This window comes from Musa acuminata, chromosome BXJ1-6 (assembly GCF_036884655.1).
Source record: "Musa acuminata AAA Group cultivar baxijiao chromosome BXJ1-6, Cavendish_Baxijiao_AAA, whole genome shotgun sequence".
Lineage (NCBI taxonomy): Eukaryota > Viridiplantae > Streptophyta > Magnoliopsida > Zingiberales > Musaceae > Musa > Musa acuminata.
This window is the reverse complement of record NC_088332.1, coordinates 8,473,694-8,589,237: the sequence shown is the minus strand read 5'-3', so window position 1 is coordinate 8,589,237 and position 115,544 is coordinate 8,473,694. Positions and strand designations below refer to the sequence as shown.

The window sequence follows — 115,544 nt, the reverse complement described above, 5'->3', positions numbered from 1 at the left end:
GGTCATCGCAACGAGCAAAAGCCCAAACGTAGAAGCCTTCTCACGTCGACTCCAGACCTGACTTCCCACTGTTCCCGGTCACCGCATGCAGGAGACACTCCGCCCCTTTCCTTTCAGTGGTCGGTCAAAGTCGTTTTTATTTCTTTCTCTTTTTTAACTTTTTAAGGAGTGGTCACAGGCATCTCAAACGTACCTCCCGGTGACTTCACTCACGGGAAGACGCCTCGTACAATTTATTTGCTCGACCCCTCCTGTCAATCTTCGACCCTCTTCTTGTTCTTCCATTCTTCCTCTCCGGCCGACGCCTTCGGTTCTCCATCCCCCATCCCCCCCTTCATTTTGGACCCCTCCCCCTCGCCTCTATTTGGGAACCCTAACCCTAACACTGACCTTAAATCTAAGGGTTGGATCCGATCGCTTGTTCTTTGATCGATGGGAGAGGGCGACGCGCTGGAGAGGTTGGGGCCAGAGGCGATGGATACCTCGTGCGTGAAGGGAGATCTCGGGATGGAGATCGACGCGCAGCCGTGTCGGGAGGGCGCCGCGACGGCGGAGGACTGGCGGCGGGCCCTCGCCAAGGTGGTGCCCGCGGTGGTGGTGCTGCGGACCACTGCCGCGCGCGGCTTCGACACGGAGACCGCCGGGGCCAGCTATGCCACCGGGTTCGTCGTCGACAAGGGCCGGGGCATCATCTTGACCAACCGCCATGTGGTCAAGCCGGGTACCTTTTCGATCTTGACCTTCGCCATTACGATCAAGATTGATGCTCGCTTCTTATCCATGCGATTGTTTTGTGCTGGTGCAGGCCCCGTCGTTGCGGAGGCGATGTTTGTCAACCGAGAGGAGATTCCGGTCTATCCGATATACAGGGATCCTGTAAGTTCTTGGCTGCAGTTTCATCAACTTCTTGATCGGTAACTGTTTCGAGAGATGAATTTTCTTAGTGGTGTTTGGCATCAGTTACCTTTCCGGCATTGCGATTGTTCTTTCGATGTCATTTTTCTCGGGTCATTTCTCTTGAATTCTAATATCCTGTGAGTTTTCTTGGATATTCTGTACCCCGTACGTTTTCAGTTTTGCAGTAACTTCTTGATCGTTAACTATTCGACCGATGAATTTTCTTGGAGGTCTTCGACATTGGTTACCTTTTCACCATTGAGATAGTTCTTTCAATATCATTTTTCTCGGATCACTTTTTTGAATTCAAGCTCACGATTCCGGTCTATCAAGTAGAGATAAGGATCCTGTAAGTTTTCAGTTTTTTGATTCTTGGCTGCAGTTTCAGTAACTTCGTGATTAGCAACTATTCGAGCGATGAATTTTCTTGGAGGTCTTTGACATCGGTTACGTTTTCTTGTCATTGTTCTTTGGATATAATTTTTTTTGGGGTTATTTTTCTTGAAATCTAATATTAAGGATCCTGTGGAAATATTTCAAAACACTAATTTGGTCTATAACTAATGAGGTCTATGCACTTGTTGATGCCACAGATTGTTATCTCAATAAACTGAGCCTCTCAGTGGATAGCTTCGTGTCTTCGTCTTATTTTCTTGGGAGGGCCTTGTTAATAATGCAAATACGTACTATTCAGGCATATGTTTGTATTGCTAGGCATGAAAGCTTATAATTAACCAGGTTCTGATAGAATTTTTGCCAGTGATCAACAAGCAATGACACTCAGTGTTATGATGGAGAGATCTATTCTCTTTCCTACCCCACTTACCATTTATCTTATGACATCTGTTAAGTTGAATGGATTCGGATTGAGAATTTGGACGCTTGAAGAATGGGAATATGAAGCAAGAAATCCATCTCCTTGATCTTTTCTTGAATTTTAGAACACAAGCATATCTATGACGTTTAACATAGATGTTTAGTACATCGGATAATTTATGTCAAGCAAGCATTTGATATTTTATGTCTTCCACCATAACTTAGTAGTGGGTTCTACAGATTCTCAATTTGGTGAAAATCTGAATGCTGTTCATGTTGCTTTAGGAAAATTGGTTGCTGTCTTACACATTTCCTGTCTTTTTATGATTAGATACATGATTTTGGCTTCTTCTGCTATGACCCTGAAGCAATCAAGTTTTTGATCTACGAGGAGATTCCCCTTACACCTGAAGCTGCTTGTGTTGGTTTGGAGATACGAGTTGTAGGAAACGATAGTGGTGAAAAGGTACGTATCATAGTTATGATTGTTTAATGGACCTTGTTAATTTTTCATTCATAGTAAGTCAAAGAATTGTTATTGCATGTGGTTTAGAATTGTGTGGTTAATACCTGGCAGGAAACAGAGTGAGGTTCTTAAAATGTCTTTAATTAAGGACTTGCTGTGAATCTTTTTCTATATGTACTATTCTGGTGGAGGAGGGATTATGTTTATATGTGTGACTAGTGCAAAAGATTATAATGACAATAAGTATTACATATACATACATGTCGCTTTTGAGAATTCACATAATTTTATATGTCAAATAACTGAATAGCTTAGAAATAAAGATTTGTCAATGCGAAGCTTGGTTCTTGGCAAGGATCGAAATATTGTATCGTACCGGAGTTTCGACATTCACTCGGTACGGTACGATACTATATACCGAGCGATATACCGTTCGGTATAGGTATATATAATAATAATAATAATAATAAATAAATAAAATAAAATAAAATAAAATAAAAATTTGGCGATGTCGTCGAAGCAACGTCGCCTATATAAGTATATATATAAGTAAAAAATGTTATAAAATATTTATATATAAATATAAATATATTTATATATAAAAATATTTTTTATATATAAATATTTTTATAAAAGGCGACGTCGCCTTCTATTATATATATATATATATATATATATATATACAAACCACTTGGTAACGGGCGGTCCGCTGTGCCAACACCTTGTTGATGTGGCATGGTTCTATGGTGTGCCAATTAATGCCCCCTTGATGGTTGGCACAAGCAAAATATTGGCTGCTATTTGTCGGCACCGCTGGCATGGATCTACATGCTTAACGCTAATACATTTTTGGCATGGTATGTTTCAATTCGTGCCAACATATGTCAGTCAAAACGGTAATCTTCGATCATATTGATAATGCTATTGTTACCCATTTAAATTTATGAATGCGATATTCACCATCTCGTTTACCAACATTTATCTTTTCAGATAATCCATCTTCTGGTAATGCTCATGTATATGTGATTTTACTCTTACAAGTATGAATTTACACTTGCATGCAACTAGAACAAAGAATGCTTATATACTTCACATGCTCGCTAGACATGAATAAATGATAACCTGCAGCACACAAGTACCAGTAGATATCCACACAACCACACATACATGTGCCATACAAGCACCTAACCCACAACACGCTTACATATTAATGCATGCACCATATGCGCATAAGAGCCTTTCAATTTATGCATGGAAGTCCATACCTTCATTTATATGTGCAGTAAATTTTTTTGACTCCAGGATGCACCATAAACTGATGAACAAGTGTAGTTCAAGAGTTTCCTTATTCTGTGGTTCTATAAACTTGCAGGTCTCCATTTTAGCAGGAACTGTAGCGCGTCTTGATAGAGATGCTCCTCACTATAAAAAGTATGTGCTGTCATCTTTATCTGTCTCATAATATATGCATCATTTGTATGTCTTGCTATAATGTATGATAGTAAACGCCATTGAGAACTTTTCTGTACTTATAACTTATAAGAATTAAGAAGAGTTAACGTACTAATTCCTTACAATTTAACTACATTCGTATATCAGATTTTGTCATGAAACACCAACCATCACCCCCTCTTCCCTCATTTTTAATCTTTGCCTCCACCTTTTTCCATTTATCTTGTCTTTTGCTGCCCCAGTCTTGAGGGTGCGCTGCCTCCCCTCATTCCTCTTCCCATTGCTTATAAGTTCAGAGTATCTTCTTTTCACATCAGTAACGAGCGACTGTTCAACATCATCCATGGCTTCGTACTCGTCTTTCTCAGATTGATTGATTGTTTTTGTTTCATTGATGTTTATTTTTCCTTCTCTCTTTTGGTTGGTAATTTTGTTTCACAAAATCAGTTATCAATTAATTAGTGTTTGTTGGGTATTAGCTAAGAAAATGAGGCTTCAGTTATCTTTTGCATTCTGGTCTATGGCTCTGAATTTGTTACTTCATTCTCTGGCTGTGTCCGTTGGCTGAATTGCAATCCTTGTTTACTTGACTATCCTTTATTGGAGTTCCAGGTTGTTCCCCTTGATTGGATAAGGACTAAGTTTGTGATTCGGGTAATCCAAATCCTGACTGACCTGATGATCTGGTCTGTAGCCAAACCGGAGGTGGATCCCATCTGATCTGCTTGTAGTTCTAATTGTAACAATTATTTTCTTCAGCATTCTACACTTGTCTGACACTTGTTCAATTCAACGAAGTGGAAAAACATCTCAAACTCATCTTCTATTTCATTAAACTGCCATTTTAGATACTTATGTTGATCTTCAAGTTTGGCTCAGATGTACAGTAGTTTGCGTTTGTAATGAATTGATGTGTTATATTTACATAATTAGTACTCCAGTGATGTTTACCATGATCTTCTGTATCTAGCACATGAACTGTGAAAGGAAGCATTCATGTTAATCCAGTGATGTATACCATGATTGACACTGTTTTTGGATCATGTATGTCACACTAATGTTTTGTTGCTGCATTATCATTATGTCGGTTACATCATGGTTTCTGAGTCTCTCATCAGTGTCCACTATTTCCTAGTTAAGTGATGTTATTTTTGCATTCTCAATACAGGGATGGATACAATGACTTCAATACATTCTACATGCAGGTATGTATGATTGATAGATGTTCACAGAAGCTGCACATTTAAAACTGAATTCTAGTTTTCCATTTATTTCAGTCAGTTTTAACCATTTGCTGCTAGTTAATCACTTACATATTTCGTTGTAACATGAATACCTGTTTATTGTGACTTTTTATAGCGAATTAACCTCTGTCAAAGGCTGTAAGAGAATTTCATGGGAATAATCTCATATAGTGGTGTGAGTTTTGTCAGTTGTTTTTAATCGTCAGTATGTTAATCTCAAATTAGATATGTTATAGGAAATGGAAATCCAAAGAAAAACAAATGTCATCACACTGAACCATTTACAACGGCGCCTAGTTATCCACTCCAAAATAGTTTCTCCATAAATTGTTCTTTGTTGTATATATAAGATATTAAAGCTTACCTGCTATATGTTCAATGGTGTTAAGTTTAGTAAATTTCTGCTTCGACTTTTGATAGTGGTTGAATCTGCCCATGATTGCTTGGTGAAAAGTCAAAATGAAAGTTAAAGGTTTTTAAAGTTAACTTGATATCTCATTCAATGTCAATAGCAAAAGTGCAAGAAAGAAAGGATCTGGTGATTGACTCTCATGAATGCTGCCAAACACCACTGAATTCTAACTAGCATTGAATGCAAGAGATGACCCTCTTTGAGATGGTTTTTTTCCCATCATTTGGGTCTTAAATAAGTGATTCCATGTCATACCTTAAGAATGGTGATTTAGAATAATGACCATACTTCAGGTTTTCGAGAGTTCTTTCCTCTTTTTGCTTTCAATTGGTAGGAGTTGTTTAAGCCTATAGGTATGCCGTATGCCATGCATGAACCTTGGATGTGGCAAATATTTTTATCTCCATGACAATTGTTATGACTAGGAGTCTAGGACCACCTATTTGTTAATGCATCCTTTAGAACATATTTGGATGAATGTTCTATTGATTGTTTCAATGTGATTATACACTATTTGAGGTTAAATGACTTTATGCGGTTAGATGCTTTGCATGCTATACTTATCTATAAAGATTCTCGGTTGAAATGCATGCTAGCACTCCGACAAATTCTTGGTTGGGATGATTTGCTAGTTACTTGTGTTTGGTTATCCTTGTTTTGAATAGCGCATGTTTTTATGAATTCAAAATGGTTGAAATATTAAACATCTTTTCCCTTGTCCGTCTTTACCCTACTCCTATTTGGTTTTTTCCTCTTTTCCTTCTTTGCGCTGCCAACAGATCTCTCTGATCCATAGTGCTTTACGTGTGTTATTTTGTGTTCACCTCTTGCTCATAATATCACCTGATGTCTTTTATATCTAGATGTGAATAAGTTGTCTTGTTAATTTGCCTTCCTATATAGATTCTATTTTTCAGATTGGAATTCTAGTTTGTAGAAGCTTAAATGAGTATACTTGATGGCCTCTGGATGCCAGATTTCCCAGAAGCAAGGCCTAAAATTCATTGGCACGTGGGGTTTCAGCTGGCTGTCAAAATGATTGTGCCGTGCTAGTGGTATGCTGCTAGAACAAAAAAAAAGGAAAAATATTAATACTAAATATTACAATATATTGCTCAAATTGGTGTTGAGTTGTTGTAAACCTACAGAGATAAAAAAAATTGATCATGTTGCTTAAATTAACCCCAAATTCTCACCCATAAAAAGGGAAAAAAGACATGAGGATAGGTGTCATATATCGTGCTAATTCAATTCTTTATCACTTTATCATTGAAGAGCTGTGCCTTGTTGCTGGGCATTATGGAAATAAATTGTGTTGAAGAATGTGAGGAGCATCCTTGGAAGATAGGGTTTTGAGACTTGAGATTGATTGAAAAGGTGGTTCTAAGATTGTTTTTTAGTTTAGGCTTATCCCTCTGAAGATATCAGTTTGGAGCCCAACTTGGAGATGGTTGGAATGAAGTGGTTGTTAACCCCCTAGGCGCTTTATTTTAGTTGTTAAAGATTTACCTTTTTTTTTTTTTTGTGATTAGGTTACTTCAACTACTACTAAGCAAGGTAGGCAATACCGAATGATACCGCCCGTACCAGTTCGACAGCATACGGGTACACGGACCGTCCGCTACCGGGCGGAACGAAAAATAATAATAAAATAAAATTATATATATATATATATATAAATATATATATGTATATATATATGTATATATAAACTTGGCGACGTCGCCCCGCTTGGTGAAGGAAAAGGCGACGTCGCATCGTCGACGTCGTCTTATATATATATATATATATATATATATATATATATATATATATACACGTATATACACATATATATACATAAAACAAGGTATGCAATACCGTACCGTACCGGTGTTTCGAGGTTGGCTCGGTATGGTATGGTACCGGTGTACCGAGCGGTATACCAGGGCATACCGAACGGTACACCAGGGTTTATCGAGCGATTTCCTCCTACTGTAGCATTGTAGCACTGCTACAACGTATCACTGTAGCATTGTAGCTCTGTAGCATGGTCCGTCCAGTAGTGGGCGGTTTGCGTACCGGTATGCCTTCGGATCGGTACATGCCGCCCGTACCGGGCGGTACCATTCGAAATTGCATACCATGATATATAATATATATATATACTGAGTGGTATACCGAACGGTATACCGCTCGGTATACAGTTTCGTACCGTACCGAGCGAAAGTCGAAACTCCGATACGGTACGAAATTACAGACCTTGCTACTAAGATACCTTAAGTACACCATCCTGACTAGAATAGCCCTAAAGATTCTCTGAGAAATGCAAGTCACAAAAGTGCTATTCTAAATTAACCTAATCAACATGTTGGCTTTATATGGTGTACTTATGACATTCAGTTTATTAGAAATTTCAAATCAATTACTCAGTAAAAAATCATGGTAGCATCATGATATTGCCTTGTGAGTAAGAATTTCAAATTAATTTCTTAGAAGTTTCTAGTGAGAGTATATTCAGAATACAGTCAGCATTGTCATGTTTTTTCTTTCTTATTTAGCATCTCTGTGAAATTTAAACTTGTTATTATGAGTATTTGCACCTTTTTTTGTTCTTTTTGTTCATAACATTTCACTCATGTTTTACTTTCTTGTGCAGGCTGCATCTGGAACAAAAGGTGGCTCAAGTGGCTCTCCAGTCATAGATTGCCAAGGAAGAGCTGTTGCCTTAAATGCTGGGAGCAAATCGTCTAGTGCTTCTGCATTTTTTCTTCCACTAGAGCGAGTTGGTTTTTTTGGCTATATTATCATATCAAATGTTTTAAATTATGTCGGATTTCTTAGTCTTAAGACTCTTAACATAATGCTCCTATAAATTTTCTGAGTGTTAAATAAAAGCACTAATCTGCTACTTTGAATTTCTTGTTAAAAGATATGGAAGTCCAATTATGCACTGCTCAAGGTTCAGGATCTCGGTAGTCAAGAAGGCTTCTATTATTAACATAGCATCAGCCAGTTGAAGTTAGTGAAAGTTACTAACCAAAGCAATTTTTGGCATAGAAGAATTTACATGAACAAAAATGATGAGTGGCTAGTAAAAAGATATTGCTTTAGCATCTTAAGCTCTTGAACTTGAGCAGCCTATAAATTTCCCTTGGAAATTTAATGAATGAAGTGGAAAAGCTAAACAGTTGCTCCAGAAGGATATAAGTTAAGCCAAAAGGCTGATGGAGCACAAGCCACAATGCTAGCATAAGACAAGTAATTTCATGCACATAATGCTGTCAAGCTTGGCATCTTTTGATTATATGGATATTAGGTTTGTTGAAAGATAATTTGAATGATCAGATCAATTGGCATCCTTAGAATGCTACCTTTTGTTGTAGGTTATTGTAATGCACTTTCAGCACCATTACATGTTGATGTGTGACCATTGGTTTGATTTCATGACTTGATGTACTTGTTTTGTATTTTAGCACCATAAATTGTGAATAAGTGCTTGCTTTCTTTTAAGATTTGTGCTTCTGGCTCATTAAGTGTTTTGTAACTTTTTTATCTTGTAATTTCTTACAGGTTGTAAGAGCATTAACATTAATTCAAAAGAGTTGGAGTACGTTTGGAAGCAAGCCTGATGCTGTTACAATTCCTCGTGGAACACTTCAGGTTTGTTTTTTGGGTAAACATATCTGCTACTCTTGTTCTGTGCATTTTATGAGGTTGCTGGGCTTTTTAGTTTGAGATCAATGTATTGTTGCTGTTGTTGCCTTGTACATATTCTTTGTTGATCTTTCTTAATTCTATTGCCTTGTCCACGGCCTTCTTGTTTCCCAACCAAATATTGTAATGATGTCTCTAGACTCTCTCTAGTCCTCTTAGAAATTGCTGACCAGCTAACACCTAGTTATTTGCTTCCCATATATTTGGTGTCTGCTATAAGGACTTTTGTTTGTTTAGTTTTGAGCTTTATCGAGGAATCATTACCCTTGACAGTCACCATCATTTTAATTCGACATCTGGACTTCTGTATGAGCATTAAATTTATTGTCAGATCTTGACTTGAGACATTATTTTTATCTAGGATTTTAGTGTAATAGATGTTAAGATCTTATGGGCTTGTTTGCCGTTGTTGTTGTTCCTTGTGGTTCAGATAAAATATCATTATATGTTTGGTAGAAGTGCATTCATCACTGACATGTTTTAAGTCAACCAAGTTGATCAAATCATTGTGTGAATAATCTGTTCCCCAGCCTTTTATGATACAAAACTTTTGAAAGGTAAAATGTTTGTATGAGAGCTATTTGCACAATACTTACTACTGATGTTAAGAACTTTCACAATTTATTTATTTTGTTCAAGTTTCATGCATATGGTCTGTCAGTGGTTTGGGTGGATTGACCTTCTACAAATGTACCCGACCTGATTTTGATGTAGTAGTAAAATCAATGATGAGACAGAAAAATTGTAATTACATTTACACCTGAGACCACTCCTGTCTTGCTTTAAAAATTTGTCAGAATATAACCTGATGCGAACCATTATTTTGTTGAGAAAAAGACCCATTTTTTTGCTGTGGTAAAATCGGTTAGGCTTGCTGTAGTATGGAATACTGATATTTTGCTTATTTGAAAATGAGGGGTCAGAAAATGGTCTATCACAAAAGTAAGACGAAAGGAACTAGTTAGGGTGATCTTTTCTAATTTTCTTTTGTGTGCTCTGATATTTGTTTTTAAGAAGGGCAGAGTATGCAACTGCATCGGCCAAGGTATTGCTATGTTTCTGCAGAGTTGAAGATTTCAGATGATGTTCCAGACTATAGGCCACTATTATAGATATGTGATTAATTGCAAAATTATATTACCATGACATTAGTCCATGTTATGCCTGAGGTTTAATGTACTTGCCTCAGTCTTCTTCTTGGTCAATCTGATTGATAAGCTGCTAAGTATAACATGAAAACAGAAATGATTTTGTTTGTTTAGATTGTCTTTTCTTAAAGTTCTTATGATTTACGTTTGATTTTTTAGGTAACATTTGTTCATAAGGGATTTGATGAAACTCGGAGACTTGGCCTTCAAAACGAAACAGAGAAGGTATGTTGCTATTCATTAGATGTTTAGTGCATTCGGAAATTAATTTACTTATCTCTTTGCTGATATATATGTATATATACACTTGCATTCAAAGTTTCCTTAATATTTGACTTTCGGTTTCCTATTATGCATCCAACTCTTTTTACACTGTTGATTAATACTTGATATGCTTACCATAACTTTCTCTCTTTTTTCGGCTAACAATCAGATGGTGAGGCTCGTTTGTCATACCGGAGAGACAGGGATGTTAGTTGTAGACTCTGTGGTGAGTTTCTGTTAATTCTACCAAGAACTTCTATAGCTTTCATGTAATCATGTGATGGTGTTCTATGTTCCGATTGATTAATTGTTACAGGTGCCTGGTGGTCCTGCTCATAAATATCTGGAACCTGGTGATGTGCTTGTTCGTGTCAATGGAGATGTAAGTAGGAGCATCTTTCTCTTAATTATTCTATCAACTAATTTTTGTTGTCATTTAACCATTTCATCTTTTTTGTTGCTTTCTGACTTCTCAACTCATTGTTTTCTGAAGTAAAGCTTATCTATGACCATCATATGCATAACTATGAACTCTTGTCATAGTCAAGTTGACGCATGTATTATTGTCTGCCATCAAAGAATTTGTTTCTGTTCTCAACTCTTTTGTGTTAATGCTATTTGATATTAGATTTGTTATGTTATGCAACTTAGCATATGATAAAATATCTCAACTCTTTGTCGCGCTGAGGAGACGCGACGTTGCCTTATATATATATATATATATATATATCTTTCTCTGGGCGACGTCGCCGAGGTGATGTGACGTTGCCTATATATATATATATATATATATACCGTCCGATAATGGGTGGTCCATGTATCGGTCAGCTGACGGACCGGTAAGTACCGCCCATACCGGGCGATATTATTCAAAACTGCATACCTTGGTTATTACTTTTACTAAATCATAGTAACTCTGGGTCCTGTGATATGTATAAGTATCGATCTTATATCATGATGTAGCATAAAGCTTGGATGGGGATATGAAATGTGCCTTCATGATAAATAGCCATTGCAGTTACAGCTCTTAAAATAAGATAGACACCTGCACATTCAGCACATAAAGGTGATGTAGATAATCTATTTGAGAAGCATGATTACATTACTAAGTGTGATAGTAGTATTGTTATAATGTTCTTTACTCTCAGTCAAGGTCCCACCACTACTAGTAATTTCATGTTTCTCTCAGTCCCAAACTGGACTTGTTGGTTGATTGGTTTGAAATCCAAATCAGTTGGCCTTAAACCATGTGGCCTAAGATGCTTAAGCATACATTAGTAATAGTAAGCCTAGATAGCCTTACCATCATGCCCATTTTTTACTCTTTGATGTGATACTAACTGGGATGTTACAATCTCTCCTGCTTAAAGGCTTGGTAGCCCTGAATAATTTATTAGTAGGTGACTTGTCAGGCTCATGTCATAGTGATGGCTCTGTAATCTACAGGGAGTCCTTACCTTATTAGTGCACATCCCTTGTGCTAGTTCCACTGGCACAAAACTTGGATATAATGAACATTTTTCCACATGACTCAAAATGCTTAAACCCATGCCCATCTAGCTTTATATACGCTATCTTCTCACTTCCTATGTGGGACTGGTATGGGGTCACACTAGCTAACATACAATAACTATTAGTGAAGAATGCACAACTGTTTCTGTTTATATTTCTGAGTAGTGAACTTAGTATCTAATGTGAAACATCCATTATGATCCTCAAGAGTGTTAGTCCAATGTGGTGTACCAGAATTTGTTTAGGTGCCTAGACATTATCCTGACCATAAAACATTCACAGCAAGCCTCCTCCACTAGCCAATCCTATCTTAAGGAAGACTGTTGAATCAGTTAGTGGCTCATTCCCAGGCCTTACATGAACAAGGTTCTTATTAGGGTTTCCTAATTAGTGGGAGAAGATACATATACCGGTCGCAGAATATCTTCTAGCCTTGTTGGAAAATATATAGATTTGACTGCACATTCTGAAGGAGACTCCCATTTGTTTATATTCAGTTTTACTATGTTCGCTGCAACCATTTGGTCTGCAATGATGGAAAAGAGCAAATAAAGGGCAACCAGAGCTCTGTTGTTACTGGAAATCCCCAGGAGCATAGTCACTATCTGTAGTTATCATAGAGGATGCTCTTACCTATTTGAGTCTGTTATATTGTTTCAGGATACGAAGATCACTTTATTTTAAAGTAGTCAATGGAAACATATCTTCCCATTTGTCATATCCTTTTCGTTTTAGTTACATAAATCTGCTAACTGTTTTTTATTTGTGATTTAATGGATGATATTTAACTTCAGGTTGTTACTCAATTTCTTAAAATGGAGACCTTACTTGATGACAGTGTAAACAAAGATATAGATTTGCTTATTGAAAGAGGTGGAACTTCTTTGACCGTTAAGTTGAATGTAAGTTTCCTATGTGGCAAATTCTCTTTTTCACCATTTGAAATATGTGGTATTCATATAGTAAAATGCTTTCTTGATGATCCTATGAACCGCATTTGATACATGTGGTGTTTATATATTCCTCAGTTTGCTTTGACAAGTTCACATTTATTTGTTAATGCTTCATGTTCAGGATTTGCATTTGCACTGCTGATTTTTAATTCTTCAGGTTCAGGATTTGCATTCCATAACGCCAAATTATTTTCTTGAAGTGAGTGGTGCAGTGATCCATCCTCTTTCATATCAGCAGGTAAGGAATTACTTCAATGGAACTCGAGTAACTACTCCATGCTATTTTCAATCTACATTCAACCAGGTGGCACTTATAATCTCAATGAGCAATCAGTTCAATGTCAATGAGCAGTCATTTGACTGTTTGGAAGCAATCCTAGATTCGACAGATAATTCTAGCTGATTTAGGCTTATTCCTATGATCCTTGAGAATCTAAAAATCCAAGTCAACTTGTTGGTTCTAGTTTGGTCTGGAATGAAACCCCTCAGCCAATTCCCTTATCAATCCTAATTTTTCAAACCTTATTAAATAGGTTGTTGAATCCATCTAACATGCTCTACAATTGATACTTATCGTGTACGTTAGTCAAGAAGAATATTGCCAGAAGTAGTATCCATCCAATAGATGAGATCAGAGATGCTAATGTATATGTGAACAAGATTTCAAATACCATTCAGACTGGTACGTATAGACCGATATTTACCAGACCAACTAAGGACTAGTATCGGATCATTTGGTCCAATTTTAGATGGTATTCATATTTTATTATATTTTTATTGATACTGGTCTGTACGAGTCCGTATTCCATTTGGCATATTGATATATTAGTTCGATGAGCTGTTAAAACTGGTATAGGACCGAAAGTCAAAACCATTTTTAGGACATGAGACTAACATAATGTTGGCATTTGAAGAAGGATTGTTGACCCACCAAAAATAGAGAGACATAGATGGATACCACTTTGGTAAATGTTGTCCAGTTATAGGGTTAAGATGGGGTACAAGAAAAAATAGTTGACATTCTTTTGCCTTTGTCCTAAAAGTTTGTCGGGTTTGTTTGAATTCTCTTGCTTTCATACATGTCCCTGCTTATCTCTCTGTTAACTTATTTTGTGAATCCTAAATTCATGACCTAGTTGCACTTAAAGGGTCTTAATCAGTGGATCGTAAATTAGTGACCTAGCAGCACTTAGATTGTGAATGTTAAGTTTGTTGAGCCCATATAAATCGAACTGTTAACACAGATTTTAAATTGATTGATTTTGTTTGACAGCAACTGTATACATGAGCATGTTGATGCTGTAGTGGTACCAAGTGGCTTGCTGTATACTGATTTCTTTAATGACTTGCTTGCTTGAACTGCCCAAGTTTCCAGGGGCATATATTAAAACGGAAACTACCTTGGATAATTTTTTTTAATGTTTTTAACATCAGAAATCTATCTTTAGTTCACTTATTAGTTTGGATATATAATTATCTTTTTTTTACTTTTAATTGTTCGAAACCACAATCCTTAGCAACCTATGTTTTATCATGAGGCTTTTTTAGGCTTTGGTTATGACCATAAGTTTGTTATGTATTCCAAGTATGCTTATCCATTTCTTTAACAGGCTCGAAATTTTCGCTTCAAATGTGGCCTTGTATATGTTGCAGATACAGGGTAAGCTTTTGTTTTGAGAAACAAGCTCAATCTTTGTACTAAGTTCTATTGCTTTATTGTAATTTATCCATTATACATGTAACTTGTGTCAATTTATCTTAATATGATCCTATTTTGATTGCATAGTCTCTTAATGTGGCATGTAGCTTGATTAGTGTCCTTGGAAATTAAGGCTTGTTGTTTGTGGTGGTAGTGGTAAAAGAAAGATTGGCAAGACCATGATCGAAATAAAGGCTTGCTGTTTGTGGTGATAGTGGTAAAAGAAAGATTGGCAAAACCACCATCTAGTTTTGCTGAATTATCTGAATTTGGTTGTAAAATCATATGTTTTTTGAACAAGAATGGTTGGACTGGTGGGCTTAGTTGAATCCAGATGTAAATCAGTAGGATCAGCGTGATTGATCTAATCTGGTCTATTGGTTAGGAACTAGGTGGTCTGCTGTCATACATTTGTAATAAGTAGTGCTATACATTTATTGGTTATAATTAGTAGGATGCTCTTGGTGGATTGGTTGTGATATATATTGTTCTTGTTATTTTCATTTTGTATTACCAAACTTCTGGTTAATTACTCACATGTTGGTGGCTATATGGTCAAGTACACCTTCCTAGGAGGCTAGGACACTATCTAATTAATTATGCTTTGTTTACTTTCTCTCACAAGTGAAATTTTCTTAACATGTCTTTTCTCTGATGATACATGATATCTATCCTATTAGTTGTGTGTGCCAAACAGTGTCTGCTTATAAGATTGGCTACTTAAGCTGTTGTCAAATACTCTTTTCCGTAATGCAAAGTCTGGTTGGACTACATTTTGCAGGTATATGCTATCTCGTGCAGGTGTTCCACGCCATGCCATCATCAAGAAGCTTGCTGGAGAAGAGACATCTCAAATAGGTGACTTTATATCAGTTCTGTCCAAACTATCTAGAGGTGCCCGTGTGCCTTTAGAATATGTGAGCTATGTGGATCGCCATCGGAACAAGGTTCTGCTCATTCTTTTGTGTTGTTATTTAGCAAGTGGAATCCTTGAGATTTCCATGTGTACTATATCTCATTAGTCATTAACCCTTTTAATTGCAACTTCCTAATGACTATCAAGGTCTTCATTCATTAGTAACGTGCAGCCTTTTCAGGCTTTTACGACTGAAAGCCTTTAAAGCCAATATTTATGTCATGAAATGATGCTCACAAACTCTACTCTTTTATAATGGATTTATTAATTTGGCCTGCAGTCAGTTCTTGTCACAATTGATCGTCATGAATGGTATGCTCCTCCTCAAATATATGAACGCAATGATAGCACAGGCTTATGGATGGCTAGGCCAGCAGCACCAGTTGGTTCTCTTTTATTATCTTCAGCTGTTAATTGTGGTAAAATAAGCACAACCTCCACTATGGTAGCACCAATGGTTGGGTCAGAACAATTGGAAGATAATCATCATGACAGCAATGAAAACCGAGCTGATGGATGTAACAGAATGCAGACTGACGATGAGAACATTGTTGATGATTCGATCTCTGGTGAAGGTTTGATAATTGAGAAGAAACGGCGACGAGTGGAGGAAGAGTCAATAGCGGAAGGGAGAGTATTCTCTAATGGAGCTTTGAATGAACTTAAAGATCAGGCTTTTGAGCATCAACACAACTTGGGAAATACTGAGGTTTTACATGATCAGGAAGCAGTCAGGATCAATGCATCACTTGCAGAACAGGTTATCGAGCCCACTCTTGTAATGTTTGAGGTAGGCAAACAAGTGATTTATTTTTCGATATTGTTATATCAATGGGAAAATCTAAATGTTTCTCGATGCAACTTTTCTGTTTTCGATGATTGATCGACCTCTCTTATGTATCTATTAATTCAGTGCTTTTTTGAATGTTTGATTTAAAATTTGGAGGCTTAGGCTACAAATTCTTATATGGATTTCTATTTGTTAATACCAGATTGGCTTTTGTTTGTTTATTTTCATCTTTTGTTTACTTTCTGTGGTATGCTTGCTTCAAATTACTGGCTTCTTACTGAATGCAGCATATTATGCTTGTTTATGTTAAGTTGGAGCACTTTAATCAGCAGCCATTAGCTTTTTATTTTAAAATTTCTTAAGGCCAGGGTTTTCGATGTCGTCTGGTACAGTTCTGCACAAGTGGCATTTGCTGCTTCGATAGGTCACCTGCTCGGTATTTATGCTGGAGTTTATCGGTACACAGACTGGGTCAACTGGGTGGTACACCCGGTATCCCATTTATACGGGACAATACAGGGTCTGTATCGCATGGAATGCTTGGTACAAAGTTGGTATCACCCAGTACAAGGCTGGTGCTCTCTGGTACATTGCAGTGCAGGCTTTGTACCGGACAAATTTTTTTTTTTAAGATTTTTTTCAAACTTGGTATGTGTTGACCTACGCACACTGACACACCCTCTAGTATGGACCTGTCGGACTGGTACATACCGGTCACTACCATAGTGCTATGTGTTGGTACATCGGTATGTATCGGTGTTTCATAGAGGAAGAAAAAGAGGGAGAAGAGGAATGGGTAGCGGAGAAATAGAGGAAGGAGAGAGAAGAAGGAAGAAGGGAGGCAATGGAGGAGGAGGAAGATGGAAGAAAGGGAAGCAACGGAGGAAGAAGAGGAAGAAGATGACAGAGCGATGGAGGATGAGGAAGAAGATAGAGTGGAGGCGGAGAAGAAAGAAGGGGAAGCAGTGGAAGAGGAGGAAGGAAGAAAACAGAGCTATGGAGGAAGAAGGAAGAAGATGGAGCGGTCTAGGAAAAGGAAGAAGAGGAGAGGAAGAGGGAAGAGGACGAAGCTGTGGAGGAGAAGGTAGAGGACGAGAAGAGTGTGTACTAAAGAGATAAATGTTAGTGAATGTGCGGGCGACATCCTGTGGTGACAGCGTACGAGTGCTAACATCTTGCGGCGCCAATGAATGAGCGGGTGACGTCCCACGACGGCAGCGAACAGGTGGGTGACGTTCCCCGGTGGCAGCAAACTAGTGGGCGATGTCCTGCAACGACAGCACATGGGCGGGCCACGTCCTGTGATGGCAATGATGACATCGGCAACAGCAGCGTCGGGTAGCAAGCCCTAATTGGGTGACCTCACATTTATTTTAGGGTTTGTATGTTTTTATAAAACATTTGGATCGAACCGCCCAAAATGGGAATGGTTTGTGTACCTGTCCATGCCTAGACTGGTGAGTGCCTCCTGTTTTGTACCATTTCAGGTGGTACGATAATTCTTGGCTAAGATAGAAACTTATAATGGATTTCTCTAATTGCTGGTCTAAGATATGGATTCCTCACATTGTGTTGCTTTGACCCATAGGTCATGAATAATTTTGGTGCTTCTATGGTTTTTGTACATCCATATGGGTTGACTAATAATTAGTGCACATTTCAAGTCTAATAATTATTTAACCAAATTTTTGTTAAAAACTGGTGATACATTGGCAAATAATGAAGTACCATTAATATGGGGTAGAAGATAGGGAAAAAAAACTAAGTTGAAGTCTCCTTGGAAGATCATAAACTTATGGGAGATAGAACTTGGAAGTTTGCTTGGTAGGTAGAAAGTATTGGTTGCAACTTGAGCTAATAAAACAGAGTTGTTATCTTGTTGGTTTGTTATATTTGGTTAGGTTGCAAATGACTAAGTTTCCTTTTCACTGCAAAATGTGACTGTTTAATGTTTTGCATTGTGTTAGGCAAGTTATTTGTTGGCATTTTAAATTTGTTTATATCATTTCAGAAATATTGATGCGGTGCAATCATAGTGCAAGGTAGGAAGAAATATGTGGTAGGGACTCGGGAAGATGGAATTTTAACAGTTGGTGAAATTTAATAATTTCGGGAAGAGGATTGCCATGGTCATCCATCCGTAGAGAATTTCGAATTAACAATTTTTTTTAACATAATACATCATAAAAGATGCCTATATATTCTCGCAAACGAAATTCACTAGAAGAGACTGATTTTTTTCGCTTTCGGAGCATAATCTTCAATGTTCTATCATGGCTGATTTGATTTTCTGTTGTCGTATCCATCCTATTTAAAATCATGTTCTTAAGGGATAATGTTGAATCATTTTGTACCATAGTTTGCATCCCTGACATCTTACCTTAAATTAAAATTTAATTAGAAATCCTTGACTGACCAAAACAAATCCGTTGATTATTCTAATTATTCTTACGAAATACTAAGAAAGTTGAGGACAAACCTTTTGAAAAATATAAAAAAAGATTCATGAGTTAGGTATCTGTGATTGTGACCATGCTATACTGTTATGATGCAATATAGAAAAGAATAGGCAAGGTAAAGTTAGGGAAGAATATAGGAGGTAGAAGGCCATAGTAGGGATAGAAGTTTGATGGGTTTTATGAGCAAAGATGGTATGCATGCCTTCAAGTTTTATAAGGAACTCAATAGTTTCATATAAGTTTAATAACTCACTGCTTCATAGAAGCCTCCTATGTATACTGGTAAAAGAAATTCTTCAGGAGAACTGAGAAAAAGATGCAATCAAGCTATAAAGAAACTGGAAGTTTCATATAAATTTAATAACCTGATACTTCATTAAGTCTCATAGTTATACCATGAGATATCCATTTCAACGAGGTTCTCTTCTTACGTAGTCTGGAGTCTGTACTGTTAGACACTTACAGAATCAACTGAAACTGGATTAGTTATGTGTGATCTACAATGACCTATCATGATTAGTAAACTGCTTTTACATAAAGCATGCTTAATCCTCTGACATTCTGTATGTTGTCCACACTGCAGGTTCATGTACCACCATCATGCATGATTGATGGTGTGCACTCTCAACATTTTTTTGGGACAGGAGTTATTGTACATCATTCAGATACCTTGGGTTTAGCTGCTGTTGATAAGAATACTGTTGCTGTATCTGTGTCTGATGTAATGCTGTCATTTGCTGCATATCCTATGGAAATTCCTGGAGAGGTAAGGCTCATTAATTTTTAAACTATGATCAGTGTAATGCTGTTGTACTTATGCAACCATCCTCAGGTTGTTTTCTTGCACCCTGTTCACAATTATGCTCTTGTTGCTTATAATCCTTCTGCTCTGGGGATGGGTGCTTCCTGTGTTCGTGCCGCTGAACTTCTTCCTGGTTAGTTTACTTATCTAGACACAGACTTCTCTGCTGGCTGATCATTCTGCAATTGTTCTTGTCACAATTATTCTTGTCATTATTTCTGTTGCCTCTTCAGACTTTCATTTCTTGTGAGAATTATTACACTGTTACATTTTGCATGTGACTCTGTTGAAGTCATAACATTATGCTTGAGTTGATGAAATATTTTACTCAATCATGATCCTAGCTTTCCTCTGTTATGTCATCTTGCTTTTGTAAGGAAATAATTGGTCTTTTACTTTAAAAGTGAATCGCAGTATGGAATGATAATTATTTTGTTATAGTTTCATCATCGATACTCTCAATGAACTTGTGCTTTAGGCTGCTCTATGCTTTTAATCAACTTTGGCAAGAAAAGAGTGCAACTTCAGCTGCAATAGATGGGTTATGAGAATTTTCTTTCGCTTCTAGATAGACACGGAAGAGCAATGTTTGTAGTTCTTCCTATTTCTGTGCTTGCACGGTGGCCATGCTGGTGGAACAGCTAGGCATGGTTGGGCATTCTTGGCTAGGACTGAACACTCTTAACTAATGACAATTTGATGTTCATAGCATTTAACTCCGATTTGCTTAATGATTGATTTTACAGAATTCATACAGAGGACACCTGTGAAAATATGTTATGACTTGTAGGGTAGTGATGCAAATACTTTTGACGCATGCATATGCGAATAAGTTTATGATCTGTATATTAAAAGTGGATCATTAAGGAACCTATATTTTAGATCATTTTAATCTGATGACTACCTGCTTTGAATATAGCATTATGTTAAGTAGCAGAAGAAAACATTGTTTTTACCTAGTGGCAAAGTCTTCAAGTACTATATCTTCTTTCAAACATGAATTTGGAATGTTGTAAAGAGGAGGAAATGTTTGTTGCAACACCCAAGATATACTGACTGCAAGCAGCAAGATGTGAACTGGTTGTTTTAAAGGTTTGTGCATACCCAAAGAATAAACTATTAGCTAGGCCATCTGTATTATCTTCCAAATTGAATACCATAATTTAACCTAGATAAGTTATATTTGTCCATACTGTTTTTTATTTTATTGATCTTAGTTGTATTAGATGATCAGCTCATATATTTTTATGTTGATTAACTTGGTCAAAATCACTATATTTTTTATCTACAAGTTAACTCATGGTTTATGCTTTCTGATCCCCTATCCAGAGCCTGCATTACGCCGAGGAGATTCGGTATATCTTGTGGGATTAAGTAGGAGTTTACAAGCAACATCAAGGAAATCTATTGTTACCAATCCTTGTGCTGCTCTGAATATTGGATCAGCTGACTGCCCACGATATCGAGCAACTAATATGGAAGTCATTGAGCTTGATACTGGTATGGTTTCTATTGCATACCAGTTTTTTCAGATGTGTGGACCTTTGTTTTAAAGAAATACATTATTTTCCTTGTGTACTAAGTTTTTGTTAACTTTAGATTTTGGTAGTACTTTTTCTGGTGTGCTTACCGATGAACATGGAAGGGTTCAAGCACTTTGGGCAAGCTTTTCTACTCAGGTAACCACAATTTTTTGCACTACTATAAATTATCTATCATAAAACATGTTTATAAACAAGAATTTCCATGATTCCATGGTGCAGCTGAAGTATGGTTGTAGCTCTTTGGAAGATCATCAATTTGTTAGGGGCATACCGATCTATGCAATTAGTCAAGTTCTGGAGAAAATTATCTGCGGGTCACCAGGACCACTTCTTCTCATCAATGGCATAAAGAGACCAATGCCACGTGTTAGAATATTGGAAGTTGAGCTTTATCCAACCTTGCTTTCTAAGGCCAGAAATTTTGGACTGAGTGACCGTTGGGTACAGGTAACTAATATGTTCATTCTTAATTCTCATTGATTGTCTTTCTTCATTTAGAAGTTAGAATTTAAGTTCCACTGAAGCCAGTGGCTTATTTTTCTATTATGAAAGAAATTTTTAATCCTGTTGATCAATTTTTTATGAGTGATAATTGGAGGAACATTAAAGGATAGTCACAAGGTGCAGCCATCTTTAAGAGGACATCTTTAACCTCCATAGCAAGAACCAAAGAGAACTTTTTGACCAAAAAACAGAATTAATGCCTCAAAAATCTTGCATCACTTGTGAGGATAGACCCAAGTGATCCTGATGATAATGCCATGGACATAAGGGGTGTTAACGAACTTCTCTAGCTGTGGCCGAGGTGTCAGCACGGCTCGGTCCAATCATCGGTGTTCAGGATCGTCCCTGTAATGAGGCCTTCGTCGGGTCGAGTTGAGTTCAAGGTTGGCTCCGCATGCGATCCTTCTGTTGACACACGGTCCACTTCGTCGTCACTAGGCTCCTGCACACAGGCCTACGTCGGGAGGGGAGGGGTTTCCCGACTTGGCCCCTTCGAAGGTTAAGTCAGCACTGTGTAGTTAGAGGAGTTGAGCTTTTTGGAAAAATCCACCCCTTACCGATCAGGGAGGGTTGGCTTTTATACCTGCGAGGATGAGTTGGTCGTATGCGGTCAATTAACTACGGTCGACTCCTCGGGCGGTCGGCTTAAGCTTCTGTGTGAGCGCCGACCAACTTGCACGGATCGGCGCCGCCCCGAGCTTTTCGGAGCGGCTGTACTGCGTGATGTTGTTTCGTGCGGAAGGGGTGGCTGCTCGCCTGAGTCTGAGGCATACTCGTGTGTTGCACGCCACATTAGACTTAAGGTTCCATGTCCGTGCCATCGTGTCTGCTTTACTGTGTCCACGTGGACGATACCGAAATGTGCCCTATCAAGGGGGATTATGGCACTCACATTCAATCTCACTTATTGTAGGCTATTGTTTTTGTATGATAAAAGTCATTACAAATTACCAAAGTTGTGTGGTTCTTGACTTCGACTCTGATAAAACAAAGCATTGTGTAGATCAGCATTTTAATATCGGGTGGACTGGTACACACCAGTCAGTACTTACTGGACAACCTTGAAACAAGTACAAAGACCATCCCCTACTGCCTGGTTACTGGATCCGAAGAGAGACGTTGCAACACTTGTTGGACCTTTTTATCCTCCTTTTCCCCTCTCTTCTCTTTCATTCCTCTTTCACTCCCTCTCTCAATCCCGCTTGAAGTTTGCCCAAAATCTCTTACAAACTCACTTGAATCCTCTCCCAAATTTAATTAAGATTAATCAAAGGTAAGGTTAATTTCTACAAATTCAAGCCTCAATCCATGATCCGAATTGGGTTTTGTCCAAAATAGGCAAATCCAATAATTTTTTATTTGATTATCTGATTCGAGTTTTCACTTCTCATTTTGTTGCAACAATTTTAGGAATGGATTTCATGAACATAGGATAGATTTTAGGTGTTATCCTTGATGTATTTAAGTTAGATCCATGAGGATGAAACCTTGATCCTTTTGGGTCTAGCTAACATTGTGGATCTCTACACCTGCGTGGATCCAGGTTTGACCTCGTGGATGTAGTCTATATCTTCTTGGATGTGGCTTTGATTTTCATGGATTTAGGTCAGATCCATGCAAATCTAGCTTGTATCTTTAAATACAGTTTGTAATCCTTGTTAAAAACATGTTTCAGTTCATTATTTGTTGTTTTATAATTAAAAGTCACCTATATTTAATGATTTTTTTGGCTCTAATCAGGTAGAATTCATTGAAAAAGACTCTTATGTATTGGACCAAACTAGTCCAAACAGGGACCAGTATTGGTCTGCTATTGGTATTTGATACCTTGTTGTAGATCATTAAGACTTGTGCATCTTTGTGAATTTCTGGAACAACTAAGAGATGAAACATTGTTGGTGGTAGCAGTAGTGCAGTGAGCATAATGATATTTATAATCTCAAATCCACCCAAATGGTAACCTCTGGCCATTCCTTTCTGGGCATTGGAGTTACACAGTTTTAGGCTGGATTGGATGATTATAAAGTTTAAGAATTTCTCTACACCTAGTTTTAGTAAGATACCAATTTGAGCCACGAGATCCCTTTTGTTTGTCTTATTGATTAAAGCATGTTCAACTAGTTTCTGTTGAAGTGATCCATGGGTTGAAGGTCTCAGACAGAATTGTAGTTAGCTGTTGTGAAATATATTTGTCAGTTATCAGACCACCTTATGATCTTCTATATGGATTGATTGATATCAATATACTTGTCATATTGATGATCTAGATCTAAGTTTGTCACTTGTTAGTTTTGTACCAAAAGGCATCTTCTTTGTATGATTATTGATTTTATAACTGTTGAGCATGCTTTTTTTGCTGTTGGAACTCAGCTTGAGTTTCTGAAACTGGCCCTGTTCTTTAGTTTGGTAGCAACAACGAATCAAATTTCAGTTGTGCCAGTTGGTACTAAGCTCGGTGTTTACCGGGACAACTGAAGACTAGTATTGGATCGTATAGGTTAGTACTGCTTGGTATGTATTTTTTATTATTTTTCTGTTGATACCAGGTAGTATGGGTTATCATCCACTCTTAGAACTGTACTGGTTACAAAAACTGGTATTGGATTGGGATTTAATAAGTATAAATCATATTGTTCTATATGTCCCTCTCTACTGATCAAGAGGTTTATTTGCAGGCTCTTGCCAAAAAGGATCCAATTAGAAGACAAGTCTTGCGTGTTAAGGGTTGTTTAGCTGGATCAAAAGCCGAGGGTCTATTAGAACAAGGGGACATGGTTCTGGCAATCGATAGAGAACCAATCACATGCTTTCTTGACATAGAGAATGCTTGCAGGGAACTAGACAAATGTGAAGCCAATGATGGAGAATTAAAAATGACTATTTTACGCCAGGTAAACTGAATAATGTGCTTTGGAAGAAAATATTAAGATTGCTTTAGACTTAGCTTCTTGTCAATACAGGGTCAAGAAAGAGAGATTGTTGTTGGAACTGATATAAGGGATGGTAATGGGACAACTCGCATGGTGAACTGGTGTGGATGCATAATTCAGGATCCGCATTCAGCAGTTCGCGCACTTGGGTTTCTTCCTGAAGAAGGACATGGGGTTTATGTGGCAAGGTGAGAAACCAGTCCCTTTCTTAAATCACTTGCTCCTTGTTTCCAGTTTTCTATTTGTTACACAGAGTACAGTCAATAACATGTCTGATAGTATGCTTAATAGGATGGTATTAGGTCATACGTACTTAAATTTACATCTCATCGTTCAAGATATGCTGCTTACAATGGAGAAATGAATTTTATAATTGTGCTTTTCTTGTGCTTTAGGATGCATGTTTAACATTGGTTCAATTCCATGCCTCTTATTGACCTTCTATGATCATCCGGTTTGTAACGCTTTTGAAATTTTCAAGTTTTTATAAACCGTTGATGAAAGATAAGATGGTAAGGGTATATTTGTCTACATGAAGCATTAATTAACTAAATATTTATATTCTACGTGGGAAATGTTCTCATAGAAGGTTCTTTGTGACATTCTATGATATTTATATTCTATTTATGATATGATGGTTGCTCTTTTGCAATCTGGGAGATCCGGGTTCGAGTCACGGAAATAATTTTTTTAAAATATTTAAATATAAGATTATGTACATTGACTCTCCCTAAACCTGCATTGGTGGGAGTCTCGTGCATTAGGTATACCCTTTTATGTGGGAAATGTTTTGGATCTCACGAGAGATGGATTACACATACCTCATTACACTGGAGCCATCTAAGTTGATGGACTCCCTCCCTCAGCAGGATTACATTGTTGGTAGAGTTATTGGGGGTACTGAAGCAGCAGAAATTCTATATGAATCTTTGTTTCTGGACAAACATTCATATTCTTGTTATTTGGAGGTTATCAGCTCTCATATCTGTCATAAGCATTACATTACCATTTGTGAATGCAGATGGTGCCATGGCAGTCCAGTACATAGATATGGTCTTTATGCTCTGCAATGGATAGTAGAAGTAAATGGGAAACTTACACCAGATCTTGGAACTTTTCTGGAGGTTGTAAAGGTATGTCTTATGTTGTGCACACACGGTAGTGTTATTAAATTCAAGATCTTATAAGATTCTTCTCTCTTAAAATTATAGGGACTGGAGCATGGAGAGTTCGTGAGAGTGAAAACCGTTCACTTGAATGGAAAGCCGCACGTGCTGACGCTGAAGCAGGACCTTCACTACTGGCCTACTTGGGAACTTAAATTTGATCCAGAGACTGCCACGTGGCGTCGGAGAGTGATCAAGGCCTTGAGTTGCAGCATAGCATCAGGAAACAACACATCATGTAAGTTGTGAGACGGTTCACGCCAGAGCCACTAGGAAGTCTTATCCTTCGATCACCGAGGGATGAGGTTGGTGATTATGCAACTACAATAGGTTATTAATTAAGATGGTCCAGTGAGCTAAAAATTTGTTGTAAATCACCTCATTATTCTAAATTTGAGTATATGTTCCATAATTTTCAATTGAATAAGAGGCTCACATCTTATTGATGAGTTAAGCGAGTGTAATATTTATGCCAGCCATCAGGTTCAAATTCCCTGGTTGACGTTTAAAATTTCTTGTCAGGCCTCAAATTGATCGTTTAGATACTGGGTTTTTGACTTGTTTGATGCGTTGTGTTGATAATGCAATGATCAACCCACCGAGGAGAGAAGTGATTGCGGGAATTGGTACGTGTACCTGCAGTGTTCCTTTTTTCCTTCTTTGTGCATGCCAAGCTTATTGCCAGGATCTGACGTTTTGGGAATATCGATTTGGAGTGACGAAGGGCATTAAAGTAATTGTCTTTTCTTTCTTCTCTACGATGATCGGATTGTACACTGAATCCTCTACTGGACGTGCATCATTGGTACATGCGAGTCATAATAATTATTTATGCTTGGGATGGCTGCACATCCCCCTTGAAGTCAACTATGATACCGTGTTGGATGTGAGCTTAATTACAATGTCTTCAGCCTTGTACCTTGACCTTGGTGATTCCATCAGTGAGTTGACCTTATACCCCAGGCATATTTTAGAGAGAGCAATGGCCAATTGAGGAGATCAACTGACCCTTCAACTGTCCACCTCAGTCATAATTCCACTGTCACCTGACTCATGGACCAAGTCTTGCTTGCTTCAGAAGGGGGCACTGACCTTTGAGCATGGCCAACCATTGTTTGGCTTCTCTCATTCACTGATGAAATGGTTGCGGAAGTGACATAAATGAAAGCTATATAAACTTTTTTCCTTCAATTCGTCTTCTTCTTTTTGTCATCATTCACTATTTGTTCCTGACTTTGTTCACATACAATATAAGAGAACTCCTCTCCAAAAGCAACTTCTTCGATTGGAGGAAGGAAAACCCGCATGTATATGCTAATTAATTGATTTCAATCGAAAATAATAGTTAGATGAGTTTATTGTCATTATTTTGAATTTAAGTATCTTGGACTATTATTCTATTATGACGTTGCAAGTTAATGGGCTTACGTTCACTTTCCATGTTAAGATAATCTTGATAAGAAAAGTCTTACATTTAAAATTTAAGTTTAGATAAAGATAAGAGTTGTAGAGGATTGTAACTCTTTAAGATTTAACCTGAATTTATAACTAAACTAGCCAAACAATTCAGTTTTTATCCATATAAGTATGTTTTTTGCTGGACTTCATGCTTGCATCTGCATCTCTCTTTTCTTTCCTTATACTGACAATACTCTGTCCCTTCCGATGTCTATAAATAAATGCATTTGGAGCGTAGACCTCGAAAGGGAAGTGATCCGAACAGTGATGGGGAGTAACTCCGGAGGCCCGGCCATGACGATCCGGCTGCTCCACGTTGTCACCGCCCTCGTCTCAACCTGCTCCAAGCGCATGTCGCGCGCGGCCAGGAAGCTCTCGCGGCGCCGGTCTAGCATCATCCATAAGAAGAAGGTCACTCAGTTGAGGGTGGACGGCTTCGGCGACGCGGACTCGGATGGAGAGCGCGAGGAGTACACGAGGGGCGACGTCGGCGTGTGGCGCCGGACGATACTGATGGGGGAGAAGTGCCAGCCGCTGAATTTCTCCGGCGTCATATACTACGATGCCGACGGGCGGCGGCTTTCGGAGGTGCCCACCCCGCGCTCGCCGCTGCGGAGCCCGTTGCTTTCCTTCGCTCAGAAGAGCCCGTCGACTGCCGATTGAGTCACTTAGCGCGGTGAACACGATTCCTATATGAACGTCGTCAGAATATCCTACGTCCTCTTTCTCTGTCTTTTGGTGTGTTTACTTCTGTCCTATGTTAGAGAGATTTAGAGAAAGGATAATTTTTATTTGTGTGTTCTTTGAATTGTTCGAGTCTCCTCTTTAGCTGGTAGATGAGCCGAGCCTGAACAAGTTTTCGGCTGTAACGAAGTTGACGAAAGCTTTGATTCTGATGCAAATAGGGACGTGTTTCATGGTGGCATTACATAACTAGTTCGATCAGGCGAAGTCAGCTCTCATGTATTGGTTGGAATAGCGGCGATTGGATTGCTAATGTTCCTAATAGTCAACCCGCAACCCGAATCTTTTTATTGACTTTTAGAGATTGCACGAGGAGGAACAGTTGACGAGTTCAGAGCTTGTTTGTTTGTTTCCAAACGCATGCGAGCGTCCGTTTCAATGTTCACGGCAGCTTAATCCAGCTTGTTTAGCTGTTTGACTTAGATTGGAGCAGATCGATCGATTTCTTCAGCATGTCTGACCTCTGCGAATTTATTGGTAGTATGAGTACTATTTTATTTTATTATTATTTTTTTTTTTGCAAGATAGCAAGAACAGTATTAATATAATCTATATTAATCTACTTATTTTAATCTACTTTGCTAATTTTGATCCATTCGACAGTATAAAATATTATTAGCTCGATTGGGAATGTGACGGCAACAGCACGTGTCATCCCTACCCTTCATCCCTCCCATGGGAGACCCACGCCAGGAATGCCGCCATGCCCTACCGGACAGAAATCCGGAGATTTGGGCTGCTTGCAAGTTCATTGGATCGTTTCGATCCCTCGATAATCCATGGCTCTGTTGGTTCCTCCACCCTTCTCCTCCACCCTGACCATTTCCCCACAAAACCCTAACGCTGAACCCCTCCGGATACGCAGAGGAGCCCGTCCTCGCAGGAGAAGTGGAGCCCCGGTCGTGGCGGATTCGCGCAATCCTCCCCAGAAGCCCACGAGATTGGTCACATTTTTGGGCAAAGGCGGTTCAGGAAAGACCACCGCCGCGGTGCTTGCCGCCCAGGTTCATTCCTTCTCTGCCCTCGTCTCGCTCCCACCTTCTGAGGTCATTGACCTATATCCGCTTTTCCGTTGATTTGGTAGTAAAATGAATACATTGGCTCAGTACACTATAAGCAGTCTGGTTATCTCTTATCTTTAGTCTGAATGGGACTCGAGATCTAATCCTTTCCGTCCTACTCCTCGCTATCTTATTTCTAGAGAAAATTTGGAATTAAGATAGTTTACTTCTTGAACAGAGTACGCCCACTTTTCAATTATGATGACAACGGATGGGACACTGATATTTAAGTGAAATGTGAAATTGAAATGTGGTGTTCTTGTGTGCTATACATACGGTGATGCTAAGGTGCTTATTTTCTTGATATTATCTAGGAGACAACTAGACAACGAAAGGTTAAGTATTTACTAGGATTATTATAATAGCTTGTTATGTGGATATTTGATTACCTGGTTCTAAGTTCCTAGAGAAACTTGCAATCATTTCACGGGCTCGGAAAATTTGGGACCGAAACCACTGCTGCTAGCTGTTTAGTAGAATGCCATGTCCCTAGAGTGCAGTGATATTGAAAGGAAATGATTGGAAAATTTTCTCGGTACTTTTTTGTGTTACTCAAAACTGTGCATATGTATTATTATCCATTTCTTTATCATTCTGGAATCTCTAGTATTATGCAATGGAAGGGTTGAAGACATGCTTACTAGTACATTCTCAAGACCCGACTGTTGAGAAGCTGATGGGTTGCAGGATTGGAAGTTCTCCACGGGTGTGTGATAATAATGTTTCTGTTGTTAGGTTGGAAACAAGCAAGGTAAGTGTTATGATCATATTTTGTTTATTCAACCACTATGTTTTGTTGCTTGATTATGGAAATGACAAGTCTTGCTTCATCCAATCTTCTTAAAAAGTGTAGATGCTTCTGGATCCTCTTGATCGAATGAAGAAAGTAGATGCCCGTCTGAATTTGACTCAAGGAGTCCTTGAAGGGGTGGGAATGCCACTCTTGTAATCCGTACAATCTGTATTTTTTTACACTATTTCTACCTCTGAGAAGAATTACTTGATATTATTCTTTGTAAGGATAGGTTGTGGGTGAAGAACTCGGGGTTCTTCCTGGGATGGACTCTATTTTCTCTGCCTTGACGCTTCAGAAGATGGTGAATTTTGTTCCTGGCGAGAGAAATCTCTCACAAAGAGAGTTTGATGTGATCGTGTATGATGGCATGAGCACCGAGGAGACATTAAGGTTGATTGGTACCACAGATAGAGCAAGGTAAGTGTTGCCTCTATGATTCAAACGTATTTCTGTCTGTGAATGTAAGTGACTTTTTCCTTGAAAGGAAGATGGTATTTGAAGTATATGAGAAACATGGCTGAGAAGACAGACATCGGAAGATTGACAGCACCTTCTTTATTGAAACTAGCATATGAATCTATAAGGTTATATGGTGGATCCATTGAAGACAAAACAAGTGCAGAAATTTGGGATGACATTGAACGGGTTCTAGAGGTTTTATCCTAATTCAACTTGATATCTATTTTATCGTTTATGATGATATTCATTCTCTTGTTATTGTCAGGAAGTTACTCATCACCGTTTGCTTCTGTCTTTGCAGAAATCCTCAGTTTCATTCACTGATTCATCAAAGTTTGGTTGTTACCTTGTTATGGATACAAGCAGATCAACATCTGTTGATGCTGCATTGCGTTATTGGGGTTGTGCAATTCAAGCTGGAACACACATATGTGGAGTATTAGGGTTTGATCCAACATCTTCAGTTGTGACAGAATCGATAATCCAAAAGTTCTTGCCTTTACCCTTTGGGTGTCTGCCGTATATCTCCTCAGAGGAATGTGTAGATCTGAAAGCCATGATAGAATCTTTAAACAAAGACACCAAAGATCTGTTTCGGACTTCGAGCCGCTGTTCTGAATCATCTGTTATTTTTGACCCCAGCCAGAAGTCGGTGACCCTCTTCATGCCAGGTTTTGATAAGACTGAGATAAAATTATACCAAGTATGTTGCACCTGGTTTGTGGTATACTTTTGTGTTATTTAATATAGCATCTTGACTAGCTGTTTGTAACCCATGTTGTCATACATAAACAGTAAATTTTTGTTTAGTTGCACTTATTACTTTAACTGCATGCTGCCCAGAGATATGTGACTGTTTCCATATAAAACTTGATTTTGGTCCTTGAGAATCTTTTTCTGGATATAAAACATTCTAGGTACTAATTGGTGTTTTTTTTTTTTTTTGCTTTCTTTCTAGTTAACTTTTTCTGCATGAATCCTCCATGCCGTGAATTTCATTGCCACTGCTGCGACATTGCACATAGTAAACTTTTGCATAATAGTACTTGATGGAACCTTGACCAATACATGATTATCATTTCTTTTGTTGATTACCATCGGAGATTGTTGCAACAGTTTGGGTCATGGAAACAACTTTTATGTTGTTCCTCCCTATATTCTGCATTGGTGAGGACCTTATGCGCTTGGGTGATCCTTTCTTTTTTCTTCCGGTGTTAATTGATACGACACTTGTTTGCTCTACAATATATGCATGGGTTATATGAACTTCTATCTTTCCCACTGTACTCACCTCATCCGTTCTGTCTCTCTTCACCTCTCTTAACTAACAATCAGCAAAGAGACTTTCTTCTTCATCACGAACTATGGTGACCTCCTTGGGTTGACCTTTTAGTCTTCATTCTGTTACTATTTGACTGTTGATGAGAGTCATGAAATGCATATCATTAATGAACTATTTCCATTTTTTATCTCACTTGTGTTTTATACGGATGAACCTGTTGTTTTGGTAGATTAATATGATTCTGGATTTGTTAATAGGTCTTTCTATATAAGAACTTGTGGCCCATGCATGTTTATTCATGCAAAACTGTAACTTCCCTATTCTATATTTTGTGCTAGTGTTTACATATTTGTTTGCAATAACAAAACTTTGTTACTGTATTTTCTTTTCAAGAAAATAACAGAACTTTGTTATTTCATGGATTATGTATGATGGGCATTCTTGATTAACATATCCATCAGATCCTTTTTGAGGAAGCTCAAGTTTGTTAAGCAGACTGATTTGCCAATCTAAAGATGGTTGTTTTTTCTTTATTATCCTCTCATGGAACTGGACTCCATTAGTTCTACCATGTATCTAAGGATATTAGTTGTCACATGTCACGAGCATTTTGGCTCCTAGGATATTAGGAATGATCTGATTGATGAATAGGCCATGCACAATAGCAGGATCTTGCAAGAATTCCAGTAAAAAGGAGTTCATCTCACTTCTTTCCTCTCCGAATATTGTGATGTGGAATATGGAACTATATGGTTGTATTATCTAGTACACTTGTCATATTTTGCTGCTAAGTTATGAATAGAAGTATATTTCTCTTTTCTTGTTGAGACTTGACAAGGTTTATAAGGCCACAAGCCAACAATTCATCATTACCTGGATTTGCTAATTCAGCAACCTTGCACAGGCAAAGGGTTCATGCCATTTTCTTTTATTTCTTTTTTCTGCGTTTGTGCATATTATCGATGTAATGGCCAACATTTGGAATGCTGATTTGCTGTTATCTGATACATGCAGTATCGGGGAGGGTCAGAGCTATTGGTGGAAGCTGGGGACCAGAGACGCGTAATCAAATTGCCTTCTTCCATGCAGGGAAAGGTAGGAGGTGCCAAATTCATCGACAGGAACCTTGTGGTTACACTCAAATAAATCTTGAGCAGGTATTATGCCCGAGATTGTTGCAGTTTTGATTCTCTTCAAGAACAAACCAGGGTGTTTTTGTTATATCCAGGAATTTTATTTGAAGAAGTGTCCTGCATATTTTTATTCTTTTTTATTATGGTTTCTGTCACATATTTAAACCTAATTATTGTCAGATTTGGAATCATGGACTGTTAAAATCCATGAGAGGTGACTTCCAATATAGTGGCTAGCAAAATTTAGTATTGTGAAAAATGCAGGGGCCAGGCTACTTACATCTGCAGGCGACCTTAAATCCATAAAGTTTCTGAAAACACTCCCCTTGGAAAAATCTGATATACTACCCACCCTTGTAGTTAATCATGCATTGTAGCTTCACCGCCTAAAGAATGCAACTTTAGCGTAATGGAAAAGTGAGCAGACTATATATACTTGCTTCATGCTAGACATGTTAATGATAATTTCAAACTAGATTTGAATTCTATCTTTTGTCAAGTTAGATTTTGGTTGTCACATGTGGTTGGGTTTCAAGCTAATTGAGGTCCACTTTGAATCTGTCTCAAAGTCGAGGTATTGGGTAGCTTGGGAATTCAAATTGAGATCGTGCAAAAAAATACGTAGGAGTCGTGCGCTTGACAAGGCCTTTTGATACTTAAGTTAGGAAAGACACACAGAGCATTTGGTCAAGTGTTGAAATTAAAAGCGATAATGTCACGAACAATTGAAGCCTTTCTAGTGTGATGGGCATTGGGTTGAAGCTACGATAAATGTCACGAACAATTACAACTATTAAAGGGTGGCAGAATCATGCGTTGAACCGTTCGGGCCGTAGTTATATGGTAACGGCCCTATCAAGTCAACTTTCGTTAGGGTTGCATAGTTGACCTCGTGTGGTTGGGTCAACATTCTCGTTGATGCTACATTGTTACCTTGTGGGGTTAGGTCCCATCTGACATGTCGATCAAATGGGTGTGACATGCCAATAATGTGTCATATGCTCTCATCGTGTTTTGACATGTGAAAAGGGTCGGGACACGATGTGCTTAGTGGGTTGTTGGGTGATATTCCAAGACTAAGTTGGGTGATGTTCTATCTGACATGGGGTTAGGTCCCATCTAACATGTCGATCACATCAATTGCTTATCGGGTGATATTCTAATACTTAAGTTATCTGTATCGTTGAAGGTCCTTGTTGGATTTGTGTTTGTCGTCATTGGGTGTCGCTTGTCCTCATCATATGATGCTTTGTGGTTGATTCTGTCATGTCATAAGATGCTTTGTGTCTAATTCGATCGTATCATTGTATGACCTTTGTGATTGATTTGATTATTTTATTATCGTAGAACACTTTATGACCAATTTGGTCAAGTCGTAGTAGAACATTTTGTGGCTGATTCGATTGTGTCGTTGTTGTAGAAGAATTTATGGTTGATTCAATCGCATCGTCATCGTAAGATGCTTTGTGGTTGATTTGATTGTATTATCATTGTAGGATGTGTGGTCGATTTGATGCGTTGTCATCATAGAATGTTTTGTGATCGATTCGACCACGTTGTCGAAGGAAATGGTGGCCGACTCGATGGTGTTATCGTTATAACGTCCTACTCCTAGTTCTACCAACACCCTACATACATGACTAAAGTCAGATGTCACATTTTAATTTTCATTACTACCATCGATAGGAGTGCAGTGAAAAGTAGGCAATCTTAAAATTAAAATATGTTAACTTACTAATAGGGTTTTCCCTATACATAGTATTTTTGATTACAACATTTGATCAAAGGAAAACATAAACATAACATGTCCAAAATTTATACACACAAAATTCTCATAGATCAATCATCCATATCTATGCTGGCATGGGCTTGCACGTACTCACTTTCCTATCCAATCACTTGGATAGGGTATTAGTATCCTAACATACAAAGTATGATCTATAATAAGTGATCGCTCAGTGAGTATAAGCCTTTATAGCTTTATTCGGGTGAGCATACATTATGTCATGTATACATTTCAAAATCATTGCCATAAGATATTCAATGATAAACCCCTCATCCTATGACTTTTTTAATAAGCATAACCCTACAACATAGCATATGCAAAATAAAGAGATAAAATTTTATATCGAAATAATTCAAAATACTTATATGCATATTTAGAAAGCATAGCAAATTTATGAATTTCTATGCCCCATATCATAATATATAAATGCACCCTTACACCCCATGTCATCATAATATATACATGCACTCTCAGACCGTACATTATTATATATGTGAGTATATGTATTATAACGTGAGGTATAATAAAAAAGGAATTCATACTCTGGATGCGATGTATTTTGCTTCTGTTTAGATAGAACACTGAGAAACCTAAAGTATTTTATTTAAATCGTGATTATGTTTGGATTGATGTTCTGAAAAGCAGTTGCAATATGTGGATGGTCAAGGTATTGCATAACGCATATGTCGGAGGTAGCTGTTTAAGTTAGATGCCATAAGAAAGGTAGAAGTTCTCAGTCATATCAACATGAATCATGTATTTAATACCAAATAATAACGATAATAGATTAAACAACACTAAAGAGGACGAATTTAAATTATATATACAACTGCATTTTCATGCTTATGCAGATCATGAGATTTCATATATCCAATGAACTATGGTGCGCCCTACTAGCCCATGCCGGTGTACCAATCGGCTGTTGGTATAGTATGTACCAAACCATTCTGATGCACCGACACATGGTATGGTAGGGCATATCAGTCCCCTATTAAACTGGTGTGTACCACTTATATTGAGCGATATGTCATGGTACGATGAACCTTGCAATGAATCATGTACGGAGACCACAACCTTATATAACCTATCAAAGGACTGCATATACATATAATGTCACAAATGCAGCTACATAGATGTCATTTTGGCACGGTGGTTTAGATTTTGTTTTCTATTTTTCTGAACTTTGTAAGTTAATGCAGCTAATTTGCATGTTTAGCTCAATCAAACTTTGCTTCACTCGTTATATCTGGCTGAATTTGTTTGGGGCACTAGATTTATTGAAACCAGAGAAAGTGAGTGGTCGCAGAATACCCTGGTTTGGTCAATAAAATTACATGTGCATATGTTGTCAATACAAATGCATGCGGATATGTGGGAGTTTTTGTTAGGACTCTAGCTTGGAGAGTCCTAACTGAGAGGGACATTCATGTAAAACTATTAGGACTCTAGCTAGGAGAGTCCTAATTGAGAGGGACATTCTGTTAGGACTATAGCTAAGAGAGTCCTAATTGAGAGGGGCATTCATGTAGGAGGTTTTTTCTTAGAGAAGAATTAGGAGTTGTAAGGGAATAAGAGTCTTGAGTAGGAGTCCTATTAGGAGTTGGTTAGAAGTAAGAGTCTTAAGTATGAGTCCTATTAGGAGTTAGGGTTTAGAAGCCCTATAAATAGCCATGTATTCCTTCTCTTTTCATAAGCAATAGATGAATCTTTTCTGCAGCCTTTGAGCAGCAACTTGGAGGGAGGAACCCCTATAGAGTTCCAAGGAGGCCGATCCCCTAAAGAGATCAACCCCAAGTTTAGAATCTGCAAGGGTTCTAACACCTGGTATCAGAGCAGCGTTCTTGGCGTCTCGCTACCCTTCCACAGCCATCCATCAACCCTCCACAACCATCCAAAGCAATTCCCACAATTGCTTAAAAGATCATCACCGAATTCCGCCATCATCTTCACCACCACGGATCATCCTTTGATCTCCCCGTGAATTGCAACAGGTTCTGGTTTCCTACCTTACTGCTGCTGCAATTTAGTTATCCTTATTCGAAAATCCAAAAAAAAAAAAAAAATCGTTCCTATATTGCTGCATAAACTTTTCATCTCTACGACGAAAGATACATTGCAGAATTCCAACCGCATAGCACCATCTGTTTGATCTTGCTACTGTGCTTTTTCTATCCAAATTTCTACGAAATTTTTATGACATCTTTGACACTTCTTAACAGTGGATTTCCCTTTGGTTTCATCAAAAAATTCTCAATATAAACTACTGATCTTTTATGTCCAATCTGCTGCACTTGAATTGCAGAATTCAAGCTGCATAGCACCATCTGTTTGATCTTGCTACTGTGCTTTTTCTATCCAAATTTGTACGAAATTTTTATGACATCTTTGAAACTTCCTAACAGTAGATTTTCCTTTGGTTTCATCGAAAAATTCTCAATATAAACTACTGATCTTTTATGTCCAATCTGCTGCACTTGAAAATCTATGCTACAGAAAATTTCAGCTGCATATCGTTGCCTTAACCCATCTATTTGCAATCTTTTTTGAATGAAATTTCTTATACACTTCATAGATCATCTTGGCTTCCATCTAAGATTGATCTATTAAGAAATTCATCTCTAAAAACGATTTTATGTTGCTGCAAATTTTCATCGTAGCCCGCTGAAATTTTTCGACGATAATTCTGCAATTGCAACTTGCACCAATTTCCTTGCTGTTATACTGCCGAAATTTTCTTGATTAAATTAGATATCCTTGCTGTCATATAAACTGTGATTTTGCTATCAATTCCCTCCTCAATTCTCTCAAGTTTTTGGTGAAAATTACGTCGAGAAACCGTTGTTTCTTCGACGACAATTCTACTCTTACAAGACAGCACATACTTGCTGCAACTTCCACGGATTTCTGTCACACCTTTGCTACCATCTACCATAGATCCAAAACTTTCATCCACAGCCCTAAAACTCTACCAAACCACACCCTCAAACTGCACCCAAAACAGCCACAAAATAAGCCTAAACCGCAGCCTACATCCACCAATCCACCAACACTTTCGACCATCACTTCTCTCAACCTATACATGCCTTTAACCCAACAGCAAAAGAGAGATCTTAACATCATTGATTTGGGGCCATATACTATGGCATCTAAGGAGGCAATCAATGCTAAATTCGAAGCCTTGGAGGCGCGAATGGAGGATAAGATTCGGACACTCTTTGCCGAACTCAGATTGGGCCGACCACTAAGCCCGAAGAAATCATATCAAGGAGAGAGCTTTGCCCAATCACACCAAGCCCGAAGAGATGACTTCCAAGGGAGGGTAGGCTCTATGACCAACCCCAACTATCCATGCATGAGAGTGGAGTTCCCTAGATGGGAAGAAGGAGACCCGATTGGTTGGATCTCGCGCGCGGAGCGATATTTTCGGTACCACAAAACCGCGGATGTATCTATGGTGAAAATTGCAGCTATACATCTTGAAGGGGATGCTATACAGTGGTTTGACTGGTTTGAACATACTTATGGAGTCCTTTCATGGCGACAATTCAAAGAAGGACTACTGATTCGCTTCAGACCAACCGATTACGAGAATATTGACGAACAACTAGCAAAGATCCAACAAACCTCCACCATTCAGGAGTACCAAACCAAGTTTGAAAGGTTATCTAATCAAACTTATGATTGGTCTCAAAAACAGCTATTGAGGACCTTCATTGAGGGCTTGAAGCCGGAGATCCGAGGAGAAGTTAAAGCGCGACAACCATATACTCTTATAGCAGCCATCTCTTTCGCACGACATCAAGAGGAGCAATTGAACCATGAAGCTCGGAGGACTAGGGTCGCTTCTCAACCAGTAATATTAAAGCCCTCAGCCCCCCCTACTATCGACCAAGTCCCTACACCAAAGAGGTTAACAAGAGAAGAGCTTCGGGAGCGATATGCGAAGAGGTTATATTGGCATTGTGACGAGCCGTGGAGCCGTGAGCATTGCTGTAGTAAAGGGAGACTTCTTATGATTGAACCAATAGAAGAAGAGGTCATTAAACATCCAGAAGAGAGCTTTGAACATGAAGAAAAAGATGCAGAAGAAGAGCCACAACCGACTGAAGTTACGGTACATGCACTAGCCGGCTACTCAAACCCGCAAACGATGAAAGTTGGAGGCCTTCTCAAACAACAACCTATCACTGTTCTCATCGACACGGGCAGTTCTAATAACTTTCTAAATAGTAAGGTTACTATCCAGATGGCCTTACCTATTGAGAATTGCAGCAGGTTTGACGTTAAGGTCGTCGACGGACGGATTTTGAATTGTGATCGTAGGCGCCCGCAGGAGAAACTATTGCTGCAGGACCAAGAGATAATTGCAGATTTCTTCTTTCTCCCTCTTAACAATCATGAGGCCATGCTCAGAATTAAATGGTTGACGACATTAGGTGATATTTCTTGGAATTTTATGAAACTAATTATGAAATTTTACAGTAAGGAGAAACAGGTGACATTGCACGGGAAACGTGGGGGCGACATAACAACGATTTGCACACAACAAATGGAGAATGTTTTGCATAAAGCATGCAGCGGCTTTTTGGTACAACTTGAGCAACAAACTAAGGGAGAGCCAACAGAATTTGAAGATCCAAATATACTTCCTTTGCTTGCTGAATTTTCAAATATATTTGACGAACCGCGCAACCTGCCTCTTACCCGTCGGCATGATCATTGTATAATGATTCTTCCAGGCAAATCTTCAGCAAATGCTCAGCCATATCAGTATCCACATCTCCAGAAGGATGAAATAGAAAGGATTATAAAAGAGATGCTCGAAACAGGAGTTATTCGGCCAAGTTGCAACCTCTACTCTTCGTCGGTGCTACTTGTACGCAAGAAGGACGGAACAAGGCGAATATGTGTTGATTACCGAGCTCTCAATGGCATAATCATCAAGGACAAATACTTTATTCCAATAGTAGATGAATTGCTAGATGAAAGGGAGCATAAATCTTTACAAAGCTGGACCTTTGATCCGGGTATCATCAAATACGAGCATGCGAAGAAGACATACGGAAAACCACCTTTTGAACACACAACAACCACGAATTTTTGCTTTCTTCAACAAAAGGTGGAATATCTTGGGCATATCATATCAGAGGAATGTGTGGCAGTGGACCCCTTCAAAATTGGTGCAATGCAAAACTGGCCGACCTCGAGAAACATAAAATTGCTACATGGCTTTCTGGGTTTAACAGGCTACTACCGCAAGTTCGTGAAAAACTATGGAAAGATCAGTGCACCACTTACTTCCTTACTAGAAAAAGATGTCTTCCAATGGTTGGACAGAGCCTCCGCTGCCTTCGACAAACTTAAGGCAGCCATGACAACGACGCCGGTGCTAACACTACCAGATTTCAACCGACCCTTCATTATTGAGGCCGACACATCTGGAGTCAGAATTGGAGCCATTCTCATGCAAGATGGTCGACCACTCGCATACACTAGCAAGGCATTATCTCCCTCCCATCAAAATAAGTCAACATATGATAAGGAGATGCTCGCCATTGTGCGCGCAGCAACGAGGTGGAGACCCTACTTAATTGGTCGACGATTTCAAAATAAAACCGACCATAAATGCCTCAAGTACTTTTTGGAGCGAAAGATACCATCCCCTGAGTAGCAAAAATGGGTAACAAAACTTCTTGGATTTAATTTTGAAATAACTTACAAAAAGGGGAAAGAGAATGTTCTTGCAGATGCGCTTTCGCAGCTACCCGAGCAAGTTGAAGTTTCGACCGTTTCACTTCCGACCAGCGACTTCCTTGAGGATATTAAGATGGAATGGCAGGAAGATTCAGATACTAGTAAGATTATAAAAAAAAATGGGAGGAAGCACCAAGCCCCATGGCTCATTACAATTGGGACTCAAAAGAATTACACTATAAGGGACGCATTGTGCTTGTGACAAATTCTACTTGCATCTTCAAAAGCAGATTTTGGACAAAGTTATTCCATATGCTGGGTACTAAATTGAAAAGGAGTATGACATATCACCCATAAACCAACAGCCAGCCGAAAGTTTTAAATAGGTGCTTGGAGACAGCCCAAAGCCACCCACCAAATATGACTACCCAAAGAGAACTCCAGACCCAGCCAAGTGCCATTATTGATCGACGGATCGTGACTCGACGACGACGACCCACTAATGAAGTGCTTATACAGTGGGCGAACCTACTAATAGAAGATGCCACTTGGGAGAACTATGACGACTTGATGATCAAATTCCCAGAATTCACGAATCATCAGCCTCGAGGACAAGGCTGATTTGAAGAGGGCGGGTCTGTTAGGACTCTAGCTTGGAGAGTCCTAACTGAGAGGGACATTTATGTAAAACTATTAGGACTCTAGCTAGGAGAGTCCTAATTGAGAGGGACATTCTGTTAGGACTATAGCTAGGAGAGTCCTAATTGAGAGGGGCATTTATGTAGGAGGTTTTTTCTTAGAGAAGAATTAGGAGTTGTAAGGGAATAAGAGTCTTGAGTAGGAGTCCTATTAGGAGTTGGTTAGAAGTAAGAGTCTTAAGTAGGAGTCCTATTAAGAGTTAGGGTTTAGAAGCTCTATAAATAGCCATGTATTCCTTTTCTTTTCATAAGAATAGATGAATCTTTTCTGCAGCCTTTGAGCAGCAACTTGGAGGGAGGAACCCCTATAGAGTTCCAAGGAGGCCGATCCCCTAAAGAGATCAACCCTAAGTTTAGAATCTGCAAGGGTTCTAACAGTTTTTTCATATATTTTACATATGTTTAGTATAAGCTTATATTTGTTTTCTGATGAAAGATACATTGTAATATATCAATGCATGATTGGAGAAAAAGAGCACACACTTTATTAAGGTGGAGTTCGAGTTGTTGAGCAAAATGCCTATACACAATTGGACACATTTTATCCAAATAGTGATTTATTGATTGACTACAATTGACATGCTTTGCTTAAAACAGGTGTCTGTAATCATGCCTTCCATTTCCATTGTATCAGTCGCTGGCTCAAGACTCATCAAGTTTGTCCTTTGAGCATCCATTGTTTTGATATGCCCCCTCAAATTTAACCACTGCAATTGTACATCATGTGGCTGACAAAAACTTTGTACATCTGCAGATAACAGTGAGTGGGAGTTTCAGAAGTATGGTCAGTAGAACAGATGGTTCCTCCATCAAGCTTGGATCCTGCTTTAGTAACCATCTTGATGGAAATCTCTATGTGCTTTGTTGCATTTATGTGGATTATTTTTCTATGTTTGTTACTGTGGTCAAGTTTGCACTTCGGATTAACTCGCCCCCATTGAAAAATTTCTATATCAGCTGAACTCATTGCTCATTGATATGGTGAGCGCTGCTGTTGCAGTAAAAACAAACAGAGGCTAGCTATACATGCTGGCAAATAGATTGCCGGGACTGGTGGTCAGTCAGATGTGATTGCTTTACATAGTATCGAGAATTGATTTGACACAACAGTTGCTGAACAGAGGTGTCAATTGGGCAGGTGAACTACAAAATGAAAGTGGTTTTGGCAAGGTAGCTTTGATTTCAGTTGGATAACAACGACTGGGGGCCATGATTTTGGTTTAAGCAACAAGCATGGTGCTCGAGACAACCGCAGGATAGTATAGGAAGTATAATGACACTCATCTTACCATTTATACCGCAGAGCTGCGGTTCTCAAGTATGGTCTTCCCTGCTGCTACCGCTGTAGCGGGTGTAAATAATGAGCTTTAACGATGCCTATGGTGGAGAGGCCAAACGATGGAAATGTGGTGTCGTCAACTTCTTGTGCTGTCTGGTGGGGTTTTACTTTGAGGTGGCGCTTCGGATGTCGAGATGAAAAAAGGTTTTAAGCTTTGGAACGAAAGCTAATAAATAAATCTATGTGATATGGAGGATTTTCCTAAATCCATTCTTATCTTAAATAAATCTACGAATTGATGTACTTGTGTTTTTGGAGACTTAAGGGGTGATTTATTTATGACTTGGCAATTGCAAGAAAGAGTATTACTGCACTGGATATTGGGGAAAAAAGGCAAATCAACTGGTGGCTAGGAGAGGTGGACGTGAATCACATCTGGCACATTAGGTGTTTTAACCAGACTTGAGTATGTATATACATATTGTATGTTTAAGAGGGGTTGGCAACGCACTAACAGGTTGATGTCTCTCATTTCGGCGCTTGCACAACTGACTTCGGATGAGACCCCAAACCTAGTGGTGGTCACTAACTGATTACTACCTAGCATGGTTGACGGATGTGGCGCCACCGCCCTTGGGTCTCATCCTCCCAGCAGCGACAGTTGATGCATTATGATTCGCTACGCGTCAGATGACCTATCACATCTACAAGATTCTAGTGACCGGAAGTGAGAATAAGACACGACTATTGAAATATGGTGTTGTCAACTTCATGTGCTGTCCGGTGGGGTTTTACTTTGAGGTGGCGCTCTGGATGTCGAGATGAAAAAAGGGTTAAGCTTTGGAACGAAAGCTAATTAATAAATTCATGTGATATGGAGGATTTTTCTAATTCTAATCTTAACTTGTAACCAGGTCTGCGGTTGCAACATTTACCTTTTCGGATCGTAAATCCATTCACGGCACTAGGGGTTTGTATCTAAATCCGATCTAAGTAACCTAATGGCCAACAAACCAAACGCCCTTTTGTTAATAGCAAGGGGTATTGCTGCACTGGATATTGGGGAAAAAAGGCAAATCAACTGGTGGCTAGGAGAGGTGGACGTGAATCACATCTGGCACATTAGGTGTTTTAACCAGACTTGAGTATGTATATACATATTGTATGTTTAAGAGGGGTTGGCAACGCACTAACAGGTTGATGTCTCTCATTTCGGCGCTTGCACAACTGACTTCGGATGAGACCCCAAACCTAGTGGTGGTCACTAACTGATTACTACCTAGCATGGTTGACGGATGTGGCGCCACCGCCCTTGGGTCTCATCCTCCAAGCACGACGCCGCCGTCGGGAGGGGGAGAGGAGGGGGAGAATCGTGCTCGTTGGTCCAATGTAGCGACGGGCCGCGGCGCTCTGGGTGACGACAGAGACCGACATCAGAGGTACGAAGAGGACGGCGGGACTAACTCTAGCATCGAGGGCATGGGCGGTGGCGACAAAGACACGGAGCAAGTGATGCTTTACAAGTCGCAGATAGACACGTGTCATTTTCAGAAGCCCTCTAAAAATCATATGCATATTTTGATGTGGATTCCCATCACCACCGGTCAGACGAAGAAGAGAAAACTTGATGGTTTTTGAGGCCCAAAATTAATTTTTGGGGCTTTATATCATCGTATTGATAGGCGGTAAGTCTAACTGACGGTACTCGTACTTAACATTTGTTGCACCCGGTCACGTCGTGATTATTAGCCTGGAGGCCATTGGGCCACGGCACCGATAGCACTCCCATCTTCCGAGCTTGGTGCCATCACCGGCAGGATGACGGTCGTGGTCGACAAACGAACATAGTGGCATGCAGCGGATGACATAGGCGGTGAAGGGTGACAGAAAAGGTGAAGGTCAAGGCCCCCCTTACGATGAGTGATGTCGACATGCGCATTGTATTCGGGTATTGAGAGATTAAAGGGACTCGGGAGAGGTCGCACGGGAGCAGCTGGTAATAGGCGTAGAGAGCCGGTGCGGCACAGAGAGGACGGTGGCAACGAAGAGGCGAATGACACGATGCTTTAGGAGTGGCGTAAGCAACCGACCCTCCGAAGAAAGTAAGATTCTGGTCACTTCCGATGAGAATAAGAATTACCACCTTGAAGGATTTGACGCTAAAATAATTGTTTTTGGGCCGGGAGGTGTCGATTCTTAATGGTTATGTGTAAGGCCGGGCCCGGTGGAACGTTTTGAAATGATAGGCCCATATAAATATGTCCGTAGAGTCTGGTCACCACCGTGAGAATAAGGAACTGAAAATTGAAGAGTTTTAGACCGAATTTTTTTTTTGGCCCACTTTATCATCAGACTGGTGGGCGGTAAACTCACACGAAGGTACTCCTACCCACTCTATGTATATCGGGCCGGCTCAATCATGATTATTGGGTAATCGCATATTGAGCCATCTAGGCTTAAATCGCATATTGGGTACCGTCGTGCGACGACGGCAGTAGAGATGCATTATGATTCACAACACGTCAGATGGTCCATCACATCTACAAGATTCCAGTGACCGGAGGTGAGAATAAGACGTGGCTATTGAAGGCTCTGAGCCCGAAAAAAAAAAAATCGGCCCTATTTTGTCATCCGACTGGTTGACGGTACGCTCACCCATCGGTGATCGTACCCGATCTTTTATGGGTCAGGCGGAGGCAAGCGTTTCTGCCCGTCGGGTGGGCCTCATTCGATGGAACTGGGCCTACACAAGCTCTATGGCCCAAGATATTTTGGGCCAAGACAGACGGTAATCTCAGTCTAATCTCCTGCGCGCCCACCATTTGCGAAATGGGAACTTGGCCCGAACGCGGAAAACCGCGCCCGCCCGCACAAGGACGTAAGCATCTGAAACGGACGGCGATCCAGAATCCGCATAGAAATCCCACGTGGATGGCCCCACCAAAGGGCACTGCGTTGACGATCTAGAAGCTTTGCACGTGGGCGAGAGCTCGCGACCAATTGAAACGCTTACTACTGCCTGTACGAGCAAGGAGACGACGGACGCTATGGTCAACATATGCCGGTCGCCCTCAATTCAAACGCCTTCGCGCGTTTCTTTTATCGTCGGCGCTCATGTCAGATTCGCTCCATTCCACACATACACCCATCGGTCTTTATAAACGCCGACCTTCCCATCGAAACCCCATCGACGAAGCTAACAACACAGCGAAAGAAGAGAGATGACGACTCAACGCCCGGACCCTCGCGGCCTGCCTCAGATTCGGTGGCAGCGCCGCCTCCGCCGACGAGGACGTCCTGGCGGTCGATGACTGTAGCTTCATCATCCACCATGATCCTCCGCGTCACATCGAGTTCCTAGAGGCGGCGGATGAGGACGACGCCGACGACGACTCCGGCGAGGACTTCGAGTTCGCATGCGTGGTGAGGGACCGGACGCCTCCCACTCGGTCACCGCCGACGAGATATTTTCTGGCGGCCGGATCGTCCCCGCTTACCCCGTCATCAACCGCGACCTCCTCCAGCGCGGAGGAGACAGAAGCGGCAGCGGAAGCCAACGATATAGCCGACCAAATTACGCTTCCGATGGCTCCTGACCGAGGAGAGGGAAGCACGGTCGGCTTCGACGTCGGAGGAGCCGAAGGCTGTCGGAGAGTACTGCGTGTGGGCGCCGGACCGGTGCAAGAAGAGCGCCTCCACCGGGTCGTCGTTGCGGTAGCGTCTCCGGGACCTGATGATCGGCCGGAGCCAGAGCGACGGCAAGGAGAAGTTCGTGTTCCTCAGGGCGGCGCCACCATAGCCCCAGCCTGCAAAGGGGAATATCGCAATCTCCACTACTATGGCGGCGGCGGCAACGGCGAAGAAACCGTTGTTATTACGCGATGGCATCATCGTCATTTACACTCTATAGAGTTAAAAAAATGAGAGAAATTTGCAAACTGTTAGCTCCAACAAAATTAGTACAAAATTAGAGCATGCTTGATGATTTAAGGTACAGGATACCCCCTGATTAGTGGGGTTAATCAACATAATAAATCAAATGTAAAGGCCCCTGCGCTTTTGCAGCCATTGAAGCATGACCAAATGAAAGAACATGGTATCCAAGTAATTGCATATGTGAGACTCTTAACGATGGCTCATAACTCTTGGATGCAACGCTGACGGCGCATAGTCTAACAAAATTGCTCGCAGCAGAACCCACCACTTTGGAATCAACCGTATGTCTCTGAAGTTATGGTATATTCCCCCGGAAGTCAACAGCTATCCATCTAGACTTACAGCTGGTAACTAGATGAAGATATCACAACTCCGCATGGACCACATTTTCTTGATCAGCTGTTGTGCTGGATGAATCTTGCGTGGCGTGCCCTGTCTCAGATGTTTGCTCACCAGAAGTGGAGTTGGAGGTGCTTGTGCTGTTATCATGGTTGGCTGGTTCTTTCTTTGGAGGCTTCTCAGGTTTTGGTTTTGGCTTCGGAATCCTATTGACGCTTGCTACCTAGAAGCACAAAGGATCTTTCATATGTCAAAGTAGAAAAAAAAAAGAAAAAAGAAAAGAAAAGAGAGTAATCTAATGTTAGTTATGCGCACAGGTCAGAGACCGCTCTTACCTTATCCTGAAGCTTGGACACTTTCTGGTAGACTTCATCTGACGTGAAGATTGGTGTGCTGAGGAGGGATGCCCTGGAGCCAGAAAAAAATTAAAAAAAGACTTTAAGTGAGCACAAACATCTAATTGTTTCTGAAATATCTTCTTGTGCCTTAATCTCTTCTAGCGCCACAAATCTAAAGTACAAGTTTGTAATTCGTTGACCAATAATATAGAATATGATTCAGTCAATAGTAGAAATAAGGTAACATATTTTAGAAGAAAAAGATAAGGCTCATCCATTTATTAGAGTTCAAAAAATTACTTCTTTTGTAGTTCCTCCACCTCTACTAACCAATTTTTAAGTTTTTCCGCTTCGCTCAGTACCTGACAGTGAATTTCAGTGCAGTTATGGTTACAACTTATTAAGCATGATAATAGCTTACCAGAAAAACACACAACAGGATCAATCGGAGTCATATGATTAATAGCATACCTCCTCGATTCTAGTTTTGGGAAGCCATGGTTTATTTGTTTCCCAATTATTTACGATCTGTAAACATCCAGAGAACAAAATTAATTAAAGTGTATACAGTAATCAGTTACCTACACAATGTTGACAAGACTATATATCAATAAATGACTGTTAAAACCTCTCTACCAAAACCGATACACAAAATTAAACCATAGTTTCTTTATATAAGCATATATCAATTTCCCATATCATCAAAAAAGGGGAATGAAAAACTGAAAACCCATGATTTAAAAGCTTGCCCATGAATATGCTTTGTGAAAGTCTAGATAAATTTCTGAAAGTAAGCATGATTGTTGCATGAAATCAATTCAAAAACTAAAGCAAATATCCTCACAGAAAACCTATATGCAGACATAACAACTTAATAATAGATGATAACATCTCCCAAGGGGAAAAAAAAATTGCATGGGAGAAAAAGCAAACTTAAGGCCTCATATACCATTTAAACAAGTTCTAAACCACAATGAGTAGTTGTCTAAACTAAGAACTTACATACTTTAGCATAAACAAGGATATTTAGCAGAGACAAGGGCATCAAGCATGAACCAGCACACAAATCTAACTTCATACTTTGCACTTCTAGATGTTTCACAGTTAAATCAAAATCTCCTCATTTACCATTTTAAAAATGATATTGATGTCTATGTAACCAATATACCATTTAAACAAGTTCTAAACCATAATGAGTAGTTGTCTAAACTGAGAACTTACATACTTTAGCATAAACAAGGATATTTAGCAGAGACAAGGGTATCAAGCATGAACCAGCACACAAATCTAACTTCATATTTTGCACTTCTAGATGTTTCACAGTTAAATCAAAATCTCCTCATTTACCATTTTAAAAATGATATTGATGTCTATGTAACCAATATACCATTTAAACAAGTTCTAAACCATAATGAGTAGTTGTCTAAACTGAGAACTTACATACTTTAGCATAAACAAGGATATTTAGCAGAGACAAGGGCATCAAGCATGAACCAGCACACAAATCTAACTTCATATTTTGCACTTCTAGATGTTTCACAGTTAAATCAAAATCTCCTCATTTACCATTTTAAAAATGATATTGATGTCTATGTAACCAAATCAGTCGTGGAAATTCACAGGGACCTGTTCTGAATATCAAACTAGGGCAGTCTTTGTAGTCATACAGGACAACTAAAGCCTTGCACCACAACAGTTTTTCTCCATGGTAGCCTGGGTGTCCAAGAATAGAAGTGATAAGATCACCACTTTTCATGTATAGGCAGGCTTGGTAGATCTGAGCAAGTGAAATCATATGGTAAATTACCTTTTGCAGCTCACCAAGGTACAACTGAGCATGTTCACAAGCAAGTGGTCGTGCAGTCAACTCGTTTAATCTAGATAAATATATCAAATATTAGTTACTTCATATTTGCATAAATCATTACCACCATATTATTTATTACTTGAAAGTTAAACTGGGATCTACCTGAAAAATATTGGGTCACCAATGGCTTTAAGTAACTCTAGTCGTTCTTTGAATTCACCTGCTGAAGCATCCTCACCATCAGTATACAACCACTCTTGCACCTTCAGAACAGAAAAGGATGATTAAAACCCAATGCAGAATACCATGTGAGTGAGCCTATCAAACAGGTGACCAAACTCACCTCAGTAAGTTTCTCTACAAAAGAGTGGCGCTCTTCTTCAGATGATATTTTCTCGACTTCATTATTATCTTCTATCTGCAATAAGAAGAAAGAGATATCTAGTTAAAACAAGAGAATTCAGTTTTCAAAATTAAGTTCAGCATATAATAGTCAAGTTGTTTTACCAGCTGAATTATCTGAAAAATTAAATCAGTTAAATGAGATGGTCATATTCTTGTCGGAGAGAACTGATTTTTGCATTGCATGAAAGATCTCTTTTTCAAAGGCCACAAAGCACATGTCAACGTAAGAATCCAATTTCTTAGTCAAAAGAATTTGCAGTCTGCTGTTGTAATCTACTGATGAACTAACAGGCATTTTCCAAAATTTCAGGAAATATGATGCTTGAATTTGTTGTTGAACTTTGTTATCTTGGAGAATTATTGAGATCCGAGCAACTGATAAGAAAATTTATTTCAACATAAAACAAAATCCTGTCATCACCACATATAAGTTGTCGTATTTCAACCAGGATAAATTGTTTCAGAGTTGTTTATCAAGCTTAAAGGCAAGCTACTATGAATTTATGATGAGTCATTGCTGACATTTTGAAATAATTACTCCCAAATTCTCCTCTAATCTAGTTTTATAGACGATAAGGCAGTTTATGCTCTCCTCAGAACATGTTTTGACAAAATCTGTTTGATTTGCTTTATTAGATATCTTTTCCTTACAAGACTGTCGTTAAAGATGTTCTCTGACCTTCAAAACAGTTTCCAGAACAAGGCTTTCTAATTGTTTTTCTATACAACACAACACTAGATATAAGATTATGTAGCCTCTTGGCAATTTGTGACTACTACATAATGACCAAAATGTGCAGTCATTATTTTCTTATATAAACCCATGTTACTATCGTATACAGCCAACCACCATGAGCAAAAGCAAAATTGCACCAACCCCGCACAACCACCACACCCCCCTCCCCTCCCCCTCCCCCCCCCCCCCAACTCTTATTTTCCTTTTTCTTTGTAAAATCAGGGGTGAAAGGCAAATGACCCAAACCTACAGAACCTGAGACACAATTCTAGGTTAACTGGGAATTTATTGATGGGCTGATTTGATCTTTATAAAGGTAGAGACATCTCTTCACAGACAATATATAAGTTCTATCACAAATGATCATACCTTAAATTTATAACACAATCATTACTATTATATAGGAAAAACTACATGGCAAACCTTTTCTCTTGTAGAATATATATATTCTTCGAGGCTATTTTTGAGCTCTGCAGTTATCCTCCTTTCAGCATCCTTTTTGTCAAGTGCCTCTAATTTGATTTTAGCTTCAGAAATTGATTCTTCTGAAAGAACAGATCCAGGGCCTGTAGTTTTTTCCAGTACCTACAGCATATGGATTTACTCTAGTTTCAGTTAATCTCCCCTTGACACTTCAAACATAACAGAAGCGAACAAAAAGCCAGCAGTATAATCATTCAGTTTTTACCTTCAATGGTACCCTAAAGGTTTTCTTCTTTAATACTTTTTCTGTAATGATATCTGAAGCTTGCTCGCCTTTTGTAGAGTTGGATGAGCCATTAGTACTATCAGCAGAATTCAGGTTTTCTGCATTATCTTGCGAACTGTTTCCTGGACTTGTTTCAGTAGATACGTTAAAGCTATTAGTGGCATTATTCTCCAATGTTGTGTTTTTCTTAGGAACTTCTACCCACTCAGATATCTCAATAACCGCCTCAGCTCGATCCAGAGATAAAACTCCACTTCTGCTCAAAGAAAAATGCAGATTTGCTTTGATGGGAGCTGAGAGATTGCGAGCCACATACCTAGAGAAGAAATACACTGAGTTAGCAAAGTAACTAGAACAACACGTAATAAAGCAAATTAGTAATGCAACAATCTAATCAACATAAAATGCATGACTGGCAGTCCACAAAAGCAACTGATAAAATACAAAAGAAGTTGCCTATAGCTAGTTGGGTCCATAGGTAGTTGTCTTACTTTTCACTGGCTTCAGTCAGACCCAATACTGAATATTGTGCAAATATATAAGTAGAAACTCCTGGGGGCAGTTCATTCACTTTGTCATAGCTAAGAGAAGCTTCAAAGTCCTTGTTATGTTTGATAGACCTGAATAACTGTTCAACAAAAGGTCATGACGATAGCCAAGAAGCTCAAGTCCAAATAGGTGTTACCACATCAGAGAATAATGTGCACTGTTAAAACTTAAAAGTAGGTACGAAGTTTCTACCTTGATGGGCATTTTTTTCATCCGTGGTATAAGCAACATATTAGTATTCTCATCTTTTAAAAGATCAGGGCCATCTAATTCAAGCAACAAGCCATAAGAAGATCCATCAATCATTCCTAGCTTACGGTTCAGCTTGATGCCATCACTCAAATTTGCAGCATGCAACGATGAGCCAAGAACTATTGCTTCATCAGCATCAAGGTGCTTGTCCAGATAATTCCTTCCAAGAAATTCCTGAAGCTTCGCCTGCATGATGCATTGTAGACAGGCAGTTACATCACTACACTTCTGTAGCTGATGAACAAGAATCTTCAACATGGCATTCATAAATAATTACAATAATAATAACATCAAAGCCGTAAGTCCCAATTGTTTGAGATCGACTATATAGATCTTTTACCGCCATGAAGATCTGTAAGAAATCATATATTTGATTAGGTTCAAAGTACTTAGATCTTTATTTATAATTTCTATTAAGATCTTTTTAGGTCTTCCTCCACCTCTCCTCATACTGTAAATATTAATTAATAACAAAAATTTAAATCTCAGTCTTGTATAGTACCAGCATACTAGTGGTACCTGGGGCTATAGCACCTAGTATCACCAGAAAAAGAAAAAAAATTGTATAGCAATCATACCGACCCATATGGTTTGGTGCGACCGGTATTGGAAACCTTGATTAAGGGCCATACTTTAGAAAGTGATAGGTATAGCACGTAAATTATTCATCAAGATGCGTATAGGATTCAGCCACATGCAAATGTGTTTCAATTATGCGTCAATTATTTTACATGGTATCAACTTGCGCAAGCATATTGCATAGACTTCTGAAGTTTGTGCATATGGAACTGCATGCAACTTGTTTTGACATCAAAACTATATGACTTGATCTTATTGACAACATATTGTAAATTTTCTGAAAATATCAACCGATTAGAACAAATACAAAACAATGAGAAATTTCTACCTAAACGATCATTCGGACTTCATAGCAAGTACATTTAAATATAAGCATCTGTAAAAGAAGAAATCTAGATGGCACAAATAATAGCGAAAACATACTTTGTACTACATTTGTCATGGTTTTATATCCAATGCCAGTTATACTTAAGGGTGACTAAGGCGAGTGATACCAATTTATCTAGGCCAAATTTGGTAAGTAAAAGATGTTTTTGTTAAAAAGCCAGCACCTCAGATTTGCCAACCAGTATGAGAAATAAGCAGATGCTTTAGACAAGCACTACTCCTTTTCTTGTATTTAGATTTTAGATAATGATTATTAACCAAGACAGCATATCAACCTATGTTATACATAATCTTCATTTTACATTAATACACCTTCATACAGTCTCTTTATTTGGCTTGGTTATTGATATACCATCATGGAACTTTGAAATCCAATGCAATTCGAACAGCACCTCCAATGGACAACATAATTAATCAAGTCTTAATCTTTTTAATCCTTGCTATGAAGACTTTTATGCAAGCAGAACTGCTCAAATTCACCTCTTCATATTATGAGGTCACTGTCCGTCATCATACTTACTTAGCTGGTCACTCATTGCATTTACTACTGATGTTGAAGGCAACAGCATCCGTCATAATTTTATATCTAGCAACTCTATTATAATTTAGTAGTCAATCAGCCTTCTCCAATCAAGCAACGCTAGAATAAGTTGTCCCTTTTAATCTCAAGCTCTCTATACTTATGAATTGATTAACATGCACGATAACACGGATTAATTTTTATCACATCTCACTTGGTTTCATCTGATATAGGTTACTGATTGAGATCTCAATTGACAAAAATCCTGGTTCTGTACAAGAAATTTAACCTATGTGTATCTGGTCAATATTGAGTTTGTTGAAGGAATCTTAATTAGTCAGGATAGGAACTAAAATATATGATCCATTTGCATCAGAACAATGAACAACATGCTGAATAGAGATGTAAAATCAGTATTGGTGACATAGGTCATCCACACCAACACCACTCAATATTCATGATGACCACTCTGAGCCATGAAAGCATTTCTGTAGTCATAATACAAGAAACTACGGCAAATCATTTTGTAATGACCACTCGGCTAAAGCTTTCTTCAGAACTCCAGCTTGTCTATGCAATAATGCAGGGAAAAATTTTACACAATTACAGTTTTCAATGGAAAAGAAATAATTTAAGGTTACCTGTAATTTTGGCACACGAGTAGCCCCACCAATCAGCTCCGCAGCATAGATTTCATCTATCTTCAAGCTGGAATGTCTCAGCACCTCTTTTACTGGCACAAGCACCCTCTCCCACAAGTCTGCACATAGTTCTTCAAATTTTTCACGGGATATTGTGCTTCTGGAACACACAAACAATGAATAGTTTCAGTGATTGTTTCCTAAAGGTATGCTACGAAGGCTGCATATAAACATTATCGTATAACACAAACTTGGCCAATATTAGTAGTTTGGTAGCAATATGCAATTAGAAACACTTTTTATAACACCCATTAAGATTCAATACAATATCTTTAAATATTGTAACTTTATACCTCTTAATGCAATGAGTAATGCTCTTAACCCAATGAGGAATGCAAATAAAGAAAAAAGAACATCTTATATAATCAATTATCCCCTAGTACATGCACAATTATGCAAACAGAACAAAACAATGAACATTAAACTCAATAATTTAGTAGTGACAAAATTTAAGGTTTACTCAAGTCATAAACATTCCACAACTATTTTTAACAATCTGAATAATATGATAAAGTGCTAGTAATATAAGTACTAGACATATATTGGCAATATGAAAAACAGCGTAAGATTCATGTCATCAGAGAGGAGAAAATCTGATCAGCGCCAATATGTATATTGTGTTGTTAAGCTTCATGGTGGTTATACCTGAAATCAAGGTCCTCAAAGAGGGATTCCACTGAAACTGGGGCTACCGTATTTGCACTCAAAATTTCTTTTGTACGCTTGACTTGTTTCTTCAGTTTAGCCATTGCCTTAGGAGACTTCCTCACATCAATTCCATTTCCTAATTGCTTATTGAACTCATCAGCAAAATACTCCACCAACCGCATCTCCATATCTTGACCTCCAAGTTTAGCATCCCATCTAACATCCTTTACCTGACAAAAAGTAATATGCTGGGATGAAGTTCCTACAATTTTTAAACAGAAGAAATCATATGTTTGACATGACCCTGGCAGGTCAAATTTTGCCGCATGGAACAAAGTTTAGACAATATGCAAGTTGGATACTGAATGGAAGTCAAATGAATGGACGAAGGTCAACAAAGAAAATGCGACTAGACTAGCAGTCTAAAAGGAAATAAGGGAAAACCGAAGTTGAAGAATTTGAAGAACCAAATTATCAAACCCCAACACATATATAATGCAGGAAATACAATAAAGAAACTTGATAGAATAAACAATTGATAGCCTTCACAGCTAATATCAGTTGCTATTGAATCATTAGGCTTATCGCTCATGCATAACCACAATTTTGGCAGAAATTGGAACTAGTAATAAATATAATGTCTTTGAATGCTTAATGCAAAATAACATGGTTTTAAATTTTCACAGCACCAATCATGTGAGGCATCAGAGAAAGGTGTTAGACCTTCAATCCTAGAAAAAGCTCCTGGTACCCGAGAGCTCACTGTACCTATTCCCTCTTATTCTCCAGATCTTTTAGTATTACTGCTACCCATTATTTGTGTTCTTTACTGTAAGATGACATCAATCATGGACAAACATTGATCAATTTGGTGACAAACAATCTGTTTGCTGAGAGCTGTCCAAGGTTCCAACAAATAACCAACCTAAATTGCTTAGTTTCAGACTAAGGTCTTTCAGATCAACCCTTGTGAGCATTGCCCAGAAAATTCCTTCACCAAGGTCTAACATAAAATATTCTAAATCTCATCCTTAATACAGCTCCACACAGGCTGTGATTTCATTTATCGAGTTCAGTAAGCTACATTGGAGCAGGAACATTTTAATTTATTTTTCAGTTGAATAAATTTTATAAGTTAGGAGCTATTTAAAAAAATCATAATCAACTTGACGCATGGAAACATCTCCTATGTATCTATTTGAGTATCTTTGCGTAATCTTGTCAGATTGAAGATGGAGACCAAACCAAAAATGGATGTAGGAAGATTGTTTAAGGAAATTTATCCCTTGAGTAACAAAAAAAAAAAATTGAAATATAGCTTCCTCGGTAAAATGTATGCCACATTTGAAATTTATCAGGGTAAAACCAAAGCTTACCAGGAACTGATTAACAGATTTTGTCTTCCCGATCTCCTTAGTATTGTACGCCGAGAAGTAAACTAGAGCAGCGTAAGTGCTACTGGAACCCATATCGTAGAGTATAACATGTCGTGACTCGTTCGAGAAATCCTTATCGAGCCCATACTGCAAAGCAGCGCCAGCGTGCTCGTTAATCAGTGAAAGCACATTGATCCCAGCCAGATGCGCCGCCTGAAGCACTCCCCTCCGTTCCGCCTGGCCAAAATAGGGTGGCACTGCAATCACCGCATCCTTCACCGGAACCCTCGCGTGGGACTTCGCTAAGCTCATCCCATAAGTAAGGATCATCGCAAGCAACTCCTCTGCGGTATAGACGGTGACCCCATCATCGACCCTGATACCGGCGGCCCCTCTCGTGTCCTCGATGAGATCGTACGGTAGGTAGAGCGAATTGGCGAGATCCTTGGCATGCTTATAAGACTTCCCAATCATGTCGCGGACCAATGAGTACACCTTATCGGGGTACCTCGCGACGATCCCGGCGGCCTCCTCGCCGACGAAGCGGTTACCACCATGGAAGGCGACGAGGGCCGGGGACTTCCGTTTGGACATCTCGTTGATGGCGATGGAGATCGGGCTCTGGCCGGGCTTCAGGTTGACGACGGCCACCTTCATCCATTCGGAGCCCAGATCGATGCTCGAGACGGCCGATTCGGAGGGAATAGAAAACGAGGAAAAGATCAAAAATAGGGCCAAGCGTAACCGGATTCCAGCCGCAGATCTCATCATCTTGGCGGCGGCCGATCTCGAGCGCCGGCCACGGATCGAGATCAAGAACGGATTTCTGGTAGCGAAAGATGGGATCAGAAACCAGGGGATGGGGAACGGGAGGGGAATACCACCATTGGAAGTTGATTAGAATTAGGGTTTGGAGAAGTCGCCTCCGCGGGAATTGGAATTGGAGCTCTACGGAAGGAGGAGGAGGGAAGCGGAGCTCACTTCTCTCTTCCGGAGTTTTCTTACTTCTTTATTTGAGTTTTCACCGCTTTATTTTCTTTAAAATAGTTGTCCGTGTCACATATACACGTATAATAGATCAAGGGAAAATTGGACCCTAAAAAAGCGAATTACTACATGGAAAGGCCGAAAAACAGCCAATGGAATCTCGCCACGTTGACTGAGTACACATGGCAGTTGGTAGTACGCAGGGCGCGTTGGGAGATCGTGGGTCCATTCCGCGGGCTGATTAAACTCTATGGGACAATCTTGGCCGTTGATAAATGGACGGCGATGACAACTTCACGCCAATTTTCCAACGGCCCAATAGACATCTCGATCTGTAGGCCAAGGCTTCTCTAATCAAACAGTCCGGCCCAGATTTGTCGTGGCTCATGACCCTAAGCCTCGGACCAGCCCACCTCACAAACGGATCCAACATCTACGATGTTGCGATCATTTATACGCATCTCTTTAACGTTGTTGAACTCTATAAAAAATAATACAAATCCATATTTAAATTAAACATTTTTAAATTTTATTTATATTTTTTGACTATATTATTTATAGATCTTCTTAGCACATAATTCTTCGTGAATGAAAATATTTTATTTTTGTTAATAACTTTACACATCTAGTTTGATATAAACTTTTTTTTTTTCATATATTGTTTCTTAGGGACCAAACGATCATATCTATAAAGCATCATTGGCCTAAAAACTATGTTATAGAATCGTTGTTGATCACACAAAACTGATGATGTCCTCCTCTACTTTAAACATCATCCGAAGAAGAAGATGAGGAGGGAGGGAGGAGGACCACAAATGCACTAGGAAAAGAAGATGCATCAAGAAGAAATGCTAAAAATGTAGTGCCCGCCACACGGATGAGGAAAGATGAGTTGGCCGGCCATCACTGCCAAATTTATCATCACCCACTCCACTACTTAAGTTCTTTGCTTGTGGCCAATGAATTCCTTCCACATGATAAAAAAGATTTGAGTTGAGTTGAATCATCATTTGTCTCAAAAGTTCATGTTGAGTCCATTCATATACTTACTTAACTCTACTTGAATGATCGAGTCCTGTAGTGTCAGAGGTCTTGCCATGCACCTTAAAAGCACGAATGTGGAGAGGGAACAATAAAATATCAATCTTCTTCGCATCTCTATCTAAGCTTTTAAGCTCTACAATTCCCTTCCTATTGTCTATCTCTGTAGAGTTGCATCGCTTGCAGATGCGAAGAGTTTGATTAGGTCGGAGCTCCTTGAGGTGCATGGCGTTGTTTCTTTAGTGGGGGCGGTTTAGTTAGGGATGTGGAATGGAACAAATGCTCCATCTCTTATTGCTCACATATGATGACCCACTATGTATTTTCTTAATCCCTTATTGCTCCATCTCTGTCTTTTACTTTACATGAGTCTGGTTTTGATTGCATGCAGAGATCGAGGAAGGCTATTATCGCACTGCAGCAGTCACCTACAACGTCATTGCACTATGCTATAATTATCTATACACCTATGAGTCAGTGTGACCCAATCCCTCTTATTTTTAATACCTCTACCGAAATTAAGCAATAAAAGAGAATAGAAAGATGCATGTAGTCATCATCGTCATCCCATTATTACAACCACTAGGCTTAATTAGCAATCGTAAATACATCAGCAACATTAAGCACGGAAACACCCCAACATATATCAGACTCTGAGACACATCAATCGAACTACTAGTCCCACAAACCAACCTAATTAAGAAGCTTAAGGTGACGAATAAAAAGACAAACGCAGAGCATGAAAGTAGAGAAGGAAGACGAACTCAAAGCATGTGTGTGTGATTAAAAGCCTCGATATCATGGAGGAGCCACAGTCCCTGCAGCTGCTCAGCGGCGCCGGGCGGCTGGCTCCTTCTGCGAGTTGAAGTAGACGGTGGCGACGGGGAGGCCGAGGTCGTACTGCGCCGCCAACGACCGGGTGTTGAAGTTGGCGCGCGTTGCCGGGGGCGCCACCCCCGGCAGGCGAGACTTCTGCTGGAACAGCACCAGGACGTACCTGTGGATCCCCACCGGTGGCCTGGGACCCATGTACGGCACCGCCTCCTGGCCTGCCCAACCAGAGAACCAAACGTGGTGAGCAAGAGTCCGCCGGCGTCATGCAGCACACGACAGGTGTCGTGCCATCGGTGAGCCACCTCTCAGGCGGAGGCAAAGTGTAACATGTGTCAGACGTAGAGTTCAACAAGCGTGGGGTGCCATATGAGATCCAGTGGAGCAGTTCGTAATTATGTGGGTTTGTAGAAGAGGTTACTTTCTTTGAAGAGAGGGTTTGTGGAAGAAGATCTCAAGTTGTATGCACCGTTCATGCAGTGGCCAAGAGAAAGAAGACTTTTGGATCATATGCATGCAGGTCACAATCATTCACCATAAAGTCAATGGTCATTTCTAGCCTTCTCTTCTCACTTACCTCGAGAAGGATCCGTTCCACCCGGCATATTAATCACCATCCTGAATCCACAGATACAACAACAACAAAGAAAAAAACGTTTAGAAAGGAAGATTTTGCATGAACAGACCACATATATAGGTACAGGAATGATACTATAGTCACAATAAGCAATTCGAAGGGTGATTACCAGTGGAGCCACTCCCTCATTGTGGGATCACTAGGGCTGGGTGCATCAGGGTCAGTCATTACCTGCACACCAGAAAACTCCCCTGTAATCCCTTTTTCGACTTGAATTCAAGTAACGAAAGAAGAAAGAGGAAACGTTCACTTCAGCAAACAAGCAAGCGAACCCCCAGAAATAAGCTTCACAGACCAGAGTATAGAGGTCGGACTGCCTGCCTGCGATCTGCACCGACGGCGGGTTGGCAGCCATGGAAGGCTTGATGTCGCAACCGTTGTTGACGTGCTTCAATCCAAACCTCACCATCATGCTTATGGTGGGCACAAAAAGGTCTACCACATCTCCTATCACCCTCCCCACCACCAGGGGATCCACATAGCCAGCCATGCCAGTTATCTAATGGTTTATTACCTAAAACCAAAGGTCACAGAGGAAGTAAACCAAGAGAGTGGCGAAGAGGTTGCAAAGAGAAGAGGAACCAGAGGATGTGTGTTCAAGGTTTAGGGTAGCTGTTCGAGGCTTTATGGCAAGAAAAGCGTGGTCGAGGGCGGGGCGATGGTAAAGCATGGATATATGTCGTAGCGTAGGGTTCTTCTCGGACAAGGCATGAGAGCGACACGTGGAGGCCACTAAGGGAATTGAACAGGTGTCAATCACAAGTGGATTATGGGGATTCGCTGATAGGAAGGCGGGGGATGCAAACGCAGGTGGGAGACGAAGTCGGTTCAGCCATGCACGAAGTCGGACAGATTTATCCTTTGGGCCTTCCTGCGCAGGATTAATACTCGTTCTTCCTTCCGATTTCGGAGCACAAGCATATATGATCACCATGCAATCACGTTCAAGTTTTCCTGCGCTACAGCATGCGATCACCGGCTGAGGATGTAGCGATAAGGATCAACCTGAATCATGCAGCAAGAACAATATGTTGAGCGTTACGTCATCCAAGATATGCAGGAGCAGAAGCCTCCAAAGAATGGTTTCGAAGGGTGTGAGGCACGCATAGGGAACGATGACGCAAGGCTTGGAGGGATGCGCAAGAATCTGCACAGGAAGCCAAGTGGATCCAAGTGGATCCAAGTGCACCACCAGGTGACTCCGGCATGGAGCTTTTGTTTGGTCGAATAGCAGCGAGGAGAGAGCAGAGCGCAAAATTCTTGGTAGGCTGCACATGTATCGATCCCATCAAATCGAGCCACCTGTTGATAAGGAAGAATTAACACGACGTCGAAAGCAGAGTTAGCCTTCCTCGACCTGATACGTCCAAGGAAGCAACTCAAGTACAACAAAACTAAAAGCAGCAAAAGAAGCTCTATCGACTTACTTCCTCAGATCGGTCTCTGTATCTGCTTCGTCTACGCAGCAGCTACCTCTTCCGACTTCTTAATTCCTTCAGCCAAATCGATCCAAGGCTCCTTGTTATATAAACACGATCTAACTTGGAGTGATGATTTGATAATCTATTATTGCCGAGATTAATAACAGCCAACCAGCTGCAATTTTGTAGTGATGATGGAAGATATCCAAAGAGACTATTATAATTGAAGTTCAAGAATTGAAGCTGATCAAAGTTTTCGATTGAAGAATTGAAGAACTTTTGTAAAGAGTGGTGATGTGTTTTTATATAGGTTTTGAGTAAGAGATTTCCCTCATCATATACTTAAATTATTCAATTAAATCATGCACTATATGGTTGATGCTTAAATTTGATTGAGAATGTAAGGAATATAAGAATGTCATTCCATATTTGCTTTTGTCATGATCTTCTATTATGCCCTCGTAAGATTGAGCTTTCGATAAGGATGTCAATCTTTATCGGAAGCTCAATCTTGGACCATTGTAATTGAAATATCTTATGAATGAGAGGCTTTGTGATGTAATTTGTTACTTGGTCAGAAGTATGGATGTGAGAAACATGTAGTTGATGTTTGACAACTTGATCTCTAACAAAATGGAATTCAATGACAATATACTTCATGCGTGAGTGAATAATCGAATTAGTGCATAAGTGTGTGGTACCAACATTATCACAGTATATTGTAGAAGTGGATTTGGAGGTGACGCCAAGTTCATGTAGCAGATTAGTGACCTAGTTGAATCTTACAATTGTATTCTATTTCTTAGAATTTCAACTGATTAAATTTGCTTCAAGGAAGACAATGTAGGTTGACATAGATGTTCTATCGTCAGTGTTGCGTATCTAATCAACATTGACGAAGGCATGAAGATGAAATAATAAGTATTTACGAAGAATAAATCCATAATTGAGAGTCCCTTTAGGTTACGTATCCTAAAAAACGTAGACCAATGTGTATAGGAGATACGATACATAGAGTATGATAATTTATTGACCGCAAATGAGACGTATGAATGTGTGTGAGAGATATATTATAAGGAACCAAGTATTTGTCAATACTACGTGAGATCCATAGTATAATTGTTATCATATAATTGAAGTGATTCAATAGTGGAGAGTGGGATGGTGACTTTTTAAATATTTTTTATATTCGTTTTCGACAATAGATCTTGAATGTACTTCTTTTGAGATAGAAAAAAAGTCTAGAATATTTGAATGTTTATTCTATTCCCAAAAATTAGCTTAAAGTTCTTAGATCTTTGATAAAGAATCGATCTAACAATTACTTGAAAAATTATTTGATCTCCATGATATTATTGCTTATGATGATAATATCATCTACATAAGTAAATAGATATATAGTACTTTCCTTTTGTTATCGTAGAAATAAAGATGTATTAGATTTAAAGTTGATGAAGTTGACTAACATAAAAAAATAAGCCAAGTTTGGTATACTAGGCTCTTGGAGCTTAGCAAAGTCCATAAATAGCTTTTTGTAGTTTATAAACATAGCTTAGAAATTAAAGATGGATAAAGCCAAAAGGTTGCTGTATAAAGACATCTTCAGTTAATGTCTCATGTAAGAAAATATTATTAATATCTAGTTGGCATATATGATAGCCTTAAATAATGGCCAAACTCGAGATGAATTGAATTATTGTCAATTTAACAACTGGACCGAATGTTTCTATGAAATCAGCACATGATTGTTAATGAAACCCTTTAGCTACTAAACGTGCTTCGTATTTGAGAATGGATCCATTTGAATTATGCTTAATTTGAAAAATCTATTTACATCCGATAATATTTTACGTGAGATAGTATAAGGGTCCATGTTACATGATTAAGGCGATGATGTCACACATCGATTGGAGTAGCAACTAAAGAAAAAACGATTGATTTGGTGACTTATGAAGTTAATAGTCATTCTTAAATGATGTTTTTATTCTGGCCTTGGACCAAGGATGCCCCTATGCTCAGATCATTTATAAGAAACGAGTTAGGAAAAAACACTATAAATATGAGATGCATATAAAATATCATCTAGCATTAAAAACGTTTATACATGAATTAAGTGTTATAGAACCAATGTGAGTAATAGATATTTTGTTACTATTATCGATTATGAATGAATAAATTCTGTAAATCATATATGATATTACGAGAAGCATTATAGCCAACACTCTAGTTATTTAGATAAATAGTCGGAGTAATCATGATGCTCACTTGAGGCCAGTTGAGTATGATAGTAGGCTTAAGTCGAGACCAACAAATTTTTACTGTGTACCTAATTTTATCAAAGAGCTAACATATAACTTTTTATTAATTTTTATTGTTGAGACACCAAAACTTAATAGTTATAGTTAAAGCTATTTTTTGAGTTATTTGGATTAAAGTTGCCACCATGGTTGGGGGGTTGATAGTATAATGGAAGATGATGACTTTGTGTGTTACCTATGTTTTTAGGAGGCATCTTGTTCGATTTTTTTATTGAAGTTCTTATTTTGATTACTATTTCTTTTGGAGTTTTGATTGAATTGTGCAGTTGGTCCTGTCATCTACCATTCTTGTTTTAAATATGTTTCGTAATCAATCAACTTATTATACAGTTCTTTAAATGATATCGATGAGTCATATGCCCGAATTACTGTCGTTAATTCCTTATATTCATCTCCTGAGCCATTGAGAGTATGAACAATGATTTCTTCATCACTTAGGCGATGACCCATTAATGTTAAGTCATCTATAATAACTTTTAGGTTTTGCATATAATCAATAATAATATTTTCCTCTTAGGTTATTTTCATAAGAGATTAATATTATTTTTATAAAAGATCATACTTCGTGCTACATAAATAGATTAATTATACTATAGAGCTAGTAATCAAGGCTTGAATAGTTTTTAGAATAAGATAATCTTAACATAATCATAATTTATTATTAGAGTTGGTTATCCTAGTACTAGAATATTTTCATATGAACAATTGAGGGAGTTTTGATATAGTCCATAAATGTATTATTTTGTTTGTAGATTTTGTTTATAGTGTTTATATGTGAATTAAGTGTTGTAGAGAGAATAATAGATATTTTATTACTATCACCAATTATGATATCTTCATTGCTTCCATAATTATTATGAATAAATAAATTTTATAAATCAAAAGTGATATTATGAAAAGTACTATAGTCAACAATCTAATTATTTAGATGAGTAATCGAAGTAGTCATGATGCTCATTTGAAGCCAGTTGGGTGTGACGGTAGGCTTAAATTGAGACCAATAAACTTTTACTGTGTGTCTAATTTTATCACAGAGCTAGTAGATGACTTTTTATTAATTATTATTATTGAGACACCAAAACCGTTGATAGTTGTAGTTGAAGTTATTTTCTAAGTTGTTTAGGTTAAAATAGCCATCATGGTTAGAGGGTTAATAGTATAATGGAAGATGATGACTTTGTGCATTACCTATGTGTTTAGGAGATATCTTGTTTGGTTCTTTATTGAAATTCTTGTTTTGATTATTGGACTTTTGATTGAATTGTGCTATGATAGTTGGTCTTGTCATCTACTATTATTGTTTTAAATATGTTTCATAATCAACCAATTTTTCATATGTTTCATAATCAACCAACTTTTCATATAGTTTTTCAAATGACATCGATAAGTTACGTGCCCGAATTACTGCTGTTAATTCCTTATATTCATCTCTTAAGCTATTGAGAGTATGAACAATGCTTTCTTCATCACTCAACTGATGACCCATAAATGTTAAGTCATCTATAATAACTTTTAGATTTTATATATAATCAATAATAATACTTCTCTTTTAAGGTTATTTTCATCAAGGTAGAAGAGATCAATGCTATTTTCATAAAAGACCATACTTCTATCACATTGCTGCATAAATAGATTAATGATGTTATAGAGCTAGTAATAGAGGCTTGAATAGTTTCTAGAATAAGATAATCTTAATATAATCATAATTTATTATTAAGATTTGCCATTAGGATTGATTATCCTAGTACTTGAATATTTTCGGATGGACAATTAAGAGAGCTATTGACATAGTCTCTAGTACATGATATCCGAAGAGAATGTTGGTAAACTAAGCTCTTCAAGATGCATAATTACTGCCTAGGGGATCAAAGTTGCTGTATTAATAAACGTGAGTCCTATGGTGGAGAGCAAATATTGTTCGAGAATAAATCACCGAAACATTAGAGCTAGAAGAGGAAGAAGACATGCTTGTTGGATAGTCAGAGGAGAGGGCACGCCAGAGTAGTAGACAGTAACAGATGATGCAATCGAAGAAGCCGATGGAAGGTCGTTGGGAGAAACCAGTGCTGGTGTTGCAGTGATGTCTGATGTTGTTGATCTACGGAGGAGGAAGAATCGTCGGTGCAGTGATGAGGCAACAGATTAGCAAGGAGTCCCAATGCAAATTATAGACGAGTGGAGGAGTCTTTGTAAGGAAAAGATGAATGACTGATCAGATTAGATTGCCGACGAGGGGAACGATCTGTTACAGATTGCCAACGGATTGGTCAGATCAGCGAGGTGGATGACTGATCAAATCAGCAATGAAGAGGGGAACGATCGCCAGAGACGATAGATCATATCAGCATCGAAGGAGGACTAATCAGATCATCGAGGTGGCGGAGCAGATCTATTGCGCAGATCGCGTTGTCGTTGCTGCTGCGACGAGGAAGCAGTGCTGCTATTGCTGCAGATCGACAAGGAAGCGACATTGTTTGCTACAGCAACAGCAATAGCGGTGGGTGAAGAGGAGCAACCAAGAAAGCTGTGTCGGGTAGGTCAATGAGAAGAGCCAAGCGGTGGGTGAAGAGGAGCAGATCTATGATGGACGATGGTGGCTGGCGAGCGAGAAGGGCGGATCTAAGAGGTTTGGCATGGGAGGAATGCCGGGTAGAAGAGGAAATCGTCAACGAGGTAATCGTTATGGCAGATCAGCAAAGAAAAGGGATTGCTATCTTCTATAGCAAATCACCATAATCTCAGGTATAATGTACAAGAAGATGACACCAAGCTTAATTTGGATCAGTTCACACACCGATCTCGTATGGTTACAGTAGAGGAAAAGACACAATCAGAAGAGGTATGAATCCCAAAACATTAACAATCTATCAGAAATTAGAAGGCTGCAATGTAGGATCTTCCAACTGAAAAAATTTATTGCAATATAGGCGGCAATCTTCTCTTTTATTATTCCAATGTAATCCACGCCTACCAAACCTTTTAATTTTTGTAAGAGAGAAGCACGGAACAATGCAACCTTAATGTTAAGAAAAGGCATCCCGATAGCAAACGATTAGCCAAAGATTACCGTGCTTGTATCAATGCACCCTAATCATTTTGTATGGACAAACCAGCAAAGTTATGGGAACGGAAAGTGATCTCGCCAAATCGTCAGTTGGACCGATGGATCAATTGGCTGCACCACATCAATTACAAGTATTTTAGAATATATGAATTTATCCACAACTAAATATGGTAAAAAATTTAAAATACTATTGTTAATAAAAAAAAATTAAACAATGTTAGACAAATGAAAAATAAAATGTCATATAGAATACGATAAAAGTTAATAATATCAAACGACACTATAAACATAAACCTCTCATCCAGAATATCTAAAAAGTAATTACATGAGGATGTAGCATGAGAAGGTGGATATCAGTCAGAAATATTGGATGCGGAATCAAACACAGGTAAGTAAAACAAGGCATGGATTCCTTTTTATTGATATTTAAATAAAAATTGTGAACATAACAGACACTTACTTAAAAATATTGATATCAATGTAACTATTTAAACAAGAAATATTGATATGGATTTAACATACATATATAATGAAAGTTTAAGCAAAGCTTGTACTAAAAGCAAAACAGTGCATTTCTGATATCCCTGGATTTGATGGATCTGCTAAGCTGAGCTTTTTAACCACTCAAAACTGTTTTTCTTGAACAAGTTTAGCAGTCGAGCAACGGCTAAACTACTGATTTAGAGGACAGTAAATGCTTCTCTATCACGACAGATTGGTACAATTCATATAACATGGATCACGTATCTGTAGATAAACAAATTATATTTAGCTCAGAACTTTGCAACAGCAGAAAACATAGTTCGATGTCTTTGCAATACAAGTACCTCTTCACTGAAAACATCAAAAAATTTGAGAGCATCAATAAGCTTAGAAAGATGTAACAGTACTATGTGCGCTTGGTTTGTTTGCTTGTGCCAAATCACATCAGATAGACTAATATCATAATTCAAAGCATATATGTGTGCACCTAAACTACCAATACAGGTATAAATTATTTAAAGCAAAGCACAAAACAAGATCCTGCTACTAGAGTTTTCATTTGTCATAACAATATACACGATGCCTAAACATAGCTCTTCAAAAGGAAAAATCAGCAGGACTGGATTACCAGCTACAGACCACACGAGGTAAGGGACAGCTTTTACAAGAAAGAAACACAACATAATTCTATAAATTCAAACAAACATACCGTCCCATGAAACATACTTCACCCTTGGTAGAACCTCAATCATCCAAAATTCAAAAAGTACTCCAGCCTTGGTAGAACCTTAATCACCCAAAATGCACAGAGGTTGCCTCATGCTAAGCTCTGCTCGAAGCTTTGGAAAAAGCTGTAGGTCGTTGCTTGTTCCCAAAACTTTCTGTCATCCAGAAAATCAAGTTACAAATAACTAGCAATAGGAGATTATCAGGACATTGCACTTTTGTTTGTCACAAATAACTTCAACAATGATGACTAAGTTTAATCTGGTGGAAGATGCACCACATAGCATGGAAACGTGCTCCTTAGTTCAGCAATAAAGTGAGCAAGAAAGCAATAAACAATACAGAAGATAGGCAGTATTAATTAGAACCATCTTTGCTTAAAAGGTTTCACAAGAACAAGCAGATCAGTGTCCTGTCCTCTTTTCAGAACTCTGTAAACGAAAACTCCACTGAAACTCCTTAGGTACTTTAAGTTGCATGTCTCCGTTGGAAATTGAGCATAGAGGACTCTAATGTGGTGAAGCTTCTAACATCACAACCAAAACTTAGTACAACATTAAAACTATTGTCGTTGTCACTTCATTCTTATTTTGATAGCCATGAACCAGATCATGTAACTATAGAAACAAGTAATAGGACTAGCAACAATGAAGGGCAACAGATAGCATAGAGCACAAAATGATCAAGGAGGCATACTGGCAGCAAAGGTAATTAATATATTCTGCAGAATGGGAACAAATCAGCAATACACCAGCAGAGACATTGCTATCAGCCACCAGAATGTCGGCAAGTGCTTGACATTGGACCCGATATCAAGATAATACAGGTATACTTAGTGTTACGTGGCAAACACTGGAACATAAAACCATGCTGTAAAGACTGGAACATAAAACCAAAAGAAATTACACACTGCCATCAGATTGGAATGAAGGAACCAAAAACCAAAAGGTCCTATCAAGTGATGAGTAATGATAAGTAAATAAAGGCTCCAACAAGACAGTCCCAAGAGTTTCAAAGAAGACAAAACTTAAAGGGATCCCAAACCTTAAACAGGCTCCGAAAAACATTAATTACGGAATAATTAATATATGAGTTGAAGGAGCTGCCAACATGACATGAATCCCAAGGTCAGCTACATGGCATAACAGGGTGACAAGATGAACCATCGAAGGTCGTATATGAATTCCCTTGCACTGAAAGACTTGGAAAGTAGAAATATTGTGACCTTTTTTTTTGGTAAAGAATGTCATAAGTATAAATTTTAAAAGATCATGGACATACCGCTTCAACTCAAGAAGCATCCGGATAATAGCAAGAAGGATTTAAGTGCCATCTGGTGCCTAATCAAAATCAAGCACCTTTACAAAAGAAGCAATTTTAAAATATAGGCCTAGAGTCATCTACTGGCAATATGCTCAAGACTACTCAGTTTAGGGTTGGCTCCAGTTTTCTTACCTAAGCTAAACTCTCGCCTATGTTTATTTAGGTAGGTCAGTTTAATCACAAACGAATTAAATAATAACACTGACAAGTCAACAACCTAGAAGGAATACTGATAGGCTTGTAAATATTCAATGTACTAATAAGAGTTATTAACCTTACATTACAGACGATCAGAAAAGATTCCATTGTTCTAGCATGTACATTATAAAAGTTCCAATAAAACATACGACAAAATTTAAAATGTCAGAATAAGTTAAACTTTTCTTGCAAACCATAACAAGAAAATATATCCAGGATGGTGATTATTACCAAGGCAGCAAGGTGAGCTTCCTGTAAAATATTTCCATCAATCTCCAATCTAGCAATTGGAAATTCTGGAATATGTCCTGATTGCTTCTTACCAAGCAAATCACCAGGCCCACGAAGTAGAAGGTCAGCATTTGCCAGGTAAAATCCATCAGAAGATCTTTCAAGTACTTTCAATCGATTGAGACCCGCAGAAGTAGAAGACAAGAAAACACATTTAGATTTTCTTTCTCCTCTTCCAACTCGTCCTCTCAACTGATGCAACTGAGCAATTCCAAATCTCTCAGCATTCATAACAACCATCATAGATGCATCAGGGACATCAACACCAATCTCAATGAGTTGTGTTGCAAGGAGTACACGGGTTTCCCCAGTTCTAAATTTTCTCAGTGCATCATCTTTTTCATCACTGGTCATGCGCCCATGCAGCAGACCACATTGGTAACCTCTAAAATTGTCTGGTATTGATTGAAAATCAGCAGTAGCAGCATGAAGCTGTGGCAGTTGCTCAGATTCTACAATTATTGGATAAACAAGATATACCTTTCCTCCTGCTATCAACTCATCTCTCATCATCTGCAATGACATGCAATATGTTTCAACAAAGATCTTCAGGACACGAACTAAAATGGTAAGTTGTTTTATTGTTATGAAATACCAAGATATTAAATAAATATCATTTTATGGGAAGCACATAGAAGGAAAAGTGGCCATTAATGATTTAAGGAATTCAGAGTCGCCATGTCAAGTTTTATGAGAGCATAGATTTTGTTTGGAAAGTTATTTTTGAATTTCTGCTTGACAATTTTCCATTGAATTTCTTGTCTAGCATGCATGGCCTCGTAATAATGACAAATCAGACCTATGATCAATAAGGAGGAAGTATATCTCAGTTTTAACGAAAACATAACTGTGTTCATTAGAGTGTATGCGTGTGTGAGCATGCATATTTAGGAGAGATTGCAGGGCTACATGACCTTTTTTGTTGTGTCAATTGTTATTTTCTACTTGTCGAGTTTTGATTGAATTTATAGTCTCATAAAGCATAGCCTTGTATAATAACAACAAATCAGTCCTATTACCAATGAGGAAAAATATACGTCACTTTTAACCAAAATCAAACAAGACTAAGTGTCTTTCTTAAGAGTGCTTGCATGTCTTCATGTTTAAGGGGATTCATGGGGATGTGAGACCTTTTTCCTTGCGACTTAACAGAGTTGTTCAGCTCAGGTTTAAGAGGTGGTGGCCCGATTCGCCCAAACCCTTCAGTGTGCATAAGAATGAGTGGGAGTGAGTGAGCACAATTTGGCAGTGATGTCAAATCCTATCGAGCTGACAGCTGAAGAAATACGAAGCAGGCAGTAAGATTGGTTCAAAGGGGCTACAAGGCAGTAACCCTTGTATCTGACCCTAACTGTCCACAAAGGAACAGTCCACATCCCAATTTATGCCTGGATCAGTACACACCGCTGGTACATAATGGCCGGAGAAAATTAGGAACCATGTATCTGACATTCTAATGGTGCTGTCAAGTAATCTCAAGGTACTTATAAGTAATAAGCTTACAATACATGCATACCTATAGGCAAAAGCAGCTCATACAGGCCCTCAACCACACATATCGCATCGAGTGGCAGATCTAGTGTTTGTGTTCAGGAGCCCACTTGCATGCTCATGCCTTTAAGCTAAAGCAGCCTATACAGTCCCCTTGCACTTCATTCCGGCATAGCAGGCCTCAACTTTATGTTACGAATCCCACCTGCATTTAGTCGTTTATTTTTGGGCCCTCTTGGCAATTGATTTGAAGTGCATATAGGTTGGATTTTTCTAAATATATGAGTGCATTTAGCACTTTTCTTAAATTATGGCTCTGTTAAGGGTGTCAAGTTGTCTCCCAACATTTAAATTTGAATCATTATTGGCAATCTTTGTATTTATAACAGATAAACGCTAATCATGTCCAAAAGACTATGCATTATATAGAAGATGAAACACTTAAATAGTTGTCATTCTAAATTTCTACGAATACATAGCACATGGTTTGAAAAGCAGGTCCAACAGTGTTACTGACTGGTATCTGCCATTCCGACCAAATGTCCATAATGGTTCATACAACTCGGCATCAGTCAGTAGACTGCTCATTTATTATATCAATGTTCGATTACATCATGCGAGACAGCTCAAAATACGATGTGGTATTTTGATATCATACCAATCTGACAATTTGTCAGATCCAGTATTGGACCAGTATTTAAAAACTTGAGATAGCATATTAGCTATTATATGTTTAATCTAATTAGGAACTTTTGATTCTGTTGCAATGTAATGTGCTCAAATGGTTACGCCACTAATAAGCGGCTTGGTGATTTTAATAGAAAAGCTATTTAGCAAATTTTATGGGTAATTTGGAATGTCACAAACCACAAGTTATGGGACTCACACTTGTGGGCCCACTTAACCCAATAAGACTAATCAGCACTTCATGTTGCATTACTTGCTTGTAGAACAGTCTTCTCCATATATTATTTCTTAGCTTAAAATTTTATCAGCTTATTTACAGTTTCTTTAAATTTTACTTTAAACATGTCATAGGATAACTACAAAAATCAATAACCGCATCTAAAGAAAAAGTTTGAACAAGATAATTTTAATCAGGGCATAATAATCAAAGCTTACCTACTTTGCAATTAAAAATATATATATGGAACAGCTGAAGAAAATATAACGTGACATTCATTTACTAGTTAAACAGGCATCCCCACTTAAAAGTTAAAACCACAAGAAAACTGAAACGAATCAGAAGAGTGATGCACATGCAAAAGGCACATTTTAGCTCACAATGATGGAATCCTTCAGATTACAGAACGAACTGACTACACTAAGCTTTACACAAATTAAAAGATGATTGTGCAGCTATTGTCAGGGTACAAAATAGTTTATAAAATTGTATTAATTGTTACCTGGAATACCTTCTCAAAACCAATTTCATTTTCTTCAATAGCAAAAGTCTGCACTGGTGACCGACCAGGAGGCAAATCTGTAATCTACAGGAAAGAAGATCAAAGACAATGATCAACTAATCACAACTAAAACACAATGGAACTAAAAGCACTATGGTTGGAGTTATGAATATTGTTAACATATTCAAGGGCATATAAGCTGCACACATGATGTAGTCCAAGCTACATATATCATTCTATAACATTAAAGACAAGATCTGAAAGTGTTTTTCACCATTACAATCAAACATATGAGAGAAATTGTCAAATGTTTTCCACATAACATGAATTTCATTTAATTTTCTATTTTAGTAGTTTGCTCTCCCATGCAAAAATTATGATGCTAGTTTACCCCCTTATTTTCTATTTGTCAATAAAAAAGACACAAGTAACGATGTGAATTCGAGAATAATTATTTGATATGATAGCTTGTACTTAAGTAAAGATGTGAAAAATGGTCACTGAGTCATGTGAGTTTTCACTTTTTTCCGTCTCCCTTTTTTCCAAGCTTCTGTTTTTTGTATAATAGAAGAAATTAAGCTAGATTGTATCAACGCATAAAGAGAATAAATGATCTCTACTCCAATAAATAATACTACTGATCACTTCATTCGAAGTATTGGGAAGAACAAACCATTCAACCTCAATTCTCAAGTAATCATAAATTATGCCATTAATTGTGTGTATAAAAAGCAAGAAAAGAAATATGTACTTGAGTTAGAGACATATCCCCAAATAAAGCCAAAGCCAATGTTCTTGGGATTGGAGTGGCTGACATTGCAAGAACATGTGGAGCCATATAAGCTTTATCTTCAAGAGAATCATCCAAGTTTCTCCAGTTCATTCTTAAGCTTGGTGAAGCAGAATATAACTGTAAAAAAAATTATCTTCCATTTGAGTCAGAGGCATCATTGATTATAGAAGAAAATAACAAATTAAAACAATACTATAGCTACAGTAGCATCTAAGTCTGTACATATAGACTGAGCTTGGCTAACATTTATTTGCGTTTTAACAAAACACTATTTGTTAAGAATGATGTATACATGCTGGAAGAAAACATGTTGAATGATGACAGCACAATTTCATGTTGATTCAGTAAAACAATCATAAAATTGTTTACATGGTCAGAACAACAAATAAAAATAACATATGAACAAGAAAATGGCATGAAGCATCATATCACCTGATCAAAAAAGGAAAAAAAATCTACCATTATAAAAGAATTTAGATGTGGAAAGAAAGACTACATAAAAAGCTCTTACATAGTCAGTCACAAGTTAAAGTTCATGCCTTCATGGAGCTCAAGTTGAAGTTATTTGGATTGAGAATTACCAAACTTGACAAGTTATTCACTCACAAAGGATAAAGCTAATTATCTTCCATTTGAGTCAGAGGCATCATTGATTATAGAAGAAAATAACAAATTAAAACAATACTATAGCTACAGTAGCATCTAAGTCTGTACATATAGACTGAGCTTGGCTAACATTTATTTGCGTTTTAACAAAACACTATTTGTTAAGAATGATGTATACATGCTGGAAGAAAACATGTTGAATGATGACAGCACAATTTCATGTTGATTCAGTAAAACAATCATAAAATTGTTTACATGGTCAGAACAACAAATAAAAATAACATATGAACAAGAAAATGGCATGAAGCATCATATCACCTGATCAAAAAAGGAAAAAAAATCTACCATTATAAAAGAATTTAGATGTGGAAAGAAAGACTACATAAAAAGCTCTTACATAGTCAGTCACAAGTTAAAGTTCATGCCTTCATGGAGCTCAAGTTGAAGTTATTTGGATTGAGAATTACCAAACTTGACAAGTTATTCACTCACAAAGGATAAAGCTAATTATCTTCCATTTGAGTCAGAGGCATCATTGATTATAGAAGAAAATAACAAATTAAAACAATACTATAGCTACAGTAGCATCTAAGTCTGTACATATAGACTGAGCTTGGCTAACATTTATTTGCGTTTTAACAAAACACTATTTGTTAAGAATGATGTATACATGCTGGAAGAAAACATGTTGAATGATGACAGCACAATTTCATGTTGATTCAGTAAAACAATCATAAAATTGTTTACATGGTCAGAACAACAAATAAAAATAACATATGAACAAGAAAATGGCATGAAGCATCATATCACCTGATCAAAAAAGGAAAAAAAATCTACCATTATAAAAGAATTTAGATGTGGAAAGAAAGACTACATAAAAAGCTCTTACATAGTCAGTCACAAGTTAAAGTTCATGCCTTCATGGAGCTCAAGTTGAAGTTATTTGGATTGAGAATTACCAAACTTGACAAGTTATTCACTCACAAAGGATAAAGCTAATTATCTTCCATTTGAGTCAGAGGCATCATTGATTATAGAAGAAAATAACAAATTAAAACAATACTATAGCTACAGTAGCATCTAAGTCTGTACATATAGACTGAGCTTGGCTAACATTTATTTGCGTTTTAACAAAACACTATTTGTTAAGAATGATGTATACATGCTGGAAGAAAACATGTTGAATGATGACAGCACAATTTCATGTTGATTCAGTAAAACAATCATAAAATTGTTTACATGGTCAGAACAACAAATAAAAATAACATATGAACAAGAAAATGGCATGAAGCATCATATCACCTGATCAAAAAAGGAAAAAAAATCTACCATTATAAAAGAATTTAGATGTGGAAAGAAAGACTACATAAAAAGCTCTTACATAGTCAGTCACAAGTTAAAGTTCATGCCTTCATGGAGCTCAAGTTGAAGTTATTTGGATTGAGAATTACCAAACTTGACAAGTTATTCACTCACAAAGGATAAAGCTAATTATCTTCCATTTGAGTCAGAGGCATCATTGATTATAGAAGAAAATAACAAATTAAAACAATACTATAGCTACAGTAGCATCTAAGTCTGTACATATAGACTGAGCTTGGCTAACATTTATTTGCGTTTTAACAAAACACTATTTGTTAAGAATGATGTATACATGCTGGAAGAAAACATGTTGAATGATGACAGCACAATTTCATGTTGATTCAGTAAAACAATCATAAAATTGTTTACATGGTCAGAACAACAAATAAAAATAACATATGAACAAGAAAATGGCATGAAGCATCATATCACCTGATCAAAAAAGGAAAAAAAATCTACCATTATAAAAGAATTTAGATGTGGAAAGAAAGACTACATAAAAAGCTCTTACATAGTCAGTCACAAGTTAAAGTTCATGCCTTCATGGAGCTCAAGTTGAAGTTATTTGGATTGAGAATTACCAAACTTGACAAGTTATTCACTCACAAAGGATAAAGCTAATTATCTTCCATTTGAGTCAGAGGCATCATTGATTATAGAAGAAAATAACAAATTAAAACAATACTATAGCTACAGTAGCATCTAAGTCTGTACATATAGACTGAGCTTGGCTAACATTTATTTGCGTTTTAACAAAACACTATTTGTTAAGAATGATGTATACATGCTGGAAGAAAACATGTTGAATGATGACAGCACAATTTCATGTTGATTCAGTAAAACAATCATAAAATTGTTTACATGGTCAGAACAACAAATAAAAATAACATATGAACAAGAAAATGGCATGAAGCATCATATCACCTGATCAAAAAAGGAAAAAAAATCTACCATTATAAAAGAATTTAGATGTGGAAAGAAAGACTACATAAAAAGCTCTTACATAGTCAGTCACAAGTTAAAGTTCATGCCTTCATGGAGCTCAAGTTGAAGTTATTTGGATTGAGAATTACCAAACTTGACAAGTTATTCACTCACAAAGGATAAAGCTAATTATCTTCCATTTGAGTCAGAGGCATCATTGATTATAGAAGAAAATAACAAATTAAAACAATACTATAGCTACAGTAGCATCTAAGTCTGTACATATAGACTGAGCTTGGCTAACATTTATTTGCGTTTTAACAAAACACTATTTGTTAAGAATGATGTATACATGCTGGAAGAAAACATGTTGAATGATGACAGCACAATTTCATGTTGATTCAGTAAAACAATCATAAAATTGTTTACATGGTCAGAACAACAAATAAAAATAACATATGAACAAGAAAATGGCATGAAGCATCATATCACCTGATCAAAAAAGGAAAAAAAATCTACCATTATAAAAGAATTTAGATGTGGAAAGAAAGACTACATAAAAAGCTCTTACATAGTCAGTCACAAGTTAAAGTTCATGCCTTCATGGAGCTCAAGTTGAAGTTATTTGGATTGAGAATTACCAAACTTGACAAGTTATTCACTCACAAAGGATAAAGCTAATTTGTTAAGATGGTAAAAGGCAAAGTCTCAAATCTCAGTCCAATACCTATTTCGTTGAGTATGTTGTGTTGATACACCCCCATTCTGAACCAAGGTCTACCATACCGAAGCATACCACCCATACCAGGCGGTACGTACCGGTCCGACAGGTTACCGGTATGCGGACCGCCCGGTACCGCTATAGTGCTACAGTATTATACTGTAGCACTGCTATAGCACGAAAAAAAGTATAAAATTATTCGGTTCACCAGGGTATACCGCTCGGTATGCCCTGATGTACCATCCGATACACCGGTACCGTACTGTACCGAGCCCGGGTCGAAACGCTGGTACGGTATGATACGACGAACCTTGCTCTGAACAATAATGGTCCAGTTAAGAGAGGAGAGAATTGAAAGAGAGGGAGATTGAGAAAGAGTGAAGAGGGGAGAAGGAAGCGGAGGTGAGGATAAGGAGGAAGAGGTGACAGACAGAGGAGGTAGGGCAGCAGTGGCGGAGGTGGTGGCGAGGGAGGAAAAAGAGAAGAAGGTCATCATGGTGGCAGGAGGACGTGGAGGGAGCAACAATGCCACAGGGAGGAGGCCATGGCTATACGATATGAAGAAGGGGAGAGAGATGGACAAAAGGAAAGTGAAGAAAAAAGAAAAGACAGATGGATGACAGTCAACATAATTTTTTTAAAAAAGGAAATATTGATACCAGAGTGGTAAGTTTACTGCACCATGTGATTCGGTGCTGGTCTACATATCCTCCAGGAAGCTTAGAAATGTCATTCAGTGCAGGTCTACATATCTTCCGGGAATAAGATTAGCATAATGAGCTTATTGGGCAGCACAGCCCACAGCTGAACCATCACTCAGTCCACCCCCTGATTGGCTGTCAGATCAGTAAATACCGACCCGTATCAATCGATAAGCATAGTATTTTAGAGCCTAGACGTTAGATACAATACTAAGAGATCACATAGTCGTGTGTTATTAGTGCAATTTTGACAAAAATGGAGCTAAAAATTGGAAAACAGAAGTCCACAGCTTCAGCTAGTACATCAACGAATTTACATTAATGGGAATGCACATTTAGCTAGTCAAACTATGGGAAACCTTATGTTAAAACAAGACTCCGTCTCCAAAAAAGAAAAGATTTCTGCTCAAAAGGAGACATTAATTCTCGAAACAAATGCAGATCTCAAGCAGGAACATTAAGCAGGAAGAATACCATAGTACAAAATGTTCTAGCAACCAAGATCTTCATGAATAAAAAGCTATTACCAAACGAATTTGACAAAAAAAATTAAAAAATAGTTGAAAAGAAATATTTTTACCAAAATGACTTATGGTAGAAAATCCAAGGTAAAAACAAGTACCAAACTGTAAGAACCTGTATTGTCAAAGGCGCTAAGAGCTAAAAGGCGCCAAGGTTTCAAAACACACAGGAAACCAAGCGTTCGCCTAAGCGAAATGAGATGCTCATCAATATAAAAATTATAAAATATAATTAAGCAGGAAAACAAGAATTAAAAAATTAGACAATACAGTACAATCTATGATTACCATGATTAAGATCCCAGGATTCTAAAACTATAGTGACAAGTGACAAATTCAGTAATTAACACAATTCATAAACTATTATTAACAAGAATTGCAAGGAGAAACAAAGAGCGAAGGAAGTTAGTAATGTGGGCCATCGGAGCCCCACTGAAGTAGAGAGGAGGGAAGGGAGAAGGGGGAAGAGACAAGAGGACAGGGTGTGTTGTTGAGGGTTTTCTAGCTCTACAGAGTGGTGCGAAGTATCAGCCAACACAGCACCCAAGTGGTACATGGTTGGATGAGCCTTAGGGATAGTGTCTAGGGCTAGTTCATTGCGTTATTCCACAACAGTGTCATGTGGGCACTTATGAGGACTTTTGGCAGCGGCGAACCACCTTGGACTTTTATCGCGTGGCTGTTCAAAGCTTACAAAATCTATATTTATAATTTGTATTATATATTAAGTGTTTACTGAAATGTCTACTTGTACAATTTTGAGTTAAATGCTTCCTCCAACCTATCTTATCTTTTACAGGTCCTTAACGGACCATAAGAGGTTTCGAGGAGGTTGATCCTTTACGGACAGACACGCAAAGGTACCGCACGACTTAAGCAAAACCAGCTAAGTCTATGACAGATAGCATAATAGCCAAACAAACATGCTTAGAAACACTTGGCATGCAAACGTCAGAATCCTAGCGTGACTGCGTTGAAGGTAGCTAGTACGCGTGACCGTTTGAGGGAAACAAGCGTAGAGACGTAGGAAAAGGAGTCGCTCGTACGAGCAAGCATTCAAGATTGGCATTCAAAGGAATGGTCAACCCTTCGCGCAAGAGGCACAACGAGGCCAAGCAAGTTGGGAAGAACACATAGCGCACAAAGGTTGGGATAGCTGAGTTCGAGCTACAGCTCACCATTGGCAACCAAACTTGACGGTGCTCAAAGTAAGCAGAGCGCTTGGCAAAAGATGAAACAGTGCAAAGAGAGATAGGTTGCTCAATAACTGAAAGAGTTGTGCAAAGCTCATAGAGGTGGGGAGAATTAGTAACTCAAAAAATATAGTACTCGTGCAAGGGCTTGTATACGGATGATGGACTGTCCATGGCCATCCCAAGGCAACCGAAACTCGACGTCATAGAGCATGAAAACTTTCTCTTCGTCATAGGAAGGATATGCTCGTAAGAGGCTGAAGCGTGTAGTAGATTCAACATATTACTAGCCCTTGAGGGGCATAGAGGAGGCTATATTGGCGAAGAGTCATAATCTAACAAGTGTGTTTACGGTGGTGGAATAGCGCACAGTTAGTTCAGCAAGGCAAAGTAGTCCAAGGGGATGGTAGTCTTCGAAACTTCTAGAGGGAAGGATGTGAAGAGAAAAATTGCTCTAACAAGATGGTGGACTTATATAGGAGAGATAAATCTCGATTCTCTAGTGGGAGAATCATGTGCAACGGACTGCACATGTTGATGGGGTACCTCAAGATGACAACTCCTTAAAGCTCAATGGATCGAGCAAGCGACGAGGAGTCGTCGTATGATCTCGCACAAGGTAATGCATTGGTAGACGCATTGCGAGATCAAGTCGGAGAGCAACCCTAGGCAACACCAAACGAATGCACACTTAGAGCCAATGTGGAGATCGGACTTAACGGAGGGGTGACCCGTGGATTGATGGGCGCAATAGCCATCATCAACTAAATACAAACTGAGAAACGGAGCAACTTGGGTGAAACTTAGTGAAGTGCTCAAGCCACATGAAGGGAGTCGATATAAAAGACGAAGCATGGAGCAGAGGCGTGAAGCTTTCATCAGACAGAGGTCGAGGACATGAACTCTTGTAGAGGCAAGAGCAAGATCATGTCATTCTATGAGTCCCTCATTCTGATAAAGCAGACCTATGTTGGGTGGTGCAAAAGTCGAAGAGAGATTCAAGACACATACACCTTATCTCGATAAAGCAATTGATGGAGGGACTAAGGCAACTCAACTAGCGGAGGCAAAGTTAAGATCAAAAGGCCTTGACACGGGATAAGAGGACGCGGAAGCGGGTACTTTTAAAGAATATATCGATGTGCTACCGTTTGAGTTACCCCAAAGGAAGCTGTGCACAGTGGAGATTATGTTGGGAAAGGAGGCTGAGATCCATACAATGACACACCAATTACAGCGAAGTCAATGGACTTCGAGAGTTGCTGAGCGACGGAGTGTCATAGAGCTGCACTTCGTTTATGTGTGACACAAGAGCGGGTGGACGAAGGTCGATGGACAAAGAGGAGCAAACACAATCGGAGGTGACGAAGGCCCTACGATGTGCTAGTATATGTCATACATGGAGAGATCACAGTGCGAGTTTATCTCACAAATATTATTAATGCAATGGAGATATCACTAGGAAGCGACATGGTGTAACAAATCGTGGTGGAACAGTTCAAGACAATGCAACACACAAAGGAGAAGTCCCATGAAGGACTTATCATACAAAGATATGATCGGAAGCTATTGAGAGCTCCACTTCGGTGAGCAACACGACAACAATAAGGGTTATGGATTCAAGAAGTGAATGTTATGGTACAACATAGGCAAGTCTTCCGTGCGTAGACTGAATTTTACATTGGATGAAAGCCTTGGTCATCAGCATATGAGAGGATTGTGTACCACAGAGGGGGATTCCAAGTGCAAGTACTAGTGAATCCTATGGGGTAACTTCATTCGATTGGAGGGAGAGCGCATGGTCGTGAAAGGGAACCGAGAAGGTGAAAAATACAAAGGCAAACTCTAAGTACTGAGACAAGACCGAAGTGTAAAGGCTTGGAAACTTTGTAAGACCAATGTCAACGTGCTTCTTATCAATGTAGCCAAAAGTGGGGAGACTTTAGGTCAATGAAGGAGTACCCGACCAAGGAACGGAGTAGGTAGCATGCAGTGATGTACATTTTATACTCAGAGGAGTAGGCGACAGAAATGATAGAGAAGATGGTACAATCTCATAGGCGTACAAAACTATCTAAGACTCTTAAGTTGAGACAAATTTTTTTCATTTCGGGCAATGAGACGAATTGCAATAACTAATTCAACACAATGAGTGCAAACACTTTGGGTGCTTCAAAAGTGTGAGCAAAGAACAGGCAAAGACTAGTTACCAACTTGATACATGAAGTACAACCCTCAAGGAGATAGGCAAAGTCAAGTAACCTTTGCCTTCTCAGCTCTTAAGAGAATAGGCGAAATCGAGTACTCCAATTCTTGTATTTATCTAATTGACATATGTTCAAAGGTCCCTCGAAGAGACTTAATAGAAGACAACAATTGTCAAATCCTTACCAATGATGGTCGGTTCTATCGAGAGTAGATTGTTTGCCTCATTTTCCAACAGAATGTCAATCAAAAGCAAAAATAATGCGAACATATTTGAGACGACAACCTATCGAGAGTGATGCTGCGAAGCAAGAATAGGAGATTGATGAGGAGGGAGGATCGAGAATGTTGCACATTGTCACACTTACAAGCACTCTCACACCACACGTCACACTATATATGTGGACTCTCATATCGCACATCACTATACATATGAAAAATATATTTTCCTTACAAATTATCTCTTTTTTATGCTTATGCAATGCATATATTAAACTTGTACCTTAACCAAACTCATGGTAATAATATCAATCAAAATAAATTTTTAAAAATATATTATGAACGTATATAATACATATGATCACAGTATCACTAATTTGCCTCAAAATTGAAGTGTCAACAAAAGGACCACAATCTTAATGAACAAATGTGTTATAGAGCTGTAAATATGCATCATTTGGAACACATGGTCATGTTATGTCTAAAGTAAGAAGCATACATCTTAAGATACTTTACCGGACCTATATTAGTGGTTGGTTGATCAATATGCACCGATCCGATTGATATACTGTTACTTTGTTATGTTGGTCACTTACCAATGACTCAAAAATGAAGGAGCAGTGGATCAAGAAAGAGGAGGGAGGAAGAGAAGAGGAAGAAAACACGTACAATGGTGCTTGCTGCTCAGGGGCAAAGAGGACCTATGGACGTGGCAGGCCCTAAACCAAACATTAAGTATTTTTTTTATTTTTGATTTGTTTTTTATAAGGGGAACCAATCAACCCAAAACGGGGATGGTCTGTATACCAATTCATGCCTGAATACCATCCATTTTGTATGATACCAGTACAAAATGCAGTCTATAGGTGACAGCTTCCATTATTATAAATATATACGTAAAATAAAATTAACTTCTTTTGCAAGTTTGGATACGATTATAAAAGGTTAAGAAAGACTTGCTCTTTATATACAGTATACTTCAACACCAATAACTATTTCATAAATTGAAAATTGTATCAGGGTTATAAAGGTTAAGATGAGGAAGTACAACTTGCTAGGGAGTGAAAGTTCTAGGTAGGAAAAGAAGAGATGGAACGAGAGTAGAGTAGAGAACAAGAGGAAGAAAAAAATACCTTATTTATATTAATTTTCCTATAAATTACTTCTAAATTACTCAAAAAATAAGAAAGAACATCCACAGTAAAGAACTTCTAGTATAAAAGGAAAGATCTTAGTGAAAAGCAAACAACCTTACTGTTAAATTTTCCTCTTTGGATGACACCAAAGCGATGCTGCTCATCAATGACTGCGATACGTAAAGCGGAAAATTCAACTTTCTCAGCTATTAGGCGGTGAGTTCCAATCACCATTGCTATTTCTCCCATCTGAAGACCCTGTTGACCAACAAGAGAAAAATAAGACTAAGATAATTACCTAAACCACAAAAGAATTAGGAAAAACACGTGCCTTGAGAACCATTCGTGACTGCTTTGAGGATGTAGAACGAGTTAATAAGGCAACAGAAGGTGTGCATTCAGTCCCTCCAATATTCTCCAACAAAGAAAGCAAATGTTCATAATGTTGGATGGCAAGCAGCTCAGTTGGAACCATAAAAGCAGCCTGACAGAAGTTTTAGCACTTTACAATATTGATGGTAAAGCTTATTATTAATAAGCAGGCCAGCAATGCTAGCAACATCATATAAATTAGGATAAAATCAATTGGCAAGTGCATATCTTGATGTATCCAACCTGAAATCCTGAGCTTATAACTTCCATACAAGCCAAAAATGCAACAACAGTTTTCCCGCACCCAACATCACCCTAAAATAGAATTTATCCGTTCAGTAATCATTTGGAAATCATCAATAGGTGAATTTTAGTGTTGCTATAAAATCACATGCAGGAATCTATTAGACATAAAATTGAAAAAAAAAAAAAAGTAGAGCAACCGAACAGCTTGACAGCAAGATCATTGCTGTTCATAAAGCTCAGAAATGTGAACAAAAGGAACTCACTTATTTCATGATTTTAATTAAGATATAACTGAAATAGTGACTAAATTCAAAGAAAAAAAGGCCAACGAAACCAAACATGTCCTCGGTACAGCAGGAGAGAAATCATCAGTCTACAAACAGTTATAAGAATAGCTAAAGATACCAGCTGTCTATAATAAATGTTCAAAGTTGGATTAACATCCAGTTAAATACAGAGGCACAAACACATTTGAATAGATGATACCGCTGCACTTTCTATTTTCCTTTTCTGGGGAAAACTAAACAATTAACACTGCTACATGCTTCTTTCTGCTTCTAAAAATATGTTAGTTTCCTTAGGAGACTGGTTCACACAAAGTGACCTAACATCTTGAGCCAAGACTTTAGTAATTGACAGATCCAGTCATATACGCCCAACCAACCCCTTTTTCCATACAAGTTACAACCTCCTCCATTTGAAGGCATCATGTCCTCATTAAGTAGCCTAGAGTCTACCTCTGGGATTCCTATATGGGACCAATCAAGGAACCATAGTCCTAATAGTTGGCCATGGTTGACCCAGACTGAATACACCTCTTACCACTTGTTTGAAAAAACTTATACATGCAGAAAACTTTTTGTGGTATTTTGAATAATATAGGAATAAGAAACAGTGGGACAGTGTTCATGTTCAAAAACCAATTTCAAGTTATAGCTAAAAACGAAAAAGAAAATAAAAGACAACACCTGTAGAAGTCTATTCATCGGAACAGGCCTCTTGAGATCCCAAATAATCTCTGAAACTGCATTTTGCTGACTAGGAGTAAGAGAATACGGAAGAGCCTTTAGAAAACTCTTAGTAAGATCAGACCAATCCTTAACACAGACAGTGTTGAATTCATGGTTCTTATATTTGTCCAGCAACTTTTCCTTCTCCATTGGTGTTCCAATTGCATCAAGCATCTGAAATAGTTTTGCCAACTGGAACATAAAAAAAAAATTTAGTCACAATGCATTCATAAGAAATAAATGATAACGAAGAAGTATATCATAAGCTCCTAACAAGAAATATAACTACAGGTGAAAGTGTGAAAACCAATAAAGTTAAGTGCAGATTTAGCACAACAGTAGCAAAATGAAGGATAGAAGTCCTGGTGAAAGTATTAAGTAATCTTGCATCTGGAATACTCCTAATTAAAACTTTGAAATTCTAATCAGAGTGCAGCAGAATCTCGAAATTTGGGAATTGAAGATTGCATTATTGAAGCAAGGTAATGTTCTTCCTTTCATAATTGATGTGGGAAAGTTTTGTGTGGCATGCACATTGACAAGTTACAACACTATAAAACATAATAAGACAACTCAGCCATTATATGAACTAATACTTAATTCCATTATTTTAGCAGCAAAAAAGAGCAGCTTGTGACAAAATTGAAAGTAGCTGTAACCAAGGATTGAAATATCGTACCATACCAAAGTTTCGATATTCTCTCGGTACGGTACTGTACTGTGTACCGCTCGATGTATCATTCGGTATATATATATATATATATATATATATATATATATATATATATATATATATATATATATATATATGTATATGTATGTATATATATATATATGTATATATATGTATATGTATGTATATATGTATATATATGTATATATATATATATATGTATATATATGTATATATGTATATACTCTTTTATTTATATATCTATTTATTTATATATTTATATATATAAGTTTTAAAAAAAATGTGCGACGTCGCCTCTCTTCTCCCCAGGCAGGGCGTCGTCGCAGAAGAACGACACGACGTCGCCTATATATATATATATATACTGCCCGGTAGTGAGCTGTCCACGTATTGGTATATACCATTTGTACCGGGTGGTATCATTCGAAACTGTATACCTTAGCTGTAACTAAAAAAACAAATTAGGTGACAAAGCCAAAACAGCATCCTGCTTGCTTCCAGGTTTCCAGAGTTTGAACCACTGATTGGTGTTATAGCACCAGTTCTCTCAAAATGAGACATGGGAATAAGAATGATTAAGATCAGCTTACGCAATACATAAATCACTTATCATGGTAAGCAAAGGGACTTTAGCACATGTAGTCTGTATGGCAGCATATGTAAAACAGTATGCATGTTTATTGTTTAAAACGGCCATTTGCTGTCTCAGCCGGTTTGGTTCATACCAGCCAGTATTTACCGGTCCGAGCCTGAACCAAGATGTCAATCGCCCCCTTTTCGAGTGATCTGGTCCAATATATTAAAAAAGAAAAAAATCCTATATAATTCAGGTTTATATGAGCACTCTTCGCGGTATAAGCTCCCTCTGCAAGTCGTCTAATACCAACCGTTGTGTGTTGCTAATTTTGGGTATGTTCCCGACTCCTCCATGTCTCCTCTTCTTTCTTCAACATCCTCCTTCACTGCCTCCTCTTCTTCCTCTTCCTTCTTTCTTCCTCTTCCTCCTCTTTTATCTTCCTTCATATTTGCAAGAGCTCTTTGTCATACACTGCTTTCTCTTCTTCCTTCCTATTCCTCCTTCCCCTTCTTCCTCCTCTTCTTCCTTCCTCGTCCTCATCTTCCTCCATCACCTCCTCCTCCTCCTCCTCCTCCTTCTTGCTCAGCTAGAAGCTAGAAGGCTAGGGCCGGCTGTGAAGGGTTGCTTCAAGGCTGCACATAGATTGTTTTGAGGCTACGCCTTCTTCTTTGAGGAGGTTGCATTGGATCCTTCAAGGGGGCTACGACCCCTTTGATTTATAGCTAGGGGGTGGAGTCCTAACCAGGTTAAGACTACCACCTTAGCTAAGATCAGCGCCCCTTGGTGCCTCCTAGTTGGGAAGCAAGTTCTCCTACAACTCGAGAAGAACTCGGATTGAGAAAGGCTGCTTCTCTAGGCTGGCCGCAAAGCCTTATCCTAATTCGAGTGAGACTCAATAATGTTGGTATGGCCGAACTTGATCTGAAGCTTTCGTCTTGCATTGGTTTAGGCTAGATTGGATTTGACTCAGAGTTCAAGTCAAAGTCCAGGCAAGCCAAATTGGACTTTAATTGGAATTTGATTCGAGCTAACCTAGAATGAGACTTAAGCTGTGTTTGGATCCTTGAGCTCGAATTCAAACTTGAGCTTGGTTCAGTTGGATCAAAATCAATTTGGCGTATGACTCAAAATCCATTGAGCTGAATTCGAGTTCAACTCATACTTGGCCTGATCGTCTAGCGTACATGCACTACAAATAGCTTAGTGTGAGAGATACAGGAATTTTCTGAGAAAGTATACATGCAAAATAAAAAAGTTTCTAAATATTCATAATCGATTTAGGGAATTACGAGTCAGATAACATGCATAGAAACAAGGAGGATGATCAATCTAGAAGTTATATTATGAGAGAGGTGATTTTTACATTTTTTTTCTTTCTTTAAGATAAAATGATTGAGATCCTCAAGTTGTAGTTAAGGCTCATTCTAGGATTCTACCATAAGAACTTTTTTCAATAGGCAATCTTTGGTGGCAAGGCATGATGCAATCAGCATAAGTGGAGGAGTCTATTTTGGAAGAGATATGACAAATTGCACAAACAATTACCCGAAGTAAAAAAAAGAACTCATCAAATATTAGTCTTCTACAAGCTAAATCAGCTTCATTTAAGTTGTTTTGGAAGATATGTGACAAATTGCACAAACAATTACCTGAAGGTAAAAAAATTCATCAAATATTAGTCTTCTACGAGCTAAATAAGCTTCATTTAAGTTCTTCGGAAGGTGGATACCCCTATAGGCCTGCATTTTGTTAGAAAGAAACATTCAATGATATAAATTTTGTTTCAGAATAGTCAAAGTAAACACCATGAAGAATGGTAGACATAATTACTAATATTATATTCAGAAAAAATAAGCTGCAAAGAAGAAAAACTGATTATTTAGTGAATAATCACAAGGGCATAAAACAGAGGTAAATAATTCAGAATATGCCAATATAAAATAGGACTAATCAGTTGTGGCCAGTTGAGACACATATGAAGTTGAACAAGCAAACTTCGTCGAACATGATAAGAAAGGACCCTTTTTCTAACATCACATGAAATTGAATTCCAAAGGATGATAACATCAAAAGGATTCTATCCATCAAAGCTGATGATAATGGGTTCTAGGACTGCATAGAAGGTTGATTTCATGATGATTACATTAAGACCTGGTTCCTTCCGCTTGCTGAATCAATGTTCCAAGGTCAATTCAGGATTGCAATAATGGCTATTAGGTGTATCTTCAATTTGGTGAATTTATTTATTGATTATTTTTCTTTTTGGTTAGTTATTGATGCATTAGAACTTATTTTCAATCACTTTTACCTTTTAGGGGGAATACAGACATATGCAAGTTTTAGGGTCTTTATATATGAGGAAAGTCCTGAGATTTTTCTTTATGTTACATGACGGCAAGAGCATCTGTCAAGGTAAAAAAAACCTTTTTTATGATCATTTTCTTTTATTTTTCATAAATTGTTAGGTGCAGTTTTTTTTTTTTTTTTTTTGTAGTTGACAAAATTTCCAACTTAAGTCGAGTTTCTTAGCATAACTTCCCTTCCCCACCAACCCAACAGCTAATCCTTAATTTCTGATCATGCACAAATAGACCAACCTAGAGGCAAGACAAATTTCCCAAAGAGGATAAAAAAACAGCAAAAAGAGCAGTACCACTTGTCCATTACCAACATAAAAATGATATGATTCTATAATTGCAAAAATGTTGAAAAATACATACAGAAAAGATAAAGACTACATATAAGGGATAAGATTTGCAATTCCAATGAGTTAATTAGCAACCTTCCGCAAGAAACATTAAGTTGCTGTAGGAAGATATGATATCAACAAAAACCCAACTAGGTAAGATACAGGAATAGGAAGTAAGATAATTGAGAAAATTCAAACTTAAGAATATCTCGAGTAAAAAAGTTGCTTACATCATAAAGGTTAAGCAAGTTGAAATCCTTACGAATCTCATCAGGCATGGGGTCCATGTCAACAGTCAATGTCTTCAAGGCTCTGCATATATCTAAAGTACACATATTACTTGCCATTGCACATTTATCAGACTTAACTTTTCAGGGATTACAGAAGAAATATACACGTAAAAGCCTAAAATTTGTAGTCATATCTGCTACAATATATATATATATATATATATATATATATATATATATATATATATATATATAGCATATGGGTCCAAAAATTCTTGAACATGTAGGTAGTTCAATGTCAACAAGTTACTCACCAGATTCATCCTAGATGGTTTGTCTCTAAAACTCGGCAGAATTCTACTGGAACTACTTTCTGGGCTCAACTGAGGCAAGTACTATTACCTTAAAAGAATGTTTTTTTTCAATCTATTTCCTACTTCAGCATCAGCAGGTAGCACAAATTACTGGAGAGCTATCACACATCAATTGGGACAATGTCATCTCCCTCTCTCTATTCACCTGCTTTTGCCCATAAACAATGCAAGCAACAGGCGGAAATATAGCACCCTATTATCATGTCTTAGCAAACAGAGAGAGATGTAGTACCAGGCTATCTGTCTATGCAATAATTAGTATCACTCAAAAGTCTCCTAGGAAACATACATCTACAGTTCCTCAGTGATTGAGCATTCTATTGATGAAGATTGTAAGCATGGGCTGCCAGGCGCTTAAAGTATGCTATCAGCACAATATGGTCACAAAGGCTGCCATTTCTTGACAAACAAGCAGTGTCAATACCTTTATAAAATGGTGAAGTATCCATATCATGCCAGCCAACTAAGCCAAAAGATTGGCCAGATCATGTGTCACCATGGCTGGCACAACATGACTCGACACATGTTTCCATTGCCAATCAACATGCACCCCACCTGATCATGACATAGCAGAAAATGCCCATATATATTATACTACAAGGCGATGCACCAAAATATGGATCTTTGGCATTGATCAATGTCATGATGGTAATCTCAAGTACAAAAGCTCTTTAATGCAACAACTTCATATGATGACAAAAAATTAATGGTGTCTAATGTCGCATAAAATCAAACATATAAATGAAGAAATAATAAATAACTAGTGGAAAAGTCTAGCTATAAAAACAAAGACATTTGATGAGGGACAGCTATGAGTCAGCTGACCTTGATATTATGTCACGAAGAAATTGTGGTTTTATGCCAGCTTTAGAAGGATAGAGTGGATATGGCATTTTCTGCCTATTTACATCCCGTTCCTCCTCATCAGGATTACCAATAACATACTCCGTCATTTCATAATGGCCTTCAGCAAGCATCTTTCTAACCTACACTTCAGCAAATTACAGATACTTAAAAAGATAATTTGTTCACCTAGGCAAATAACAAATAAAAACAGCATATATATTATATGGTATAGCCACAAACAACTAAGCAGGTTTCCTCACCCATGTTTATAATATGTACTTTTAAAGAATGTGCACAAAAATAATATGTAATCATCAGCCAGTTGACTGCAGTCCACGATATTATATAATAACCAAAGTTCTTCAAACAGATTGATCCATAATGGAACACACTGTGCCAGAAATATATTGTCGTGAGTCACGCCAATCCAAGTCAAACATTTCAAGAAATGGCTAGGCCAAATTTTTGCCCCATGTCAACCAAAGCAGAGGTGTGCCACATGCCATATTAGAAAGGGCTTCACATGCACTCATGCCACAAAATAGCAATCCCAAACAACAATTATTTTGCAACCAAAGATTTTGTGTGAATGGAACTTCAATATGTCATGATATGTTAATGTAGAAATTCTCCCATCAGATATAAAGGCAAGAGTAGTTAGTTGACCTTAAACTTACATTTAAGACTTAAGGCTTCTAGTTCTACCAAATACTTTGGAGAAACCAACATGGCAACACTTCAGCACATTACAGTATTTGAAACTAACCACCATAATAAACACAATAGTCCATGATTTTCATCATTGATAAACTCCAACTTCATTCATTCGCAGGGAGAAAAAGGTGCAGCAAGTGTGGTTGACAAATAACAATTATCAATTAAAGCGGCATAGTGTTTATTAGCTTTCTTTTTAAAAAAACTTCAAAAAATTTGCTAAATGTGATGCATCACCTTTGGCTTCTGCAAGGTATCATGTGCACCATGTTATGACAAACAGCTAATAACCTTTAGAAGTGCAAAAGACAATATTTTAGATGACTCTTACAAATTGTGGACGAAAATACAAAGCCATATTTCGACCTTGATTGTAATTTTGCAAGTCAAGGTATGATCAGAATTCATGTCACCAGAATAAGGCGAAACACGTAAGTTCATGGAATCCAAATCATAAATCAATAAGATAAATGGACAGCAAGAAACTGAAAAAGCCATTTGATGAAAATGGGGAACAATTGAAAGAATGAACAAACACACAATATCCAAGTCTAACTCACTTTACCACTAACATGTAGATGGGGAACAATTGAAAGAATGAACAAACACACAATATCCAAGTCTAACTCACTTTACCACTAACATGTAGACAATCTCCCTCAGTATATTTTGATTCGATACTTCTAAGAAAAGGCTGATATGTAAAGCGTGTTCCACGGAAGAACTTCTTCAAGTGTAAGTAAATCATCTTCTTATCTTCAGTGCCATAATCATCCTCAATTTTAGAATCTTCTTCATTCTTTTGGAACTCACAGCCAACAACAACTTCAAGGAAAGAGAATGATTTACCAGCTCTGATTCCCCTGAAAAATCATGAAAAGGATGTTTAATAAATACAACAACAGAAGGTAGACATCTCCACATAGTTAAAAAAAAAAAAAGGTCAAAGTTTCTAAATGTATGAGTTTTAGGGGCACAGAAAAATATGAGTTCTTCCACAATTTGCAAGCCAAAATGTTTGTTTTGATCAAAAGAGAGAAAGGAAATGGCACACAGAATGAGAAATATAGCATGCTCCTTGAGGCTAGTCTAGTGCATAAACTTTTGAGGAAAACAAAGAGAATTAAGTTGATTGTAGGCCATAACCTGTCATATAATTTCAATTATTTGGGGGCAGCATGAATAATTTATTCCAGTATCCTATCAAAGGCACCATGCTCAGATAATCTGAGGGTCATGTATGTCCAGTTTCACAGCTTGCAATTTATCCTTCTCTTGATCTTCTTTCTCCAAAGACATGAAACCATATCGGTTTAGTTTTCCACACCGTAACACTTGAAAGTCATAATTAACATGTCTGAAGTACCTTGTTCTCTACTACTAGACACAAATCGGGCTACCAGCCTACCACTAACCAATCGCGAAGTGATTTTCTTATCTTACTTTTTCTCTAGCAAGGTCATTTATCAAACAGGGCTACCTCATTCTCTTCTTGTATTGTTTCACAAGTCAAGTATTCAATATTTTGATATATGGACATGGCTAATCTAATAGCCACCTTTAATAATAATTATATATATATATATATATATATATATATATATATATATATATATCTCATTTAGGTTAAAGGGCTCCTAACCAGTTGTACAAGAAAACAAATGCAACCATCCTCACTTTATCCTACTTTTTCTTGCAATATCAAAGATTAAACATCCACATCATCTTTCACCATCTTATTGTATAATATCTCAAGTCAATCATCCAACATTTTGATCCATAAACATGGTTAATCTAGTAGCTACCTTGTAGATTCCTTTCAATCAAAGTGCAACTAAAACAGTCATACAACAATTCGAATGCAAAATCTTCACTTTATCAAACCTACTCTTAGTGAAATATCATCTTCAAGCTATTCTTGTTCAATAATATATTAGTTTTTAGAGTTTAACTCAACTCTAACCTAAAAACTATATCTATGCTACCTTAATACAAAAAATATATATCATCATTATATAGATACACCATAGAACTTGAACATGAAGTACATAGACAGTCATGGGTGAAGACTGAGTGGATAATATGTAGCAAGGATTACAAATTAATATCTTTTATGGCACTGGGGAATAGCAACACACTAATATCTTTCTAGGAACAAGGGCATAACGACCAGCATAAGCTAAAACTTGGCTTCTTGGCATGTGCCAACCCATGCCAACCAGCATCTGTGATCCTTGGTTTGTCATGAGGCATGTATGATAACAGTAAACCAGTTTTTCTATAGGAACTAGATAGGAGGTAGAAAGATTAATTCCCTTGACTCATGACCATTTTTTCCATTGTATTGAGAGTTGAGGCATAATCCATAAAATATAAAAAATTGATGCATCTGTGCAGCTAAAAGATTAAGAGCCAGATCACGAGGCAAAGATCCAACGCATAATGATACTTTTCTTAATGGGATTAATCCAACGCATACCAGCGGCTAAAATCATTTTGTGAATTCCTTCACTGACTTTAAGACCAATTTCTGACTTTTCCTCTTAATCATCTTTAGATTAAAAGGATCAAACAAGGTATTATTTGCATAAACACTGGATTTAAATATTCAAACAGGAACATAAAGTATCTCTAGATATGTCACTTGTGTCATAAGATTCTACAACCACAGTCATCAAAAATCCATAATCATCACCTATGTTTTAGTCTATAAGGATGTTGTCATCACTCATCACTAAAACTAAGTCAGCTTAGAAAATAAACAGATCCAATATATCTCCTAATTTAAGTGTCAAAACAAAAAGAAGGGAAGATTTATGTGAAGTGAAATTGGGGTAAGTTAGTCACATGCTAAGATTCTTAAAAGTTCAAATACAACTGACCTAGAAGATAAAATAATTCCAACAAGCATCACATAGCGCCCTTCCTCTATTGTTTCCAAGGGATTCAGTAGATCAGAATACGTGTGAGGGAAATGATGCAACAATTTTCGGACCTACAAAAGATTTACAAAGAACATATAAAAGATCAACATCAACCAGGATCTACAATCTCACATGATCACCAACTCCTCACCGTATAGAAGCCACCACCTTCAAGCTGACAACATTGTCTACTGGTTGTCCCTGGTAAACTTCTGATAGCTCTGTCCAAAACTGATTCAGTAGATGAACTTTCAAGTAAGTTTTTGCTAGTCTCTTGTTCTTCTACCTTCCCTTCTACATCAGAATCTGCTTCTCGAGAATCTAACTGCACCACGAACGAATTGTCTTCCATAGGTGATGAAGGATTTGTTTCTGTGGGAGGAGGCCTTACTGAATACCATGTGCCAACCAATTTACTACATTTTTCCCAGTTTGCACCAGAAGTAGATAGGTATTTGTCACAGCTTTCAGGAGGTAAAAGATTCTCTTGTTCTTCTGCATGTGGAACCTCATCATATAGTCCAACAAGTGAGGAATCACCCAGTTTAATGCACGGAAACCTTCCACAGGTCAATGAGAAATCAAATTCTTCATATACATCATTTGCATCTGTTGTAGATTGTCTTCGATCTCTTTCTTGCGCAACTAGATCTTGTATGTTGTTATAACCCATAAAAACTGAGATCTACAAGCAGAAAACATAGCAATCAGAATTAATGTAACAAATGACTGTCCACAAGGGAAACATATAATGCACACAAAAAGATATCTTCCTTCAATATAGTCATATTGATCTTGTTAAAATATTTCAGCTTGCCTACATCTTAATACTTCTTTTAAAGAGTTGACAGGACAAATTTTATGTTCCACAGAACAGACAAAATTGTTGGAGTTATCAATATAAATCAGCCAATTAATCTGTCAAACACAAACACTTGCAAAAGCAAGTTATATGCATCTCAAATTTCAAACAATTCCAAAAGATGTTGCTTGGAAAGTTCCGCAATAAATTTGTCATAAAAAGAACATTTCAGGTTTCCATTCTATGTAACCCTACCAAGCACTACAGCGCTAAGAATATATAAAGATATCACATAATTTGGCAATAAAATGACAAACATAATGGTTAAAGTTGGTGTGCCTGCATTGTACATTTTCTCATAAAATGAACAGCTAAAAACAATTACAGCCACCATGCACTGAATCATATAGCCAATAAAAATCTAGGCATATCTAGGCATAGAAACACAAAGGCAAAGAAACACAAAAAAAGGACACCCAGTTACCATCCATTTTGGCAAGATTCAAACATTCAATAGAGGTAAAGTTCTATTTTGTGCATCAACACATCTGTAAACTATGAGCATATATGCCTAAGCAAAAAAAATCTGAAATTGAACGATATAACAAGGGAAACTATAAGGAAATTTGATATATTGTGATGTTTCTTAGTTCTTACACCTCGTGCTGGTGATCGAGATGTTGGACTGTTCCAATATATATCCAATTTGGCTTAGATCCTTGCAGCCTTGTCAACCTTGCAAACAAGGATTTAAATCAAGGTCCAATACCAATTTTAATAACCAATCAGACCTGTATAGTACTAATGCACTGGATGGTATATCGACTCATACCTCCCGGTATTACTGAATGAAATAACAATATTGACAACAACAAGTATCGACCTAGATGGCTTTTTCCCAATCCTTGGTCGGACTAATGAAACTGAATAACACAGCATTGGAATGGCGTACCGACTCATACCACCCAATATTACTGAAAAATAATAATAAATACACACCAACCAAAGTTTTTAGTTTGCCCAGTATAGCACAATTCAACCGGTATTTACCAATCCAATCATCAGTTGGGAGGATCACTTAAAACCGAGCAGTCCAATCTGATTTGCTATATAACATCGTTTTCTCTTTCTTTTTACTTTTAAATGTCTTATATAACGTTGTTTCCTCTCTTTTTTTTTAAATGTCCCGTTGCCCATGGACTAGGGCTGGCGATTCCTTGAGAGTGTCTCCTCTTTGCAGCCCGTTGCTGCCTACCAGCTAAGAGCTGCCTACATGCTTCCATCTCCTTCCCCTTCCTTCTACTTTTCTCCCTCTCCCTCCCTGACAGATTGGTACAATAATACATTCCAGCACACCAGTCCGACCATGGACTGACATCACTCAAGTAACAAGAATCAAAAAGCTTGATACCAAGTGTACCAGCTTATGTGGTCCGGTAACAATCCTTGATCAGAGACCAATAAAAGTCGATCAATTATAGTGCATACAAACTTTTTGTTGTGGCAAAGTACAAAATCATCTCAATAATCGAAAGGAATTGAGACTTGAGAGAGGCAGCCAAGGTTTCAAATATCTGGCATACTACTATGTACGTTTAAGTATTTACTGATTACACAGGACATGGCATATGGATCGAGGGATATTATTTGGTCCCAGTTTGAAATACATAAAGTTCATTTTTTTTAAGTATTTGTAATTGAAAATAGTTGTTAATGGCTGCTGACAACTTATAACTACATCAATATATATGGAAGCAATTGAAACCTGTAAACAAAGATTTCAACAGCTATTTGCTCTCCCCCCCACTCTTTCCTCCACCTCCATCGACTTTGCTTCTGCATCTAAATCCACACATAACAGCCATCATTTTCTTCACATGTAGCTGTTGTTGCCGTCTCCTTCTTCAATATGCATCACCTTATCTGTTTCAGTACCTTCTCTTCTTCTCCTCTTCCTTCGCCATCTCCTCTTCCTCCGTCTTCTCCTCCTCCGATTAAACCTGGGCACACTAACACACAATGTGCTCCACAATAGCGACATTGAATTGATTCGCTCAAGAACCAGCGTCGTACTAAATCAAGATTTGAAACCTTGGTGTCTGCTATAAAAATTGGTGACTGGGGTTTGACATTGATGAAGCACCATCAAATCTGGAACACGAGCAATTAAATGAGCCTCGCCACCAAATTATCAAAAGACAAAATTTTTAACTCTAATGTGAATTGCAGGCTTCTAAGTATGTCTTAAGCTTAAATCTCTTGGTTTGTATTTTTCAACGTCTTTCAACATCAAAACTATTGCTATAGGTATAGACTCCTAATTGAAGCATTAGTAGAAGAAAGAAATAAAACCACTGAAAACAAGAACTTTAACTTAACTTACCATGTTACATTTGCTCTTCATTAAAGTATTAACAACAGTAACAAGCAAAAGAGAAAAGACAACAAAGAATTCCAATTTGCCCAAGGGCATCTTATAATGCAGGCACATTAGGTTCATGTTGTCCTATTCAAGATTTTTTGGCAGATTCTATTTCCAAATCTACTCTCTTGTGATACTTCAAATGATTCCACGGCTACCTATTTAGGCGGGGCATTAACAGCATGCATAATTGTCATAATAGCATGACAAGAATTATGTACCTTATTTAGAAATTTAGACCGTTCTGACGTGCTTGCTGTGCTATAGTCACCAACTTCTTCCAACAGCTTCTGTGAGGACCCATGATTAGATCGGGAACACCATTTTAGGAGTTTCGAGTGGAGAAAGTTGCTAAACCTGCCAGTGAAGTAACTAATATGAAATAGTCTTTCGCAGTTGTGCTCAATTATGAGTAGACATATTGTGAATATATGCACAGTACCTCATAGTCCTACCAAATGTGTTGCAGTGTCCTCTTTCGGCTTCAAAAGATATGGCACGTGTTAGGTGGCTCTCGTTAAAACCCTGAAAACAAACTTTCTAATTAGGTATAATTTAGAAGTTGCTTGTACAAAAAAAATATGTAGTGTAATTAAAAAAATCTGAAACAGCATAAATCTACAATATATAGAAGTATACAGATTGTACAGCCTAACCTAATAAGATAATGTGGTAAGAGTAGATGCTTCAAATAGAAAAAGAAATCCTGAATACCGATCTTGACTTTTTGAATATCATTCATCAAAAAGTAAGAAAAACAGAAGTGTTGATCAAAGGTCCAGCTGGAAGCAAAGTGGGAGGGTGAGAACAGAATTTCACCACCATATTAAGTCAGTAAGCTTCTTACCACTGAAAGAGCTACAAAAAGATGTTTTTTATCATTTGCATACATGACTCAAAAGAAAATGGAGATGCCTGAAGACAAAAGAAATATATAGTGTGAGATCAAGAATTAGAGATTTTGCAATGTATATCTAAGACAAACAGTGGCCAAACTACAAGTAGTTTATGGTGAAGATTTTATCGCATCTATCCAGCCATCACACATAAAACTGATGGGGGATACTGAGAGCTGGTGCACCATTACTCTGGCTTCATGCAAAGAATGTCACTGACAGGAGCATTAATAATAGTAGACTAAACATAATTGTTATAGTTTTTCCAAGACCTCAGAAGTCATAACATGAAACAGGGACTAAGTTCCAAGTAAGAGCTACCATGATAGTACATGAAAGTCCTTCCAAACATCATTGAATGGGTCCCTTTTTTTATTAAAAATCATAATTTAAGAAAGATGGACTGTAAATGAAACCATTATTATAAAATAGCTTTGAAAATTTAAGAAAAAGGCAACTCTAATTTAGAGGGAAAAACACATGCAGGAAACAATATTCAACTCTACCTTGCAACATGCTTGTACAAATGAGGTAGCCAGCTGAGCCATCTACAAGGTGATCATTAAGCCACTCTAGGAAGAAAACAAAAGGCACAAGTGACTAAGAAGAAAGAAAAGTGGAGATACTTCAATATTCACAAATATCTATTCCAATTTACTGGAAAAAATCATTACAAGGCAGCAATATTATAGCCACAAATAGAATCATGAGTACTTAATCGAGTATCAAAATCTTGTAGACGTCATATGGCAGGTACCCTTTCAAAAGAATCTTCTTGGATGAGAACAACATCGTGTTGGATATTACCCATGGTATGTTTGTGTAATCACTTCCCGCACATATTCCACCATTACTAAAGTATTTCAAAGAATTGTGATTCTCCCTCATACACATGAAATACAATCCAAAAGAAACACTTTAGACTGTGGCAAATGCCCCCTTATCGTGATTGGTGATCGGTCTGATGGATAAATGAAACAATATCCTGGTTCCCTCTCAACCAATCATTAGCCACTTGGAGTGTAAGAACAGGGGCAGGGAAACCATAAGCTATGAAATCAGTCTGAGCACTCAATCATAGCAGCGGAGCAGCCCAAACCATGAATCTTGAAGTGAAAACCAAGCTTCAAGACCAAAAGAATTGATGAGAAACAAGGAGGAAACAGCATCGCCCACTCAGAGACCAACAAAGGCCAAGCAAACAGCATCGCCCTGTCACGAACGGTTGTCGCTCACCCGCAACAACTTTGTTCAACGAACCGTTCGTCGCTTTTGCATGCATGTACAGTTACATGGCAGCATGTTTTGTCTTGATTTTATGTTTTTGCAACGACAGTTCGCAGCGCTACAGTGCGACTGCTCACCGCGTCAGGCCAAATTGCCCCAAAATGGCTCCGTTTTCACGTGTCACGGCCTGTTTTTAACAGACCATAGCCTCACGCAAAACGTCAGTTATTTCAATACCCTAGAACCCCCCCGGTGGCACCAAGAGGGATGGAGTTTTGAGGTAGTGTCGAGCGTTGAACAATCTTCACAAGTTCGCACGTTAACTTAACGAGAATTTACTTTCACCTCCGACACCCAGTGAGCAGTTATTTGCGAACTTGCAACTATTCGTTCTACCTTCTAAAGTCTTTGTTTCCTCCTTCGTCTCTTTTCTCTCTTACACTCAAGGTGCTCGCGGAATTGCTTGTAAAGCTTTTCTCTTTGCGAGAGTCGCTCATTTTCAAACTAATCAACTTTCTGTTTCGCAGGTCCTTCGGGACCTGTACGAGGTTGCAACTAGGCTGATCCTTTACGGACGCATATGTCGCAAGAGTGCCTCATGACTTAGGTAATCCCAACTAAATTCGAGGAGTTTGCGCAAAGGTGCTTCACGACTTAGGCAACTCCAACTAAATCTGTGACTTTGTTGTAAGAGTGATTCACGACTTAGGCAATTTCAGCTAAGCCCGTGACAACCTACCAACTCTGAGTAACCAGTCCTAATGGCAGACCAACTCAAACCACCTTAAACTTTTGGATTAAGACTCAAAAAGTTTCGATGAGTAAAGGGAATAAGATGACGGTGATTAATGTCAATTAATGTCTGATGATCTTTCACCCATACGAAGACCGATGATGGAACACACAGACACACATAGCATCGCCGACTCCGAGCATCCAATCCCAATGGCAGAAAACCTCAGACCGTGTATTTTGATGTAACAAAAACCTAGGGGTTAAGACTCCAAAAAAAAAAAAAAAAAGGAAGAGAATAGGGACAAGATCCCTACCAGCTCAACGACCGACTGGGAAGAAGACCACATAATCAGTGCCAACTCCGAGAACGCGATCCCAACGGAAGACCACTTGAACGCTGAATCTTGAAGCGACAAAAGTATGGGGTTTACGACTTCAAACGAATAGATGAGAAAAGGGAAGAAAAAGGGGAAGAGGACTGATGACGACCAATTTTTAACCACTCGACCATGGGACAAGCAGATTCGAGCACCCATCCCAAGGCGGATCAACTCAACCCATGAACCTCGAAGTTTTCTATTCCAAAAGAATCGATAAGAGAAGCGGAAAAGAAGGAGATCATCGTCTAAAGACTTTTAGCCACTCGGAGACCAACGACGGGACAGGAAGATTAAGCACCGAATACCAACGGTTGAGCGTCTCAAACCACCATGAATCTCGAAGCTTTCGACACCAAAAGAATCAACGAAAACTAAGAAGGAGGTAAACTAAAGGATCCACGGATACGGTCTTCACCGACTGGGAGACCACATCGCGCTGCCAGCTCCAAGCACCCAAATCCCATTGGCCGAGCACCTCACTCAAACCATGAATCTTGAAGCGACCAAAACCTATGGCTTGAGACTCCAATACAATCGATGAAAGAGAAAGAGGAGGAGGAGGAGGAGGAGCAGAAGAGAGAGTTACCGTTGAGCGGGTTTCGAGAGACTCCGATAGCTCGGTGGCTCTGCGGTAACAACGGAAGGGGCCGAGTGTGGCCGAGGGTAGATGTGAAGATAAAGCCAACGGGCAAATCGAGAATCCTTGCGCAATTACGTGGGGACGTGTGGAGCGTCGGATGAAGAACAACAAATGTGATCATAAAATAGGCCGGAATGGCCTAAATGGGCCGTAATGGGTCGAATTGCGCTGTAAGGGGTTGGATAACTTAGGTTCTGAGGCCTGCTTTTTTTGAACGCTAAAGGATTTCCTGTTAGTGCTCAGACCAAGAAGAGAAAGCTTTCCTTCCTGAGAACAGGTAATGATCAAGCCCTGTTTGAACTCCACCTAAAATCTATGCATCAGTTATCTCAGTTAAGTGTAGTAATCTTGATCTGAACTCCTAATACGACCTTCGTTTATGTTATTTGGGTTCATATGTCATATACGAATTAGAATAATTGACTCGGTTCATGAGACGATCGAGTCAGTCATATTTTATTTTAGGGTCAATATTATATAATTTTGATTTCGCTCAATCTTATCTTTTATCTCGTTTGCATTAATCAATGCATATATGCTTTGATCAATCAACTCATTTACTAACATAAGGCATAGGTTGACCATCTGAGAACGGTTATGGCTTCAGATACGAAGCATTTTTACACCCGAAAAATCCATCGTAATATAGTTTCTGCTTTCCATCGTACGTCTGCACGTAAAATTCTCGAACCAATCACATCAATGATCCAATTGGACCCACCCTGCCCATGTCAGCAGAGCCGACCGTAACAGATGGGAAGGTTGGAAGCACATTAATCCGAGTCATTTAAATTCTTTTCTTTATTTCGGGCACAAACTAGACATGGAAGAGTGCGAATAGGACAAAGGTGGCCATCAGGAAGAGCTGGAACAAGGGCAGAGATCGGACGGCGGAGGATCCGCCACGGCTATCGATCTGGTCGGATCCGACAGCGAGCGGCATGTCGTCGAGGGAGAGAGTGCATGAGGTGGGATCGGGGCCGCCGACGCCGTCGGCCGCCATGAGCACCCGGAGTACAGAGGTGGCGGCCGGCAGGAAGTGCGTCCGGTTCTTTGACAGGAGCCACGTCACCCCCATCAGTTGGCATTCCCGGTCTTGAGTTGGGTCCGCCTTCTTGTCCCACTTGGTTGCGTTGCCGATGCCTCGTTTCTCTTCGGACTTTAGCTGCCAAAGAACACACAGATCGAAGGAGAACAATGAATTCAGATTTAGATATGTTAACAAGAAAGAACTTAAAACAACGGAGATTTGTGCTGGACGTGTTATTTTAATGTGTTATTTTGCTGCAATCATTGATCTGAGAGAAGAGAGTCGCATCAGAGGACAGCGATGCCAATGGTTGGTGCAGGTAAACTCCAAGCTTTCTGGGCCATAGGAAGGTCGAATTCTTATACAAACTGACATGAGTTCCGATGCATGTGAATCCATGTTTATACTGCTTTGTTTCAGCTCAGCAAAATCAGAAAAGAAGGAAAAATAAGAGACTATTATAGACATCTCCAAACCAGCGATGCATCAAAACCATGGAAAATGAAGTGATGACAGCTGCATTATCACATTGTTGCAGATGCCGATGGTTGCTTAACGAGTTAGCGCTGCCTCGGTTCTAAAGGAACTCGGACGCAAACAGAACTTAGAAAGGAGAGACTCTCACGAATTCTCGTGCCATGGCTGTACGAAGTTTTAATTTTGCAGCATTTCGTTGGCGGACTCCCTTTTCAACTTCTCACCTCGAGTACCGAGTTAAAAACGAGCTGATCAAGCGAGCTAAGCGAGTCAGCTAGGGAGTTGGACAGGGTGAGGAGCCACTCTACTCACCTGGTTGAGGGAACGGAGGCACCGAGTGCACCCGGCAAATCCGAAACGAGAGCAGTCCCTCTCCAGCCGCCGCCCGGCGTCTCCCGCCGGGACCCACCGCCCCTCGGCGGCATCGGCCACGAACGCCCCCGCGCAGGCTAGCCGCCGGAGGCGGACGCCGCAGTAGCAATACGCCGCGTCGCACGTGCCGTTCACGCGCGGCAGATCCACGCCGCGGTCCCGGAGAGCGCGCTCCACGCCGCCGATGCACGCCTCGGAATCGTCGGGCAGGGCGGGCAGTTCGTAGCCGGAGGACGGCGGCGGGTGGGCGGCGAGGGCGGAGGCGGAGTAGGCGGCGAGGAGCCAGGCGTTGAGGGTGGGGCAACACCGGGAGCGGGAGGGAAGACTGTCATCGGAGGCACCGCAGGCAGCGGAGACGGAAGGGAGGAGGTCGGCAGGGGGGTCGAGGGGACAGGCGGCTGTGGAGACGTCGGACTGCTCGGGAAAGGCGGGAATGGTAGCCGGAGGGGAAGAAGAGGAGGCGCCACCAGCAGCGGCAGAGGAGGTGGAGGGTATGAGCTGAATGGAAGCGGCGTCAGGCTCGGGCAGAGCGGGCTGCGCGGCCAGGAGGGAGACTTGGAGGAGGAGAAGAGATAGCAGCAGCGGTAGAAGACGGCTCATCGTTGTCATTCCTCTCTCTCTCTCTCTCTCTCCTCTTTCTATCACGGTGTTTTCTTTGAGGCAGTGGACCTTATGATGTGCTGTTGCTTCGTTCTAAGGGAATGAGTAATGAGGGCGGGAGGGTGTTGAGGTGGTGAGTGCAACGCTTTTACTTTTTTTACGTGGCTTCTTTTTCTTCTTTTCTTACTGTGTCTCTCGAGAGGAAATGGGGCGAGAGGGAAAGGTAGACAGGCCAAAGAATAGATCGGTGCACGGAGGAGAGGGGGAGAAGGTTGTGGAGGGGCTGATTGTGTATATGATTGGATAAAGTGGATGTTACTTGTATATGGCTTCGGAGGGCAAGTGTAGAATACACTCAACCACACTGAGGGCATCACTCCAAATCCTCTGAAAATTATTATGATAAATCATTATTACCTTGAGAAGATAGGCCCATCTGAAGAACCAAATTAACAAAAAGATACCCATCACTTGATACTTTTAAGCCTTTTGGATCATAATGCTTTTTTGATCATCAGATTGATGCTTTGCTGATGTGGTATGCATGTAATAAAGTTTACTGTCGTCGTATATTGCTCGTATTTCTGATCGAAATCGTTCGAGTTCCATGGAAAATTTGCATCAAATTAAACTATGTCAGCAATCTTAGTGATTGATAAAGAAAGTATGGAAATCTGCGGTATGTTTGGTACAGTGAGATACACGTACATCGCAGTATGTGCCCACAGGCGACAACCTGGGCCTAAGAGTGTTTTAATGCATTGACTGAGACGCTGAACTTCTCGTGTTCCGAACTCCAGATGACTCTTTCGATCTTCCAGTCAACAACTATCATTCTTAGGCTCTCCACCTTTTTAGGGCTTGTAGTTCCTGCGCAAGATAACTACGATTGCAGTTTTCACCTTCTCAAGAATTGGGTCAAGGCCTTCCTTTCTTCGTAAAAAGCTATCACACGTTCCAACAGGATGTATACAACGTAGCATGGCAGGAGAATGCAGTATAGAACAGAATTTTCTCCACTGAACTTTACCCTCACCAGACAACAAAAAGCTAACAGTGCAGTGCAGTGCAGTGCGGGGCTCTTGAGTTGCCATGACCTCCTCCTGCTGCTGTTGCTCCATCATTCTCTCGTCATCATTCCTACCGCTGCCTTTAAAACACATACCACGATAAAGTTCCATAGCAGCTCGTTGCCTCTTCTTAATACTGAACAAAGAAGAAGAAAAAGTTGAAGTCCATCATGTTAGTGTTAGCTTTTTCTCCGGCCTTCAGCATATGTATCGGGCCTGATGCCTTTTGCAGAGTCACAATCACATTCTTCTCATTCGGCTAAACTCCCATACTTGTGATTAACTCAGCATTAACCTAAACATCATGCCATGTGGTAATCAAGTGTGACATGAGTGCAGCTTTGGATCATTATTTTACGCCCTCAAATCCAACCTTGGATTCGTCCTGGTGTAGAAAAATGGCCACACTGCACTGATGCCGAGAAAGAAATGAAGGCAATGAGAACTCTGAGAAGGACATCGATCAAAGCCCTCCCTTCAAGGGCTCTGTTTGATGTCCCACTGCTGGAGTCTGTAAGCGGTAAATGAGTGGAGTTTTCGATGCAATGGCTGTTGGAAGTACTACTGGGGCATTGGCTTCGCTCATGCCCTGCGCGTGAAGACGCTGGAAGCGGGCATCTGGGCACCGTGCTTCGGACCCCATGACTGCGTGTCTTGCCTTTGTCTGCTTGCTGAGGCGCTCACAAGCTCAGCACGCTGTAGGCATTGGATTCCAAGAAGAAACACTTGACAACGATCTGGTGATCTACTTTGATGGATCACATTCATAAAATGGTTATTAATATGATGCTTGCACAACCATTGTCTCCCCTGATTCATAAGTATCAACAAAGAAGAATGCAAAGAGAATTTGTTCATATATATCTTGTATTTAATTTGATTTAATTGAATGGTGAGATCTATACACTTCATTTTCCGAAAAATAAATATTCGAAAAAGTTAATTTCAGACAACAAAAAATAAATTATGCATATATTTATTTGGTTTTTTTTTCTCAGGCTTTATCGATAACACCCTTCTATAATTTCGATATTACGCAAGTTTCGGTTTACTGACGAACCTCTCAACTCTTCTCCTCCTGCGACTCGTTCAGCGCTGCTACCCGCCACCACTCTCGACGGTCACGTCTCTCCTCCCACCTCCTATAGTCAGAAGAGTTCCGTTTTTAATGTAAATATCTCTGTCCAATTATGAGTTATCATCTCCTTTTCTTTTGAATCGTGAGGTATGGTTTTGCTTCTTGCATGCACTTTCTTGAATGATTGCTATGTGTTTGTCGGAATGCCAACGGGGTCATTTTGGAACTGGTACAAGTTGCTCGTCTATTTTTTGCTTGTTCCCTTTTTCCCTCGGCTATTAAGATTAAACCACTAGTTTGCAGCTGCCGAATGTAGAGGATGGCATGCAAGTAGGCTGATTGCACCTTGCTTGTTCATTTTAGCTTTCATTTCCTTTCTTATCTTGCATCGCTCGAAAAGTATTTTTAGGTACTGTACGCTGAAAGTCAAGCATATCAAGAGGAAAAACTATAAATTGAAAGATTGGATTAACGTTTGCAATTCATGTCATGATTTAGTCATGGAAGTCTAGTGTTCGACACTGGAACCAATGTTTTGCCATATGCTATTAGGTGCACCATAAGGTAGACACTCAAGAAAAACACTGCAGCAGATCATGCAATATATACGGAGTCAAGATCAGTTGTGTTGAATCATGATGACATCAAGAAACAATGCGACTCTGATGCTGTGATACAAACTGTTAAGAGCGTGGGAACATGTCTATCAGGTGATGTGATCCCTTCCCTATCATTGTAAATTGAGTGGAATGTGCTTTTTTTTGTTATTGTGTTGTAAATAAAACATATCCGTGATGTTTATTTATCTTAAAAAGATGATAAAATAGAGAAAGCATGATAGGAACAGTGCTTGGCTGATAATTGGATTACTATAATCTGTTCTTACTTCAAATGGTCTATATTACGATGAATTAATCATATATTATCCTCTTATAATTAGTTATTTTTAGCATTTCGATTCCTATACTTTCAAAAGTTATATTGAGATTTCTATATTTACTTTACGAAAGTAAAATTTTAAGATTTCTGTATAAGATTAAAAAGATAATTTTACATGATTAAAAATCGAGAGAGATGGATTTTGTTAGAACAACAGAATTAAATATTTTGTTTTCGTAAGTATAAATATCTCAATATAACTTTTGAAAATATATAGACCGATATATTAGAGATAATATGTAAATTATCTGATGCATTGTTCTAAACTCTAGTATTACATAAGATTTAAGGCATCTACCTGGGGCCCTATTTTAGCACTAAACTTTAATATTGTCAACAATCTATCACATATCGTCCGTCTTATTTTTACATTTCTGTACAATTATATTTACACCCAATTACTGGCATTTGCTTATGTTTTTCAGCTACATATGCAGGCAACAAACTAAAAATTTCATTTCATGCATCATGATCAATGCTGCTCGTCGAGGGGTAATAAAAGCGGGTGGAGGTTCATGTTGCAAAAGCTTTTCATGCCGGCAACACTAGTGACTTGCAGCAGCTTTCTTCCATCACCCAATTTGGAGAGGCTTCAGAAAATTGAATCTGAAACATTCACACAATGCTCGGGCCTTGGAGGCCTTGAGCTGACCCTCAAAAACAATCTGCTTAACTTTCTACTGTCACTGTTGAACTCGGTAGTGGCTCTACAGGACAACCGGTGTTCGTTCTCCGAGGAATACCTTCCAGAATTTATTCTCTCATTTCGTCTATTTGATCCTATGCAGCATGTGATCTTGGAGGACCAGCCAACTCGTGGAAGTTGTTATCGAAAGCTTCATCGACTTGTTGTCTTTCGCTATCGGCACATCTTATTTGAGGAGCGAAAACGAGTCTTCAGGCAACTGGAACTCAATATTATCGAGAGAAATATCTCCTCTGAACAGCTTCAGAATTATGCTAGAAATTTGTACGATGCCAATATATGTTATTTCTGTGCGGCAGTCAAGCCGTAGAGAAGCAACTGGTGTCAAAACTTGCTCTCATCAATCGATCGTTTGCTGGTCGAGAAGGTGATGTTGCTCTAATCGATGTGTTACAGAAAGAACTTCCTTCTTTACTTTAAGAGAGCTGGAGTGCTCACGATCACACACGAAGGCAGGTTGAAGTTGACTGCATTCAGTGCTGGCCCAGAGTCGACTTGATTTGACTTAGCTCCCTTGCTTCCCATGAGCTTCTACTTGGTCGTAAACTACGTTGCGGAACGTTACATGTCCTTGCATGTCAAGCTTCAGTATTATTGAATCCCATTCCCAGTTGGTTTGGCTTTGATGGAAGCCACAAGTTTGGTCTTTTCCTACTTCTTGTATGTCTATGGATGTAATAAAATAAATCGAAGGAGTTAATCATCCAATAAAACAAAAGAAACCAAACATATTAACTATGCTCTTTCTGAATCATTTCGGATAAGTTTGAACTGAGAGATATCGTACTTCGATCTCTCTCTCTCTCTCTCTTCCATTTGCCGACACCCGCCCCCGATCTTTTTATCATATAGAAGTGGACGAGGATATGAGAAGTGTTTTTAGTATGAGAAGTCTTAACAGCATTCACGCAGCATGCTAAAACAGACCTAATATTTCCTTGTAGTGCACTAATGGATGGATTGCTCCCAGGTGACGACCAGGGATCTGTGCACAGCTTAAAGTATGAGAAAGATTGTGTATTTTCTTACAGTATCTGGGATTCCATTCCTAGCAAATAATTCTCAATAGGGAACTCTCCGAGCATGATTGTGTTCTTTATCTTCAATCACATCGCCTTTCACTTGTTTAAGGATAAGACGACCCTTGAACATTAAATGCTCTTTTAAGTGGCCATTATTGCTTGAGCTTTGCACTCATTTGCATGCATCTCATGGAACGTACAGTTCAGGATCAATGTTAGTCCCAAGCTCTTAGGATCTCATGCACATGATCATTGGACTTTTAATGTCATGCATTTCTCACTAACAACAGCTGTCCCCGTCTTGCATAAAGCTTTTAACTGCTGCCTCGATGAACCATTAATGCTTAATCTCTATCATATTGCATTATTGGCCTGCATGCCCATCCGAAGGACACTGCAGGGAACCCACTCATCACTGATCATTCATTTGGATACTAAAATAATCCTTCCGGCAACCAAAGCAAGTGATTTCAGATGTTGTTAATCATGGTGGCAGATGGTTGTAGAAGTTAAGGAGGAAGGTTTACAGCGTAATTTACATCTTAATTAAGACTTGAGCTGCAGTTCCTGAGAACGGCTGCGGAGGAGGCTGAGAAGGTGCCTCTTGGGAGCAACAGCGGGAAACAGGCTTTGCTCGAGATCAACTCCATGATTACTCAGAATTGTTACAGCCCTTCGCCATTTAATTTAACTCGTTGATGATGCTTAAAGAAGTAGATCACTTCTTCACGACTACATGTAATTTGGTTCCTCTGACAGCCGAAATGGATTTCTGTAGATTGATCCCAGAGAAACATTATATATAGGCTTGGTTTAGTTTGGGCTTCTATATTACGACAGACCTGATCCTAAGCTATGGAGATCAGATTGTAGGGAATATCAATGGATGGATCAACTGCGCATGTCGATCTCTTGTTTCGATATTGCTGCCGCAAACTGATAGAAAAGGGAAGGCAGCATTTAAAGCGCCACGCAAGTATCTTGTCCAGAACCAGACTTGTCTTGAGATATGGAGAAGAAGATGATGCCCATAGAGGTACAAGATGAGCTTTCATGCCAAGTTCCATGGATTACTCTCATGGAATCTTTGACGTGGGAGCGCGAGATTTCCGGCGTTCCTTTGGCTTCCTCTCTCTCTCTCTCTCTCTCTCTCTCTCTCTCTCTCTCTCTCTCTCTCTCCTTCATGCCTGCTAACAACTCCTCGCAAAAATACTTGTAGATTACATGAATTATTCTGATTATATATTTGATGAACCATCGCATATGTATATTAATTTATAAGCTGCAGTAGACATCTCCTTATATGAATGTTTAAGTCCACACCATGCATATATAAGAACATACAAGCACAAGAATTCCCCAAGAGCAAGTCCTTCTTCTTGCTTGCCTTAGTACCACAAATTATTCCCCTCCTTCACAGCTCTGCCTCGCTCTATGGCCCTCGAGAAAGATCGAATTTGGGAAGGCTCACAAGCTTGTCCACTTTACGGTGGAGAGGCATCGATTCAAAGGCTTAATCCTCCTTCACTTGGCCGTATGATGATCGGAGAAGGAGAAGGCTCCGATTTCCACGGGAGCAGTTGGAGCAGTCTTCTTCCTTTTTTATCGGACCCTAAAAACTCGTTTAGCAGTACATACACCCTTGAGGCAGTGGATGCGCTACCGCAAGAAGCTCTCTCCATCCTCGACTGCAATGCTACAACATCCGAACACTGGGCCTACTCCAACGCTTCGGTGCTTTGCTTCGAGAAAGGAGGTCATATGCCTCGTGCTGGTCCTCCGAGCCTGGATCATGACGACGATTGTGCTGCTTGGATCGACGCCATGGACCAAAATTGTCAGCTGAGCGACCTTGATATCAAGTGTCCAACTGCTGATTCCACGTTGATTCACGAGCAAGATTGCTTCGCTGTAGAAAACTGGTGCGCTGTAGTAGGAACTCCTGAGAAAGATAAGCGGCAATGTCAGGATCGGTTTGGGTTGATATACCCTGGTGCAGCTGCCGTGGATGGCCTTCGAGAAAGCATTGGCCGAGCGACAGTCCTACAAAAGCGCCCGTACACGGTAATTTTTGCCTATGTTTTAGAGTTTGATCATGCTGATGCGTGATAGAATAGATTAAACAGGGCTAAGGGGAGAAACGAAGAGATCGTGTCATTTCTTGGATTCTCTATAGTGATTAACCAACTTTGGATTAAAATGAGATATGTTTATTGATGCAGGATGCATCTGACAGGCCGAGTCCGAAGAAGCAGTGTCGTGGCAACACTGGAAGGACCAAAGACAAGTCTAGTCCATCCAAGGATCCTCAGAGCACCGCAGCAAAGGTGCCTTCCTCCATCCATTGCATTCATGATTCGATGACCATTCAAATATCCGTGCTCCTTTTTCTTTTTATTTCGCTGATTGTATGAGAAATTAACGATGGAGCAGTACCAACGAGCACTTGAAGGTAGTTAATGGATTACTCGATCCATTTATAGATGTTTCCTTGTTGCAGAATCGGCGGGAACGGATCAGCGAGCGGCTCAAGATTCTACAGGATCTTGTTCCTAATGGCACAAAGGTTTGCCGAGCTTCGGATCAATTTAGTTTCTCGGTTTTGTTTCCTTGTTGTCTTAGCATTTGTAGGTTTTTAGGTTGATCTGGTGACCATGCTCGAGAAAGCAATTAGCTACGTGAAGTTCCTTCAGTTGCAAGTGAAGGTAATGAAGCTACCAAAATCTAAAGATCTTCTCTTCTTTGCATGAACTAATTACCCGTCCTTCCCTCAATCAAACAAAAGAGATTCTCTTCTTCGTATGTCGATGCATGAGAGTGACCCTCTCGATCCCTGTGCAGGTGTTGGCAACCGATGAGTTCTGGCCAGCACAAGGAGTAAAAGCCCCGGACGTTGGCAAAGTGAAGGAAGCTCTTGATGCCATCTTATCCTCTCATAGAGATGGAAGCTCCAGTTCTAAGAATGCAATTAGAACCTTTGAATCTGCATGCTGAGGAGAAGGCAAGGGCCGTCTTTTTTGACACTTGCCTTCGTTGAGATGCAATGGTCACTGAACTAAACTGCAGCAATCCCAGTTTTGAATTTTGAACATTTCAGGAGTATATTGGATGTTCTTTTTGTTTTCTTGTTTCTGGAGAACACCCAGTGATCTTAATTTGTTGGGATTAACCTGTTCTACTGGCAGATGGGTCTTAGCTAATTGTGCAACAAGGTTCTACGGTTAATTATAAGATCAATCTAGCTAATGGAATAATACAAGAAGAAACAGCCTGGCTTCAAGATCGAGACTAGTGTTCTGTGATTATATATTCAATGTTTCTGACCGTACATGGCCATGAGATGCATCAGCACATAACTTGTACCTCTTCAAAGAAACTTGCTTGATTACTGATGGCTTCCTAGCCATGTGATGTGACATCATGGTCCTAATATTCTTTTGGAACGATAGATTGCCTTCTCCTCGTATCCGAAGCTTGCTGTGACGACCTCGCCTTCCGCGGGGTGTATTATACTTATCATCTATTTCAACCACATAACATAAGAAACCTTTTCGGCAACGGGCACCAGACAACTCAACAAATTCAAGATAATTATCATTCGCAGCAAAGTTCCATCGAAACTTCATCTTAAAAGACATGTATGATCAATCACGAGCAGCCAAAAAGACTAATCCTTATGAATAAATAAAAGTTTTAACAACATAACATGTAGATCTAGAACACAAATTTCCAGCTATCTACTAACTAGACACTGTTCTATCAGATTCTGACATCCATTTGAACTCTGATATTATACATCATGAACTATACAGCCCTATCACTTATCAACTTGTCGACCTAAATCCAGCTCTTGAATTGTGGGACAGATGTTGCAAGTATTACGGTATATTACATTACTGAGGCATTCTTGTTTCTCGTCAAGACTTGACACCATCAATTGAAGCAGAACTAGATTCTACCAGCTTTTCAAAGTTGATTTCCGTCATCCGAAATTTGAATTTGTATCCGCTTTGGACCCATGAGTTGATACACATGAAGGACTGCATGCTGCTGTATGGCAAACAAAACTGCTTCTTGTGTATATCGTCACCTTTACTTGTGAACAACTCGTCAGGCTCTACCGAGGTCCCCTGAACAGCTAAATAATCACGGGCCATAACAGAGAGACGGGGATACCGTGTGCTATTTACCTTCCACCAATCCAAAATGTCAGTGGCGATTGGCAAAGGCGGTTCTGATAAGAATTGGGATAGCTCATCTGCAGCAGTGCTCATGCTCGCACGACGCCTCTTCCTTGCAATCTCTTCAGCAAAGGAAACAACATTCTCTTCATCCGTGGTATCCTGGGTGCCAAATCCATTAGCCATGATGGGAAATTGATTGCTGGGGTAATATCTCGTGAAATAGCTTCTTGCTTCCTCCAAATTCTTCTCCGAATTAAGGTTCTCTGGTATGAGCTCTTTTTTTATCCTTGGATCAAGAATTGCAGCCATGAAGGTAAAGAAGTTATAGGCTTGAGTGCAAAAGCTTCTTGCTCTCTTAGCCATATCATCAGCTACACTCTTGAGCCACTCTTGACGACAACTATCCCTGCAAGAACTAATTAATTCGAAGACATGGTCCATGAAAAAAAGCACCAGACCAACTGTAGGAACTTTGCTTGTGGATATGTTGGTCGTTATCTTATGAAATGGCTCTAGATACGAAAGTAAAATATTGACGACAGATTTCTCTGTCGTGCTCAGCAACAAGTTTCTGCTGCTGAATGTTTCTTCGTGCTTTTTGATTGTGCTGTCCATGGCATTAGGTGCCTACATAGTTGATATCATACAGAGAATCAGTATCCAATCTTCAGATAGATCAATGAAAAAATCATTCCACCTATCTATGAAGCCATTAGCAATGAAATCGGTGGGTACCTTTCTCACAATATCAAGCATAGCATAATCACCACTCCAGCTTGTTGAGGAATCAAGGGGGAACTTCCATGAACCCTCCTGGCAGAGTGCCATCATTTGCTTAAAATCCTCAGCGATATCAGGACAGGAATTCACCTCGAGGACAAATTCTCGAATCTTAGATAGTATTGGTTTTGGAGTTCTTAGGCCATCTTCTATGATCAAGTTCAGGGTCCGAGCAGCGCAGGGAATATAAAAGAAGGGCAAACTGTGAGCATGAAGCTCCTCCTTTAGCGCATGGCAGGCTTGAACCGCCTGTGGACTGTTATCATTTGTGCAACAAAGAATCTTTCTATCAATGTTGAACATTGTAAGTACCTTCGTTGTGGCAGTCAATATATCAGACCCAGTACATGGATAAGGGATATGACAGACATCAAGAAGAACCTTGTGCAATGACCAGTTGTCATCTATCCACTGACACTTGACTGACATATAAAATATTTGCTCATAGGAAGTCCAAAAATCCAGGGCAAGGGAAACCTTTGAATTTACATTTTGCAACGATGCCTTTACATCCTCCCGCATGCTTCTGAAAACCTCAAGAGTTACTGCTTGGACCTTTTCTTTATGCCAAATCCTTACTGATGGATTTAAAAACCTAAAAGAATTCAAAAGCATCTCATCCTCAAAGGTAGGAGGAACAGAGGTCCCAGTGAGCCATTTAAGCAGCAACCAGTTCAGATGATCAAGATCAGTTGAAGGTTTTACTTGAGGCTGAGGCTTCTTGGAAGTAACAACAGCCTGTTGGACTTGTTGGCCAGCATCACCAAGCCTATCATACCCTGGATGGCGATGACTGAGATGCCTACCAAGATTTCCTTCATACATCAGAAACTAGTAAGTAACTCTTAAGAATTAAGAATAAAATAATGTTTGACATCAAGCAATTAGAAGACTATCATCACCCACCCTGACTGCCCTAATGTTATTGCGTTCAATAATCAATATATTACATGCACTAAAGAAAGCCCATGGACAAACCAAATAAAAAACAATTAACAATGGGACAATATAAGGACTAATTAAGGACAAAAACCACAATACTGTGAAGATTAAACATATTATTGTTCCCTTTACATCACTTTTTCTTAGGGGATGAGATATGTACATCGATTATTAATAAATGTGTTAGAAAATATATCATTACAAAAATCACAATAGAAAAGCTTACTTATGCAAATTATGGTAAATGCACACTTGTAATGATAATCTAGTGCTGGACTATATCTGCCAAAATAGAGCCTTTTCTCTTCAAGGCAAAAGAAAAAAATGATTTTCTATGTAACAACCTAGTAGCATATTCAAACAATTCCAGGATCATTAAATATAAATGCAAGTTGCAAAAAGGGTAGCATAAAGATAGCATTTACCAGTAGCAGTAGTTATAGAGTAACTTTGCTTGCAAAATTTGCACCTGCGACTCTTTCCATCAGGAGATGTTTCGAAAAACTTGAGATACAGTGAGGTCATGGACTTTTTTCTTGGTTTAAGTGATGGACCAGCATTCCCTTTCTCTGACAAGCCCAACGAAACATCTGCAGTTGCTCCTGATGGTACAAGTGCCATGTCCATTAAAGCATTTGTTTCCACCACTGTCAGAGTAAATTATCAGTAGAGTGGAAAACCTTCTTGAAATTATAAATCAACAAAAAAAAATTTTCAATAACCATAATCAAATAAAAGGAATTCAATTTCTGAATAAGATCTCTACATAAATTACATGTAGATAGAGAAAAATAATGCATAAGATCTTGTAATGCCTTTTCTAGTAAGTTTCACTTTATGCCTTTAGGACAAGTACACTGGTAAATCTGGTGTTACAACTACGAAAAATCTTTAGGTGAGAGGAGGATAATTTATAAGAAACTACTTAAAAGACACAAACTATAAGATCAAAAGGCAAAACCAGAACTCCGTGCATCAGACAGTGCCAAGAAAAGTTCAGTCGAGTAAGACATTTTATAATTAGCGGGTGAAAAATCATGATGGAAAGGTATGCAGCCGTTCCAAAAGGCGGAAGTTCCATTCATACAAATTCTCTCTATCAAATCTCAATTACTTCTCAATAGAATTTATTGAAGCATGTATCATAAGTTGTTCTGCTGACAATTTGACTGCTTACAGCTTATAAAGAAGCATCTTCAAATTGGAATAGACCATGAATTAGTGGTATCATATGAAAAGTCTGAATGAGATCAGAAATGATAGAATGAATAGAACAAAGAAATAAAATCCACATAAGCATATGTCCTACATATTGCTGCCCATAATATTGCATATGACAAGCAAAGCATAAATGATAGGGCACACATGCATCCATATATTCTATTAAAAGGTAAATCAAGCCAACTTTGTTACTGTGAGCCAAATATCTATTAAAGCAATTTAGGTAAGCCAGCTGCTGTTGACCTGCATTTGAATCACATTGTTCTGGTCCTTTTGTCTAAATTCTCCATTCTATTCAAGATATATCACGCTTCTAAGTTATAGAACGAACAAATGCTGGATAGTTAAGGGGCATGAAGTATACAAAACTCTTTTCATTTTAATATTATGTTCTCATATAAATTTGATGAATACACTAATGAACATTATATGCGACGAAACATTCAGCGACGGTATACCGAGTACACTACTCGGTAAGTAGACCTTGCGACTACAGGAGGTGATCTTTCACTTGAAAATACGAAGCAACAAATAACCATGCAACTGCTACCTAGATTTCGGAAATCAAAAGCAGAGTCACGACTGAATGCATGGGTTATCGCCCAAAACGTCCCAGGATCGCTAGTTCGACAGAAAGAACAAGAAAGAACGAATTTTTACCCCAAGATTCATAGCAAAATGGCGCGAAGGCATCAGGCTCAAGCCCGATCCGCACACACGAGCATCAGGTTTTGGATTCTCTAGATGACTATGAAGGATCGGCCATTAGGGCTTCGTCACAAGGGATCGAACCCCCACCCGGCGCCCGATTCGGTCAGCGAGGAGGGGGACGGTGACGCGCCGAGAGAAGAACGGAGCGAGCCGAAGGGGGAGCCGATCGAAGCCGGATCTGAGCCGGGCCGGAGCCAGAAGCCTCTCTTCTCTACGGGGAGAGAGACTAGAAGTCGACGCTTGGGAGCGGAGCGAGGCGTTAGTTCTCTTGACGCCGTTAGCTTCTGAGGGCGTCGGCTTTGTTTATTCGGCGCCTGTTGTCCATCTAGCTGTACATGATGTGCATTGCATTTAACTGATCGGCTAATTGGTTCGGGCGAACCGGCGCGGCTAATTCACGTGTGAGAATATTTCTGATCCGAATAATTGTTGGAGCGGAGTCGCACATATAGTCCGTCTAATGAGCCAAATCCTCATCATTTGTCTTTTAGATTCGATAATAGATGATCCGAACACCAAATCTCGGCCATTCATCCGTCCATGTAACATCTCAAGGCTTGTCCCTAAGAGATGGTTATGATACGATGATGGTTGCCATAAGATGACGCGATGATGCTACATACTGATACGCAATAGGTATATGTTTCCTAATCGGATAAAAATCGAGGGGTAATGAATGAATAAGAGGGGGGAG

The 115,544-nt window shown here is 38.9% G+C and overlaps 9 protein-coding genes across 22 annotated transcripts; 4 read left to right on the top strand and 5 right to left on the bottom strand.

Annotated features, from left to right (window-relative positions):
• The first annotated feature begins 261 nt into the window (after nucleotides 1–261).
• On the top strand, nucleotides 262–26,145 carry LOC103987377 (protease Do-like 7). Its single transcript, XM_009405667.3, has 24 exons — nucleotides 262–721; nucleotides 806–876; nucleotides 2,045–2,179; nucleotides 3,552–3,610; nucleotides 4,800–4,836; nucleotides 7,926–8,051; nucleotides 8,840–8,929; nucleotides 10,291–10,356; nucleotides 10,565–10,621; nucleotides 10,712–10,777; nucleotides 12,702–12,809; nucleotides 13,018–13,098; nucleotides 14,471–14,520; nucleotides 15,341–15,506; nucleotides 15,756–16,265; nucleotides 19,308–19,490; nucleotides 19,557–19,659; nucleotides 20,856–21,026; nucleotides 21,126–21,205; nucleotides 21,290–21,517; nucleotides 24,250–24,465; nucleotides 24,535–24,692; nucleotides 25,526–25,637; nucleotides 25,716–26,145. The coding sequence occupies exons 1-24, from the start codon at nucleotides 433–435 to the stop codon at nucleotides 25,917–25,919; spliced, it is 3,366 nt and encodes a 1,121-aa protein (XP_009403942.2). The 5' UTR covers nucleotides 262–432; the 3' UTR covers nucleotides 25,920–26,145.
• A 1,210-nt stretch (nucleotides 26,146–27,355) lies between these two features.
• LOC135677686 (uncharacterized) lies at nucleotides 27,356–28,135 on the top strand. Its single transcript, XM_065190056.1, has one exon. It carries the CDS (start codon nucleotides 27,396–27,398, stop codon nucleotides 27,789–27,791), a length of 396 nt encoding a protein of 131 aa, XP_065046128.1. The 5' UTR covers nucleotides 27,356–27,395; the 3' UTR covers nucleotides 27,792–28,135.
• Nucleotides 28,136–28,498: 363 nt separating this feature from the next.
• Nucleotides 28,499–41,845, top strand: LOC135676036 (uncharacterized protein At1g26090, chloroplastic-like). Of its 4 annotated transcripts, XR_010514117.1 has the most exons (9): nucleotides 28,499–28,876; nucleotides 29,541–29,684; nucleotides 29,787–29,861; nucleotides 29,959–30,146; nucleotides 30,218–30,383; nucleotides 30,490–30,891; nucleotides 32,485–32,627; nucleotides 41,379–41,437; nucleotides 41,536–41,845. XR_010514117.1 is itself a non-coding variant. In XM_065186798.1 (8 exons), the coding sequence occupies exons 1-7, from the start codon at nucleotides 28,652–28,654 to the stop codon at nucleotides 32,614–32,616; spliced, it is 1,332 nt and encodes a 443-aa protein (XP_065042870.1). In that variant the 5' UTR covers nucleotides 28,499–28,651; the 3' UTR covers nucleotides 32,617–32,627; nucleotides 41,379–41,529. The 4 variants fall into 4 exon arrangements, 3 of the variants coding, with proteins under 3 accessions (XP_065042870.1, XP_065042871.1, XP_065042873.1); XM_065186798.1 differs by lacking the exon at nucleotides 41,536–41,845 and having other exon boundaries at nucleotides 41,379–41,529; XM_065186801.1 differs by lacking the exon at nucleotides 41,536–41,845 and having other exon boundaries at nucleotides 28,749–28,876; nucleotides 29,621–29,684; nucleotides 41,379–41,529.
• Nucleotides 41,846–46,159: 4,314 nt separating this feature from the next.
• On the bottom strand, nucleotides 46,160–56,263 carry LOC135676035 (heat shock 70 kDa protein 17-like). Of its 2 annotated transcripts, XM_065186797.1 has the most exons (14): nucleotides 55,343–56,263; nucleotides 53,964–54,196; nucleotides 53,259–53,418; nucleotides 51,072–51,317; nucleotides 50,822–50,958; nucleotides 50,310–50,646; nucleotides 50,045–50,206; nucleotides 48,824–48,898; nucleotides 48,643–48,743; nucleotides 48,481–48,550; nucleotides 47,145–47,201; nucleotides 46,974–47,035; nucleotides 46,671–46,743; nucleotides 46,160–46,558 (listed from the first exon to the last, which is right to left on the bottom strand). In XM_065186797.1, the coding sequence occupies exons 1-14, from the start codon at nucleotides 56,111–56,113 to the stop codon at nucleotides 46,361–46,363; spliced, it is 2,682 nt and encodes an 893-aa protein (XP_065042869.1). In that variant the 5' UTR covers nucleotides 56,114–56,263; the 3' UTR covers nucleotides 46,160–46,360. The 2 variants fall into 2 exon arrangements, 1 of the variants encoding a protein (XP_065042869.1); XR_010514116.1 differs by lacking the exons at nucleotides 46,160–46,558; nucleotides 46,671–46,743; nucleotides 46,974–47,035 and adding an exon at nucleotides 48,240–48,386 and having other exon boundaries at nucleotides 47,150–47,201.
• A 1,695-nt stretch (nucleotides 56,264–57,958) lies between these two features.
• LOC135677685 (protein MOTHER of FT and TFL1 homolog 1-like) lies at nucleotides 57,959–59,458 on the bottom strand. The gene is made up of 4 exons (XM_065190055.1): nucleotides 59,134–59,458; nucleotides 58,948–59,009; nucleotides 58,779–58,819; nucleotides 57,959–58,419 (listed from the first exon to the last, which is right to left on the bottom strand). The coding sequence occupies exons 1-4, from the start codon at nucleotides 59,326–59,328 to the stop codon at nucleotides 58,199–58,201; spliced, it is 519 nt and encodes a 172-aa protein (XP_065046127.1). The 5' UTR covers nucleotides 59,329–59,458; the 3' UTR covers nucleotides 57,959–58,198.
• Nucleotides 59,459–65,467: 6,009 nt separating this feature from the next.
• Nucleotides 65,468–99,747, bottom strand: LOC135676034 (ATP-dependent DNA helicase homolog RECG, chloroplastic-like). Of its 10 annotated transcripts, none has more exons than XR_010514107.1 (19): nucleotides 99,665–99,747; nucleotides 97,243–97,308; nucleotides 96,283–96,365; nucleotides 96,062–96,197; nucleotides 92,768–93,301; nucleotides 92,575–92,687; nucleotides 90,324–90,555; nucleotides 88,958–89,118; nucleotides 87,759–87,840; nucleotides 86,489–86,578; nucleotides 83,527–83,760; nucleotides 82,556–82,627; nucleotides 82,272–82,424; nucleotides 82,055–82,198; nucleotides 72,311–72,469; nucleotides 71,560–71,643; nucleotides 68,603–69,175; nucleotides 66,834–67,005; nucleotides 65,468–65,752 (listed from the first exon to the last, which is right to left on the bottom strand). XR_010514107.1 is itself a non-coding variant. In XM_065186796.1 (18 exons), exons 2-18 carry the CDS (start codon nucleotides 97,282–97,284, stop codon nucleotides 66,913–66,915), a joined length of 2,985 nt encoding a protein of 994 aa, XP_065042868.1. In that variant the 5' UTR covers nucleotides 97,285–97,308; nucleotides 99,665–99,747; the 3' UTR covers nucleotides 66,607–66,912. The 10 variants fall into 10 exon arrangements, 1 of the variants encoding a protein (XP_065042868.1); XR_010514111.1 differs by having other exon boundaries at nucleotides 71,569–71,643; XR_010514109.1 differs by lacking the exon at nucleotides 99,665–99,747 and adding an exon at nucleotides 99,494–99,628.
• A 754-nt stretch (nucleotides 99,748–100,501) lies between these two features.
• Nucleotides 100,502–102,405, bottom strand: LOC103987371 (uncharacterized GPI-anchored protein At4g28100-like). Its single transcript, XM_009405658.3, has 2 exons — nucleotides 101,538–102,405; nucleotides 100,502–100,883 (listed from the first exon to the last, which is right to left on the bottom strand). Exons 1-2 carry the CDS (start codon nucleotides 102,204–102,206, stop codon nucleotides 100,536–100,538), a joined length of 1,017 nt encoding a protein of 338 aa, XP_009403933.2. The 5' UTR covers nucleotides 102,207–102,405; the 3' UTR covers nucleotides 100,502–100,535.
• Nucleotides 102,406–108,074: 5,669 nt separating this feature from the next.
• On the top strand, nucleotides 108,075–110,186 carry LOC135677684 (uncharacterized). Its single transcript, XM_065190054.1, has 5 exons — nucleotides 108,075–109,076; nucleotides 109,235–109,339; nucleotides 109,513–109,578; nucleotides 109,652–109,717; nucleotides 109,854–110,186. Exons 1-5 carry the CDS (start codon nucleotides 108,447–108,449, stop codon nucleotides 110,004–110,006), a joined length of 1,020 nt encoding a protein of 339 aa, XP_065046126.1. The 5' UTR covers nucleotides 108,075–108,446; the 3' UTR covers nucleotides 110,007–110,186.
• Nucleotides 110,187–110,651: 465 nt separating this feature from the next.
• On the bottom strand, nucleotides 110,652–115,169 carry LOC103987370 (putative AC transposase). The gene is made up of 4 exons (XM_009405656.3): nucleotides 114,800–115,169; nucleotides 113,344–113,565; nucleotides 111,932–112,791; nucleotides 110,652–111,823 (listed from the first exon to the last, which is right to left on the bottom strand). Exons 2-4 carry the CDS (start codon nucleotides 113,543–113,545, stop codon nucleotides 110,930–110,932), a joined length of 1,956 nt encoding a protein of 651 aa, XP_009403931.2. The 5' UTR covers nucleotides 113,546–113,565; nucleotides 114,800–115,169; the 3' UTR covers nucleotides 110,652–110,929.
• Nucleotides 115,170–115,544: the final 375 nt, after the last annotated feature.

Coding starts and splice junctions, on each gene's coding strand:
- LOC103987377 (XM_009405667.3), top strand. CDS start 433: ATGGGAGAGGGCGACGCGCTGGAGAGGTTGGGGCCAGAGGCGATGGAT. Junction 8,052..8,839: donor TTTTTCTTCCACTAGAGCGA/GTTGGTTTTTTT, acceptor AATTTCTTACAG/GTTGTAAGAGCATTAACATT. Junction 8,930..10,290: donor TTCCTCGTGGAACACTTCAG/GTTTGTTTTTTG, acceptor TTGATTTTTTAG/GTAACATTTGTTCATAAGGG.
- LOC135677686 (XM_065190056.1), top strand. CDS start 27,396: ATGGGGAGTAACTCCGGAGGCCCGGCCATGACGATCCGGCTGCTCCAC.
- LOC135676036 (XM_065186798.1), top strand. CDS start 28,652: ATGGCTCTGTTGGTTCCTCCACCCTTCTCCTCCACCCTGACCATTTCC. Junction 29,685..29,786: donor TTAGGTTGGAAACAAGCAAG/GTAAGTGTTATG, acceptor TAAAAAGTGTAG/ATGCTTCTGGATCCTCTTGA. Junction 30,892..32,484: donor CTGAGATAAAATTATACCAA/GTATGTTGCACC, acceptor TGATACATGCAG/TATCGGGGAGGGTCAGAGCT.
- LOC135676035 (XM_065186797.1), bottom strand. CDS start 56,113: ATGATGAGATCTGCGGCTGGAATCCGGTTACGCTTGGCCCTATTTTTG. Junction 54,197..55,342: donor AATCTGTTAATCAGTTCCTG/GTAAGCTTTGGT, acceptor ACTTTTTGTCAG/GTAAAGGATGTTAGATGGGA. Junction 50,959..51,071: donor TGAAAAAAATGCCCATCAAG/GTAGAAACTTCG, acceptor TTTGTTGAACAG/TTATTCAGGTCTATCAAACA.
- LOC135677685 (XM_065190055.1), bottom strand. CDS start 59,328: ATGGCTGGCTATGTGGATCCCCTGGTGGTGGGGAGGGTGATAGGAGAT. Junction 59,010..59,133: donor AGTCCGACCTCTATACTCTG/GTCTGTGAAGCT, acceptor TCTGGTGTGCAG/GTAATGACTGACCCTGATGC. Junction 58,420..58,778: donor TGGAACGGATCCTTCTCGAG/GTAAGTGAGAAG, acceptor CTGGTTGGGCAG/GCCAGGAGGCGGTGCCGTAC.
- LOC135676034 (XM_065186796.1), bottom strand. CDS start 97,284: ATGGCTCAGCTGGCTACCTCATTTGTACAAGCATGTTGCAAG. Junction 82,425..82,555: donor TTATAAGCTCAGGATTTCAG/GTTGGATACATC, acceptor AACTTCTGTCAG/GCTGCTTTTATGGTTCCAAC. Junction 72,470..82,054: donor GAGGAAAATTTAACAGTAAG/GTTGTTTGCTTT, acceptor TTTTTTTTACAG/TTATATTCTGCTTCACCAAG.
- LOC103987371 (XM_009405658.3), bottom strand. CDS start 102,206: ATGACAACGATGAGCCGTCTTCTACCGCTGCTGCTATCTCTTCTCCTC. Junction 100,884..101,537: donor GCCTCCGTTCCCTCAACCAG/GTGAGTAGAGTG, acceptor GTTCTTTGGCAG/CTAAAGTCCGAAGAGAAACG.
- LOC135677684 (XM_065190054.1), top strand. CDS start 108,447: ATGGCCCTCGAGAAAGATCGAATTTGGGAAGGCTCACAAGCTTGTCCA. Junction 109,579..109,651: donor TTGTTCCTAATGGCACAAAG/GTTTGCCGAGCT, acceptor GTAGGTTTTTAG/GTTGATCTGGTGACCATGCT. Junction 109,718..109,853: donor TCCTTCAGTTGCAAGTGAAG/GTAATGAAGCTA, acceptor ATCCCTGTGCAG/GTGTTGGCAACCGATGAGTT.
- LOC103987370 (XM_009405656.3), bottom strand. CDS start 113,545: ATGGACATGGCACTTGTACCATCAGGAGCAACTGCAGATGTTTCGTTG. Junction 112,792..113,343: donor CTCTATAACTACTGCTACTG/GTAAATGCTATC, acceptor TGATGTATGAAG/GAAATCTTGGTAGGCATCTC. Junction 111,824..111,931: donor TGCTTGATATTGTGAGAAAG/GTACCCACCGAT, acceptor TCAACTATGTAG/GCACCTAATGCCATGGACAG.